This window comes from Balaenoptera acutorostrata, chromosome 4 (genome assembly GCF_949987535.1).
Source record: "Balaenoptera acutorostrata chromosome 4, mBalAcu1.1, whole genome shotgun sequence".
In the NCBI taxonomy this organism is placed as follows: domain Eukaryota; kingdom Metazoa; phylum Chordata; class Mammalia; order Artiodactyla; family Balaenopteridae; genus Balaenoptera; species Balaenoptera acutorostrata.
The window spans coordinates 17,898,412-18,042,590 of record NC_080067.1 but is presented as its reverse complement, the minus strand read 5'-3'; positions in this window follow the sequence as shown (position 1 = coordinate 18,042,590).

The following is a 144,179-nucleotide window of genomic DNA, read 5'->3' as shown; positions in this document are numbered from 1 at the left end:
TCATCATAATGCACCAGAATTCTTGTCATCACAATGTTCCATGACCGTATCATCACAATGCTCCATGGCCCTTGTCAGCACAATGCTCCAGAATTCTTCGAATCACAATGTTCCATAACCGTGTCATCACAATGCTCCATGGCACTTGTCATGACAATGCTCCAGAATTCTTGTCATCACAATGTTCCATGGCCGTGTCATCACAATGCTCCATGGCCCTTGTCAGCACAATGCTCCAGAATTCTCATAACAATGTTCCATGACCGTGTCATCACAGTGCTCCATGGCCCTTGTCATCATAATGCTCCAGAATTCTTGTCATCACAATGTTCCATGACCGTATCATCACAATGCTCCTTGGCCCTTGTCAGCACAATGCTCCAGAATTCTTCGCATCACAATGTTCCATGACCGTGTCATCACAATGCTCCATGGCACTTGTCATCACAATGCTCCAGAATTCTTGTCATCACAATGTTCCATGGCCGTGTCATCACAATGCTCCATGGCCCTTGTCATCATAATGCTCCAGAATTCTTGTCATTACTATATTCCATGAACGTTTCATCACAATGCTCTATGGCGCTTGTCAGCACAATGCTCCAGAATTCTTCTCATCATAATGTTCCATGACCGTGTCATCACAATGCTCCATGGCCATTGTCATCATAATGCTCCAGAATTCTTGTCATCACAATGTTCCATGACCGTGTCATCACAATGCTCCATGGCCCTTGTCAGCACAATGTTCCATGACACTTTTTGTCACAATACTCCATGACCACTGTCATCACAGACTTCTCTGCCCATATCATCACAATGTTCCTTGTCACCTTTAATCACAATGCTCCATGCCCTTTCATCACAATGCTCCGGAATTCTTCTCATCACATTGTTCCATGACCGTGTCATCACAATGCTCCATGGCCCTTTTCAGCACAATGCTCCAGAATTCCTGTCATCACAATGTTCCATGACCGTGTCATCACAATGCTCCGTGGCCCTTGTCATCACAATGCTCAAGAATTCTTGTCATCACAATGTTCCATGACCATGTCATCACAATGCTCCATGGCCATTGTCATCACAATGCTCCAGAATTCTTGTCATCACAATGTTCCATGGCTGTGTCATCACAATGCTCCATGGCCCTTGTCATCACAATGCTCCAGAATTCTTCTCATCACAATGTTCCATGTCCGTATCATCACAATGCTCCATGGCCCTTGTCAGCACAATGCTCCAGAATTCTTCTCATCACAATGTTCCATGACCGTGCCATCACAATGCTCCATGGCCCTTGTCATCACAATGCTCCAGAATTCTTGTCATCACAATGTTCCATGGCCGTGTCATCACAATGCTCCATGGCCCTTGTCATCATAATGCTCCAGAATTCTTGTCATTACTATATTCCATGAACGTGTCATCACAATGCTCTATGGCGCTTGTCATCAGAATGCTCCAGAATTCTTGTCATCACAATGTTCCATGACCGTGTCATCACAATGCTCCATGGCCCTTGTCATGACAATGCTCCAGAATTCTTCTCATCACAATGTTCCATGACCGTGTCAACACAAAGCTTCATGGCCACTGTCATCACAATGTTCCAGAATTCTTGTCATCACAATGTTCCATGACCGTGTCATCACAATGCTCCATGGCCCTTGTCATCACAATGCTCCAGAATTCTTGTCATCACAATGTTCCATGACCGTGTCATCACAATGCTCCATGGCCCTTGTCATGACAATGCTCCAGAATTCTTCTCATCACAGTGTTCCATGACCGTGTCATCACAATGCTCCATGGCCATTGTCATCACAATGCTCCCGAATTCTTGTCATCACAATGTTCCATGGCCCTGTCATCACAGTGCTCCATGGCCCTTGTCATCATAATGTTCCAGAATTCTTCTCATCACAATGTTCCATGACCGTGTCATCACAATGCTCCATGGCCCTTGTCAGCACAATGCTCCAGAATTCTTCTCATCACAATGTTCCATGACCGTGTCATCACAGTTCTCCATGGCCCGTGTCAGCACAATGCTCCAGAATTCTTGTCATCACAATGTTCCATCACCGTGTCATCACAATGCTCCATGGCCATTGTCATCACAATGCTCCAGAATTCTTGTCATCACAATGTTCCATGGCCGTGTCATCACAATGCTCCATGGCCCTTGTCATCATAATGCTCCAGAATTCTTGTCATTACTATATTCCATGAACGTGTCATCACAATGCTCTATGGCGCTTGTCATCAGAATGCTCCAGAATTCTTGTCATCACAATGTTCCATGGACCTGTCATCACAATGCTCCATTGCCCTTGTCATCATAATGCTCCAGAATTCTTGTCATCAGAATGTTCCATGACCGTGTCATCACAATGCTCCAGGATTGTTGTCATCACAATGTTCCACGGCCGTGTCATCACAATGCTTCATGGCCCTTGTCAGCACAATGCTCCAGAATTCTCATCACAATGTTCCATGACCGTGTCATCACAGTGCTCCATGGCCCTTGTCATCATAATGCACCAGAATTCTTGTCATCACAATGTTCCATGACCGTATCATCACAATGCTCCATGGCCCTTGTCAGCACAATGCTCCAGAATTCTTCGAATCACAATGTTCCATAACCGTGTCATCACAATGCTCCATGGCACTTGTCATGACAATGCTCCAGAATTCTTGTCATCACAATGTTCCATGGCCGTGTCATCACAATGCTCCATGGCCCTTGTCAGCACAATGCTCCAGAATTCTCATAACAATGTTCCATGACCGTGTCATCACAGTGCTCCATGGCCCTTGTCATCATAATGCTCCAGAATTCTTGTCATCACAATGTTCCATGACCGTATCATCACAATGCTCCTTGGCCCTTGTCAGCACAATGCTCCAGAATTCTTCGCATCACAATGTTCCATGACCGTGTCATCACAATGCTCCATGGCACTTGTCATCACAATGCTCCAGAATTCTTGTCATCACAATGTTCCATGGCCGTGTCATCACAATGCTCCATGGCCCTTGTCATCATAATGCTCCAGAATTCTTGTCATTACTATATTCCATGAACGTTTCATCACAATGCTCTATGGCGCTTGTCAGCACAATGCTCCAGAATTCTTCTCATCATAATGTTCCATGACCGTGTCATCACAATGCTCCATGGCCATTGTCATCATAATGCTCCAGAATTCTTGTCATCACAATGTTCCATGACCGTGTCATCACAATGCTCCATGGCCCTTGTCAGCACAATGTTCCATGACACTTTTTGTCACAATACTCCATGACCACTGTCATCACAGACTTCTCTGCCCATATCATCACAATGTTCCTTGTCACCTTTAATCACAATGCTCCATGCCCTTTCATCACAATGCTCCGGAATTCTTCTCATCACATTGTTCCATGACCGTGTCATCACAATGCTCCATGGCCCTTTTCAGCACAATGCTCCAGAATTCCTGTCATCACAATGTTCCATGACCGTGTCATCACAATGCTCCGTGGCCCTTGTCATCACAATGCTCAAGAATTCTTGTCATCACAATGTTCCATGACCATGTCATCACAATGCTCCATGGCCATTGTCATCACAATGCTCCAGAATTCTTGTCATCACAATGTTCCATGGCTGTGTCATCACAATGCTCCATGGCCCTTGTCATCACAATGCTCCAGAATTCTTCTCATCACAATGTTCCATGTCCGTATCATCACAATGCTCCATGGCCCTTGTCAGCACAATGCTCCAGAATTCTTCTCATCACAATGTTCCATGACCGTGCCATCACAATGCTCCATGGCCCTTGTCATCACAATGCTCCAGAATTCTTGTCATCACAATGTTCCATGGCCGTGTCATCACAATGCTCCATGGCCCTTGTCATCATAATGCTCCAGAATTCTTGTCATTACTATATTCCATGAACGTGTCATCACAATGCTCTATGGCGCTTGTCATCAGAATGCTCCAGAATTCTTGTCATCACAATGTTCCATGACCGTGTCATCACAATGCTCCATGGCCCTTGTCATGACAATGCTCCAGAATTCTTCTCATCACAATGTTCCATGACCGTGTCAACACAAAGCTTCATGGCCACTGTCATCACAATGTTCCAGAATTCTTGTCATCACAATGTTCCATGACCGTGTCATCACAATGCTCCATGGCCCTTGTCATCACAATGCTCCAGAATTCTTGTCATCACAATGTTCCATGACCGTGTCATCACAATGCTCCATGGCCCTTGTCATGACAATGCTCCAGAATTCTTCTCATCACAGTGTTCCATGACCGTGTCATCACAATGCTCCATGGCCATTGTCATCACAATGCTCCCGAATTCTTGTCATCACAATGTTCCATGGCCCTGTCATCACAGTGCTCCATGGCCCTTGTCATCATAATGTTCCAGAATTCTTCTCATCACAATGTTCCATGACCGTGTCATCACAATGCTCCATGGCCCTTGTCAGCACAATGCTCCAGAATTCTTCTCATCACAATGTTCCATGACCGTGTCATCACAGTTCTCCATGGCCCGTGTCAGCACAATGCTCCAGAATTCTTGTCATCACAATGTTCCATCACCGTGTCATCACAATGCTCCATGGCCATTGTCATCACAATGCTCCAGAATTCTTGTCATCACAATGTTCCATGGCCGTGTCATCACAATGCTCCATGGCCCTTGTCATCATAATGCTCCAGAATTCTTGTCATTACTATATTCCATGAACGTGTCATCACAATGCTCTATGGCGCTTGTCATCAGAATGCTCCAGAATTCTTGTCATCACAATGTTCCATGGACCTGTCATCACAATGCTCCATTGCCCTTGTCATCATAATGCTCCAGAATTCTTGTCATCAGAATGTTCCATGACCGTGTCATCACAATGCTCCATGGCCCTTGTCAGCACAATGTTCCATGACACTTTTTGTCACAATACTCCACGACCACAGTCATCACAGAATTCTCTGCACATATCATCACAATGTTCCTTGTCACCTTTAATCACAATGCTCCATGCCCTTTAATAACAATACTCCAGAATTCTTCTCATCACAATGTTCCATGACCGTGTCATCACAATGCTCCATGGCCATTGTCATCACAATGCTCCAGAATTCTTGTCATCACAATGTTCCATGGCCGTGTCAGCACAATGCTCCATGGCCCTTGTCAGCACAATGCTCCAGAATTCTTCTCATCACAATGTTCCATGACCGTGCCATCACAATGTTCCATGGCCCTTGTCATCACAATGCTCCAGAATTCTTGTCATCACAATGTTCCATGGCCGTGTCATCACAATGCTCCATGGCCCTTGTTATCATAATGCTCCAGAATTCTTGTCAATACTGTATTCCATGAACGTGTCATCACAATGCTCTATGGCGCTTGTCATCAGAATGCTCCAGAATTCTTGTCATCACAATGTTCCATGGCCCTGTCATCACAATGCTCCATTGCCCTTGTCATCATAATGCTCCAGAATTCTTGTCATCACAATGTTCCTTGACCGTGTCATCACAATGCTCCATTGCCCTTGTCATTACAATGCTCCAGAATTCTTGTCATCACAATGTTCCATGACCGTGTCATCACAATGCTCCATGGCCTTTGTCAGCACAATGTTCCATGACACTTTTTGTCACAATACTCCATGACCACAGTCATCAGAGAATTCTCTGCACATATCATCACAATGTTCCTTGTCACCTTTAATCACAATGCTCCATGCACTTTAATCACAATACTCCAGAATTCTTCTCATCACAATGTTCCATGACCGTGTCATCACAATGCTCCATGGCACTTGTCATCACAATGCTCCAGAATTCTTGTCATCACAATGTTCCATGACCGTGTCATCACAATGCTCCATGGCCCTTGTCATGACAATGCTCCAGAATTCTTCTCATCACAATGTTCCATGACGATGTCATCACAATGCTCCATGGCCCTTGTCATCATAATGCTCCAGAATTCTTGTCATTACTATATTCCATGAACGTGTCATCACAATGCTCTATGGCGCTTGTCATCAGAATGCTCCAGAATTCTTGTCATCACAATGTTCCATGACCGTGTCATCACAATGCTCCATGGCCCTTGTCATGACAATGCTCCAGAATTCTTCTCATCACAATGATCCATTACCGTGTCAACACAATGCTTCATGGCCACTGTCATCACAATGCTCCAGAATTCTTGTCATCACAATGTTCCATGGCCGTGTCATCACAATGCTCCATGGCCCTTGTCATCATAATGCTCCAGAATTCTTGTCATTACTATATTCCATGAACGTGTCATCACAATGCTCTATGGCGCTTGTCATCAGAATGCTCCAGAATTCTTGTCATCACAATGTTCCATGGACCTGTCATCACAATGCTCCATTGCCCTTGTCATCATAATGCTCCAGAATTCTTGTCATCACAATGTTCCATGACCGTGTCATCACAATGCTCCATGGCCCTTGTCAGCACAATGTTCCATGACACTTTTTGTCACAATACTCCACGACCACAGTCATCACAGAATTCTCTGCACATATCATCACAATGTTCCTTGTCACTTTTAATCACAATGCTCCATGCCCTTTAATAACAATACTCCAGAATTCTTCTCATCACAATGTTCCATGACCGTGTCATCACAATGCTCCATGGCCATTGTCATCACAATGCTCCAGAATTCTTGTCATCACAATGTTCCATGGCCGTGTCAGCACAATGCTCCATGGCCCTTGTCAGCACAATGCTCCAGAATTCTTCTCATCACAATGTTCCATAACCGTGCCATCACAATGCTCCATGGCCCTTGTCATCACAATGCTCCAGAATACTTGTCATCACAATGTTCCATGGCCGTGCCATCACAATGCTCCATGGCCCTTGTCTTCACAATGCTCCAGAATTCTTGTCATCACAATGTTCCATGGCCGTGTCATCACAATGCTCCATGGCCCTTGTCATCATAATGCTCCAGAATTCTTGTCATTACTGTATTCCATGAACGTGTCATCACAATGCTCTATGGCGCTTGTCATCAGAATGCTCCAGAATTCTTGTCATCACAATGTTCCATGGCCCTGTCATCACAATGCTCCATTGCCCTTGTCATCATAATGCTCCAGAATTCTTGTCATCACAATGTTCCTTGACCGTGTCATCACAATGCTCCATTGCCCTTCTCATTACAATGCTCCAGAATTCTTGTCATCACAATGTTCCATGACCGTGTCATCACAATGCTCCATGGCCCTTGTCAGCACAATGTTCCATGACACTTTTTGTCACAATACTCCATGACCACAGTCATCACAGAATTCTCTGCACATATCATCACAATGTTCCTTGTCACCTTTAATCACAATGCTCCATGCCCTTTAATCACAATACTCCAGAATTCTTCTCATCACAATGTTCCATAACCGTGTCATCACAATGCTCCATGGCCATTGTCATCACAATGCTCCAGAATTCTTGTCATCACAATGTTCCATGGCCGTGTCAGCACAATGCTCCATGGCCCTTGTCAGCACAATGCTCCAGAATTCTTGTCATCACAATGTTCCATGGCCGTGTCATCACAATGCTCCATGGCCCTTGTCATCACAATGCTCCAGAATTCTTGTCATCACAATGTTCCATGGCCGTGTCATCACAATGCTCCATGGCTCTTGTCATCATAATGCTCCAGAATTCTTGTCATTACTATATTCCATGAACGTGTCCTCACAATGCTCTATGGCGCTTGTCATCAGAATGCTCCAGAATTCTTGTCATCACAATGTTCCCTGACCGTTTCATCACAATGCTCCATCGCCTTTGTCATCAGAATGCTCCAGAATTCTTGTCATCACAATGTTCCATAACCGTGTCATCACAATGCTCCATGGCCCTTGTCAGGACAATGCTCCAGAATTCTTGTCTTCACAATGTTCCATGACCGTGTCATCACAATGCTCCATGGCCCTTGTCATCACAATGCTCCAGAATTCTTGTCATCACAATGTTCCATGACCGTGTCATCACAATGCTCCATGGCCCTTGTCATGACAATGCTCCAGAATTCTTCTCATCACAGTGTTCCATGACCGTGTCATCACAATGCTCCATGGCCATTGTCATCACAATGCTCCCGAATTCTTGTCATCACAATGTTCCATGGCCCTGTCATCACAGTGCTCCATGGCCCTTGTCATCATAATGTTCCAGAATTCTTCTCATCACAATGTTCCATGACCGTGTCATCACAATGCTCCATGGCCCTTGTCAGCACAATGCTCCAGAATTCTTCTCATCACAATGTTCCATGACCGTGTCATCACAGTGCTCCATGGCCCGTGTCAGCACAATGCTCCAGAATTCTTGTCATCACAATGTTCCATCACCGTGTCTTCACAATGCTCCATTGCCATTGTCATCACAATGCTCCAGAATTCTTGTCATCACAATGTTCCATGGCCGTGTCATCACAATGCTCCATGGCCCTTGTCATCATAATGCTCCAGAATTCTTGTCATTACTATATTCCATGAACGTGTCATCACAATGCTCTATGGCGCTTGTCATCAGAATGCTCCAGAATTCTTGTCATCACAATGTTCCATGGACCTGTCATCACAATGCTCCATTGCCCTTTTCATCATAATGCTCCAGAATTCTTGTCATCAAAATGTTCCATGGCCGTGCCATCACAATGCTCCATGGCCCTTGTCATCACAATGCTCCAGAATTCTTGTCATCACAATGTTCCATGGCCGTGTCATCACAATGCTCCATGGCCCTTGTCATCATAATGCTCCAGAATTCTTGTCATTACTGTATTCCATGAACGTGTCATCACAATGCTCTATGGCGCTTGTCATCAGAATGCTCCAGAATTCTTGTCATCACAATGTTCCATGGCCCTGTCATCACAATGCTCCATTGCCCTTTTCATCATAATGCTCCAGAATTCTTGTCATCACAATGTTCCTTGACCGTGTCATCACAATGCTCCATTGCCCTTCTCATTACAATGCTCCAGAATTCTTGTCATCACAATGTTCCATGACCGTGTCATCACAATGCTCCATGGCCCTTGTCAGCACAATGTTCCATGACACTTTTTGTCACAATACTCCATGACCACAGTCATCACAGAATTCTCTGCACATATCATCACAATGTTCCTTGTCACCTTTAATCACAATGCTCCATGCCCTTTAATCACAATACTCCAGAATTCTTCTCATCACAATGTTCCATGACCGTGTCATCACAATGCTCCATGGCCATTGTCATCACAATGCTCCAGAATTCTTGTCATCACAATGTTCCATGGCCGTGTCAGCACAATGCTCCATGGCCCTTGTCAGCACAATGCTCCAGAATTCTTCTCATCACAATGTTCCATGACCATGCCATCACAATGCTCCATGGCCCTTGTCATCACAATGCTCCAGAATTCTTGTCATCACAATGTTCCATGGCCGTGTCATCACAATGCTCCATGGCTCTTGTCATCATAATGCTCCAGAATTCTTGTCATTACTATATTCCATGAACGTGTCCTCACAATGCTCTATGGCGCTTGTCATCAGAATGCTCCAGAATTCTTGTCATCACAATGTTCCCTGACCGTTTCATCACAATGCTCCATCGCCTTTGTCATCAGAATGCTCCAGAATTCTTGTCATCACAATGTTCCATAACCGTGTCATCACAATGCTCCATGGCCCTTGTCAGCACAATGCTCCAGAATTCTTGTCTTCACAATGTTCCATGACCGTGTCATCACAATGCTCCATGGCCCTTGTCATCACAATGTTCCAGAATTCTTCTCATCACAATGTTCCATGACCGTGTCATCACAATGCTCCATGGCCCTTGTCAGCACAATGCTCCAGAATTCTTCTCATCACAATGTTCCATGACCGTGTCACCACAGTGCTCCATGGCCCGTGTCAGCACAATGCTCCAGAATTCTTGTCATCACAATGTTCCATCACCGTGTCATCACAATGCTCCATGGCCATTGTCATCACAATGCTCCAGAATTCTTGTCTTCACAATGTTCCATGACCGTGTCATCACAATGCTCCATGGCCCTTGTCATCACAATGCTCCAGAATTCTTGTCATCACAATGTTCCATGACCGTGTCATCACAATGCTCCATGGCCCTTGTCATGACAATGCTCCAGAATTCTTCTCATCACAGTGTTCCATGACCGTGTCATCACAATGCTCCATGGCCATTGTCATCACAATGCTCCCGAATTCTTGTCATCACAATGTTCCATGGCCCTGTCATCACAGTGCTCCATGGCCCTTGTCATCATAATGTTCCAGAATTCTTCTCATCACAATGTTCCATGACCGTGTCATCACAATGCTCCATGGCCCTTGTCAGCACAATGCTCCAGAATTCTTCTCATCACAATGTTCCATGACCGTGTCATCACAGTGCTCCATGGCCCGTGTCAGCACAATGCTCCAGAATTCTTGTCATCACAATGTTCCATCACCGTGTCTTCACAATGCTCCATTGCCATTGTCATCACAATGCTCCAGAATTCTTGTCATCACAATGTTCCATGGCCGTGTCATCACAATGCTCCATGGCCCTTGTCATCATAATGCTCCAGAATTCTTGTCATTACTATATTCCATGAACGTGTCATCACAATGCTCTATGGCGCTTGTCATCAGAATGCTCCAGAATTCTTGTCATCACAATGTTCCATGGACCTGTCATCACAATGCTCCATTGCCCTTTTCATCATAATGCTCCAGAATTCTTGTCATCAAAATGTTCCATGGCCGTGCCATCACAATGCTCCATGGCCCTTGTCATCACAATGCTCCAGAATTCTTGTCATCACAATGTTCCATGGCCGTGTCATCACAATGCTCCATGGCCCTTGTCATCATAATGCTCCAGAATTCTTGTCATTACTGTATTCCATGAACGTGTCATCACAATGCTCTATGGCGCTTGTCATCAGAATGCTCCAGAATTCTTGTCATCACAATGTTCCATGGCCCTGTCATCACAATGCTCCATTGCCCTTTTCATCATAATGCTCCAGAATTCTTGTCATCACAATGTTCCTTGACCGTGTCATCACAATGCTCCATTGCCCTTCTCATTACAATGCTCCAGAATTCTTGTCATCACAATGTTCCATGACCGTGTCATCACAATGCTCCATGGCCCTTGTCTTCACAATGCTCCAGAATTCTTGTCATCACAATGTTCCATGGCCGTGTCATCACAATGCTCCATGGCCCTTGTCAGCACAATGCTCCAGAATTCTTCTCAGCACAATGTTCCATGACACTTTTTGTCACAATACTCCATGACCACAGTCATCACAGAATTCTCTGCACATATCATCACAATGTTCCTTGTCACCTTTAATCACAATGCTCCATGCCCTTTAATCACAATACTCCAGAATTCTTCTCATCACAATGTTCCATGACCGTGTCATCACAATGCTCCATGGCCATTGTCATCACAATGCTCCAGAATTCTTGTCATCACAATGTTCCATGGCCGTGTCAGCACAATGCTCCATGGCCCTTGTCAGCACAATGCTCCAGAATTCTTCTCATCACAATGTTCCATGACCATGCCATCACAATGCTCCATGGCCCTTGTCATCACAATGCTCCAGAATTCTTGTCATCACAATGTTCCATGGCCGTGTCATCACAATGCTCCATGGCTCTTGTCATCATAATGCTCCAGAATTCTTGTCATTACTATATTCCATGAACGTGTCCTCACAATGCTCTATGGCGCTTGTCATCAGAATGCTCCAGAATTCTTGTCATCACAATGTTCCCTGACCGTTTCATCACAATGCTCCATCGCCTTTGTCATCAGAATGCTCCAGAATTCTTGTCATCACAATGTTCCATAACCGTGTCATCACAATGCTCCATGGCCCTTGTCAGCACAATGCTCCAGAATTCTTGTCTTCACAATGTTCCATGACCGTGTCATCACAATGCTCCATGGCCCTTGTCATCACAATGTTCCAGAATTCTTCTCATCACAATGTTCCATGACCGTGTCATCACAATGCTCCATGGCCCTTGTCAGCACAATGCTCCAGAATTCTTCTCATCACAATGTTCCATGACCGTGTCACCACAGTGCTCCATGGCCCGTGTCAGCACAATGCTCCAGAATTCTTGTCATCACAATGTTCCATCACCGTGTCATCACAATGCTCCATGGCCATTGTCATCACAATGCTCCAGAATTCTTGTCATCACAATGTTCCATGGCCGTGTCATCACAATGCTCCATGGCCCTTGTCATCATAATGCTCCAGAATTCTTGTCATTACTATATTCCATGAACGTGTCATCACAATGCTCTATGGCGCTTGTCATCAGAATGCTCCAGAATTCTTGTCATCACAATGTTCCATGGACCTGTCATCACAATGCTCCATTGCCCTTGTCATCATAATGCTCCAGAATTCTTGTCATCACAATGTTCCATGACCGTGTCATCACAATGCTCCATGGCCCTTGTCAGCACAATGTTCCATGACACTTTTTGTCACAATACTCCACGACCACAGTCATCACAGAATTCTCTGCACATATCATCACAATGTTCCTTGTCACCTTTAATCACAATGCTCCATGCCCTTTAATAACAATACTCCAGAATTCTTCTCATCACAATGTTCCATGACCGTGTCATCACAATGCTCCATGGCCATTGTCATCACAATGCTCCAGAATTCTTGTCATCACAATGTTCCATGGCCGTGTCAGCACAATGCTCCATGGCCCTTGTCAGCACAATGCTCCAGAATTCTTCTCATCACAATGTTCCATGACCGTGCCATCACAATGCTCCATGGCCCTTGTCATCACAATGCTCCAGAATTCTTGTCATCACAATGTTCCATGGCCGTGTCATCACAATGCTCCATGGCCCTTGTTATCATAATGCTCCAGAATTCTTGTCATTACTGTATTCCATGAACGTGTCATCACAATGCTCTATGGCGCTTGTCATCAGAATGCTCCAGAATTTTGTCATCACAATGTTTCATGGCCCTGTCATCACAATGCTCCATTGCCCTTGTCATCATAATGCTCCAGAATTCTTGTCATAACAATGTTCCATGGCCGTGCCATCACAATGCTCCATGGCCCTTGTCATCACAATGCTCCAGAATTCTTGTCATCACAATGCTCCATGGCCCTTGTCATCACAATGCTCCAGAATTCTTGTCATCACAATGTTCCATGGCCGTGTCATCACAATGCTCCATGGCCCTTGTTATCATAATGCTCCAGAATTCTTGTCAATACTGTATTCCATGAACGTGTCATCACAATGCTCTATGGCGCTTGTCATCAGAATGCTCCAGTATTCTTGTCATCACAATGTTCCATGGCCCTGTCATCACAATGCTCCATTGCCCTTGTCATCATAATGCTCCAGAATTCTTGTCATCACAATGTTCCTTGACCGTGTCATCACAATGCTCCATTGCCCTTGTCATTACAATGCTCCAGAATTCTTGTCATCACAACGTTCCATGACCGTGACATCACAATGCTCCATGGCCCTTGTCAGCACAATGTTCCATGACACTTTTTGTCACAATACTCCATGACCACAGTCATCACAGAATTCTCTGCACATATCATCACAATGTTCCTTGTCACCTTTAATCACAATGCTCCATGCCCTTTAATCACAATACTCCAGAATTCTTCTCATCACAATGTTCCATAACCGTGTCATCACAATGCTCCATGGCCATTGTCATCACAATGCTCCAGAATTCTTGTCATCACAATGTTCCATGGCCGTGTCAGCACAATGCTCCATGGCCCTTGTCAGCACAATGCTCCAGAATTCTTCTCATCACAATGTTCCATGACCGTGCCATCACAATGCTCCATGGCGCTTGTCATCAGAATGCTCCAGAATTCTTGTCATCACAATGTTCCATGACCGTGTCATCACAATGCTCCATGGCCCTTGTCATGACAATGCTCCAGAATTCTTCTCATCACAATGTTCCATGACCGTGTCAACACAAAGCTTCATGGCCACTGTCATCACAATGTTCCAGAATTCTTGTCATCACAATGTTCCATGACCGTGTCATCACAATGCTCCATGGCCCTTGTCATCACAATGCTCCAGAATTCTTGTCATCACAATGTTCCATGACCGTGTCATCACAATGCTCCATGGCCCTTGTCATGACAATGCTCCAGAATTCTTCTCATCACAGTGTTCCATGACCGTGTCATCACAATGCTCCATGGCCATTGTCATCACAATGCTCCCGAATTCTTGTCATCACAATGTTCCATGGCCCTGTCATCACAGTGCTCCATGGCCCTTGTCATGACAATGCTCCAGAATTCTTCTCATCACAGTGTTCCATGACCGTGTCATCACAATGCTCCATGGCCCTTGTCATCACAATGCTCCAGAATTCTTGTCATCACAATGTTCCATGACCATATCATCACAATGCTCCATGGCCCTTGGCATCACAATGCTCCAGAATTCTTGTCATCACAATGTTCCATGACCGTGTCATAACCATGCTCCATGGCCCTTGTCATGACTATGCTCCAGATTTCTTCTCATCACAATGTTCCATGACCGTGTCATGACAATGCTCCATGGCCATTGTCATCACAATGCTCCCGAATTCTTGTCATCACAATGTTCCATGGCCCTGTCATCACAATGCTCCATGGCCCTTGTCATGAAAATGCTCCAGAATTCTTGTCATCACAATGTTCCATGACCGTGTCATCACAATGCTCCATGGCCCTTGTCAGCACAATGTTCCATGACACTTTTTGTCACAATACTCCATGACCACAGTCATCACAGAGTTCTCTGCACATATCATCACAATGTTCCTTATCACCTTTAATCACAATGCTCCATGCCCTTTAATCACAATGCTCCAGAATTCTTCTCATCACAATGTTCCATGACCGTGTCATCACAATGCTCCATGGCCATTGTCATCACAATGCTCCAGAATTCTTGTCATCACAATGTTCCACGGCCGTGTCATCACAATGCTTCATGGCCCTTGTCAGCACAATGCTCCAGAATTCTCATCACAATGTTCCATGACCGTGTCATCACAGTGCTCCATGGCCCTTGTCATCATAATGCACCAGAATTCTTGTCATCACAATGTTCCATGACCGTATCATCACAATGCTCCATGGCCCTTGTCAGCACAATGCTCCAGAATTCTTCGCATCACAATGTTCCATAACCATGTCATCACAATGCTCCATGGCACTTGTCATGACAATGCTCCAGAATTCTTGTCATCACAATGTTCCATGGCCGTGTCATCACAATGCTCCATGGCCCTTGTCAGCACAATGCTCCAGAATTCTCATAACAATGTTCCATGACCGTGTCATCACAGTGCTCCATGGCCCTTGTCATCATAATGCTCCAGAATTCTTGTCATCACAATGTTCCATGACCGTATCATCACAATGCTCCTTGGCCCTTGTCAGCACAATGCTCCAGAATTCTTCGCATCACAATGTTCCATGACCGTGTCATCACAATGCTCCATGGCACTTGTCATCACAATGCTCCAGAATTCTTGTCATCACAATGTTCCATGACCGTGTCATCACAATGCTCCATGGCCCTTGTCATGACAATGCTCCAGAATTCTTCTCATCACAATGTTCCATGACCGTGTCAACACAATGATCCATGGCCACTGTCATCACAATGCTCCAGAATTCTTGTCATCACAATGTTCCATGGCCGTGTCATCACAATGCTCCATGGCCCTTGTCATCATAATGCTCCAGAATTCTTGTCATTACTATATTCCATGAACGTTTCATCACAATGCTCTATGGCGCTTGTCAGCACAATGCTCCAGAATTCTTCTCATCATAATGTTCCATGACCGTGTCATCACAATGCTCCATGGCCATTGTCATCATAATGCTCCAGAATTCTTGTCATCACAATGTTCCATGACCGTGTCATCAAAATGCTCCATGGCCCTTGTCAGCACAATGTTCCAGACCGTGTCATCACAATGCTCCATGGCCCTTTTCAGCACAATGCTCCAGAATTCCTGTCATCACAATGTTCCATGACCGTGTCATCACAATGCTCCGTGGCCCTTGTCATCACAATGCTCAAGAATTCTTGTCATCACAATGTTCCATGACCATGTCATCACAATGCTCCATGGCCATTGTCATCACAATGCTCCAGAATTCTTGTCATCACAATGTTCCATGGCTGTGTCATCACAATGCTCCATGGCCCTTGTCATCACAATGCTCCAGAATTCTTCTCATCACAATGTTCCATGTCCGTATCATCACAATGCTCCATGGCCCTTGTCAGCACAATGCTCCAGAATTCTTCTCATCACAATGTTCCATGACCGTGCCATCACAATGCTCCATGGCCCTTGTCATCACAATGCTCCAGAATTCTTGTCATCACAATGTTCCATGGCCGTGTCATCACAATGCTCCATGGCCCTTGTCATCATAATGCTCCAGAATTCTTGTCATTACTATATTCCATGAACGTGTCATCACAATGCTCTATGGCGCTTGTCATCAGAATGCTCCAGAATTCTTGTCATCACAATGTTCCATGACCGTGTCATCACAATGCTCCATGGCCCTTGTCATGACAATGCTCCAGAATTCTTCTCATCACAATGTTCCATGACCGTGTCAACACAAAGCTTCATGGCCACTGTCATCACAATGTTCCAGAATTCTTGTCATCACAATGTTCCATGACCGTGTCATCACAATGCTCCATGGCCCTTGTCATCACAATGCTCCAGAATTCTTGTCATCACAATGTTCCATGACCGTGTCATCACAATGCTCCATGGCCCTTGTCAGCACAATGTTCCATGACACTTTTTGTCACAATACTCCACGACCACAGTCATCACAGAATTCTCTGCACATATCATCACAATGTTCCTTGTCACCTTTAATCACAATGCTCCATGCCCTTTAATAACAATACTCCAGAATTCTTCTCATCACAATGTTCCATGGCCGTGTCATCACAATGCTCCATGGCCCTTGTTATCATAATGCTCCAGAATTCTTGTCAATACTGTATTCCATGAACGTGTCATCACAATGCTCTATGGCGCTTGTCATCAGAATGCTCCAGAATTCTTGTCATCACAATGTTCCATGGCCCTGTCATCACAATGCTCCATTGCCCTTGTCATCATAATGCTCCAGAATTCTTGTCATCACAATGTTCCTTGACCGTGTCATCACAATGCTCCATTGCCCTTGTCATTACAATGCTCCAGAATTCTTGTCATCACAATGTTCCATGACCGTGTCATCACAATGCTCCATGGCCTTTGTCAGCACAATGTTCCATGACACTTTTTGTCACAATACTCCATGACCACAGTCATCAGAGAATTCTCTGCACATATCATCACAATGTTCCTTGTCACCTTTAATCACAATGCTCCATGCACTTTAATCACAATACTCCAGAATTCTTCTCATCACAATGTTCCATGACCGTGTCATCACATTGCTCCATGGCCATTGTCATCACAATGCTCCAGAATTCTTGTCATCACAATGTTCCATGGCCGTGTCAGCACAATGCTCCATGGCCCTTGTCAGCACAATGCTCCAGAATTCTTGTCATCACAATGTTCCATGGCCGTGTCATCACAATGCTCCATGGCCCTTGTCATCACAATGCTCCAGAATTCTTGTCATCACAATGTTCCATGGCCGTGTCATCACAATGCTCCATGGCTCTTGTCATCATAATGCTCCAGAATTCTTGTCATTACTATATTCCATGAACGTGTCCTTACAATGCTCTATGGCGCTTGTCATCAGAATGCTCCAGAATTCTTGTCATCACAATGTTCCCTGACCGTTTCATCACAATGCTCCATCGCCTTTGTCATCGGAATGCTCCAGAATTCTTGTCATCACAATGTTCCATAACCGTGTCATCACAAAGCTCCATGGCCCTTGTCAGCACAATGCTCCAGAATTCTTGTCTTCACAATGTTCCATGACCGTGTCATCACAATGCTCCATGGCCCTTGTCATCACACTGCTCCAGAATTCTTGTCATCACAATGTTCCATGACCGTGTCATCACAATGCTCCATGGCCCTTGTCATGACAATGCTCCAGAATTCTTCTCATCACAGTGTTCCATGACCGTGTCATCACAATGCTCCATGGCCATTGTCATCACAATGCTCCCGAATTCTTGTCATCACAATGTTCCATGGCCCTGTCATCACAGTGCTCCATGGCCCTTGTCATCATAATGTTCCAGAATTCTTCTCATCACAATGTTCCATGACCGTGTCATCACAATGCTCCATGGCCCTTGTCAGCACAATGCTCCAGAATTCTTCTCATCACAATGTTCCATGACCGTGTCATCACAGTGCTCCATGGCCCGTGTCAGCACAATGCTCCAGAATTCTTGTCATCACAATGTTCCATCACCGTGTCTTCACAATGCTCCATTGCCATTGTCATCACAATCCTCCAGAATTCTTGTCATCACAATGTTCCATGGCCGTGTCATCACAATGCTCCATGGCCCTTGTCATCATAATGCTCCAGAATTCTTGTCATTACTATATTCCATGAACGTGTCATCACAATGCTCTATGGCGCTTGTCATCAGAATGCTCCAGAATTCTTGTCATCACAATGTTCCATGGACCTGTCATCACAATGCTCCATTGCCCTTGTCATCATAATGCTCCAGAATTCTTGTCATCACAATGTTCCATGGCCGTGCCATCACAATGCTCCATGGCCCTTGTCATCACAATGCTCCAGAATTCTTGTCATCACAATGTTCCATGGCCGTGTCATCACAATGCTCCATGGCCCTTGTCATCATAATGCTCCAGAATTCTTGTCATTACTGTATTCCATGAACGTGTCATCACAATGCTCTATGGCGCTTGTCATCAGAATGCTCCAGAATTCTTGTCATCACAATGTTCCATGGCCCTGTCATCACAATGCTCCATTGCCCTTTTCATCATAATGCTCCAGAATTCTTGTCATCACAATGTTCCTTGACCGTGTCATCACAATGCTCCATTGCCCTTCTCATTACAATGCTCCAGAATTCTTGTCATCACAATGTTCCATGACCGTGTCATCACAATGCTCCATGGCCCTTGTCAGCACAATGTTCCATGACACTTTTTGTCACAATACTCCATGACCACAGTCATCACAGAATTCTCTGCACATATCATCACAATGTTCCTTGTCACCTTTTAATCACAATGCTCCATGCCCTTTAATCACAATACTCCAGAATTCTTCTCATCACAATGTTCCATGACCGTGTCATCAAAATGCTCCATGGCCATTGTCATCACAATGCTCCAGAATTCTTGTCATCACAATGTTCCATGGCCGTGTCAGCACAATGCTCCATGGCCCTTGTCAGCACAATGCTCCAGAATTCTTCTCATCACAATGTTCCATGACCGTGCCATCACAATGCTCCATGGCCCTTGTCATCACAATGCTCCAGAATTCTTGTCATCACAATGTTCCATGGCCGTGTCATCACAATGCTCCATGGCTCTTGTCATCATAATGCTCCAGAATTCTTGTCATTACTATATTCCATGAACGTGTCCTCACAATGCTCTATGGCGCTTGTCATCAGAATGCTCCAGAATTCTTGTCATCACAATGTTCCCTGACCGTTTCATCACAATGCTCCATCGCCTTTGTCATCAGAATGCTCCAGAATTCTTGTCATCACAATGTTCCATAACCGTGTCATCACAATGCTCCATGGCCCTTGTCAGCACAATGCTCCAGAATTCTTGTCTTCACAATGTTCCATGACCGTGTCATCACAATGCTCCATGGCCCTTGTCATCACAATGTTCCAGAATTCTTCTCATCACAATGTTCCATGACCGTGTCATCACAATGCTCCATGGCCCTTGTCAGCACAATGCTCCAGAATTCTTCTCATCACAATGTTCCATGACCGTGTCACCACAGTGCTCCATGGCCCGTGTCAGCACAATGCTCCAGAATTCTTGTCATCACAATGTTCCATCACCGTGTCATCACAATGCTCCATGGCCATTGTCATCACAATGCTCCAGAATTCTTGTCATCACAATGTTCCATGGCCGTGTCATCACAATGCTCCATGGCCCTTCTCATCATAATGCTCCAGAATTCTTGTCATTACTATATTCCATGAACGTGTCATCACAATGCTCTATGGCGCTTGTCATCAGAATGCTCCAGAATTCTTGTCATCACAATGTTCCATGGACCTGTCATCACAATGCTCCATTGCCCTTGTCATCATAATGCTCCAGAATTCTTGTCATCACAATGTTCCATGACCGTGTCATCACAATGCTCCATGGCCCTTGTCAGCACAATGTTCCATGACACTTTTTGTCACAATACTCCACGACCACAGTCATCACAGAATTCTCTGCACATATCATCACAATGTTCCTTGTCACCTTTAATCACAATGCTCCATGCCCTTTAATAACAATACTCCAGAATTCTTCTCATCACAATGTTCCATGACCGTGTCATCACAATGCTCCATGGCCATTGTCATCACAATGCTCCAGAATTCTTGTCATCACAATGTTCCATGGCCGTGTCAGCACAATGCTCCATGGCCCTTGTCAGCACAATGCTCCAGAATTCTTCTCATCACAATGTTCCATGACCGTGCCATCACAATGCTCCATGGCCCTTGTCATCACAATGCTCCAGAATTCTTGTCATCACAATGTTCCATGGCCGTGTCATCACAATGCTCCATGGCCCTTGTTATCATAATGCTCCAGAATTCTTGTCATTACTGTATTCCATGAACGTGTCATCACAATGCTCTATGGCGCTTGTCATCAGAATGCTCCAGAATTCTTGTCATCACAATGTTTCATGGCCCTGTCATCACAATGCTCCATTGCCCTTGTCATCATAATGCTCCAGAATTCCTGTCATCACAATGTTCCTTGACCGTGTCATCACAATGCTCCATTGCCCTTGTCATTACAATGCTCCAGAATTCTTGTCATCACAATGTTCCATGACCGTGTCATCACAATGCTCCATGGCCTTTGTCAGCACAATGTTCCATGACACTTTTTGTCACAATACTCCATGACCACAGTCATCACAGAATTCTCTGCACATATCATCACAATGTTCCTTGTCACCTTTAATCACAATGCTCCATGCACTTTAATCACAATACTCCAGAATTCTTCTCATCACAATGTTCCATGACCGTGTCATCACAATGCTCCATGGCCATTGTCATCACAATGCCCCAGAATTCTTGTCATCACAATGTTCCATGGCCGTGTCATCACAATGCTCCATGGCTCTTGTCATCATAATGCTCCAGAATTCTTGTCATCACAATGTTCCATGACCGTGTCATCACAATGCTCCATGGCTCTTGTCATCATAATGCTCCAGAATTCTTGTGATTACTATATTCCATGAACGTGTCATCTCAATGCTCTATGGCGCTTGTCATCAGAATGCTCCAGAATTCTTGTCATCACAATGTTCCCTGACCGTTTCATCACAATGCTCCATCGCCTTTGTCATCAGAATGCTCCAGAATTCTTGTCATCACAATGTTCCATAACCGTGTCATCACAATGCTCCATGGCCCTTGTCAGCACAATGCTCCAGAATTCTTGTCTTCACAATGTTCCATGACCGTGTCATCACAATGCTCCATGGCCCTTGTCATCACAATGCTCCAGAATTCTTGTCAACACAATGTTCCATGACCGTGTCATCACAATGCTCCATGGCCCTTGTCATGACAATGCTCCAGAATTCTTCTCATCACAGTGTTCCATGACCGTGTCATCACAATGCTCCATGGCAATTGTCATCACAATGCTCCCGAATTCTTGTCATCACAATGTTCCATGGCCCGGTCATCACAGTGCTCCATGGCCCTTGTCATCATAATGTTCCAGAATTCTTCTCATCACAATGTTCCATGACCGTGTCATCACAATGCTCCATGGCCCTTGTCAGCACAATGCTCCAGAATTCTTCTCATCACAATGTTCCATGACCGTGTCATCACAATGCTCCATGGCCCGTGTCAGCACAATGCTCCAGAATTCTTGTCATCACAATGTTCCATCACCGTGTCATCACAATGCTCCATGGCCATTGTCATCACAATGCTCCAGAATTCTTGTCATCACAATGTTCCTTGACCGTGTCATCACAATGCTCCATGGCCCTTGTCATCACAATGCTCCAGAATTCTTGTCATCACAATGTTCCATGACCATATCATCACAATGCTCCATGGCCCTTGGCATCACAATGCTCCAGAATTCTTGTCATCACAATGTTCCTTGACCGTGTCATCACAATGCTCCATGGCCCTTGTCATCACAATGCTCCAGAATTCTTGTCATCACAATGTTCCATGACCATATCTTCACAATGCTCCATGGCCCTTGGCATCACAATGCTCCAGAATTCTTGTCATCACAATGTTCCATGACCGTGTCATCACCATGCTCCATGGCCCTTGTCATGACTATGCTCCAGAATTCTTCTCATCACAATGTTCCATGACCGTGTCATGACAATGCTCCATGGCAATTGTCATCACAATGCTCCCGAATTCTTGTCATCACAATGTTCCATGGCCCTGTCATCACAATGCTCCATGGCCCTTGTCATCACAATGCTCCAGAATTCTTGTCATCACAATGTTCCATGACCGTGTCATCAAAATGCTCCATGGCCCTTGTCAGCACAATGTTCCATGACACTTTTTGTCACAATACTCCATGACCACAGTCATCACAGAGTTCTCTGCACATATCATCACAATGTTCCTTGTCACCTTTAATCACAATGCTCCATGCCCTTTAATCACAATGCTCCAGAATTCTTCTCATCACAATGTTCCATGACCGTGTCATCACAGTGCTCCATGGCCCTTGTCATCATAATGCTCCAGAATTCTTGTCATCACAATGTTCCATGACCGTATCATCACAATGCTCCATGGCCCTTGTCAGCACAATGCTCCAGAATTCTTCGCATCACAATGTTCCATAACCGTGTCATCACAATGTTCCATTGCACTTGTCATGACAATGCTCCAGAATTCTTGTCATCACAATGTTCCATGGCCGTGTCATCACAATGCTCCATGGCCCTTGTCAGCACAATGCTCCAGAATTCTCATCACAATGTTCCATGACCGTGTCATCACAGTGCTCCATGGCCCTTGTCATCATAATGCTCCAGAATTCTTGTCATCACAATGTTCCATGACCGTATCATCACAATGCTCCATGGCCCTTGTCATCATAATGCTCCAGAATTCTTGTCATTACTATATTCCATGAACGTGTCATCACAATGCTCTATGGCGCTTGTCAGCACAATGCTCCAGAATTCTTCTCATCACAATGTTCCATGACCGTGTCATCACAATGCTCCATGGCCCTTGTCATCATAATGCTCCAGAATACTTGTCATCACAATGTTCCATGACCGTGTCATCACAATGCTGCATGGCCCTTGTCAGCACAATGTTCCATGACACTTTTTGTCACAATACTCCATGACCACTGTCATCACAGACTTCTCTGCCCATATCATCACAATGTTCCTTGTCACCTTTAATCACAATGCTCCATGCCCTTTCATCACAATGCTCCGGAATTCTTCTCATCACATTGTTCCATGACCGTGTCATCACAATGCTCCATGGCCCTTTTCAGCACAATGCTCCAGAATTCCTGTCATCACAATGTTCCATGACCGTGTCATCACAATGCTCCGTGGCCCTTGTCATCACAATGCTCAAGAATTCTTGTCATCACAATGTTCCATGACCATGTCATCACAATGCTCCATGGCCATTGTCATCACAATGCTCCAGAATTCTTGTCATCACAATGGTCCATGGCTGTGTCATCACAATGCTCCATGGCCCTTGTCATCACAATGCTCCAGAATTCTTCTCATCACAATGTTCCATGTCCGTATCATCACAATGCTCCATGGCCCTTTTCAGCACAATGCTCCAGAATTCTTGTCATCACAATGTTCCATGGCCGTGCCATCACAATGCTCCATGGCCCTTGTCATCACAATGCTCCAGAATTCTTGTCATCACAATGTTCCATGGCCGTGTCATCACAATGCTCCATGGCCCTTGTCATCATAATGCTCCAGAATTCTTGTCATTACTGTATTCCTTGAACGTGTCATCACAATGCTCTATGGCGCTTGTCATCAGAATGCTCCAGAATTCTTGTCATCACAATGTTCCATGGCCCTGTCATCACAATGCTCCATTGCCCTTTTCATCATAATGCTCCAGAATTCTTGTCATCACAATGTTCCTTGACCGTGTCATCACAATGCTCCATTGCCCTTCTCATTACAATGCTCCAGAATTCTTGTCATCACAATGTTCCATGACCGTGTCATCACAATGCTCCATGGCCCTTGTCAGCACAATGTTCCATGACACTTTTTGTCACAATACTCCATGACCACAGTCATCACAGAATTCTCTGCACATATCATCACAATGTTCCTTGTCACCTTTAATCACAATGCTCCATGCCCTTTAATCACAATACTCCAGAATTCTTCTCATCACAATGTTCCATGACCGTGTCATCACAATGCTCCATGGCCATTGTCATCACAATGCTCCAGAATTCTTGTCATCACAATGTTCCATGGCCGTGTCAGCACAATGCTCCATGGCCCTTGTCAGCACAATGCTCCAGAATTCTTCTCATCACAATGTTCCATGACCGTGCCATCACAATGCTCCATGGCCCTTGTCATCACAATGCTCCAGAATTCTTGTCATCACAATGTTCCATGGCCGTGTCATCACAATGCTCCATGGCTCTTGTCATCATAATGCTCCAGAATTCTTGTCATTACTATATTCCATGAACGTGTCCTCACAATGCTCTATGGCGCTTGTCATCAGAATGCTCCAGAATTCTTGTCATCACAACGTTCCCTGACCGTTTCATCACAATGCTCCATCGCCTTTGTCATCAGAATGCTCCAGAATTCTTGTCATCACAATGTTCCATAACCGTGTCATCACAATGCTCCATGGCCCTTGTCAGCACAATGCTCCAGAATTCTTGTCTTCACAATGTTCCATGGCCGTGTCATCACAATGCTCCATGGCCCTTGTCATCATAATGCTCCAGAATTCTTGTCATCACAATGTTCCTTGACCGTGTCATCACAATGCTCCATGGCCCTTGTCAGCACAATGTTCCATGACACTTTTTGTCACAATACTCCATGACCACAGTCATCACAGAGTTCTCTGCACATATCATCACAATGTTCCTTGTCACCTTTAATCACAATGCTCCATGCCCTTTAATCACAATGCTCCAGAATTCTTCTCATCACAATGTTCCATGACCGTGTCATCACAGTGCTCCATGGCCCTTGTCATCATAATGCTCCAGAATTCTTGTCATCACAATGTTCCATGACCGTATCATCACAATGCTCCATGGCCCTTGTCAGCACAATGCTCCAGAATTCTTCGCATCACAATGTTCCATGACCGTGTCATCACAATGCTCCATGGCACTTGTCATCACAATGCTCCAGAATTCTTCTCATCACAATGTTCCATGACCGTGTCAACACAATGCTCCATAGACACTGTCATCACAATGCTCCAGAATTCTTGTCATCACAATGTTCCATGGCCGTGTCATCACAATGCTCCATGGCCCTTGTCATCATAATGCTCCAGAATTCTTGTCATTACTATATTCCATGAACGTGTCATCACAATGCTCTATGGCGCTTGTCAGCACAATGCTCCAGAATTCTTCTCATCACAATGTTCCATGACCGGGTCATCACAATGCTCCATGGCCCTTGTCATCATAATGCTCCAGAATACTTGTCATCACAATGTTCCATGACCGTGTCATCACAATGCTCCATGGCCCTTGTCAGCACAATGTTCCATGACACTTTTTGTCACAATACTCCATGACCACTGTCATCACAGACTTCTCTGCCCATATCATCACAATGTTCCTTGTCACCTTTAATCACAATGCTCCATGCCCTTTCATCACAATGCTCCGGAATTCTTCTCATCACATTGTTCCATGACCGTGTCATCACAATGCTCCATGGCCCTTTTCAGCACAATGCTCCAGAATTCCTGTCATCACAATGTTCCATGACCGTGTCATCACAATGCTCCGTGGCCCTTGTCATCACAATGCTCAAGAATTCTTGTCATCACAATGTTCCATGACCATGTCATCACAATGCTCCATGGCCATTGTCATCACAATGCTCCAGAATTCTTGTCATCACAATGTTCCATGGCTGTGTCATCACAATGCTCCATGGCCCTTGTCATCACAATGCTCCAGAATTCTTCTCATCACAATGTTCCATGTCCGTATCATCACAATGCTCCATGGCCCTTTTCAGCACAATGCTCCAGAATTCTTCTCATCACAATGTTCCATGACCGTGCCATCACAATGCTCCATGGCCCTTGTCATCACAATGCTCCAGAATTCTTGTCATCACAATGTTCCATGGCCGTGTCATCACAATGCTCCATGGCCCTTGTCATCATAATGCTCCAGAATTCTTGTCATTACTATATTCCATGAACGTGTCATCACAATGCTCTATGGCGCTTGTCATCAGAATGCTCCAGAATTCTTGTCATCACAATGTTCCATGACCGTGTCATCACAATGCTCCATGGCCCTTGTCATGACAATGCTCCAGAATTCTTCTCATCACAATGTTCCATGACCGTGTCAACACAAAGCTTCATGGCCACTGTCCTCACAATGTTCCAGAATTCTTGTCATCACAATGTTCCATGGCCGTGTCATCACAATGCTCCATGGCCCTTGTCATCATAATGCTCCAGAATTCTTGTCATTACTATATTCCATGAACGTGTCATCACAATGCTCTATGGCGCTTGTCATCACAATGCTCCAGAATTCTTGTCATCACAATGTTCCATGGCCCTGTCATCACAATGCTCCATTGCCCTTGTCATCATAATGCTCCAGAATTCTTGTCATCACAATGTTCCTTGACCGTGTCATCACAATGCTCCATGGCCCTTGTCATTACAATGCTCCAGAATTCTTGTAATCACAATGTTCCATGACCGTGTCATCACAATGCTCCTAGGCCCTTGTTAGCACAATGTTCCATGACAATTTTTGTCACAATACTCCATGACCACAGTCATCACAGAGTTCTCTGCACATATCATCACAATGTTCCTTGTCACCTTTAATCACAATGTTCCATGCCCTTTAATCACAATGCTCCAGAATTCTTCTCATCACAATGTTCCATGCCTGTGTCATCACAATGCTCCATGGCCCTTGTCTTCACAATGCTCCAGAATTCTTCTCATCACAATGTTCCATGACCGTGCCATCACAATGCTCCATGGCCCTTGTCATCACAATGCTCCAGAATTCTTGTCATCACAATGTTCCATGGCCGTGTCATCACAATGCTCCATGGTCCTTTTCATCATAATGGTCCAGAATTCTTGTCATTACTATATTCCATGAACATGTCATCACAATGCTCTATGGCGCTTGTCATCAGAATGCTCCAGAATTCTTGTCATCACAATGTTCCATGACCGTGTCATCACAATGCTCCATGGCCCTTGTCATGACAATGCTCCAGAATTCTTCTCATCACAATGTTCCATGACCGTGTCAACACAAAGCTTCATGGCCACTGTCATCACAATGTTCCAGAATTCTTGTCATCACAATGTTCCATGGCCGTGTCATCACAATGCTCCATGGCCCTTGTCATCATAATGCTCCAGAATTCTTGTCATTACTATATTCCATGAACGTGTCATCACAATGCTCTATGGCGCTTGTCATCAGAATGCTCCAGAATTCTTGTCATCACAATGTTCCATGGCCCTGTCATCACAATGCTCCATTGCCCTTGTCATCATAATGCTCCAGAATTCTTGTCATCACAATGTTCCTTGACCGTGTCATCACAATGCTCCATGGCCCTTGTCATTACAATGCTCCAGAATTCTTGTCATCACAATGTTCCATGACCGTGTCATCACAATGCTCCTTGGCCCTTGTCAGCACAATGTTCCATGACACTTTTTGTCACAATACTCCATGACCACAGTCATCAAAGAGTTCTCTGCACATATCATCACAATGTTCCTTGTCACCTTTAATCACAATGTTCCATGCCCTTTAATCACAATGCTCCAGAATTCTTCTCATCACAATGTTCCATGACCGTGTCATCACAATGCTCCATGGCCATTGTCATCACAATGCTCCAGAATTCTTGTCATCACAATGTTCCATGGCCGTGTCATCACAATGCTCCATGGCCCTTGTCAGCACCATGCTCCAGAATTCTTCTCATCACAATGTCCATGACCGTGCCATCACAATGCTCCATGGCCCTTGTCATCACAATGCTCCAGAATTCTTGTCATCACAATTTTCCATGGCCGTGTCATCACAATGCTCCATGGCCCTTGTCATCATAATGCTCCAGAATTCTTGTCATTACTATATTCCATGAACGTGTCATTCCAATGCTCTATGGCGCTTGTCATCAGAATGCTCCAGAATTCTTGTCATCACAATGTTCCCTGACCGTGTCATCACAATGCTCCATCGCCTTTGTCATCAGAATGCTCCAGAATTCTTGTCATCACAATGTTCCATGAACGTGTCATCACAATGCTCCATGGCCCTTGTCATCACAATGCTCCGGAATTCTTCTCATCACATTCTTCCATGACCGTGTCATCAAAATGCTCGATGGCCTTTTTCAGCACAACGCTCCAGAATTCCTCTCATCACAATGTTCCATGACCGTGTCATCACAATGCTCCATGGCCCTTGTCAGCACAATGTTCCATGACACTTTTTGTCACAATACTCCATGACCACAGTCATCACAGAGTTCTCTGCACATATCATCACAATGTTCCTTGTCACCTTTAATCACAATGCTCCATGCCCTTTAATCACAATGCTCCAGAATTCTTCTCATCACAATGTTCCATGACCGTGTCATCACAATGCTCCATGGCCATTGTCATCACAATGCTCCAGAATTCTTGTCATCACAATGTTCCATGGCCGTGTCATCACAATGCTTCATGGCCCTTGTCAGCACAATGCTCCAGAATTCTCATCACAATGTTCCATGACCGTGTCATCACAGTGCTCCATGGCCCTTGTCATCATAATGCTCCAGAATTCTTGTCATCACAATGTTCCATGACCGTATCATCACAATGCTCCATGGCCCTTGTCAGCATAATGCTCCAGAATTCTTGTCATCACAATGTTCCATAACCGTGTCATCACAATGTTCCATGGCACTTGTCATGACAATGCTCCAGAATTCTTGTCATCACAATGTTCCATGGCCGTGTAATCACAATGCTCCATGGCCCTTGTCAGCACAATGCTCCAGAATTCTCATCACAATGTTCCATGACCGTGTCATCACAGTGCTCCATGGCCCTTGTCATCATAATGCTCCAGTATTCTTGTCATCACAATGTTCCATGACCGTATCATCACAATGCTCCATGGCCCTTGTCAGCACAATGCTCCAGAATTCTTCGCATCACAATGTTCCATGACCGTGTCATCACAATGCTCCATGGCACTTGTCATCACAATGCTCCAGAATTCTTGTCATCACAATGTTCCATGACCGTGTCATCACAATGCTCCATGGCCCTTGTCATGACAATGCTCCAGAATTCTTCTCATCACAATGTTCCATGACCGTGTCAACACAATGCTCCATAGCCACTGTCATCACAATGCTCCAGAATTCTTGTCATCACAATGTTCCATGGCCGTGTCATCACAATGCTCCATGGCCCTTGTCATCATAATGCTCCAGAATTCTTGTCATTACTATATTCCATGAACGTGTCATCACAATGCTCTATGGCGCTTGTCAGCACAATGCTCCAGAATTCTTCTCATCACAATGTTCCATGACCGTGTCATCACAATGCTCCATGGCCCTTGTCATCATAATGCTCCAGAATACTTGTCATCACAATGTTCCATGACCGTGTCATCACAATGCTCCATGGCCCTTGTCATCACAATGCTCCAGAATTCTTGTCATCACAATGTTCCATGGCCGTGTCATCACAATGCTCCATGGCCCTTGTCATCATAATGCTCCAGAATTCTTGTCATTACTATATTCCATGAACGTGTCATCACAATGCTCTATGGCGCTTGTCATCAGAATGCTCCAGAATTCTTGTCATCACAATGTTCCATGACCGTGTCATCACAATGCTCCATGGCCCTTGTCATGACAATGCTCCAGAATTCTTCTCATCACAATGTTCCATGACCGTGTCAACACAAAGCTTCATGGCCACTGTCATCACAATGTTCCAGAATTCTTGTCATCACAATGTTCCATGGCCGTGTCATCACAATGCTCCATGGCCCTTGTCATCATAATGCTCCAGAATTCTTGTCATTACTATATTCCATGAACGTGTCATCACAATGCTCTATGGCGCTTGTCATCAGAATGCTCCAGAATTCTTGTCATCACAATGTTCCATGGCCCTGTCATCACAATGCTCCATTGCCCTTGTCATCATAATGCTCCAGAATTCTTGTCATCACAATGTTCCTTGACCGTGTCATCACAATTCTCCATGGCCCTTGTCATTACAATGCTCCAGAATTCTTGTCATCACAATGTTCCATGACCGTGTCATCACAATGCTCCTTGGCCCTTGTCAGCACAATGTTCCATGACACTTTTTGTCACAATACTCCATGACCACAGTCATCACAGAGTTCTCTGCACATATCATCACAATGTTCCTTGTCACCTTTAATCACAATGTTACATGCCCTTTAATCACAATGCTCCAGAATTCTTCTCATCACAATGTTCCATGACCGTGTCATCACAATGCTCCATGGCCATTGTCATCACAATGCTCCAGAATTCTTGTCATCACAATGTTCCATGGCCGTGTCATCACAATGCTCCATGGCCCTTGTCAGCACCATGCTCCAGAATTCTTCTCATCACAATGTCCATGACCGTGCCATCACAATGCTCCATGGCCCTTGTCATCACAATGCTCCAGAATTCTTCTCATCACAATGTTCCATGACCGTGTCATCACAATGCTCCATGGCCCTTGTCATCACAATGCTCCGGAATTCTTCTCATCACATTGTTCCATGACCGTGTCATCACAATGCTCCATGGCCCTTTTCAGCACAATGCTCCAGAATTCCTGTCATCACAATGTTCCATGACCGTGTCATCACAATGCTCCATGGCACTTGTCATCACAATGCTCCAGAATTCTTGTCATCACAATGTTCCATGACCGTGTCATCACAATGCTCCATGGCCCTTGTCATGACAATGCTCCAGAATTCTTCTCATCACAATGATCCATTACCGTGTCAACACAATGCTTCATGGCCACTGTCATCACAATGCTCCAGAATTCTTGTCATCACAATGTTCCATGGCCGTGTCATCACAATGCTCCATGGCCCTTGTCATCATAATGCTCCAGAATTCTTGTCATTACTATATTCCATGAACGTGTCATCACAATGCTCTATGGCGCTTGTCATCAGAATGCTCCAGAATTCTTGTCAGCACAATGTTCCATGGACCTGTCATCACAATGCTCCATTGCCCTTGTCATCATAACGCTCCAGAATTCTTGTCATCAAAATGTTCCATGACCGTGTCATCACAATGCTCCATGGCCCTTGTCAGCACAATGTTCCATGACACTTTTTGTCACAATACTCCATGACCACAGTCATCACAGAATTCTCTGCACATATCATCACAATGTTCCTTGTCACCTTTAATCACAATGCTCCATGCCCTTTAATCACAATACTCCAGAATTCTTCTCATCACAATGTTCCATGACCGTGTCATCACAATGCTCCATGGCCATTGTCATCACAATGCTCCAGAATTCTTGTCATCAAAATGTTCCATGACCGTGTCATCACAATGCTCCATGGCCATTGTCATCACAATGCTCCAGAATTCTTGTCATCACAATGTTGCATGGCCGTGTCAGCACAATGCTCCATGGCCTTTGTCCGCACAATGCTCCAGAATTCTTCTCATCACAATGTTCCATGACCGTGCCATCACAATGCTCCATGGCCATTGTCATCACAATGCTCCAGAATTCTTGTCATCAAAATGTTCCATGACCGTGTCATCACAATGCTCCATGGCCCTTGTCATCACAATGCTCCAGAATTCTTGTCATCACAATGTTCCATGGCCGTGTCATCACAATGCTCCATGGCCCTTGTCATCATAATGCTCCAGAATTCTTGTCATTACTGTATTCCATGAACGTGTCATCACAATGCTCTATGGCGCTTGTCATCAGAATGCTCCAGAATTCTTGTCATCACAATGTTCCATGGCCCTGTCATCACAATGCTCCATTGCCCTTGTCATCATAATGCTCCAGAATTCTTGTCATCACAATGTTCCTTGACCGTGTCATCACAATGCTCCATTGCCCTTGTCATTACAATGCTCCAGAATTCTTGTCATCACAATGTTCCATGACCGTGTCATCACAATGCTCCATGGCCCTTGTCAGCACAATGCTCCAGAATTCTTCTCATCAAAATGTTCCATGACCGTGTCATCACAATGCTCCATGGCCCGTGTCAGCACAATGCTCCAGAATTCTTGTCATCACAATGTTCCATCACCGTGTCATCACAATGCTCCATGGCCATTGTCATCACAATGCTCCAGAATTCTTCTCATCACAATGTTCCATGGCCGTGTCATCACAATGCTCCATGGCTCTTGTCATTACAATGCTCCAGAATTCTTGTCATCACAATGCTCCATGCCCTTTAATCACAATACTCCAGAATTCTTCTCATCACAATGTTCCATGACCGTGTCATCACAATGCTCCATGGCCATTGTCATCACAATGCTCCAGAATTCTTGTCATCACAATGTTCCATGGCCGTGTCAGCACAATGCTCCATGGCCCTTGTCAGCACAATGCTCCAGAATTCTTCTCATCACAATGTTCCATGACCGTGCCATCACAATGCTCCATGGCCCTTGTCATCACAATGCTCCAGAATTCTTGTGATCACAATGTTCTATGGCCGTGTCATCACAATGCTCCATGGCTCTTGTCATCATAATGCTCCAGAATTCTTGTCATTACTATATTCCATGAACGTGTCCTCACAATGCTCTATGGCGCTTGTCATCAGAATGCTCCAGAATTCTTGTCATCACAATGTTCCCTGACCGTTTCATCACAATGCTCCATCGCCTTTGTCATCAGAATGCTCCAGAATTCTTGTCATCACAATGTTCCATAACCGTGTCATCACAATGCTCCATGGCCCTTGTCAGCACAATGCTCCAGAATTCTTCTCATCACAATGTTCCATGACCGTGTCATCACAATGCTCCATGGCCCTTGTCATCACAATGCTCCGGAATTCTTCTCATCACATTGTTCCATGACCGTGTCATCACAATGCTCCATGGCCCTTTTCAGCACAATGCTCCAGAATTCCTGTCATCACAATGTTCCATGACCGTGTCATCACAATGCTCCATGGCACTTGTCATCACAATGCTCCAGAATTCTTGTCATCACAATGTTCCATGACCGTGTCATCACAATGCTCCATGGCCCTTGTCATGACAATGCTCCAGAATTCTTCTCATCACAATGTTCCATGACGATGTCATCACAATGCTCCATGGCCCTTGTCATCATAATGCTCCAGAATTCTTGTAATTACTATATTCCATGAACGTGTCATCACAATGCTCTATGGCGCTTGTCATCAGAATGCTCCAGAATTCTTGTCATCACAATGTTCCATGGCCGTGTCATCACAATGCTCCATGGCCCTTGTCATCATAATGCTCCAGAATTCTTGTCATCACAATGTTCCATGACCGTGTCATCACAATGCTCCATGGCCCTTGTCATGACAATGCTCCAGAATTCTTCTCATCACAATGATCCATTACCGTGTCAACACAATTCCTCATGGCCACTGTCATCACAATGCTCCAGAATTCTTGTCATCACAATGTTCCATAACCGTGTCATCACAATGTTCCATGGCACTTGTCATGACAATGCTCCAGAATTCTTGTCATCACAATGTTCCATGGCCGTGTAATCACAATGCTCCATGGCCCTTGTCAGCACAATGCTCCAGAATTCTCATCACAATGTTCCATGACCGTGTCATCACAGTGCTCCATGGCCCTTGTCATCATAATGCTCCAGTATTCTTGTCATCACAATGTTCCATGACCGTATCATCACAATGCTCCATGGCCCTTGTCAGCACAATGCTCCAGAATTCTTCGCATCACAATGTTCCATGACCGTGTCATCACAATGCTCCATGGCACTTGTCATCACAATGCTCCAGAATTCTTGTCATCACAATGTTCCATGACCGTGTCATCACAATGCTCCATGGCCCTTGTCATGACAATGCTCCAGAATTCTTCTCATCACAATGTTCCATGACCGTGTCAACACAATGCTCCATAGCCACTGTCATCACAATGCTCCAGAATTCTTGTCATCACAATGTTCCATGGCCGTGTCATCACAATGCTCCATGGCCCTTGTCATCATAATGCTCCAGAATTCTTGTCATTACTATATTCCATGAACGTGTCATCACAATGCTCTATGGCGCTTGTCAGCACAATGCTCCAGAATTCTTCTCATCACAATGTTCCATGACCGTGTCATCACAATGCTCCATGGCCCTTGTCATCATAATGCTCCAGAATACTTGTCATCACAATGTTCTATGACCGTGTCATCACAATGCTCCATGGCCCTTGTCATCACAATGCTCCAGAATTCTTGTCATCACAATGTTCCATGGCCGTGTTATCACAATGCTCCATGGCCCTTGTCATCATAATGCTCCAGAATTCTTGTCATTACTATATTCCATGAACGTGTCATCACAATGCTCTATGGCGCTTGTCATCAGAATGCTCCAGAATTCTTGTCATCACAATGTTCCATGACCGTGTCATCACAATGCTCCATGGCCCTTGTCATGACAATGCTCCAGAATTCTTCTCATCACAATGTTCCATGACCGTGTCAACACAAAGCTTCATGGCCACTGTCATCACAATGTTCCAGAATTCTTGTCATCACAATGTTCCATGGCCGTGTCATCACAATGCTCCATGGCCCTTGTCATCATAATGCTCCAGAATTCTTGTCATTACTATATTCCATGAACGTGTCATCACAATGCTCTATGGCGCTTGTCATCAGAATGCTCCAGAATTCTTGTCATCACAATGTTCCATGGCCCTGTCATCACAATGCTCCATTGCCCTTGTCATCATAATGCTCCAGAATTCTTGTCATCACAATGTTCCTTGACCGTGTCATCACAATTCTCCATGGCCCTTGTCATTACAATGCTCCAGAATTCTTGTCATCACAATGTTCCATGACCGTGTCATCACAATGCTCCTTGGCCCTTGTCAGCACAATGTTCCATGACACTTTTTGTCACAATACTCCATGACCACAGTCATCACAGAGTTCTCTGCACATATCATCACAATGTTCCTTGTCACCTTTAATCACAATGTTACATGCCCTTTAATCACAATGCTCCAGAATTCTTCTCATCACAATGTTCCATGACCGTGTCATCACAATGCTCCATGGCCATTGTCATCACAATGCTCCAGAATTCTTGTCATCACAATGTTCCATGGCCGTGTCATCACAATGCTCCATGGCCCTTGTCAGCACCATGCTCCAGAATTCTTCTCATCACAATGTCCATGACCGTGCCATCACAATGCTCCATGGCCCTTGTCATCACAATGCTCCAGAATTCTTCTCATCACAATGTTCCATGACCGTGTCATCACAATGCTCCATGGCCCTTGTCATCACAATGCTCCGGAATTCTTCTCATCACATTGTTCCATGACCGTGTCATCACAATGCTCCATGGCCCTTTTCAGCACAATGCTCCAGAATTCCTGTCATCACAATGTTCCATGACCGTGTCATCACAATGCTCCATGGCACTTGTCATCACAATGCTCCAGAATTCTTGTCATCACAATGTTCCATGACCGTGTCATCACAATGCTCCATGGCCCTTGTCATGACAATGCTCCAGAATTCTTCTCATCACAATGATCCATTACCGTGTCAACACAATGCTTCATGGCCACTGTCATCACAATGCTCCAGAATTCTTGTCATCACAATGTTCCATGGCCGTGTCATCACAATGCTCCATGGCCCTTGTCATCATAATGCTCCAGAATTCTTGTCATTACTATATTCCATGAACGTGTCATCACAATGCTCTATGGCGCTTGTCATCAGAATGCTCCAGAATTCTTGTCAGCACAATGTTCCATGGACCTGTCATCACAATGCTCCATTGCCCTTGTCATCATAACGCTCCAGAATTCTTGTCATCAAAATGTTCCATGACCGTGTCATCACAATGCTCCATGGCCCTTGTCAGCACAATGTTCCATGACACTTTTTGTCACAATACTCCATGACCACAGTCATCACAGAATTCTCTGCACATATCATCACAATGTTCCTTGTCACCTTTAATCACAATGCTCCATGCCCTTTAATCACAATACTCCAGAATTCTTCTCATCACAATGTTCCATGACCGTGTCATCACAATGCTCCATGGCCATTGTCATCACAATGCTCCAGAATTCTTGTCATCAAAATGTTCCATGACCGTGTCATCACAATGCTCCATGGCCATTGTCATCACAATGCTCCAGAATTCTTGTCATCACAATGTTGCATGGCCGTGTCAGCACAATGCTCCATGGCCTTTGTCCGCACAATGCTCCAGAATTCTTCTCATCACAATGTTCCATGACCGTGCCATCACAATGCTCCATGGCCATTGTCATCACAATGCTCCAGAATTCTTGTCATCAAAATGTTCCATGACCGTGTCATCACAATGCTCCATGGCCCTTGTCATCACAATGCTCCAGAATTCTTGTCATCACAATGTTCCATGGCCGTGTCATCACAATGCTCCATGGCCCTTGTCATCATAATGCTCCAGAATTCTTGTCATTACTGTATTCCATGAACGTGTCATCACAATGCTCTATGGCGCTTGTCATCAGAATGCTCCAGAATTCTTGTCATCACAATGTTCCATGGCCCTGTCATCACAATGCTCCATTGCCCTTGTCATCATAATGCTCCAGAATTCTTGTCATCACAATGTTCCTTGACCGTGTCATCACAATGCTCCATTGCCCTTGTCATTACAATGCTCCAGAATTCTTGTCATCACAATGTTCCATGACCGTGTCATCACAATGCTCCATGGCCCTTGTCAGCACAATGCTCCAGAATTCTTCTCATCAAAATGTTCCATGACCGTGTCATCACAATGCTCCATGGCCCGTGTCAGCACAATGCTCCAGAATTCTTGTCATCACAATGTTCCATCACCGTGTCATCACAATGCTCCATGGCCATTGTCATCACAATGCTCCAGAATTCTTCTCATCACAATGTTCCATGGCCGTGTCATCACAATGCTCCATGGCTCTTGTCATTACAATGCTCCAGAATTCTTGTCATCACAATGCTCCATGCCCTTTAATCACAATACTCCAGAATTCTTCTCATCACAATGTTCCATGACCGTGTCATCACAATGCTCCATGGCCATTGTCATCACAATGCTCCAGAATTCTTGTCATCACAATGTTCCATGGCCGTGTCAGCACAATGCTCCATGGCCCTTGTCAGCACAATGCTCCAGAATTCTTCTCATCACAATGTTCCATGACCGTGCCATCACAATGCTCCATGGCCCTTGTCATCACAATGCTCCAGAATTCTTGTGATCACAATGTTCTATGGCCGTGTCATCACAATGCTCCATGGCTCTTGTCATCATAATGCTCCAGAATTCTTGTCATTACTATATTCCATGAACGTGTCCTCACAATGCTCTATGGCGCTTGTCATCAGAATGCTCCAGAATTCTTGTCATCACAATGTTCCCTGACCGTTTCATCACAATGCTCCATCGCCTTTGTCATCAGAATGCTCCAGAATTCTTGTCATCACAATGTTCCATAACCGTGTCATCACAATGCTCCATGGCCCTTGTCAGCACAATGCTCCAGAATTCTTCTCATCACAATGTTCCATGACCGTGTCATCACAATGCTCCATGGCCCTTGTCATCACAATGCTCCGGAATTCTTCTCATCACATTGTTCCATGACCGTGTCATCACAATGCTCCATGGCCCTTTTCAGCACAATGCTCCAGAATTCCTGTCATCACAATGTTCCATGACCGTGTCATCACAATGCTCCATGGCACTTGTCATCACAATGCTCCAGAATTCTTGTCATCACAATGTTCCATGACCGTGTCATCACAATGCTCCATGGCCCTTGTCATGACAATGCTCCAGAATTCTTCTCATCACAATGTTCCATGACGATGTCATCACAATGCTCCATGGCCCTTGTCATCATAATGCTCCAGAATTCTTGTAATTACTATATTCCATGAACGTGTCATCACAATGCTCTATGGCGCTTGTCATCAGAATGCTCCAGAATTCTTGTCATCACAATGTTCCATGGCCGTGTCATCACAATGCTCCATGGCCCTTGTCATCATAATGCTCCAGAATTCTTGTCATCACAATGTTCCATGACCGTGTCATCACAATGCTCCATGGCCCTTGTCATGACAATGCTCCAGAATTCTTCTCATCACAATGATCCATTACCGTGTCAACACAATTCCTCATGGCCACTGTCATCACAATGCTCCAGAATTCTTGTCATCACAATGTTCCATGGCCGTGTCATCACAATGCTCCATGGCCCTTGTCATCATAATGCTCCAGAATTCTTGTCATTACTATATTCCATGAACGTGTCATCACAATGCTCTATGGCGCTTGTCATCAGAATGCTCCAGAATTCTTGTCATCACAATGTTCCATGGACCTGTCATCACAATGCTCCATTGCCCTTGTCATCATAATGCTCCAGAATTCTTGTCATCACAATGTTCCATGACCGTGTCATCACAATGCTCCATGGCCCTTGTCAGCACAATGTTCCATGACACTTTTTGTCACAATACTCCATGACCACAGTCATCACAGAATTCTCTGCACATATCATCACAATGTTCCTTGTCACCTTTAATCACAATGCTCCATGCCCTTTAATCACAATGCTCCAGAATTCTTCTCATCAAAATGTTCCATGACCGTGTCATCACAATGCTCCATGGCCATTGTCATCACAATGCTCCAGAATTCTTGTCATCACAATGTTCCATGGCCGTGTCAGCACAATGCTCCATGGCCTTTGTCAGCACAATGCTCCAGAATTCTTCTCATCACAATGTTCCATGACCGTGCCATCACAATGCTCCATGGCCCTTGTCATCACAATGCTCCAGAATTCTTGTCATCACAATGTTCCATGGCCGTGTCATCACAATGCTCCATGGCCCTTGTCATCATAATGCTCCAGAATTCTTGTCATTACTGTATTCCATGAACGTGTCATCACAATGCTCTATGGCGCTTGTCATCAGAATGCTCCAGAATTCTTGTCATCACAATGTTCCATGGCCCTGTCATCACAATGCTCCATTGCCCTTGTCATCATAATGCTCCAGAATTCTTGTCATCACAATGTTCCTTGACCGTGTCATCACAATGCTCCATTGCCCTTGTCATTACAATGCTCCAGAATTCTTGTCATCACAATGTTCCATGACCGTGTCATCACAATGCTCCATGGCCCTTGTCAGCACAATGTTCCATGATACTTTTTGTCACAATACTCCATGACCACAGTCATCACAGAATTCTCTGCACATATCATCACAATGTTCCTTGTCACCTTTAATCACAATGCTCCATGCCCTTTAATCACAATACTCCAGAATTCTTCTCATCACAATGTTCCATGACCGTGTCATCACAATGCTCCATGGCCATTGTCATCACAATGCTCCAGAATTCTTGTCATCACAATGTTCCATGGCCGTGTCAGCACAATGCTCCATGGCCCTTGTCAGCACAATGCTCCAGAATTCCTCTCATCACAATGTTCCATGACCGTGTCATCACAATGCTCCATGGCCATTGTCATCACAATGCTCCAGAATTCTTGTCATCACAATGTTCCATGGCCGTGTCAGCACAATGCTCCATGGCTCTTGTCATCATAATGCTCCAGAATTCTTGTCATTACTATATTCCATGAACGTGTCATCACAATGCTCTATGGCGCTTGTCATCAGAATGCTCCAGAATTCTTGTCATCACAATGTTCCCTGACCGTTTCATCACAATGCTCCATCGCCTTTGTCATCAGAATGCTCCAGAATTCTTGTCATCACAATGTTCCATAACCGTGTCATCACAATGCTCCATGGCCCTTGTCAGCACAATGCTCCAGAATTCTTGTCTTCACAATGTTCCATGACCGTGTCATCACAATGCTCCATGGCCCTTGTCATCACAATGCTCCAGAATTCTTGTCATCACAATGTTCCATGACCGTGTCATCACAATGCTCCATGGCCCTTGTCATGACAATGCTCCAGAATTCTTCTCATCACAGTGTTCCATGACCGTGTCATCACAATGCTCCATGGCCATTGTCATCACAATGCTCCCGAATTCTTGTCATCACAATGTTCCTTGGCCCTGTCATCACAGTGCTCCATGGCCCTTGTCATCATAATGTTCCAGAATTCTTCTCATCACAATGTTCCATGACCGTGTCATCACAATGCTCCATGGCCCTTGTCAGCACAATGCTCCAGAATTCTTCTCATCACAATGTTCCATGACCGTGTCATCACAATGCTCCATGGCCCGTGTCAGCACAATGCTCCAGAATTCTTGTCATCACAATGTTCCATCACCGTGTCATCACAATGCTCCATGGCCATTGTCATCACAATGCTCCAGAATTCTTGTCATCACAATGTTCCATGGCCGTGTCATCACAATGCTCCATGGCCCTTGTCATTATAATGCTCCAGAATTCTTGTCATTACTATATTCCATGAACGTGTCATCACAATGCTCTATGGAGCTTGTCATCAGAATGCTCCAGAATTCTTGTCATCACAATGTTCCATGGACCTGTCATCACAATGCTCCATTGCCCTTGTCATCATAATGCTCCAGAATTCTTGTCATCACAATGTTCCATGACCGTGTCATCACAATGCTCCATGGCCCTTGTCAGCACAATGTTCCATGACACTTTTTTCACAATACTCCACGACCACAGTCATCACAGAATTCTCTGCACATATCATCACAATGTTCCTTGTCACCTTTAATCACAATGCTCCATGCCCTTTAGTAACAATACTCCAGAATTCTTCTCATCACAATGTTCCATGAGCATGTCATCACAATGCTCCATGGCCATTGTCATCACAATGCTCCAGAATTCTTGTCATCACAATGTTCCATGGCCGTGTCAGCACAATGCTCCATGGCCCTTGTCAGCACAATGCTCCAGAATTCTTCTCATCACAATGTTCCATGACCGTGCCATCACAATGCTCCATGGCCCTTGTCATCACAATGCTCCAGAATTCTTGTCATCACAATGTTCCATGGCCGTGTCATCACAATGCTCCATGGCCCTTGTTATCATAATGCTCCAGAATTCTTGTCATTACTGTATTCCATGAACGTGTCATCACAATGCTCTATGGCGCTTGTCATCAGAATGCTCCAGAATTCTTGTCATCACAATGTTCCATGGCCCTGTCATCACAATGCTCCATTGCCCTTGTCATCATAATGCTCCAGAATTCTTGTCATCACAATGTTCCTTGACCGTGTCATCACAATGCTCCATGGCCCTTGTCATTACAATGCTCCAGAATTCTTGTCATCACAATGTTCCATCACCGTGTCATCACAATGCTCCATGGCCATTGTAATCACAATGCTCCAGAATTCTTGTCATCACAATGTTCCATGGCCGTGTCATCACAATGCTCCATGGCCCTTGTCATCATAATGCTCCAGAATTCTTGTCATTACTATATTCCATGAACGTGTCATCACAATGCTCTATGGCGCTTGTCATCAGAATGCTCCAGAATTCTTGTCATTACTATATTCCATGACCGTGTCATCACAATGCTCCATGGCCCTTGTCAGCACAATGCTCCAGAATTCTTCTCATCACAATGTTCCATGACCGTGTCATCACAATGCTCCATGGCCCTTGTCATCACAATGCTCCGGAATTCTTCTCATCACATTGTTCCATGACCGTGTCATCACAATGCTCCATGGCCCTTTTCAGCACATTGCTCCAGAATTCCTGTCATCACAATGTTCCATGACCATGTCATCACAATGCTCCATGGCACTTGTCATCACAATGCTCCAGAATTCTTGTCATCACAATGTTCCATGACCGTGTCATCACAATGCTCCATGGCCCTTGTCATGACAATGCTCCAGAATTCTTCTCATCACAATGTTCCATGACGATGTCATCACAATGCTCCATGGCCCTTGTCATCACAATGCTCCCGAATTCTTTTCATCACAATGTTCCATGGCCCTGTCATCACAATGCTCCATGGCCCTTGTCATCATAATGCTCCAGAATTCTTGTCATCACAATGTTCCATGACCGTACCATCACAATGCTCCATGGCCCTTGTCAGCACAATGCTCCAGAATTCTTCTCATCACAATGTTCCATGACCGTGTCATCACAATGCTCCATGGCCCTTGTCAGCACAATGCTCCAGAATTCTTCTCATCACAATGTTCCATGTCCGTATCATCACAATGCTCCATGGCCCTTGTCAGCACAATGCTCCAGAATTCTTCTCATCACAATGTTCCATGACCGTGCCATCACAATGCTCCATGGCCCTTGTCATCACAATGCTCCAGAATTCTTGTCATCACAATGTTCCATGGCCGTGTCATCACAATGCTCCATGGCCCTTGTCATCATAATGCTCCAGAATTCTTGTCATTACTATATTCCATGAACGTGTCATCACAATGCTCTATGGCGCTTGTCATCAGAATGCTCCAGAATTCTTGTCATCACAATGTTCCATGACCGTGTCATCACAATGCTCCATGGCCCTTGTCATGACAATGCTCCAGAATTCTTCTCATCACAATGTTCCATGACCGTGTCAACACAAAGCTTCATGGCCACTGTCATCACAATGTTCCAGAATTCTTGTCATCACAATGTTCCATGGCCGTGTCATCACAATGCTCCATGGCCCTTGTCATCATAATGCTCCAGAATTCTTGTCATTACTATATTCCATGAACGTGTCATCACAATGCTCTATGGCGCTTGTCATCAGAATGCTCCAGAATTCTTGTCATCACAATGTTCCATGGCCCTGTCATCACAATGCTCCATTGCCCTTGTCATCATAATGCTCCAGAATTCTTGTCATCACAATGTTCCTTGACCGTGTCATCACAATTCTCCATGGCCCTTGTCATTACAATGCTCCAGAATTCTTGTCATCACAATGTTCCATGACCGTGTCATCACAATGCTCCTTGGCCCTTGTCAGCACAATGTTCCATGACACTTTTTGTCACAATACTCCATGACCACAGTCATCACAGAGTTCTCTGCACATATCATCACAATGTTCCTTGTCACCTTTAATCACAATGTTACATGCCCTTTAATCACAATGCTCCAGAATTCTTCTCATCACAATGTTCCATGACCGTGTCATCACAATGCTCCATGGCCATTGTCATCACAATGCTCCAGAATTCTTGTCATCACAATGTTCCATGGCCGTGTCATCACAATGCTCCATGGCCCTTGTCAGCACCATGCTCCAGAATTCTTCTCATCACAATGTCCATGACCGTGCCATCACAATGCTCCATGGCCCTTGTCATCACAATGCTCCAGAATTCTTCTCATCACAATGTTCCATGACCGTGTCATCACAATGCTCCATGGCCCTTGTCATCACAATGCTCCGGAATTCTTCTCATCACATTGTTCCATGACCGTGTCATCACAATGCTCCATGGCCCTTTTCAGCACAATGCTCCAGAATTCCTGTCATCACAATGTTCCATGACCGTGTCATCACAATGCTCCATGGCACTTGTCATCACAATGCTCCAGAATTCTTGTCATCACAATGTTCCATGACCGTGTCATCACAATGCTCCATGGCCCTTGTCATGACAATGCTCCAGAATTCTTCTCATCACAATGATCCATTACCGTGTCAACACAATGCTTCATGGCCACTGTCATCACAATGCTCCAGAATTCTTGTCATCACAATGTTCCATGGCCGTGTCATCACAATGCTCCATGGCCCTTGTCATCATAATGCTCCAGAATTCTTGTCATTACTATATTCCATGAACGTGTCATCACAATGCTCTATGGCGCTTGTCATCAGAATGCTCCAGAATTCTTGTCAGCACAATGTTCCATGGACCTGTCATCACAATGCTCCATTGCCCTTGTCATCATAATGCTCCAGAATTCTTGTCATCAAAATGTTCCATGACCGTGTCATCACAATGCTCCATGGCCCTTGTCAGCACAATGTTCCATGACACTTTTTGTCACAATACTCCATGACCACAGTCATCACAGAATTCTCTGCACATATCATCACAATGTTCCTTGTCACCTTTAATCACAATGCTCCATGCCCTTTAATCACAATACTCCAGAATTCTTCTCATCACAATGTTCCATGACCGTGTCATCACAATGCTCCATGGCCCTTGTCAGCACAATGCTCCAGAATTCTTCTCATCACAATGTTCCATGTCCGTATCATCACAATGCTCCATGGCCCTTGTCAGCACAATGCTCCAGAATTCTTCTCATCACAATGTTCCATGACCGTGCCATCACAATGCTCCATGGCCCTTGTCATCACAATGCTCCAGAATTCTTGTCATCACAATGTTCCATGACCGTGCCATCACAATGCTCCATGGCCCTTGTCATCACAATGCTCCAGAATTCTTGTCATCACAATGTTCCATGGCCGTGTCATCACAATGCTCCATGGCCCTTGTCATCATAATGCTCCAGAATTCTTGTCATTACTATATTCCATGAACGTGTCATCACAATGCTCTATGGCGCTTGTCATCAGAATGCTCCAGAATTCTTGTCAGCACAATGTTCCATGGACCTGTCATCACAATGCTCCATTGCCCTTGTCATCATAATGCTCCAGAATTGTGTCATCAAAATGTTCCATGACCGTGTCATCACAATGCTCCATGGCCCTTGTCAGCACAATGTTCCATGACACTTTTTGTCACAATACTCCATGACCACAGTCATCACAGAATTCTCTGCACATATCATCACAATGTTCCTTGTCACCTTTAATCACAATGCTCCATGCCCTTTAATCACAATACTCCAGAATTCTTCTCATCACAATGTTCCATGACCGTGTCATCACAATGCTCCATGGCCATTGTCATCACAATGCTCCAGAATTCTTGTCATCAAAATGTTCCATGACCGTGTCATCACAATGCTCCATGGCCATTGTCATCACAATGCTCCAGAATTCTTGTCATCACAATGTTCCATGGCCGTGTCAGCACAATGCTCCATGGCCTTTGTCCGCACAATGCTCCAGAATTCTTCTCATCACAATGTTCCATGACCGTGCCATCACAATGCTCCATGGCCATTGTCATCACAATGCTCCAGAATTCTTGTCATCAAAATGTTCCATGACCGTGTCATCACAATGCTCCATGGCCCTTGTCATCACAATGCTCCAGAATTCTTGTCATCACAATGTTCCATGGCCGTGTCATCACAATGCTCCATGGCCCTTGTCATCATAATGCTCCAGAATTCTTGTCATTACTGTATTCCATGAACGTGTCATCACAATGCTCTATGGCGCTTGTTATCATAATGCTCCAGAATTCTTGTCATTACTGTATTCCATGAACGTGTCATCACAATGCTCTATGGCGCTTGTCATCATAATGCTCCAGAATTCTTGTCATCACAATGTTCCTTGACCGTGTCATCACAATGCTCCATTGCCCTTGTCATTACAATGCTCCAGAATTCTTGTCATCACAATGTTCCATGACCGTGTCATCACAATGCTCCATGGCCCTTGTCAGCACAATGCTCCAGAATTCTTCTCATCAAAATGTTCCATGACCGTGTCATCACAATGCTCCATGGCCCGTGTCAGCACAATGCTCCAGAATTCTTGTCATCACAATGTTCCATCACCGTGTCATCACAATGCTCCATGGCCATTGTCATCACAATGCTCCAGAATTCTTCTCATCACAATGTTCCATGGCCGTGTCATCACAATGCTCCATGGCTCTTGTCATTACAATGCTCCAGAATTCTTGTCATCACAATGCTCCATGCCCTTTAATCACAATACTCCAGAATTCTTCTCATCACAATGTTCCATGACCGTGTCATCACAATGCTCCATGGCCCTTGTCAGCACAATGCTCCAGAATTCTTCTCATCACAATGTTCCATGACCGTGTCATCACAATGCTCCATGGCCCGTGTCAGCACAATGCTCCAGAATTCTTGTCATCACAATGTTCCATCACCGTGTCATCACAATGCTCCATGGCCATTGTCATCACAATGCTCCAGAATTCTTGTCATCACAATGTTCCATGGCCGTGTCATCACAATGCTCCATGGCCCTTGTCATTATAATGCTCCAGAATTCTTGTCATTACTATATTCCATGAACGTGTCATCACAATGCTCTATGGAGCTTGTCATCAGAATGCTCCAGAATTCTTGTCATCACAATGTTCCATGGACCTGTCATCACAATGCTCCATTGCCCTTGTCATCATAATGCTCCAGAATTCTTGTCATCACAATGTTCCATGACCGTGTCATCACAATGCTCCATGGCCCTTGTCAGCACAATGTTCCATGACACTTTTTTCACAATACTCCACGACCACAGTCATCACAGAATTCTCTGCACATATCATCACAATGTTCCTTGTCACCTTTAATCACAATGCTCCATGCCCTTTAGTAACAATACTCCAGAATTCTTCTCATCACAATGTTCCATGAGCATGTCATCACAATGCTCCATGGCCATTGTCATCACAATGCTCCAGAATTCTTGTCATCACAATGTTCCATGGCCGTGTCAGCACAATGCTCCATGGCCCTTGTCAGCACAATGCTCCAGAATTCTTCTCATCACAATGTTCCATGACCGTGCCATCACAATGCTCCATGGCCCTTGTCATCACAATGCTCCAGAATTCTTGTCATCACAATGTTCCATGGCCGTGTCATCACAATGCTCCATGGCCCTTGTTATCATAATGCTCCAGAATTCTTGTCATTACTGTATTCCATGAACGTGTCATCACAATGCTCTATGGCGCTTGTCATCAGAATGCTCCAGAATTCTTGTCATCACAATGTTCCATGGCCCTGTCATCACAATGCTCCATTGCCCTTGTCATCATAATGCTCCAGAATTCTTGTCATCACAATGTTCCTTGACCGTGTCATCACAATGCTCCATGGCCCTTGTCATTACAATGCTCCAGAATTCTTGTCATCACAATGTTCCATCACCGTGTCATCACAATGCTCCATGGCCATTGTAATCACAATGCTCCAGAATTCTTGTCATCACAATGTTCCATGGCCGTGTCATCACAATGCTCCATGGCCCTTGTCATCATAATGCTCCAGAATTCTTGTCATTACTATATTCCATGAACGTGTCATCACAATGCTCTATGGCGCTTGTCATCAGAATGCTCCAGAATTCTTGTCATTACTATATTCCATGACCGTGTCATCACAATGCTCCATGGCCCTTGTCAGCACAATGCTCCAGAATTCTTCTCATCACAATGTTCCATGACCGTGTCATCACAATGCTCCATGGCCCTTGTCATCACAATGCTCCGGAATTCTTCTCATCACATTGTTCCATGACCGTGTCATCACAATGCTCCATGGCCCTTTTCAGCACAATGCTCCAGAATTCCTGTCATCACAATGTTCCATGACCATGTCATCACAATGCTCCATGGCACTTGTCATCACAATGCTCCAGAATTCTTGTCATCACAATGTTCCATGACCGTGTCATCACAATGCTCCATGGCCCTTGTCATGACAATGCTCCAGAATTCTTCTCATCACAATGTTCCATGACGATGTCATCACAATGCTCCATGGCCCTTGTCATCACAATGCTCCCGAATTCTTTTCATCACAATGTTCCATGGCCCTGTCATCACAATGCTCCATGGCCCTTGTCATCATAATGCTCCAGAATTCTTGTCATCACAATGTTCCATGACCGTACCATCACAATGCTCCATGGCCCTTGTCAGCACAATGCTCCAGAATTCTTCTCATCACAATGTTCCATGACCGTGTCATCACAATGCTCCATGGCCCTTGTCAGCACAATGCTCCAGAATTCTTCTCATCACAATGTTCCATGTCCGTATCATCACAATGCTCCATGGCCCTTGTCAGCACAATGCTCCAGAATTCTTGTCATCACAATGTTCCATGACCGTGTCATCACAATGCTCCATGGCCCTTGTCATGACAATGCTCCAGAATTCTTCTCATCACAATGTTCCATGACCGTGTCAACACAAAGCTTCATGGCCACTGTCATCACAATGTTCCAGAATTCTTGTCATCACAATGTTCCATGGCCGTGTCATCACAATGCTCCATGGCCCTTGTCATCATAATGCTCCAGAATTCTTGTCATTACTATATTCCATGAACGTGTCATCACAATGCTCTATGGCGCTTGTCATCAGAATGCTCCAGAATTCTTGTCATCACAATGTTCCATGGCCCTGTCATCACAATGCTCCATTGCCCTTGTCATCATAATGCTCCAGAATTCTTGTCATCACAATGTTCCTTGACCGTGTCATCACAATTCTCCATGGCCCTTGTCATTACAATGCTCCAGAATTCTTGTCATCACAATGTTCCATGACCGTGTCATCACAATGCTCCTTGGCCCTTGTCAGCACAATGTTCCATGACACTTTTTGTCACAATACTCCATGACCACAGTCATCACAGAGTTCTCTGCACATATCATCACAATGTTCCTTGTCACCTTTAATCACAATGTTACATGCCCTTTAATCACAATGCTCCAGAATTCTTCTCATCACAATGTTCCATGACCGTGTCATCACAATGCTCCATGGCCATTGTCATCACAATGCTCCAGAATTCTTGTCATCACAATGTTCCATGGCCGTGTCATCACAATGCTCCATGGCCCTTGTCAGCACCATGCTCCAGAATTCTTCTCATCACAATGTCCATGACCGTGCCATCACAATGCTCCATGGCCCTTGTCATCACAATGCTCCAGAATTCTTCTCATCACAATGTTCCATGACCGTGTCATCACAATGCTCCATGGCCCTTGTCATCACAATGCTCCGGAATTCTTCTCATCACATTGTTCCATGACCGTGTCATCACAATGCTCCATGGCCCTTTTCAGCACAATGCTCCAGAATTCCTGTCATCACAATGTTCCATGACCGTGTCATCACAATGCTCCATGGCACTTGTCATCACAATGCTCCAGAATTCTTGTCATCACAATGTTCCATGACCGTGTCATCACAATGCTCCATGGCCCTTGTCATGACAATGCTCCAGAATTCTTCTCATCACAATGATCCATTACCGTGTCAACACAATGCTTCATGGCCACTGTCATCACAATGCTCCAGAATTCTTGTCATCACAATGTTCCATGGCCGTGTCATCACAATGCTCCATGGCCCTTGTCATCATAATGCTCCAGAATTCTTGTCATTACTATATTCCATGAACGTGTCATCACAATGCTCTATGGCGCTTGTCATCAGAATGCTCCAGAATTCTTGTCAGCACAATGTTCCATGGACCTGTCATCACAATGCTCCATTGCCCTTGTCATCATAATGCTCCAGAATTCTTGTCATCAAAATGTTCCATGACCGTGTCATCACAATGCTCCATGGCCCTTGTCAGCACAATGTTCCATGACACTTTTTGTCACAATACTCCATGACCACAGTCATCACAGAATTCTCTGCACATATCATCACAATGTTCCTTGTCACCTTTAATCACAATGCTCCATGCCCTTTAATCACAATACTCCAGAATTCTTCTCATCACAATGTTCCATGACCGTGTCATCACAATGCTCCATGGCCATTGTCATCACAATGCTCCAGAATTCTTGTCATCAAAATGTTCCATGACCGTGTCATCACAATGCTCCATGGCCATTGTCATCACAATGCTCCAGAATTCTTGTCATCACAATGTTCCATGGCCGTGTCAGCACAATGCTCCATGGCCTTTGTCCGCACAATGCTCCAGAATTCTTCTCATCACAATGTTCCATGACCGTGCCATCACAATGCTCCATGGCCATTGTCATCACAATGCTCCAGAATTCTTGTCATCAAAATGTTCCATGACCGTGTCATCACAATGCTCCATGGCCCTTGTCATCACAATGCTCCAGAATTCTTGTCATCACAATGTTCCATGGCCGTGTCATCACAATGCTCCATGGCCCTTGTCATCATAATGCTCCAGAATTCTTGTCATTACTGTATTCCATGAACGTGTCATCACAATGCTCTATGGCGCTTGTCATCAGAATGCTCCAGAATTCTTGTCATCACAATGTTCCATGGCCCTGTCATCACAATGCTCCATTGCCCTTGTCATCATAATGCTCCAGAATTCTTGTCATCACAATGTTCCTTGACCGTGTCATCACAATGCTCCATTGCCCTTGTCATTACAATGCTCCAGAATTCTTGTCATCACAATGTTCCATGACCGTGTCATCACAATGCTCCATGGCCCTTGTCAGCACAATGCTCCAGAATTCTTCTCATCAAAATGTTCCATGACCGTGTCATCACAATGCTCCATGGCCCGTGTCAGCACAATGCTCCAGAATTCTTGTCATCACAATGTTCCATCACCGTGTCATCACAATGCTCCATGGCCATTGTCATCACAATGCTCCAGAATTCTTCTCATCACAATGTTCCATGGCCGTGTCATCACAATGCTCCATGGCTCTTGTCATTACAATGCTCCAGAATTCTTGTCATCACAATGCTCCATGCCCTTTAATCACAATACTCCAGAATTCTTCTCATCACAATGTTCCATGACCGTGTCATCACAATGCTCCATGGCCCTTGTCAGCACAATGCTCCAGAATTCTTCTCATCACAATGTTCCATGACCGTGTCATCACAATGCTCCATGGCCCGTGTCAGCACAATGCTCCAGAATTCTTGTCATCACAATGTTCCATCACCGTGTCATCACAATGCTCCATGGCCATTGTCATCACAATGCTCCAGAATTCTTGTCATCACAATGTTCCATGGCCGTGTCATCACAATGCTCCATGGCCCTTGTCATTATAATGCTCCAGAATTCTTGTCATTACTATATTCCATGAACGTGTCATCACAATGCTCTATGGAGCTTGTCATCAGAATGCTCCAGAATTCTTGTCATCACAATGTTCCATGGACCTGTCATCACAATGCTCCATTGCCCTTGTCATCATAATGCTCCAGAATTCTTGTCATCACAATGTTCCATGACCGTGTCATCACAATGCTCCATGGCCCTTGTCAGCACAATGTTCCATGACACTTTTTTCACAATACTCCACGACCACAGTCATCACAGAATTCTCTGCACATATCATCACAATGTTCCTTGTCACCTTTAATCACAATGCTCCATGCCCTTTAGTAACAATACTCCAGAATTCTTCTCATCACAATGTTCCATGAGCATGTCATCACAATGCTCCATGGCCATTGTCATCACAATGCTCCAGAATTCTTGTCATCACAATGTTCCATGGCCGTGTCAGCACAATGCTCCATGGCCCTTGTCAGCACAATGCTCCAGAATTCTTCTCATCACAATGTTCCATGACCGTGCCATCACAATGTTCCATGGCCCTTGTCATCACAATGCTCCAGAATTCTTGTCATCACAATGTTCCATGGCCGTGTCATCACAATGCTCCATGGCCCTTGTTATCATAATGCTCCAGAATTCTTGTCATTACTGTATTCCATGAACGTGTCATCACAATGCTCTATGGCGCTTGTCATCAGAATGCTCCAGAATTCTTGTCATCACAATGTTCCATGGCCCTGTCATCACAATGCTCCATTGCCCTTGTCATCATAATGCTCCAGAATTCTTGTCATCACAATGTTCCTTGACCGTGTCATCACAATGCTCCATGGCCCTTGTCATTACAATGCTCCAGAATTCTTGTCATCACAATGTTCCATCACCGTGTCATCACAATGCTCCATGGCCATTGTAATCACAATGCTCCAGAATTCTTGTCATCACAATGTTCCATGGCCGTGTCATCACAATGCTCCATGGCCCTTGTCATCATAATGCTCCAGAATTCTTGTCATTACTATATTCCATGAACGTGTCATCACAATGCTCTATGGCGCTTGTCATCAGAATGCTCCAGAATTCTTGTCATTACTATATTCCATGACCGTGTCATCACAATGCTCCATGGCCCTTGTCAGCACAATGCTCCAGAATTCTTCTCATCACAATGTTCCATGACCGTGTCATCACAATGCTCCATGGCCCTTGTCATCACAATGCTCCGGAATTCTTCTCATCACATTGTTCCATGACCGTGTCATCACAATGCTCCATGGCCCTTTTCAGCACAATGCTCCAGAATTCCTGTCATCACAATGTTCCATGACCATGTCATCACAATGCTCCATGGCACTTGTCATCACAATGCTCCAGAATTCTTGTCATCACAATGTTCCATGACCGTGTCATCACAATGCTCCATGGCCCTTGTCATGACAATGCTCCAGAATTCTTCTCATCACAATGTTCCATGACGATGTCATCACAATGCTCCATGGCCCTTGTCATCACAATGCTCCCGAATTCTTTTCATCACAATGTTCCATGGCCCTGTCATCACAATGCTCCATGGCCCTTGTCATCATAATGCTCCAGAATTCTTGTCATCACAATGTTCCATGACCGTACCATCACAATGCTCCATGGCCCTTGTCAGCACAATGCTCCAGAATTCTTCTCATCACAATGATCCATGACCGTGTCATCACAATGCTCCATGGCCCTTGTCAGCACAATGCTCCAGAATTCTTCTCATCACAATGTTCCATGTCCGTATCATCACAATGCTCCATGGCCCTTGTCAGCACAATGCTCCAGAATTCTTCTCATCACAATGTTCCATGACCGTGCCATCACAATGCTCCATGGCCCTTGTCATCACAATGCTCCAGAATTCTTGTCATCACAATGTTCCATGGCCGTGTCATCACAATGCTCCATGGCCCTTGTCATCATAATGCTCCAGAATTCTTGTCATTACTATATTCCATGAACGTGTCATCACAATGCTCTATGGCGCTTGTCATCAGAATGCTCCAGAATTCTTGTCATCACAATGTTCCATGACCGTGTCATCACAATGCTCGATGGCCCTTGTCATGACAATGCTCCAGAATTCTTCTCATCACAATGTTCCATGACCGTGTCAACACAAAGCTTCATGGCCACTGTCATCACAATGTTCCAGAATTCTTGTCATCACAATGTTCCATGGCCGTGTCATCACAATGCTCCATGGCCCTTGTCATCATAATGCTCCAGAATTTTTGTCATTACTATATTCCATGAACGTGTCATCACAATGCTCTATGGCGCTTGTCATCAGAATGCTCCAGAATTCTTGTCATCACAATGTTCCATGGCCCTGTCATCACAATGCTCCATTGCCCTTGTCATCATAATGCTCCAGAATTCTTGTCATCACAATGTTCCTTGACCGTGTCATCACAATTCTCCATGGCCCTTGTCATTACAATGCTCCAGAATTCTTGTCATCACAATGTTCCATGACCGTGTCATCACAATGCTCCTTGGCCCTTGTCAGCACAATGTTCCATGACACTTTTTGTCACAATACTCCATGACCACAGTCATCACAGAGTTCTCTGCACATATCATCACAATGTTCCTTGTCACCTTTAATCACAATGTTACATGCCCTTTAATCACAATGCTCCAGAATTCTTCTCATCACAATGTTCCATGACCGTGTCATCACAATGCTCCATGGCCATTGTCATCACAATGCTCCAGAATTCTTGTCATCACAATGTTCCATGGCCGTGTCATCACAATGCTCCATGGCCCTTGTCAGCACCATGCTCCAGAATTCTTCTCATCACAATGTCCATGACCGTGCCATCACAATGCTCCATGGCCCTTGTCATCACAATGCTCCAGAATTCTTCTCATCACAATGTTCCATGACCGTGTCATCACAATGCTCCATGGCCCTTGTCATCACAATGCTCCGGAATTCTTCTCATCACATTGTTCCATGACCGTGTCATCACAATGCTCCATGGCCCTTTTCAGCACAATGCTCCAGAATTCCTGTCATCACAATGTTCCATGACCGTGTCATCACAATGCTCCATGGCACTTGTCATCACAATGCTCCAGAATTCTTGTCATCACAATGTTCCATGACCGTGTCATCACAATGCTCCATGGCCCTTGTCATGACAATGCTCCAGAATTCTTCTCATCACAATGATCCATTACCGTGTCAACACAATGCTTCATGGCCACTGTCATCACAATGCTCCAGAATTCTTGTCATCACAATGTTCCATGGCCGTGTCATCACAATGCTCCATGGCCCTTGTCATCATAATGCTCCAGAATTCTTGTCATTACTATATTCCATGAACGTGTCATCACAATGCTCTATGGCGCTTGTCATCAGAATGCTCCAGAATTCTTGTCAGCACAATGTTCCATGGACCTGTCATCACAATGCTCCATTGCCCTTGTCATCATAATGCTCCAGAATTCTTGTCATCAAAATGTTCCATGACCGTGTCATCACAATGCTCCATGGCCCTTGTCAGCACAATGTTCCATGACACTTTTTGTCACAATACTCCATGACCACAGTCATCACAGAATTCTCTGCACATATCATCACAATGTTCCTTGTCACCTTTAATCACAATGCTCCATGCCCTTTAATCACAATACTCCAGAATTCTTCTCATCACAATGTTCCATGACCGTGTCATCACAATGCTCCATGGCCATTGTCATCACAATGCTCCAGAATTCTTGTCATCAAAATGTTCCATGACCGTGTCATCACAATGCTCCATGGCCATTGTCATCACAATGCTCCAGAATTCTTGTCATCACAATGTTCCATGGCCGTGTCAGCACAATGCTCCATGGCCTTTGTCCGCACAATGCTCCAGAATTCTTCTCATCACAATGTTCCATGACCGTGCCATCACAATGCTCCATGGCCATTGTCATCACAATGCTCCAGAATTCTTGTCATCAAAATGTTCCATGACCGTGTCATCACAATGCTCCATGGCCCTTGTCATCACAATGCTCCAGAATTCTTGTCATCACAATGTTCCATGGCCGTGTCATCACAATGCTCCATGGCCCTTGTCATCATAATGCTCCAGAATTCTTGTCATTACTGTATTCCATGAACGTGTCATCACAATGCTCTATGGCGCTTGTCATCAGAATGCTCCAGAATTCTTGTCATCACAATGTTCCATGGCCCTGTCATCACAATGCTCCATTGCCCTTGTCATCATAATGCTCCAGAATTCTTGTCATCACAATGTTCCTTGACCGTGTCATCACAATGCTCCATTGCCCTTGTCATTACAATGCTCCAGAATTCTTGTCATCACAATGTTCCATGACCGTGTCATCACAATGCTCCATGGCCCTTGTCAGCACAATGCTCCAGAATTCTTCTCATCAAAATGTTCCATGACCGTGTCATCACAATGCTCCATGGCCCGTGTCATCACAATGCTCCAGAATTCTTGTCATCACAATGTTCCATCACCGTGTCATCACAATGCTCCATGGCCATTGTCATCACAATGCTCCAGAATTCTTCTCATCACAATGTTCCATGGCCGTGTCATCACAATGCTCCATGGCTCTTGTCATTACAATGCTCCAGAATTCTTGTCATCACAATGCTCCATGCCCTTTAATCACAATACTCCAGAATTCTTCTCATCACAATGTTCCATGACCGTGTCATCACAATGCTCCATGGCCATTGTCATCACAATGCTCCAGAATTCTTGTCATCACAATGTTCCATGGCCGTGTCAGCACAATGCTCCATGGCCCTTGTCAGCACAATGCTCCAGAATTCTTCTCATCACAATGTTCCATGACCGTGCCATCACAATGCTCCATGGCCCTTGTCATCACAATGCTCCAGAATTCTTGTGATCACAATGTTCTATGGCCGTGTCATCACAATGCTCCATGGCTCTTGTCATCATAATGCTCCAGAATTCTTGTCATTACTATATTCCATGAACGTGTCCTCACAATGCTCTATGGCGCTTGTCATCAGAATGCTCCAGAATTCTTGTCATCACAATGTTCCCTGACCGTTTCATCACAATGCTCCATCGCCTTTGTCATCAGAATGCTCCAGAATTCTTGTCATCACAATGTTCCATAACCGTGTCATCACAATGCTCCATGGCCCTTGTCAGCACAATGCTCCAGAATTCTTCTCATCACAATGTTCCATGACCGTGTCATCACAATGCTCCATGGCCCTTGTCATCACAATGCTCCGGAATTCTTCTCATCACATTGTTCCATGACCGTGTCATCACAATGCTCCATGGCCCTTTTCAGCACAATGCTCCAGAATTCCTGTCATCACAATGTTCCATGACCGTGTCATCACAATGCTCCATGGCACTTGTCATCACAATGCTCCAGAATTCTTGTCATCACAATGTTCCATGACCGTGTCATCACAATGCTCCATGGCCCTTGTCATGACAATGCTCCAGAATTCTTCTCATCACAATGTTCCATGACGATGTCATCACAATGCTCCATGGCCCTTGTCATCATAATGCTCCAGAATTCTTGTAATTACTATATTCCATGAACGTGTCATCACAATGCTCTATGGCGCTTGTCATCAGAATGCTCCAGAATTCTTGTCATCACAATGTTCCATGACCGTGTCATCACAATGCTCCATGGCCCTTGTCATGACAATGCTCCAGAATTCTTCTCATCACAATGATCCATTACCGTGTCAACACAATTCCTCATGGCCACTGTCATCACAATGCTCCAGAATTCTTGTCATCACAATGTTCCATGGCCGTGTCATCACAATGCTCCATGGCCCTTGTCATCATAATGCTCCAGAATTCTTGTCATTACTATATTCCATGAACGTGTCATCACAATGCTCTATGGCGCTTGTCATCAGAATGCTCCAGAATTCTTGTCATCACAATGTTCCATGGACCTGTCATCACAATGCTCCATTGCCCTTGTCATCATAATGCTCCAGAATTCTTGTCATCACAATGTTCCATGACCGTGTCATCACAATGCTCCATGGCCCTTGTCAGCACAATGTTCCATGACACTTTTTGTCACAATACTCCATGACCACAGTCATCACAGAATTCTCTGCACATATCATCACAATGTTCCTTGTCACCTTTAATCACAATGCTCCATGCCCTTTAATCACAATGCTCCAGAATTCTTCTCATCAAAATGTTCCATGACCGTGTCATCACAATGCTCCATGGCCATTGTCATCACAATGCTCCAGAATTCTTGTCATCACAATGTTCCATGGCCGTGTCAGCACAATGCTCCATGGCCTTTGTCAGCACAATGCTCCAGAATTCTTCTCATCACAATGTTCCATGACCGTGCCATCACAATGCTCCATGGCCCTTGTCATCACAATGCTCCAGAATTCTTGTCATCACAATGTTCCATGGCCGTGTCATCACAATGCTCCATGGCCCTTGTCATCATAATGCTCCAGAATTCTTGTCATTACTGTATTCCATGAACGTGTCATCACAATGCTCTATGGCGCTTGTCATCAGAATGCTCCAGAATTCTTGTCATCACAATGTTCCATGGCCCTGTCATCACAATGCTCCATTGCCCTTGTCATCAGAATGCTCCAGAATTCTTGTCATCACAATGTTCCATGGCCCTGTCATCACAATGCTCCATTGCCCTTGTCATCAGAATGCTCCAGAATTCTTGTCATCACAATGTTCCCTGACCGTTTCATCACAATGCTCCATCGCCTTTGTCATCAGAATGCTCCAGAATTCTTGTCATCACAATGTTCCATAACCGTGTCATCACAATGCTCCATGGCCCTTGTCAGCACAATGCTCCAGAATTCTTGTCTTCACAATGTTCCATGACCGTGTCATCACAATGCTCCATGGCCCTTGTCATCACAATGCTCCAGAATTCTTGTCATCACAATGTTCCATGACCGTGTCATCACAATGCTCCATGGCCCTTGTCATGACAATGCTCCAGAATTCTTCTCATCACAGTGTTCCATGACCGTGTCATCACAATGCTCCATGGCCATTGTCATCACAATGCTCCCGAATTCTTGTCATCACAATGTTCCATGGCCCTGTCATCACAGTGCTCCATGGCCCTTGTCATCATAATGTTCCAGAATTCTTCTCATCACAATGTTCCATGACCGTGTCATCACAATGCTCCATGGCCCTTGTCAGCACAATGCTCCAGAATTCTTCTCATCACAATGTTCCATGACCGTGTCATCACAATGCTCCATGGCCCGTGTCAGCACAATGCTCCAGAATTCTTGTCATCACAATGTTCCATCACCGTGTCATCACAATGCTCCATGGCCATTGTCATCACAATGCTCCAGAATTCTTGTCATCACAATGTTCCATGGCCGTGTCATCACAATGCTCCATGGCCCTTGTCATTATAATGCTCCAGAATTCTTGTCATTACTATATTCCATGAACGTGTCATCACAATGCTCTATGGAGCTTGTCATCAGAATGCTCCAGAATTCTTGTCATCACAATGTTCCATGGACCTGTCATCACAATGCTCCATTGCCCTTGTCATCATAATGCTCCAGAATTCTTGTCATCACAATGTTCCATGACCGTGTCATCACAATGCTCCATGGCCCTTGTCAGCACAATGTTCCATGACACTTTTTTCACAATACTCCACGACCACAGTCATCACAGAATTCTCTGCACATATCATCACAATGTTCCTTGTCACATTTAATCACAATGCTCCATGCCCTTTAGTAACAATACTCCAGAATTCTTCTCATCACAATGTTCCATGAGCATGTCATCACAATGCTCCATGGCCATTGTCATCACAATGCTCCAGAATTCTTGTCATCACAATGTTCCATGGCCGTGTCAGCACAATGCTCCATGGCCCTTGTCAGCACAATGCTCCAGAATTCTTCTCATCACAATGTTCCATGACCGTGCCATCACAATGCTCCATGGCCCTTGTCATCACAATGCTCCAGAATTCTTGTCATCACAATGTTCCATGGCCGTGTCATCACAATGCTCCATGGCCCTTGTTATCATAATGCTCCAGAATTCTTGTCATTACTGTATTCCATGAACGTGTCATCACAATGCTCTATGGCGCTTGTCATCAGAATGCTCCAGAATTCTTGTCATCACAATGTTCCATGGCCCTGTCATCACAATGCTCCATTGCCCTTGTCATCATAATGCTCCAGAATTCTTGTCATCACAATGTTCCTTGACCGTGTCATCACAATGCTCCATGGCCCTTGTCATTACAATGCTCCAGAATTCTTGTCATCACAATGTTCCATCACCGTGTCATCACAATGCTCCATGGCCATTGTAATCACAATGCTCCAGAATTCTTGTCATCACAATGTTCCATGGCCGTGTCATCACAATGCTCCATGGCCCTTGTCATCATAATGCTCCAGAATTCTTGTCATTACTATATTCCATGAACGTGTCATCACAATGCTCTATGGCGCTTGTCATCAGAATGCTCCAGAATTCTTGTCATTACTATATTCCATGACCGTGTCATCACAATGCTCCATGGCCCTTGTCAGCACAATGCTCCAGAATTCTTCTCATCACAATGTTCCATGACCGTGTCATCACAATGCTCCATGGCCCTTGTCATCACAATGCTCCGGAATTCTTCTCATCACATTGTTCCATGACCGTGTCATCACAATGCTCCATGGCCCTTTTCAGCACAATGCTCCAGAATTCCTGTCATCACAATGTTCCATGACCATGTCATCACAATGCTCCATGGCACTTGTCATCACAATGCTCCAGAATTCTTGTCATCACAATGTTCCATGACCGTGTCATCACAATGCTCCATGGCCCTTGTCATGACAATGCTCCAGAATTCTTCTCATCACAATGTTCCATGACGATGTCATCACAATGCTCCATGGCCCTTGTCATCACAATGCTCCCGAATTCTTTTCATCACAATGTTCCATGGCCCTGTCATCACAATGCTCCATGGCCCTTGTCATCATAATGCTCCAGAATTCTTGTCATCACAATGTTCCATGACCGTACCATCACAATGCTCCATGGCCCTTGTCAGCACAATGCTCCAGAATTCTTCTCATCACAATGTTCCATGACCGTGTCATCACAATGCTCCATGGCCCTTGTCATCACAATGCTCCAGAATTCTTGTCATCACAATTTTCCATGGCCGTGTCATCACAATGCTCCATGGCCCTTGTCATCATAATGCTCCAGAATTCTTGTCATTACTATATTCCATGAACGTGTCATCACAATGCTCTATGGCGCTTGTCATCAGAATGCTCCAGAATTCTTGTCATCACAATGTTCCATGGACCTGTCATCACAATGCTCCATTGCCCTTGTCATCATAATGCTCCAGAATTCTTGTCATCACAATGTTCCTTGACCGTGTCATCACAATGCTCCATTGCCCTTGTCATTACAATGCTCCAGAATTCTTGTCATCACAATGTTCCATGACCGTGTCATCACAATGCTCCATGGCCCTTGTCAGCACAATGCTCCAGAATTCTTCTCATCAAAATGTTCCATGACCGTGTCATCACAATGCTCCATGGCCCGTGTCATCACAATGCTCCAGAATTCTTGTCATCACAATGTTCCATCACCGTGTCATCACAATGCTCCATGGCCATTGTCATCACAATGCTCCAGAATTCTTCTCATCACAATGTTCCATGACCGTGTCATCACAATGCTCCATGGCTCTTGTCATTACAATGCTCCAGAATTCTTGTCATCACAATGCTCCATGCCCTTTAATCACAATACTCCAGAATTCTTCTCATCACAATGTTCCATGACCGTGTCATCACAATGCTCCATGGCCATTGTCATCACAATGCTCCAGAATTCTTGTCATCACAATGTTCCATGGCCGTGTCAGCACAATGCTCCATGGCCCTTGTCAGCACAATGCTCCAGAATTCTTCTCATCACAATGTTCCATGACCGTGCCATCACAATGCTCCATGGCCCTTGTCATCACAATGCTCCAGAATTCTTGTGCTCACAATGTTCTATGGCCGTGTCATCACAATGCTCCATGGCTCTTGTCATCATAATGCTCCAGAATTCTTGTCATTACTATATTCCATGAACGTGTCCTCACAATGCTCTATGGCGCTTGTCATCAGAATGCTCCAGAATTCTTGTCATCACAATGTTCCCTGACCGTTTCATCACAATGCTCCATCGCCTTTGTCATCAGAATGCTCCAGAATTCTTGTCATCACAATGTTCCATAACCGTGTCATCACAATGCTCCATGGCCCTTGTCAGCACAATGCTCCAGAATTCTTCTCATCACAATGTTCCATGACCGTGTCATCACAATGCTCCATGGCCCTTGTCATCACAATGCTCCGGAATTCTTCTCATCACATTGTTCCATGACCGTGTCATCACAATGCTCCATGGCCCTTTTCAGCACAATGCTCCAGAATTCCTGTCATCACAATGTTCCATGACCGTGTCATCACAATGCTCCATGGCACTTGTCATCACAATGCTCCAGAATTCTTGTCATCACAATGTTCCATGACCGTGTCATCACAATGCTCCATGGCCCTTGTCATGACAATGCTCCAGAATTCTTCTCATCACAATGTTCCATGACGATGTCATCACAATGCTCCATGGCCCTTGTCATCATAATGCTCCAGAATTCTTGTAATTACTATATTCCATGAACGTGTCATCACAATGCTCTATGGCGCTTGTCATCAGAATGCTCCAGAATTCTTGTCATCACAATGTTCCATGACCGTGTCATCACAATGCTCCATGGCCCTTGTCATGACAATGCTCCAGAATTCTTCTCATCACAATGATCCATTACCGTGTCAACACAATTCCTCATGGCCACTGTCATCACAATGCTCCAGAATTCTTGTCATCACAATGTTCCATGGCCGTGTCATCACAATGCTCCATGGCCCTTGTCATCATAATGCTCCAGAATTCTTGTCATTACTATATTCCATGAACGTGTCATCACAATGCTCTATGGCGCTTGTCATCAGAATGCTCCAGAATTCTTGTCATCACAATGTTCCATGGACCTGTCATCACAATGCTCCATTGCCCTTGTCATCATAATGCTCCAGAATTCTTGTCATCACAATGTTCCATGACCGTGTCATCACAATGCTCCATGGCCCTTGTCAGCACAATGTTCCATGACACTTTTTGTCACAATACTCCATGACCACAGTCATCACAGAATTCTCTGCACATATCATCACAATGTTCCTTGTCACCTTTAATCACAATGCTCCATGCCCTTTAATCACAATGCTCCAGAATTCTTCTCATCAAAATGTTCCATGACCGTGTCATCACAATGCTCCATGGCCATTGTCATCACAATGCTCCAGAATTCTTGTCATCACAATGTTCCATGGCCGTGTCAGCACAATGCTCCATGGCCTTTGTCAGCACAATGCTCCAGAATTCTTCTCATCACAATGTTCCATGACCGTGCCATCACAATGCTCCATGGCCCTTGTCATCACAATGCTCCAGAATTCTTGTCATCACAATGTTCCATGGCCGTGTCATCACAATGCTCCATGGCCCTTGTCATCATAATGCTCCAGAATTCTTGTCATTACTGTATTCCATGAACGTGTCATCACAATGCTCTATGGCGCTTGTCATCAGAATGCTCCAGAATTCTTGTCATCACAATGTTCCATGGCCCTGTCATCACAATGCTCCATTGCCCTTGTCATCAGAATGCTCCAGAATTCTTGTCATCACAATGTTCCATGGCCCTGTCATCACAATGCTCCATTGCCCTTGTCATCAGAATGCTCCAGAATTCTTGTCATCACAATGTTCCCTGACCGTTTCATCACAATGCTCCATCGCCTTTGTCATCAGAATGCTCCAGAATTCTTGTCATCACAATGTTCCATAACCGTGTCATCACAATGCTCCATGGCCCTTGTCAGCACAATGCTCCAGAATTCTTGTCTTCACAATGTTCCATGACCGTGTCATCACAATGCTCCATGGCCCTTGTCATCACAATGCTCCAGAATTCTTGTCATCACAATGTTCCATGACCGTGTCATCACAATGCTCCATGGCCCTTGTCATGACAATGCTCCAGAATTCTTCTCATCACAGTGTTCCATGACCGTGTCATCACAATGCTCCATGGCCATTGTCATCACAATGCTCCCGAATTCTTGTCATCACAATGTTCCATGGCCCTGTCATCACAGTGCTCCATGGCCCTTGTCATCATAATGTTCCAGAATTCTTCTCATCACAATGTTCCATGACCGTGTCATCACAATGCTCCATGGCCCTTGTCAGCACAATGCTCCAGAATTCTTCTCATCACAATGTTCCATGACCGTGTCATCACAATGCTCCATGGCCCGTGTCAGCACAATGCTCCAGAATTCTTGTCATCACAATGTTCCATCACCGTGTCATCACAATGCTCCATGGCCATTGTCATCACAATGCTCCAGAATTCTTGTCATCACAATGTTCCATGGCCGTGTCATCACAATGCTCCATGGCCCTTGTCATTATAATGCTCCAGAATTCTTGTCATTACTATATTCCATGAACGTGTCATCACAATGCTCTATGGAGCTTGTCATCAGAATGCTCCAGAATTCTTGTCATCACAATGTTCCATGGACCTGTCATCACAATGCTCCATTGCCCTTGTCATCATAATGCTCCAGAATTCTTGTCATCACAATGTTCCATGACCGTGTCATCACAATGCTCCATGGCCCTTGTCAGCACAATGTTCCATGACACTTTTTTCACAATACTCCACGACCACAGTCATCACAGAATTCTCTGCACATATCATCACAATGTTCCTTGTCACCTTTAATCACAATGCTCCATGCCCTTTAGTAACAATACTCCAGAATTCTTCTCATCACAATGTTCCATGAGCATGTCATCACAATGCTCCATGGCCATTGTCATCACAATGCTCCAGAATTCTTGTCATCACAATGTTCCATGGCCGTGTCAGCACAATGCTCCATGGCCCTTGTCAGCACAATGCTCCAGAATTCTTCTCATCACAATGTTCCATGACCGTGCCATCACAATGCTCCATGGCCCTTGTCATCACAATGCTCCAGAATTCTTGTCATCACAATGTTCCATGGCCGTGTCATCACAATGCTCCATGGCCCTTGTTATCATAATGCTCCAGAATTCTTGTCATTACTGTATTCCATGAACGTGTCATCACAATGCTCTATGGCGCTTGTCATCAGAATACTCCAGAATTCTTGTCATCACAATGTTCCATGGCCCTGTCATCACAATGCTCCATTGCCCTTGTCATCATAATGCTCCAGAATTCTTGTCATCACAATGTTCCTTGACCGTGTCATCACAATGCTCCATGGCCCTTGTCATTACAATGCTCCAGAATTCTTGTCATCACAATGTTCCATCACCGTGTCATCACAATGCTCCATGGCCATTGTAATCACAATGCTCCTGAATTCTTGTCATCACAATGTTCCATGGCCGTGTCATCACAATGCTCCATGGCCCTTGTCATCATAATGCTCCAGAATTCTTGTCATTACTATATTCCATGAACGTGTCATCACAATGCTCTATGGCGCTTGTCATCAGAATGCTCCAGAATTCTTGTCATTACTATATTCCATGACCGTGTCATCACAATGCTCCATGGCCCTTGTCAGCACAATGCTCCAGAATTCTTCTCATCACAATGTTCCATGACCGTGTCATCACAATGCTCCATGGCCCTTGTCATCACAATGCTCCGGAATTCTTCTCATCACATTGTTCCATGACCGTTTCATCACAATGCTCCATGGCCCTTTTCAGCACAATGCTCCAGAATTCCTGTCATCACAATGTTCCATGACCATGTCATCACAATGCTCCATGGCACTTGTCATCACAATGCTCCAGAATTCTTGTCATCACAATGTTCCATGACCGTGTCATCACAATGCTCCATGGCCCTTGTCATGACAATGCTCCAGAATTCTTCTCATCACAATGTTCCATGACGATGTCATCACAATGCTCCATGGCCCTTGTCATCACAATGCTCCCGAATTCTTTTCATCACAATGTTCCATGGCCCTGTCATCACAATGCTCCATGGCCCTTGTCATCATAATGCTCCAGAATTCTTGTCATCACAATGTTCCATGACCGTACCATCACAATGCTCCATGGCCCTTGTCAGCACAATGCTCCAGAATTCTTCTCATCACAATGTTCCATGACCGTGTCATCACAATGCTCCATGGCCCTTGTCATCACAATGCTCCAGAATTCTTGTCATCACAATTTTCCATGGCCGTGTCATCACAATGCTCCATGGCCCTTGTCATCATAATGCTCCAGAATTCTTGTCATTACTATATTCCATGAACGTGTCATCACAATGCTCTATGGCGCTTGTCATCAGAATGCTCCAGAATTCTTGTCATCACAATGTTCCATGGACCTGTCATCACAATGCTCCATTGCCCTTGTCATCATAATGCTCCAGAATTCTTGTCATCACAATGTTCCTTGACCGTGTCATCACAATGCTCCATTGCCCTTGTCATTACAATGCTCCAGAATTCTTGTCATCACAATGTTCCATGACCGTGTCATCACAATGCTCCATGGCCCTTGTCAGCACAATGTTCCATGATACTTTTTGTCACAATACTCCATGACCACAGTCATCACAGAATTCTCTGCACATATCATCACAATGTTCCTTGTCACCTTTAATCACAATGCTCCATGCCCTTTAATCACAATACTCCAGAATTCTTCTCATCACAATGTTCCATGACCGTGTCATCACAATGCTCCATGGCCATTGTCATCACAATGCTCCAGAATTCTTGTCATCACAATGTTCCATGGCCGTGTCAGCACAATGCTCCATGGCCCTTGTCAGCACAATGCTCCAGAATTCCTCTCATCACAATGTTCCATGACCGTGCCATCACAATGCTCCATGGCCCTTGTCATCACAATGCTCCAGAATTCTTGTCATCACAATGTTCCATGGCCGTGTCATCACAATGCTCCATGGCTCTTGTCATCATAATGCTCCAGAATTCTTGTCATTACTATATTCCATGAACGTGTCATCACAATGCTCTATGGCGCTTGTCATCAGAATGCTCCAGAATTCTTGTCATCACAATGTTCCCTGACCGTTTCATCACAATGCTCCATCGCCTTTGTCATCAGAATGCTCCAGAATTCTTGTCATCACAATGTTCCATAACCGTGTCATCACAATGCTCCATGGCCCTTGTCAGCACAATGCTCCAGAATTCTTGTCTTCACAATGTTCCATGACCGTGTCATCACAATGCTCCATGGCCCTTGTCATCACAATGCTCCAGAATTCTTGTCATCACAATGTTCCATGACCGTGTCATCACAATGCTCCATGGCCCTTGTCATGACAATGCTCCAGAATTCTTCTCATCACAGTGTTCCATGACCGTGTCATCACAATGCTCCACGGCCATTGTCATCACAATGCTCCCGAATTCTTGTCATCACAATGTTCCATGGCCCTGTCATCACAGTGCTCCATGGCCCTTGTCATCATAATGTTCCAGAATTCTTCTCATCACAATGTTCCATGACCGTGTCATCACAATGCTCCATGACCCTTGTCAGCACAATGCTCCAGAATTCTTCTCATCACAATGTTCCATGACCGTGTCATCACAATGCTCCATGGCCCGTGTCAGCACAATGCTCCAGAATTCTTGTCATCACAATGTTCCATCACCGTGTCATCACAATGCTCCATGGCCATTGTCATCACAATGCTCCAGAATTCTTGTCATCACAATGTTCCATGGCCGTGTCATCACAATGCTCCATGGCCCTTGTCATTATAATGCTCCAGAATTCTTGTCATTACTATATTCCATGAACGTGTCATCACAATGCTCTATGGAGCTTGTCATCAGAATGCTCCAGAATTCTTGTCATCACAATGTTCCATGGACCTGTCATCACAATGGTCCATTGCCCTTGTCATCATAATGCTCCAGAATTCTTGTCATCACAATGTTCCATGACCGTGTCATCACAATGCTCCATGGCCCTTGTCAGCACAATGTTCCATGACACTTTTTTCACAATTCTCCACGACCACAGTCATCACAGAATTCTCTGCACATATCATCACAATGTTCCTTGTCACCTTTAATCACAATGCTCCATGCCCTTTAGTAACAATACTCCAGAATTCTTCTCATCACAATGTTCCATGACCATGTCATCACAATGCTCCATGGCCATTGTCATCACAATGCTCCAGAATTCTTGTCATCACAATGTTCCATGGCCGTGTCAGCACAATGCTCCATGGCCCTTGTCAGCACAATGCTCCAGAATTCTTCTCATCACAATGTTCCATGACCGTGCCATCACAATGCTCCATGGCCCTTGTCATCACAATGCTCCAGAATTCTTGTCATCACAATGTTCCATGGCCGTGTCATCACAATGCTCCATGGCCCTTGTTATCATAATGCTCCAGAATTCTTGTCATTACTGTATTCCATGAACGTGTCATCACAATGCTCTATGGCGCTTGTCATCAGAATGCTCCAGAATTCTTGTCATCACAATGTTCCATGGCCCTGTCATCACAATGCTCCATTGCCCTTGTCATCATAATGCTCCAGAATTCTTGTCATCACAATGTTCCTTGACCGTGTCATCACAATGCTCCATGGCCCTTGTCATTACAATGCTCCAGAATTCTTGTCATCACAATGTTCCATCACCGTGTCATCACAATTCTCCATGGCCATTGTAATCACAATGCTCCAGAATTCTTGTCATCACAATGTTCCATGGCCGTGTCATCACAATGCTCCATGGCCCTTGTCATCATAATGCTCCAGAATTCTTGTCATTACTATATTCCATGAACGTGTCATCACAATGCTCTATGGCGCTTGTCATCAGAATGCTCCAGAATTCTTGTCATCACAATGTTCCATGGACCTGTCATCACAATGCTCCATTGCCCTTGTCATCATAATGCTCCAGAATTCTTGTCATCACAATGTTCCATGACCGTGTCATCACAATGCTCCATGGCCCTTGTCAGCACAATGTTCCATGACACTTTTTGTCACAATACTCCACGACCACAGTCATCACAGAATTCTCTGCACATATCATCACAATGTTCCTTGTCACCTTTAATCACAATGCTCCATGCCCTTTAATAACAATACTCCAGAATTCTTCTCATCACAATGTTCCATGACCGTGTCATCACAATGCTCCATGGCCATTGTCATCACAATGCTCCAGAATTCTTGTCATCACAATGTTCCATGGCCGTGTCAGCACAATGCTCCATGGCCCTTGTCAGCACCATGCTCCAGAATTCTTCTCATCACAATGTCCATGACCGTGCCATCACAATGCTCCATGGCCCTTGTCATCAGAATGCTCCAGAATTCTTGTCATCACAATGTTCCCTGACCGTGTCATCACAATGCTCCATCGCCTTTGTCATCAGAATGCTCCAGAATTCTTGTCATCACAATGTTCCATGAACGTGTCATCACAATGCTCCATGGCCCTTGTCATCACAATGCTCCGGAATTCTTCTCATCACATTCTTCCATGACCGTGTCATCAAAATGCTCGATGGCCTTTTTCAGCACAATGCTCCAGAATTCCTCTCATCACAATGTTCCATGACCGTGTCATCACAATGCTCCATGGCCCTTTTCATCACAATGCTCCAGAATTAGTGTCATCACAATGTTCCATACCGTGTCATCACAATGCTACATGGCTATTGTCATCACAATGCTCCAGAATTCTTGTCATCACAATGTTCCATGGCCGTGTCATCACAATGCTCCATGGCCCTTGTCAGCACAATGCTCCAGAATTCTTCTCATCACAATGTTCCATGACCGTGTCATCACAATGCTCCATGGCCCTTGTCATCACAATGCTCCGGAATTCTTCTCATCACATTGTTCCATGACCGTGTCATCACAATGCTCCATGGCCCTTTTCAGCACAATGCTCCAGAATTCCTGTCATCACAATGTTCCATGACCATGTCATCACAATGCTCCATGGCACTTGTCATCACAATGCTCCAGAATTCTTGTCATCACAATGTTCCATGACCGTGTCATCACAATGCTCCATGGCCCTTGTCATGACAATGCTCCAGAATTCTTCTCATCACAATGTTCCATGACGATGTCATCACAATGCTCCATGGCCCTTGTCATCACAATGCTCCCGAATTCTTTTCATCATAATGTTCCATGGCCCTGTCATCACAATGCTCCATGGCCCTTGTCATCATAATGCTCCAGAATTCTTGTCATCACAATGTTCCATGACCGTACCATCACAATGCTCCATGGCCCTTGTCAGCACAATGCTCCAGAATTCTTCTCATCACAATGTTCCATGACCGTGTCATCACAATGCTCCATGGCCCTTGTCCGCACAATGCTCCAGAATTCTTGTCATCACAATGTTCCATGGCCGTGCAATCACAATGCTCCATGGCCCTTGTCATCATAATGCTCCAGAATTCTTGTCATTACTGTATTCCATGAACGTGTCATCACAATGCTCTATGGCGCTTGTCATCAGAATGCTCCAGAATTCTTGTCATCACAATGTTCCATGGCCCTGTCATCACAATGCTCCATTGCACTTGTCATCATAATGCTCCAGAATTCTTGTCATCACAATGTTCCTTGACCGTGTCATCACTATGCTCCATTGCCCTTGTCATTACAATGCTCCAGAATTCTTGTCATAACAATGTTCCATGACCGTGTCATCACAATGCTCCATGGCCCTTGTCAGCACAATGTTCCATGACACTTTTTGTCACAATACTCCACGACCACAGTCATCACAGAATTCTCTGCACATATCATCACAATGTTCCTTGTCACCTTTAATCACAATGCTCCATGCCCTTTAATAACAATACTCCAGAATTCTTCTCATCACAATGTTCCATGACCGTGTCATCACAATGCTCCATGGCCATTGTCATCACAATGCTCCAGAATTCTTGTCATCACAATGTTCCATGGCCGTGTCAGCACAATGCTCCATGGCCCTTGTCAGCACCATGCTCCAGAATTCTTCTCATCACAATGTCCATGACCGTGCCATCACAATGCTCCATGGCCCTTGTCATCAGAATGCTCCAGAATTCTTGTCATCACAATGTTCCCTGACCGTGTCATCACAATGCTCCATCGCCTTTGTCATCAGAATGCTCCAGAATTCTTGTCATCACAATGTTCCATGAACGTGTCATCACAATGCTCCATGGCCCTTGTCATCACAATGCTCCGGAATTCTTCTCATCACATTCTTCCATGACCGTGTCATCAAAATGCTCGATGGCCTTTTTCAGCACAATGCTCCAGAATTCCTCTCATCACAATGTTCCATGACCGTGTCATCACAATGCTCCATGGCCCTTTTCATCACAATGCTCCAGAATTAGTGTCATCACAATGTTCCATACCGTGTCATCACAATGCTACATGGCTATTGTCATCACAATGCTCCAGAATTCTTGTCATCACAATGTTCCATGGCCGTGTCATCACAATGCTCCATGGCCCTTGTCAGCACAATGCTCCAGAATTCTTCTCATCACAATGTTCCATGACCGTGTCATCACAATGCTCCATGGCCCTTGTCATCACAATGCTCCGGAATTCTTCTCATCACATTGTTCCATGACCGTGTCATCACAATGCTCCATGGCCCTTTTCAGCACAATGCTCCAGAATTCCTGTCATCACAATGTTCCATGACCATGTCATCACAATGCTCCATGGCACTTGTCATCACAATGCTCCAGAATTCTTGTCATCACAATGTTCCATGACCGTGTCATCACAATGCTCCATGGCCCTTGTCATGACAATGCTCCAGAATTCTTCTCATCACAATGTTCCATGACGATGTCATCACAATGCTCCATGGCCCTTGTCATCACAATGCTCCCGAATTCTTTTCATCATAATGTTCCATGGCCCTGTCATCACAATGCTCCATGGCCCTTGTCATCATAATGCTCCAGAATTCTTGTCATCACAATGTTCCATGACCGTACCATCACAATGCTCCATGGCCCTTGTCAGCACAATGCTCCAGAATTCTTCTCATCACAATGTTCCATGACCGTGTCATCACAATGCTCCATGGCCCTTGTCAGCACAATGCTCCAGAATTCTTGTCATCACAATGTTCCATGGCCGTGCAATCACAATGCTCCATGGCCCTTGTCATCATAATGCTCCAGAATTCTTGTCATTACTGTATTCCATGAACGTGTCATCACAATGCTCTATGGCGCTTGTCATCAGAATGCTCCAGAATTCTTGTCATCACAATGTTCCTTGACCGTGTCATCACTATGCTCCATTGCCCTTGTCATTACAATGCTCCAGAATTCTTGTCATAACAATGTTCCATGACCGTGTCATCACAATGCTCCATGTCCTTTGTCCGCACAATGTTCCATGACACTTTTTGTCACAATACTCCATGACCACAGTCATCACAGAATTCTCTGCACATATCATCACAATGTTCCTTGTCACATTTAATCACAATGCTCCATGCACTTTAATCACAATACTCCAGAATTCTTCTCATCACAATGTTCCATGACCGTGTCATCACAATGCTACATGGCCATTGTCATCACAATGCTCCAGAATTCTTGTCATCACAATGTTCAATGGCCGTGTCATCACAATGCTCCATGGCTCTTGTCATCATAATGCTCCAGAATTCTTGTCATCACAATGTTCCATGACCGTATCATCACAAGGCTCCATGGCCCTAGTCAGCACAATGCTCCAGAATTCTTGTCATCAAAATGTTCCATGACCATGTCATCACAATGCTCCATGGCCCTTGTCATGACAATGCTCCAGAATTCTTCTCATCACAATGTTCCATGACCGTGTCATCACAATGCTCCATGGCCATTGTCATCACAATGCTCCAGAATTCTTGTCATCACAATGTTCCATGGCCCTGTCATCACAATGCTCCAAGACCGCTGTCAACACAATGCCCCATGATGCCTGCCATCACAAATCTCCATGGCCTCTCTTACCAAAGAGCTCCATGATCCCTGTCGGCACAATGTTCCATGACAGTTTTCGTCACTATACTCCATGTCCTGTCTCATCACAGAGTTCTCTGCCCATATCATCACAATGTTCCTTGTCACCTTTAATCACAATGCTCCATACCCTTTCACCACAATGCTCCAGAAATCCTTTCATCGCAATGATCCATGACCGTGTCATCACAATTCTCCATGAACCTTGTCATCACAATTCTCCAGAATTCTTGTCATCACAATGTTCCATGGCCGTGTCATCACAATGCTCCATGGCCCTTGTCATGACAATTCTCCAGAATTCTTCTCATAACAATGTTCCAAGACCGTGTCATCACAATGCTCCATGGCCCTTGTCATCATAATGCTCCAGAATTATTGTCATCACAATGTTCCATGACCGTATCATCACAATGCTCCATGGCCCTTGTCAGCACAATGCTCCAGAATTCTTCTCATCACAATGTTCCATGACCGTGTCATCACAATGCTCCATGGCCCTTGTCATCACAATGCTCCAGAATTCTTGTCATCACAATGTTCCATGACCGTGTCATCACAATGCTCCATGGCCCTTGTCATCACAATGCTCCAGAATTCTTCTCATCACAATGTTCCATGACCGTGTCATCACAATGCTCCATGGCCATTGTCATCACAATGCTCCAGAATTCTTGTCATCACAATGTTCCATGGCCGTGTCATCACAATGCTCCAGAATTCTTCTCATCACAATGTTCCATGACCGTGTCATCACAATGCTCCATGGCCCTTGTCATCATAATGCTCCAGAATTATTGTCATCACAATGTTCCATGACCGTATCATCACAATGTTCCATGGCCCTAGTCAACACAATGCTCCACAATTCTTCTCATCACAATGTTCCATGACTGGGTCATCACAATGCTCCATGGCACTTGTCATGACAATGCTCCAGAATTCTTCTCATCACAATGTTCCATGACCGTGTCAACAAAATGCTCCATGGCCACTGTCATCACAATGCTCCAGAATTCTTGTCATCACAATGTTCCATGGCCATGTCATCACAATGCTCCATGGCCCTTGTCATCATAATGCTCCAGAATTCTTGTCATTACTATATTCCATGAACGTGTCATCACAATGCTCTATGGCGCTTGTCATCAGAATGCTACAGAATTCTTGTCATCACAATATTCCATGACCGTGTCATCACAATGCTCTATCGCCTTTGTCATCAGAATGCTCCAGAATTCTTGTCATCACAATGTTCCATGACCGTGTCATCACAATGCTCCATGTCACTAGTCAGCACAATGCTCCAGAATTCTTGTCATCACAATGTTCCATGACCATGTCATCACAATGCTCCATGGCCCTTGTCATGACAATGCTCCAGAATTCTTCTCATCACAATGTTCCATGACCGTGTCATCACAATGCTCCATGGCCATTGTCATCATAATGCTGCAGAATTCTTGTCATCACAATGTTCCATGACTGTGTCATCACAATGCTCCATGGCCCTTGTCAGCACAATGCTCCAGAATTCTTGTCATCACAATGTTCCATGGCCCTGTCATCACAATGCTCCAAGACCGCTGTCAACACAATGCCCCATGATGCCTGCCATCACAAATCTCCATGGCCTCTCTTACCAAAGAGCTCCATGATCCCTGTCAGCACAATGTTCCATGACAGTTTTCGTCACAATACTCCATGTCCTGTCTCATCACAGAGTTCTCTGCCCATATCATCACAATGTTCCTTGTCACCTTTAATCACAATGCTCCATACCCTTTCACCACAATGCTCCAGAAATCCTTTCATCGCAATGTTCCATGACCGTGTCATCACAATTCTCCATGAACCTTGTCATCACAATTCTCCAGAATTCTTGTCATCACAATGTTCCATAGCCTTGTCATCACAATGCTCCATGGCCCTTGTCATGACCATGATCCAGAATTCTTCTCATCACAATGTTCCAAGACCGTGTCATCACAATGCTCCATGGCTCTTGTCATCATAATGCTCCAGAATTATTGTCATCACAATGTTCCATGACCGTATCATCACAATGCTCCATGGCCCTTGTCAGCACAATGCTCCAGAATTCTTCTCATCACAATGTTCCATGACCGTGTCATCACAATGCTCCATGGCCCTTGTCAGCACAATGCTCCAGAATTCTTCTCATCACAATGTTCCATGACCGTGTCATCACAATGCTCCATTGCCCTTGTCATCATAATGCTCCAGAATTCTTGTCATCACAATGTTCCTTGACCGTGTCATCACAATGCTCCATGGCCCTTGTCATTACAATGCTCCAGAATTCTTGTCATCACAATGTTCCATCACCGTGTCATCACAATGCTCCATGGCCATTGTAATCACAATGCTCCAGAATTCTTGTCATCACAATGTTCCATGGCCGTGTCATCACAATGCTCCATGGCCCTTGTCATCATAATGCTCCAGAATTCTTGTCATTACTATATTCCATGAACGTGTCATCACAATGCTCTATGGCGCTTGTCATCAGAATGCTCCAGAATTCTTGTCATCACAATGTTCCATGGACCTGTCATCACAATGCTCCATTGCCCTTGTCATCATAATGCTCCAGAATTCTTGTCATCACAATGTTCCATGACCGTGTCATCACAATGCTCCATGGCCCTTGTCAGCACAATGTTCCATGACACTTTTTGTCACAATACTCCACGACCACAGTCATCACAGAATTCTCTGCACATATCATCACAATGTTCCTTGTCACCTTTAATCACAATGCTCCATGCCCTTTAATAACAATACTCCAGAATTCTTCTCATCACAATGTTCCATGACCGTGTCATCACAATGCTCCATGGCCATTGTCATCACAATGCTCCAGAATTCTTGTCATCACAATGTTCCATGGCCGTGTCAGCACAATGCTCCATGGCCCTTGTCAGCACCATGCTCCAGAATTCTTCTCATCACAATGTCCATGACCGTGCCATCACAATGCTCCATGGCCCTTGTCATCAGAATGCTCCAGAATTCTTGTCATCACAATGTTCCCTGACCGTGTCATCACAATGCTCCATCGCCTTTGTCATCAGAATGCTCCAGAATTCTTGTCATCACAATGTTCCATGAACGTGTCATCACAATGCTCCATGGCCCTTGTCATCACAATGCTCCGGAATTCTTCTCATCACATTCTTCCATGACCGTGTCATCAAAATGCTCGATGGCCTTTTTCAGCACAATGCTCCAGAATTCCTCTCATCACAATGTTCCATGACCGTGTCATCACAATGCTCCATGGCCCTTTTCATCACAATGCTCCAGAATTAGTGTCATCACAATGTTCCATACCGTGTCATCACAATGCTACATGGCTATTGTCATCACAATGCTCCAGAATTCTTGTCATCACAATGTTCCATGGCCGTGTCATCACAATGCTCCATGGCCCTTGTCAGCACAATGCTCCAGAATTCTTCTCATCACAATGTTCCATGACCGTGTCATCACAATGCTCCATGGCCCTTGTCATCACAATGCTCCGGAATTCTTCTCATCACATTGTTCCATGACCGTGTCATCACAATGCTCCATGGCCCTTTTCAGCACAATGCTCCAGAATTCCTGTCATCACAATGTTCCATGACCATGTCATCACAATGCTCCATGGCACTTGTCATCACAATGCTCCAGAATTCTTGTCATCACAATGTTCCATGACCGTGTCATCACAATGCTCCATGGCCCTTGTCATGACAATGCTCCAGAATTCTTCTCATCACAATGTTCCATGACGATGTCATCACAATGCTCCATGGCCCTTGTCATCACAATGCTCCCGAATTCTTTTCATCATAATGTTCCATGGCCCTGTCATCACAATGCTCCATGGCCCTTGTCATCATAATGCTCCAGAATTCTTGTCATCACAATGTTCCATGACCGTACCATCACAATGCTCCATGGCCCTTGTCAGCACAATGCTCCAGAATTCTTCTCATCACAATGTTCCATGACCGTGTCATCACAATGCTCCATGGCCCTTGTCCGCACAATGCTCCAGAATTCTTGTCATCACAATGTTCCATGGCCGTGCAATCACAATGCTCCATGGCCCTTGTCATCATAATGCTCCAGAATTCTTGTCATTACTGTATTCCATGAACGTGTCATCACAATGCTCTATGGCGCTTGTCATCAGAATGCTCCAGAATTCTTGTCATCACAATGTTCCATGGCCCTGTCATCACAATGCTCCATTGCACTTGTCATCATAATGCTCCAGAATTCTTGTCATCACAATGTTCCTTGACCGTGTCATCACTATGCTCCATTGCCCTTGTCATTACAATGCTCCAGAATTCTTGTCATAACAATGTTCCATGACCGTGTCATCACAATGCTCCATGGCCCTTGTCAGCACAATGTTCCATGACACTTTTTGTCACAATACTCCACGACCACAGTCATCACAGAATTCTCTGCACATATCATCACAATGTTCCTTGTCACCTTTAATCACAATGCTCCATGCCCTTTAATAACAATACTCCAGAATTCTTCTCATCACAATGTTCCATGACCGTGTCATCACAATGCTCCATGGCCATTGTCATCACAATGCTCCAGAATTCTTGTCATCACAATGTTCCATGGCCGTGTCAGCACAATGCTCCATGGCCCTTGTCAGCACCATGCTCCAGAATTCTTCTCATCACAATGTCCATGACCGTGCCATCACAATGCTCCATGGCCCTTGTCATCAGAATGCTCCAGAATTCTTGTCATCACAATGTTCCCTGACCGTGTCATCACAATGCTCCATCGCCTTTGTCATCAGAATGCTCCAGAATTCTTGTCATCACAATGTTCCATGAACGTGTCATCACAATGCTCCATGGCCCTTGTCATCACAATGCTCCGGAATTCTTCTCATCACATTCTTCCATGACCGTGTCATCAAAATGCTCGATGGCCTTTTTCAGCACAATGCTCCAGAATTCCTCTCATCACAATGTTCCATGACCGTGTCATCACAATGCTCCATGGCCCTTTTCATCACAATGCTCCAGAATTAGTGTCATCACAATGTTCCATACCGTGTCATCACAATGCTACATGGCTATTGTCATCACAATGCTCCAGAATTCTTGTCATCACAATGTTCCATGGCCGTGTCATCACAATGCTCCATGGCCCTTGTCAGCACAATGCTCCAGAATTCTTCTCATCACAATGTTCCATGACCGTGTCATCACAATGCTCCATGGCCCTTGTCATCACAATGCTCCGGAATTCTTCTCATCACATTGTTCCATGACCGTGTCATCACAATGCTCCATGGCCCTTTTCAGCACAATGCTCCAGAATTCCTGTCATCACAATGTTCCATGACCATGTCATCACAATGCTCCATGGCACTTGTCATCACAATGCTCCAGAATTCTTGTCATCACAATGTTCCATGACCGTGTCATCACAATGCTCCATGGCCCTTGTCATGACAATGCTCCAGAATTCTTCTCATCACAATGTTCCATGACGATGTCATCACAATGCTCCATGGCCCTTGTCATCACAATGCTCCCGAATTCTTTTCATCATAATGTTCCATGGCCCTGTCATCACAATGCTCCATGGCCCTTGTCATCATAATGCTCCAGAATTCTTGTCATCACAATGTTCCATGACCGTACCATCACAATGCTCCATGGCCCTTGTCAGCACAATGCTCCAGAATTCTTCTCATCACAATGTTCCATGACCGTGTCATCACAATGCTCCATGGCCCTTGTCAGCACAATGCTCCAGAATTCTTGTCATCACAATGTTCCATGGCCGTGCAATCACAATGCTCCATGGCCCTTGTCATCATAATGCTCCAGAATTCTTGTCATTACTGTATTCCATGAACGTGTCATCACAATGCTCTATGGCGCTTGTCATCAGAATGCTCCAGAATTCTTGTCATCACAATGTTCCATGGCCCTGTCATCACAATGCTCCATTGCACTTGTCATCATAATGCTCCAGAATTCTTGTCATCACAATGTTCCTTGACCGTGTCATCACTATGCTCCATTGCCCTTGTCATTACAATGCTCCAGAATTCTTGTCATAACAATGTTCCATGACCGTGTCATCACAATGCTCCATGTCCTTTGTCCGCACAATGTTCCATGACACTTTTTGTCACAATACTCCATGACCACAGTCATCACAGAATTCTCTGCACATATCATCACAATGTTCCTTGTCACCTTTAATCACAATGCTCCATGCACTTTAATCACAATACTCCAGAATTCTTCTCATCACAATGTTCCATGACCGTGTCATCACAATGCTACATGGCCATTGTCATCACAATGCTCCAGAATTCTTGTCATCACAATGTTCAATGGCCGTGTCATCACAATGCTCCATGGCTCTTGTCATCATAATGCTCCAGAATTCTTGTCATCACAATGTTCCATGACCGTATCATCACAATGCTCCATGGCCCTAGTCAGCACAATGCTCCAGAATTCTTGTCATCAAAATGTTCCATGACCATGTCATCACAATGCTCCATGGCCCTTGTCATGACAATGCTCCAGAATTCTTCTCATCACAATGTTCCATGACCGTGTCATCACAATGCTCCATGGCCATTGTCATCACAATGCTCCAGAATTCTTGTCATCACAATGTTCCATGGCCCTGTCATCACAATGCTCCAAGACCGCTGTCAACACAATGCCCCATGATGCCTGCCATCACAAATCTCCATGGCCTCTCTTACCAAAGAGCTCCATGATCCCTGTCGGCACAATGTTCCATGACAGTTTTCGTCACTATACTCCATGTCCTGTCTCATCACAGAGTTCTCTGCCCATATCATCACAATGTTCCTTGTCACCTTTAATCACAATGCTCCATACCCTTTCACCACAATGCTCCAGAAATCCTTTCATCGCAATGATCCATGACCGTGTCATCACAATTCTCCATGAACCTTGTCATCACAATTCTCCAGAATTCTTGTCATCACAATGTTCCATGGCCGTGTCATCACAATGCTCCATGGCCCTTGTCATGACAATTCTCCAGAATTCTTCTCATAACAATGTTCCAAGACCGTGTCATCACAATGCTCCATGGCCCTTGTCATCATAATGCTCCAGAATTATTGTCATCACAATGTTCCATGACCGTATCATCACAATGCTCCATGGCCCTTGTCAGCACAATGCTCCAGAATTCTTCTCATCACAATGTTCCATGACCGTGTCATCACAATGCTCCATGGCCCTTGTCATCACAATGCTCCAGAATTCTTGTCATCACAATGTTCCATGACCGTGTCATCACAATGCTCCATGGCCCTTGTCATCACAATGCTCCAGAATTCTTCTCATCACAATGTTCCATGACCGTGTCATCACAATGCTCCATGGCCATTGTCATCACAATGCTCCAGAATTCTTGTCATCACAATGTTCCATGGCCGTGTCATCACAATGCTCCAGAATTCTTCTCATCACAATGTTCCATGACCGTGTCATCACAATGCTCCATGGCCCTTGTCATCATAATGCTCCAGAATTATTGTCATCACAATGTTCCATGACCGTATCATCACAATGTTCCATGGCCCTAGTCAACACAATGCTCCACAATTCTTCTCATCACAATGTTCCATGACTGGGTCATCACAATGCTCCATGGCACTTGTCATGACAATGCTCCAGAATTCTTCTCATCACAATGTTCCATGACCGTGTCAACAAAATGCTCCATGGCCACTGTCATCACAATGCTCCAGAATTCTTGTCATCACAATGTTCCATGGCCATGTCATCACAATGCTCCATGGCCCTTGTCATCATAATGCTCCAGAATTCTTGTCATTACTATATTCCATGAACGTGTCATCACAATGCTCTATGGCGCTTGTCATCAGAATGCTACAGAATTCTTGTCATCACAATATTCCATGACCGTGTCATCACAATGCTCTATCGCCTTTGTCATCAGAATGCTCCAGAATTCTTGTCATCACAATGTTCCATGACCGTGTCATCACAATGCTCCATGTCACTAGTCAGCACAATGCTCCAGAATTCTTGTCATCACAATGTTCCATGACCATGTCATCACAATGCTCCATGGCCCTTGTCATGACAATGCTCCAGAATTCTTCTCATCACAATGTTCCATGACCGTGTCATCACAATGCTCCATGGCCATTGTCATCATAATGCTGCAGAATTCTTGTCATCACAATGTTCCATGACTGTGTCATCACAATGCTCCATGGCCCTTGTCAGCACAATGCTCCAGAATTCTTGTCATCACAATGTTCCATGGCCCTGTCATCACAATGCTCCAAGACCGCTGTCAACACAATGCCCCATGATGCCTGCCATCACAAATCTCCATGGCCTCTCTTACCAAAGAGCTCCATGATCCCTGTCAGCACAATGTTCCATGACAGTTTTCGTCACAATACTCCATGTCCTGTCTCATCACAGAGTTCTCTGCCCATATCATCACAATGTTCCTTGTCACCTTTAATCACAATGCTCCATACCCTTTCACCACAATGCTCCAGAAATCCTTTCATCGCAATGTTCCATGACCGTGTCATCACAATTCTCCATGAACCTTGTCATCACAATTCTCCAGAATTCTTGTCATCACAATGTTCCATAGCCTTGTCATCACAATGCTCCATGGCCCTTGTCATGACAATGATCCAGAATTCTTCTCATCACAATGTTCCAAGACCGTGTCATCACAATGCTCCATGGCTCTTGTCATCATAATGCTCCAGAATTATTGTCATCACAATGTTCCATGACCGTATCATCACAATGCTCCATGGCCCTTGTCAGCACAATGCTCCAGAATTCTTCTCATCACAATGTTCCATGACCGTGTCATCACAATGCTCCATGGCCATTGTCATCACAATGCTCCAGAATTCTTTTCATCACAATGTTCCATGGCCGTGTCATCACAATGCTCCATGGCCCTTGTCATCATAATGCTCCAGAAATATTGTCATCACAATGTTCCATGACCGTATCATCACAATGCTCCATGGCCCTTGTCAGCACAATGCTCCAGAATTCTTGTCATCACAATTTTCCATGACCGTGTCATCACAATGCTCTATGGCGCTTGTCATCAGAATGCTACAGAATTCTTGTCATCACAATATTCCCTGACCGTGTCATCACAATGCTCCATCGCCTTTGTCATCAGAATGCTCCAGAATTCTTGTCATCACAATGTTCCATGACCGTGTCATCACAATGCTGCATGGCCCTAGTCAGCACAATGCTCCAGAATTCTTGTCATCACAATGTTCCATGACCATGTCATCACAATGCTCCATGGCCATTGTCATGACAATGCTCCAGAATTCTTCTCATCACAATGTTCCATGACCGTGTCATCACAATGCTCCATGGCCATTGTCATCACAATGTTCCATGGCCGTGTCATCACAATGCTACATAGCCCTTGTCATCATAATCCTCCAGAATTATTGTCATCACAATGTTCCATGACCGTATCATCACAATACTCCATGGACCTTGTCAGCACAATGCTCCAGAATTCTTCTCATCACAATGTTCCATGACTGTGTCATCACAATGCTCCATGGCCCTTGTCAGCACAATGCTGCAGAATTCTTGTCATCACAATGTTCCATGGCCCTGTCATCACAATGCTCCAAGACCGCTGTCAACACAATGCCCCATGATGCCTGCCATCACAAATCTCCATGGCCTCTCTTACCAAAGAGCTCCATGATCCCTGTCAGCACAATGTTCCATGACAGTTTTCGTCACAATACTCCATGTCCTGTCTCATCACAGAGTTCTCTGCCCATATCATCACAATGTTCCTTGTCACCTTTAATCACAATGCTCCATACACTTTCACCACAATGCTCCAGAAATCTTGTGATCGAAATGTTCCTTGACCGTGTCATCACAATGCTCCATGGCCCTTGTCATGACAATGCTCCAGAATTTTTCTCATCACAATGATCCATGACTGTGTCATCACAATGCTCCATGGCCCTTGTCATCACAATGCTCCAGAATCCTTGTCATCACAATGTTCCATGAACGTGTCATCACAAAGCTCCATGGCCCTTGTCATGACAATGTTCCAGAATTCTTCTCATCACAATGTTCCATGACCATATCATCACAATGCTCTATGGCCATTGTCATCACAATGCTCCAGAATTCTTGTCATCACAATGTTCCATGGCCGTGTCATCACAATGCTCCATGGCCCTTGTCATCATAATGCTCCAGATTTCTTGTCATCACAATGTTCCATGACCGTATCATCACAATGCTCCATGGCCCTTGTCAGCACAATGCTCCAGAATTCTTCTCATCACAATGTTCCATGACCGTGTCATCACAATGCTCCATGGCCCTTGTCATCAAAATGCTCCAGAATTCTTGTCATCACAATGTTCCATGACCGTGTCATCACAATGCTCCATGGCCCTTGTCATGACAATGCTCCAGAATTCTTCTCATCACAATGTTCCATGACCGTGTCATCACAATCCTCCCTGGCCATTGTCATCACAATGCTCCCGAATTCTTGTCATCACAATGTTCTATGGCCCTGTCATCACAATGCTCCATGTCCCTTGTCATCATAATGCTCCAGAATTCTTGTCATCACAATGTTCCATGACCGTGTCATCACAATGCTCCATGGCCTTTGTCATGACAATGCTCCAGAATTCTTCTCATCACAATGTTCCATGACCATGTGATCACAATGCTCCATGGCCATTGTCATCACAATGCTCCCGAATTCTTGTCATCACAATGTTCCATGGCACTGTCATCACAATGCTCCATGGCCCTTGTCATCACAATGCTCCACAATTCTTGTCATCACAATGTTCCATGACCGTGTCATCACAGTGCTCCATGGCCATTGTCAGCACAATGTTCCATGACACTTTTTGTCACAATACTCCATGACCACTGTCATCACAGAGTTTTCTGCCCATATCATCACAATGTTCCTTGTCACCTTTAATCACAATGCTCCATGCTCTTTCATCACAATGCTCCAGAAATCTTGTCATCGCAATGTTCCATGACCATGTCATCACAATGGTCCATGTCCCTTGTCAGCACAATGCTCGAGAATTCCTGTCATCACAATGTTCCATGACCGTGTCATCACAATGTTACAGGACCCTGGTCATCACAGTTCTCCATGACCTTTGTCATCACAATGCTCTATATCGCTTTTCATCACAATTCTCAATGGCCACTTTAATCACTATGCTCGCTGACCATTTTCATCATATTTCTCTAGTGTCATTACAATACCCCATGGCCCCTTTCTTCACAATGCTCCATGATGCCTGTCATCACAATGCTCCATGGCTTTTGTTATCACAATGCTCCAGGACCAGTTTCATCCCAATTCTCCATCCCCTTTGTCATCATGGTGCACAATGAAACCTTACATTAAAATGCTCCATGACACTAGGCATCACAATACTCCCTGGCCTTTATAGTCACAATGCTCCCATGCACTTTTCATCACGATGTTCCGTGAATACTTTCATCACATTGCTCCATGACCATTGTCATCACAATAGTCCATACCCTTGTCAACACAATGCTGCATAATCCCTGTCATCACAATTCTCCATGACTACTGTCATCACAATAATCCAGGACAATTTTCATCACAGGGCTCCATGATACCTTTCATCACAATTCCTAGATGATCAATGTCACACAATGCCCCATGACACTTGTCATCACAATTCGCTATGACCCTTGTCATCACAATACTCGCTGAACCGTTTCATCACAGTGTTCCAGGACACATGTCATCACAATGATCCATGTCTACTTCCATCACAATGCTCCAATACCCCTGTCATCACAATGCTCCATGGCCCCTGTTATCATATTGCTCCATGATCTCTTCCATCACAATGCTCCATGACCACTGTCATCACCATGCCTCATAACGGCTCTCATCTCAATGCTCCATGGCCCCTTTCATCACAATGCTCCATGAACCCTGTCATCACAATGTACCCTGCCCTTTTCATCACAAAGCTCCGTGGGCCCTGTCATCACAATGCTACATGCCCTTGTCATCAAAATGCTCCAGAACACTTGTCATCATAATGCTCCATGCCAATGTCATCAAATAGCCCCATGACACTTGTCATCACAATGCTCCATGGCCTTTGTCATCACAATGTTCCATGGCCCCTGTCATCACAGTGCTCCATGATACCTTTCATCGCAAATCTAGATGACCACTGTCATCACAATGCCCCATGACAGATGTCATCACAATTCGCCATGGTCCTTGTCATCACAATGCTCCATAAACCGTGTCATCACAAGGTTCCAGGACACTTGTCATCACAATGATCCAAGATCACATTCATCACAGTGCTCCAGGAACCCTGTCATCTCAATGCTCCATAGCCTTTGTATTCACAATGCTCCATGGCCCCTGTAATCACAGTGCTCCATGACACTTTTCATCACAATGCTCCAAGACCGCTCTCAACACAATGCCCCATGACGAATGACATCACAAATCTCCATAGCCTCTCTTACCAAAAAGCTCCATGATTGCTGTCAGCAGAATGTTCCATGACAATTTTCCTCACAATACTGCAAGACCACTGTCATCACAGAGTTCTCTGCCCATATCATCACAATGTTCCTTGTCACCTTTAATCACAATGCTCCATGCCCTTTCATCACAATGCTCCAGAAATCTTTTTCATCGCAAAGTTCCTTGACTGTGTCATCACAATGCTCCATGGCCATCATCAGCACAATGCTCCAGAATTCTTGTCATCACAATGTTCCATGACCGTGTCATCACAATGCTCCATGGCCCTTGTCATCACAATGCTCCGGAATGCTTCTCATCACATTGTTCCATGACTGTGTCATCACAATGCTGCATGGCCGTCATCAGCACAATGCTCCAGAATTCTTGTCATCACAATGTTCCATGGCCGTGTCATCACAATGCTCCATGACCCTTGTCATCACAATGCTCCAGAATTCTTGTCATCACAATGTTCCATGACCATGTCATCACAATGGTCCATGGCCCTAGTCAGCACAATGCTCCAGAATTCTTGTCATCACAATGTTCCATGGCCGTGTCATCACAATGCTCCATGGCCCTTGTCATCACAATGCTCCAGAATTCTTGTCATCACAATTTTCCATGACCGTGTCATCACAATGCTCCATGGCCCTTGTCATGACAATGCTCCAGAATTCTTCTCATCACAATGTTCCATGACGGTCTCAACAAAATGCTCCATGGCCACTGTCATCACAATGCTCCAGAATTCTTGTCATCACAATGTTCCATGGCCGTGTCATCACAATGCTCCATGGCCCTTGTCATCATAATGCTCCAGAATTTTTGTCATTACTATATTCCATGAACGTTTCATCACAATGCTCTAAGGCGCTTGTCATCAGAATGCTACAGAATTCTTGTCATCACAATATTCCATGACCGTGTCATCACAATGCTCCATCGCCTTTGTCATCAGAATGCTCCAGAATTCTTGTCATCACAATGTTCCATGACCGTGTCATCACAATGCTCCATGGCCCTAGTCAGCACAATGCTCCAGAATTCTTGTCATCACAATGTTCCATGACCATGTCATCACAATGCACCATGGCCCTTGTCATGACAATGCTCCAGAATTCTTCTCATCACAATGTTCCATGACCGTGTCATCACAATGCTCCATGGCCATTGTCATCACAATGTTCCATGGCCGTGTCATCACAATGCTCCATAGCCCTTGTCATCATAATGCTCCAGAATTATTGTCATCACAATGTTCCATGACCGTATCATCACAATGCTCTATGGCCATTGTCATCACAATGCTCCAGAATTCTTGTCATCACAATGTTCCATGGCCGTGTCATCACAATGCTCCATGGCTCTTGTCATCATAATGCTCCAGAATTCTTCTCATCACAATGTTCCATGACTGTGTCATCACAATGCTCCATGGCCCTTGTCAGCACAATGCTCCAGAATTCTTGTCATCACAATGTTCCATCACCGTGTCATCACAATGCTCCATGGCCATTGTCATCACAATGCTCCAGAATTCTTGTCATCACAATGTTCCTTGACCGTGTCATCACAATGCTCCATGGCCCTTGTCATCACAATGCTCCAGAATTCTTGTCATCACAATGTTCCATGACCATATCATCACAATGCTCCATGGCCCTTGGCATCACAATGCTCCAGAATTCTTGTCATCACAATGTTCCTTGACCGTGTCATCACAATGCTCCATGGCCCTTGTCATCACAATGCTCCAGAATTCTTGTCATCACAATGTTCCATGACCATATCATCACAATGCTCCATGGCCCTTGGCATCACAATGCTACAGAATTCTTGTCATCACAATGTTCCATGACCGTGTCATCACCATGCTCCATGGCCCTTGTCATGACTATGCTCCAGAATTCTTCTCATCACAATGTTCCATGACCGTGTCATCACAATGCTCCATGGCCATTGTCATCACAATGCTCCCGAATTCTTGTCATCACAATGTTCCATGGCCCTGTCATCACAATGCTCCATGGCCCTTGTCATCACAATGCTCCAGAATTCTTGTCATCACAATGTTCCATGACCGTGTCATCACAATGCTCCATGGCCCTTGTCAGCACAATGTTCCATGACACTTTTTGTCACAATACTCCATGACCACAGTCATCACAGAGTTCTCTGCACATATCATCACAATGTTCCTTGTCACCTTTAATCACAATGCTCCATGCCCTTTAATCACAATGCTCCAGAATTCTTCTCATCACAATGTTCCATGACCGTGTCATCACAATGCTCCATGGCAATTGTCATCACAATGCTCCAGAATTCTTGTCATCACAATGTTCCATGGCCGTGTCATCACAATGCTTCATGGCCCTTGTCAGCACAATGATCCAGAATTCTCATCACAATGTTCCATGACCGTGTCATCACAGTGCTCCATGGCCCTTGTCATCATAATGCTCCAGAATTCTTCTCATCACAATGTTCCATGACCGTATCATCACAATGCTCCATGGCCCTTGTCAGCACAATGCTCCAGAATTCTTCGCATCACAATGTTCCATAACCGTGTCATCACAATGTTCCATGGCACTTGTCATGACAATGCTCCAGAATTCTTGTCATCACAATGTTCCATGGCCATGTCATCACAATGCTCCATGGCCCTCGTCAGCACAATGCTCCAGAATTCTCATCACAATGTTCCATGACCGTGTCATCACAGTGCTCCATGGCCCTTGTCATCATAATGCTCCAGAATTCTTGTCATCACAATGTTCCATGACCGTATCATCACAATGCTCCATGGCCCTTGTGAGCACAATGCTCCAGAATTCTTGTCATCACAATTTTCCATGACCGTGTCATCACAATGCTCCATGGCCCTTGTCATGACAATGCTCCAGAATTCTTCTCATCACAATGTTCCATGACCGTGTCAACAAAATGCTCCATGGCCACTGTCATCACAATGCTCCAGAATTCTTGTCATCACAATGTTCCATGGCCGTGTCATCACAATGCTCCATGGCCCTTGTCATCATAATGCTCCAGAATTTTTATCATTACTATATTCCATGAACGTTTCATCACAATGCTCTATGGCGCTTGTCATCAGAATGCTACAGAATTCTTGTCATCACAATGTTCCATGGCCCTGTCATCACAATGCTCCAAGACCGCTGTCAACACAATGCCCCATGATGCCTGCCATCACAAAACTCCATGGCCTCTCTTACCAAAGAGCTCCATGATCCCTGTCAGCACAATGTTCCATGACAGTTTTCGTCACAATACTCCAAGTCCTGTCTCATCACAGAGTTCTCTGCCCATATCATCACAATGTTCCTTGTCACCTTTAATCACAATGCTCCATACCCTTTCACCACAATGCTCCAGAAATCTTGTGATCGAAATGTTCCTTGAGCGTGTCATCACAATGCTCCATGGCCCTTGTCATCATAATGCTCCAGAATTTTTGTCATTACTATATTCCATGAACGTTTCATCACAATGCTCTATGGCGCTTGTCATCAGAATGCTACAGAATTCTTGTCATCACAATATTCCATGACCGTGTCATCACAATGCTCCATCGCCTTTGTCATCAGAATGCTCCAGAATTCTTGTCATCACAATGTTCCATGACCGTGTCATCACAATGCTCCATGGCCCTAGTCAGCACAATGCTCCAGAATTCTTGTCATCACAATGTTCCATGACCATGTCATCACAATGCACCATGGCCCTTGTCATGACAATGCTCCAGAATTCTTCTCATCACAATGTTCCATGACCGTGTCATCACAATGCTCCATGGCCATTGTCATCACAATGTTCCATGGCCGTATCATCACAATGCTCCATAGCCCTTGTCATCATAATGCTCCAGAATTATTGTCATCACAATGTTCCATGACCGTATCATCACAATACTCCATGTCCCTTGTCAGCACAATGCTCCAGAATTCTTCTCATCACAATGTTCCATGACTGTGTCATCACAATGCTCCATGGCACTTGTCAGCACAATGCTCCAGAATTCTTGTCATCACAATGTTCCATGGCCCTGTCATCACAATGCTCCAAGACCGCTGTCAACACAATGCCCCATGATGCCTGCCATCACAAAACTCCATGGCCTCTCTTACCAAAGAGCTCCATGATCCCTGTCAGCACAATGTTCCATGACAGTTTTCGTCACAATACTCCAAGTCCTGTCTCATCACAGAGTTCTCTGCCCATATCATCACAATGTTCCTTGTCACCTTTAATCACAATGCTCCATAGCCTTTCACCACAATGCTCCAGAAATCTTGTGATCGAAATGTTCCTTGAGCGTGTCATCACAATGCTCCATGGCCCTTGTCATCACAATGCTCCAGAATTCTTGTCATCACAATGTTCCATGAACGTGTCATCACAATGCTCCATGGCCCTTGTCATGACAATGTTCCAGAATTCTTCTCATCACAATGTTCCATGACCGTATCATCACAATGCTCTATGGCCATTGTCATCACAATGCTCCAGAATTCTTGTCATCACAATGTTCCATGGCCGTGTCATCACAATGCTCCATGGCTCTTGTCATCATAATGCTCCAGAATTCTTCTCATCACAATGTTCCATGACCGTGTCATCACAATGCTCCATGGCCCTTGTCAGCACAATGCTGCAGAATTCTTCTCATCACAATGTTCCATGACCGTGTCATCACAATGCTCCATGGCCCGTGTCAGCACAATGCTCCAGAATTCTTGTCATCACAATGTTCCATCACCGTGTCATCACAATGCTCCATGGCCATTGTCATCACAATGCTCCAGAATTCTTGTCATCACAATGTTCCATGACCGTGTCATCACAGTGCTCCATGGCCCTTGTCATCACAATGCTCCAGAATTCTTGTCATCACAATGTTCCATGACCATATCATCACAATGCTCCATGGCCCTTGGCATCACAATGCTCCAGAATTCTTGTCATCACAATGTTCCTTGACTGTGTCATCACAATGCTCCATGGCCCTTGTCATCACAATGCTCCAGAATTCTTGTCATCACAATGTTCCATGACCATATCATCACAATGCTCCATGGCCCTTGGCATCACAATGCTCCAGAATTCTTGTCATCACAATGTTCCATGACCGTGTCATCACCATGCTCCATGGCCCTTGTCATGACTATGCTCCAGAATTCTTCTCATCACAATGTTCCATGACCGTGTCATGACAATGCTCCATGGCCATTGTCATCACAATGCTCCCGAATTCTTGTCATCACAATGTTCCATGACCGTGTCATCACAATGCTCCATGGCCCTTGTCAGCACAATGTTCCATGACACTTTTTGTCACAATACTCCATGACCACAGTCATCACAGAGTTCTCTGCACATATCATCACAATGTTCCTTGTCACCTTTAATCACAATGCTCCATGCCCTTTAATCACAATGCTCCAGAATTCTTCTCATCACAATGTTCCATGACCGTGCCATCACAATGCTCCATGGCCCTTGTCATCACAATGCTCCAGAATTCTTGTCATCACAATGTTCCATGGCCGTGTCATCACAATGCTTCATGGCCCTTGTCAGCACAATGCTCCAGAATTCTCATCACAATGTTCCATGACCGTGTCATCACAGTGCTCCATGGCCCTTGTCATCATAATGCTCCAGAATTCTTCTCATCACAATGTTCCATGACCGTATCATCACAATGCTCCATGGCCCTTGTCAGCACAATGCTCCAGAATTCTTCGCATCACAATGTTCCATAACCGTGTCATCACAATGTTCCATGGCACTTGTCATGACAATGCTCCAGAATTCTTGTCATCACAATGTTCCATGGCCGTGTCATCACAATGCTCCATGGCCCTTGTCAGCACAATGCTCCAGAATTCTCATCACAATGTTCCATGACCGTGTCATCACAGTGCTCCATGGCCCTTGTCATCATAATGCTCCAGAATTCTTGTCATTACTATATTCCATGAACGTGTCATCACAATGCTCTATGGCGCTTGTCAGCACAATGCTCCAGAATTCTTCTCATCACAATGTTCCATGACCGTGTCATCACAATGCTCCATGGCCCTTGTCATCATAATGCTCCAGAATACTTGTCATCACAATGTTCCATGACCGTGTCATCACAATGCTCCATGGCCCTTGTCAGCACAATGTTCCATGACACTTTTTGTCACAATACTCCATGACCACTCTCATCACAGACTTCTCTGCCCATATCATCACAATGTTCCTTGTCACCTTTAATCACAATGCTCCATGCCCTTTCATCACAATGCTCCGGAATTCTTCTCATCACATTGTTCCATGACCGTGTCATCACAATGCTCCATGGCCCTTTTCAGCACAATGCTCCAGAATTCCTGTCATCACAATGTTCCATGACCGTGCCATCACAATGCTCCGTGGCCCTTGTCATCACAATGCTCCAGAATTCTTCTCATCACAATGTTCCATGTCTGTATCATCACAATGCTCCATGGCCCTTGTCAGCACAATGCTCCAGAATTCTTCTCATCACAATGTTCCATGACCGTGCCATCACAATGCTCCATGGCCCTTGTCATCACAATGCTCCAGAATTCTTGTCATCACAATGTTCCATGGCCGTGTCATCACAATGCTCCATGGCCCTTGTCATCATAATGCTCCAGAATTCTTGTCATTACTATATTCCATGAACGTGTCATCACAATGCTCTATGGCGCTTGTCATAAGAATGCTCCAGAATTCTTGTCATCACAATGTTCCATGACCGTGTCATCACAATGCTCCATGGCCCTTGTCATGACAATGCTCCAGAATTCTTCTCATCACAATGTTCCATGACCGTGTCAACACAAAGCTTCATGGCCACTGTCATCACAATGTTCCAGAATTCTTCTCATCACAATGTTCCATGGCCGTGTCATCACAATGCTCCATGGCCCTTGTCATCATAATGCTCCAGAATTCTTGTCATTACTATATTCCATGAACGTGTCATCACAATGCTCTATGGCGCTTGTCATCAGAATGCTCCAGAATTCTTGTCATCACAATGTTCCATGGCCCTGTCATCACAATGCTCCAAGACCGCTGTCAACACAATGCCCCATGATGCCTGCCATCACAAAACTCCATGGCCTCTCTTACCAAAGAGCTCCATGATCCCTGTCAGCACAATGTTCCATGACAGTTTTCGTCACAATACTCCAAGTCCTGTCTCATCACAGAGTTCTCTGCCCATATCATCACAATGTTCCTTGTCACCTTTAATCACAATGCTCCATACCCTTTCACCACAATGCTCCAGAAATCTTGTGATCGAAATGTTCCTTGAGCGTGTCATCACAATGCTCCATGGCCCTTGTCATCACAATGCTCCAGAATTCTTGTCATCACAATGTTCCATGAACGTGTCATCACAATGCTCCATGGCCCTTGTCATGACAATGTTCCAGAATTCTTCTCATCACAATGTTCCATGACCGTATCATCACAATGCTCTATGGCCATTGTCATCACAATGCTCCAGAATTCTTGTCATCACAATGTTCCATGGCCGTGTCATCACAATGCTCCATGGCTCTTGTCATCATAATGCTCCAGAATTCTTCTCATCACAATGTTCCATGACCGTGTCATCACAATGCTCCATGGCCCTTGTCAGCACAATGCTGCAGAATTCTTCTCATCACAATGTTCCATGACCGTGTCATCACAATGCTCCATGGCCCGTGTCAGCACAATGCTCCAGAATTCTTGTCATCACAATGTTCCATCACCGTGTCATCACAATGCTCCATGGCCATTGTCATCACAATGCTCCAGAATTCTTGTCATCACAATGTTCCTTGACCGTGTCATCACAATGCTCCATGGCCCTTGTCATCACAATGCTCCAGAATTCTTGTCATCACAATGTTCCATGACCATATCATCACAATGCTCCATGGCCCTTGGCATCACAATGCTCCAGAATTCTTGTCATCACAATGTTCCTTGACCGTGTCATCACAATGCTCCATGGCCCTTGTCATCACAATGCTCCAGAATTCTTGTCATCACAATGTTCCATGACCATATCATCACAATGCTCCATGGCCCTTGGCATCACAATGCTCCAGAATTCTTGTCATCACAATGTTCCATGACCGTGTCATCACCATGCTCCATGGCCCTTGTCATGACTATGCTCCAGAATTCTTCTCATCACAATGTTCCATGACCGTGTCATGACAATGCTCCATGGCCATTGTCATCACAATGCTCCCGAATTCTTGTCATCACAATGTTCCATGGCCCTGTCATCACAATGCTCCATGGCCCTTGTCATCACAATGCTCCAGAATTCTTGTCATCACAATGTTCCATGACCGTGTCATCACAATGCTCCATGGCCCTTGTCAGCACAATGTTCCATGACACTTTTTGTCACAATACTCCATGACCACAGTCATCACAGAGTTCTCTGCACATATCATCACAATGTTCCTTGTCACCTTTAATCACAATGCTCCATGCCCTTTAATCACAATGCTCCAGAATTCTTCTCATCACAATGTTCCATGACCGTGTCATCACAATGCTCCATGGCCATTGTCATCACAATGCTCCAGAATTCTTGTCATCACAATGTTCCATGGCCGTGTCATCACAATGCTTCATGGCCCTTGTCAGCACAATGCTCCAGAATTCTCATCACAATGTTCCATGACCGTGTCATCACAGTGCTCCATGGCCCTTGTCATCATAATGCTCCAGAATTCTTCTCATCACAATGTTCCATGACCGTATCATCACAATGCTCCATGGCCCTTGTCAGCACAATGCTCCAGAATTCTTCGCATCACAATGTTCCATAACCGTGTCATCACAATGTTCCATGGCACTTGTCATGACAATGCTCCAGAATTCTTGTCATCACAATGTTCCATGGCCGTGTCATCACAATGCTCCATGGCCCTTGTCAGCACAATGCTCCAGAATTCTCATCACAATGTTCCATGACCGTGTCATCACAGTGCTCCATGGCCCTTGTCATCATAATGCTCCAGAATTCTTGTCATTACTATATTCCATGAACGTGTCATCACAATGCTCTATGGCGCTTGTCAGCACAATGCTCCAGAATTCTTCTCATCACAATGTTCCATGACCGTGTCATCACAATGCTCCATGGCCCTTGTCATCATAATGCTCCAGAATACTTGTCATCACAATGTTCCATGACCGTGTCATCACAATGCTCCATGGCCCTTGTCAGCACAATGTTCCATGACACTTTTTGTCACAATACTCCATGACCACTGTCATCACAGACTTCTCTGCCCATATCATCACAATGTTCCTTGTCACCTTTAATCACAATGCTCCATGCCCTTTCATCACAATGCTCCGGAATTCTTCTCATCACATTGTTCCATGACCGTGTCATCACAATGCTCCATGGCCCTTTTCAGCACAATGCTCCAGAATTCCTGTCATCACAATGTTCCATGACCGTGCCATCACAATGCTCCGTGGCCCTTGTCATCACAATGCTCCAGAAATCTTCTCATCACAATGTTCCATGTCTGTATCATCACAATGCTCCATGGCCCTTGTCAGCACAATGCTCCAGAATTCTTCTCATCACAATGTTCCATGACCGTGCCATCACAATGCTCCATGGCCCTTGTCATCACAATGCTCCAGAATTCTTGTCATCACAATGTTCCATGGCCGTGTCATCACAATGCTCCATGGCCCTTGTCATCATAATGCTCCAGAATTCTTGTCATTACTATATTCCATGAACGTGTCATCACAATGCTCTATGGCGCTTGTCATAAGAATGCTCCAGAATTCTTGTCATCACAATGTTCCATGACCGTGTCATCACAATGCTCCATGGCCCTTGTCATGACAATGCTCCAGAATTCTTCTCATCACAATGTTCCATGACCGTGTCAACACAAAGCTTCATGGCCACTGTCATCACAATGTTCCAGAATTCTTCTCATCACAATGTTCCATGGCCGTGTCATCACAATGCTCCATGGCCCTTGTCATCATAATGCTCCAGAATTCTTGTCATTACTATATTCCATGAACGTGTCATCACAATGCTCTATGGCGCTTGTCATCAGAATGCTCCAGAATTCTTGTCATCACAATGTTCCATGGCCCTGTCATCACAATGCTCCATTGCCCTTGTCATCATAATGCTCCAGAATTCTTGTCATCACAATGTTCCTTGACCGTGTCATCACAATGCTCCATGGCCCTTGTCATTACAATGCTCCAGAATTCTTGTCATCACAATGTTCCATGACCGTGTCATCACAATGCTCCTTGGCCCTTGTCAGCACAATGTTCCATGACACTTTTTGTCACAATACTCCATGACCACAGTCATCACAGAGTTCTCTGCACATATCATCACAATGTTCCTTGTCACCTTTAATCACAATGCTCCATGGCCATTCTCATCACAATGCTCCAGAATTCTTGTCATCACAATGTTCCATGGCCGTGTCATCACAATGCTCCATGGCCCTTGTCAGCACAATGCTCCAGAATTCTTCTCATCACAATGTCCATGACCGTGCCATCACAATGCTCCATGGCCCTTGTCATCACAATGCTCCAGAATTCTTGTCATCACAATTTTCCATGGCCGTGTCATCACAATGCTCCATGGCCCTTGTCATCATAATGCTCCAGAATTCTTGTCATTACTATATTCCATGAACGTGTCATCCCAATGCTCTATGGCGCTTGTCATCAGAATGCTCCAGAATTCTTGTCATCACAATGTTCCCTGACCATGTCATCACAATGCTCCATCGCCTTTGTCATCAGAATGCTCCAGAATTCTTGTCATCACAATGTTCCATGACCGTGTCATCACAATGCTACATGGCTATTGTCATCACAATGCTCCAGAATTCTTGTCATCACAATGTTCCATGGCCGTGTCATCACAATGCTCCATGGCCCTTGTCAGCACAATGCTCCAGAATTCTTCTCATCACAATGTTCCATGACCGTGTCATCACAATGCTCCATGGCCCTTGTCATCACAATGCTCCGAAATTCTTCTCATCACATTGTTCCATGACCGTGTCATCACAATGCTCCATGGCCCTTTTCAGCACAATGCTCCAGAATTCCTGTCATCACAATGTTCCATGACCGTGTCATCACAATGCTCCATGGCACTTGTCATCACAATGCTCCAGAATTCTTGTCATCACAATGTTCCATGACCGTGTCATCACAATGCTCCATGGCCCTTGTCATGACAATGCTCCAGAATTCTTCTCATCACAATGTTCCATGACGATGTCATCACAATGCTCCATGGCCCTTGTCATCACAATGCTCTCGAATTCTTTTCATCACAATGTTCCATGGCCCTGTCATCACAATGCTCCATGGCCCTTGTCATCATAATGCTCCAGAATTCTTGTCATCACAATGTTCCATGACCGTACCATCACAATGCTCCATGGCCCTTGTCAGAACAATGCTCCAGAATTCTTCTCATCACAATGTTCCATGACCGTGTCATCACAATGCTCCATGGCCCTTGTCAGCACAATGTTCCATGACACTTTTTGTCACAATACTCCATGACCACTGTCATCACAGAGTTCTCTGCCCATATCATCACAATGTTCCTTGTCACCTTTAATCACAATGCTCCATGCCCTTTCATCACAATGCTCCAGAAATCTTGTCATTGCAATGTTCCTTGACCATGTCATCACAATGCTCCATGACCTTTGTCATCACAATGATCCAGAATTCTTCTCATCACAATGTTCCATGACCGTGTCATCACAATGCTCCAGAATTCTTGTCATCACAATGGTCCATGGCCCTGTCATCACAATGCTTCATTGCCCTTGTCATCATAATGCTCCAGAAATCTTGTCATCGCAATGTTCCTTGACCATGTCATCACAATGCTCCATGACCCTTGTCATCACAATGATCCAGAATTCTTCTCATCACAATGTTCCATGACCGTGTCATCACAATGCTCCATGGCCCTTGTCATCACAATGCTCCAGAATTCTTGTCATCACAATGTTCCATGGCCCTGTCATCACAAAGCTTCATTGCCCTTGTCATCATAATGCTCCAGAATTCTTGTCATCACAATGTTCCTTGACCGTGTCATCACAATGCTCCATGGCCCTTGTCATTACAATGCTCCAGAATTCTTGTCATCACAATATTCCATGATCGTGTCATCACAATGCTCCATGGCCCTTGTCAGCACAATGTTCCATGACACTTTTTGTCACAATACTCCATGACCACAGTCATCACAGAGTTCTCTGCACATATCATCACAATGTTCCTTGTCACCTTTAATCACAATGCTCCATGCCCTTTAATCACAATGCTCCAGAATTCTTCTCATCACAATGTTCCATGACCGTGTCATCACAATGCTCTATGGGCATTGTCATCACAATGCTCCAGAATTCTTGTCATCACAATGTTCCATGGCCGTGTCATCACAATGCTCCATGGCCCTTGTCAGCACAATGCTCCAGATTTCTTCTCATCACAATGTTCCATGACCGTGTCATCACAATGCACCATGGCCATTGTCATGACAATGCTCCAGAATTCTTCTCATCACAATGTTCCATGACCGTGTCATCAAAATGCTCTATGGCCCTTATCAGCACAATGTTCCATGACACTTTTTGTCACAATACTCCATGACCACTGTCATCACAGAGTTTTCTGCCCATATCATCACAATGTTCCTTGTCAACTTTAATCACAATGCTCCATGCCCTTTCATCACAATGCTCCAGAAATCTTGTCATCGCAATGTTCCTTGACCATGTCATCACAATGCTCCATGACCCTTGTCATCACAATGATCCAGAATTCTTCTCATCACAATGTTCCATGAACGTGTCATCACAATGCTCCATGGCCCTTGTTAGCACAATGCTCCAGAATTCTTGTCATCACAATGTTCCATGACCGTGTCAACACAATGCTCCATGGCCACTGTCATCACAATGCTCCAGAATTCTTGTCATCACAATGTTCCATGGCCATGTCATCACAATGCTCCATGGCCCTTGTCATCATAATGCTCCAGAATTCTTGTCATTACTATATTCCATGAACGTGTCATCACAATGCTCTATGGCGCTTTTCATCAGAATGCTCCAGAATTCTTCTCATCACAAGGTTCCATGACCGTGTCATCACAATGCTCCATGGCCCTTGTCATGACAATGCTCCAGAATTCTTCTCACCACAATGTTTCATGACCGTGTCATCACAATGCTCCATGGCCCTTGTCATGACAATGCTCCAGAATTCTTCTCATCACAATATTCCATGACCGTGTCATCACAATGCTCCTTGGCCATTGTCATCACAATGCTCCCGAATTCTTGTCATCACAATGTTCCATGGCCCTGTCATCACAATGCTCCATGGCCCTTGTCATCATAATGCTCCAGAATTCTTGTCATCACAATGTTCCATGACCGTATCATCACAATGCTCCATTGCCCTTGTCAGCACAATGCTCCAGAATTCTTCTCATCACAATGTTCCATGACCGTGTCATCACAATGCACCATGGCCCTTGTCAGCACAATGCTCCAGAATTCTTTTCATCACAATGTTCCATGACCGTGTCATCACAATGCTCCATGTCCATTGTCATCACAATGCTCCAGAATTCTTGTCATCACAATGTTCCATGGCTGTGTCATCACAATGCTCCATGGCCCTTGTCATCACAATGCTCCGGAATTCTTCTCATCACATTGTTCCATGACCGTGTCATCACAATGCTCGATGGCACTTTTCAGCACAATGCTCCAGAATTCCATTCATCACAATGTTCCATGACCGTGTCATCACAATGCTCCATGGCCCTTGTCATGACAATGCTCCAGAATTCTTCTCATCACAATGTTCCATGACCGTGTCATCACAATGCTCCATGGCCATTGTCATCACAATGCTCCAGAATTCTTGTCATCACAATGTTCCTTGACCGTGTCATCACAATGCTCCATGGCCCTTTTCAGCAAAATGCTCCAGAATTCCTGTCATCACAATGTTCCATGACCGTGTCATCACAATGCTCCATGGCACTTGTCATCACAATGCTCCAGAATTCTTGTCATCACAATGTTCCATGACCGTGTCATCACAATGCTCCATGGCCCTTGTCATGACAATGCTCCAGAATTCTTCTCATCACAATGTTCCATGACGATGTCATCACAATGCTCCATGGCCCTTGTCATCACAATGCTCCCTAATTCTTTTCATCACAATGTTCCATGGCCCTGTCATCACAATGCTCCATGGCCCTTGTCATCATAATGCTCCAGAATTCTTGTCATCACAATGTTCCATGACCGTATCATCACAATGCTCCATGGCCCTTGTCAGCACAATGCTCCAGAATTCTTCTCATCACAATGTCCCATGACTGTGTCATCACAATGCTCCATGGCCCTTGTCCGCACAATGCTCCAGAATTCTTGTCATCACAATGTTCCATGGCCCTGTCATCACAATGCTCCATGGCCCTTGTCAGCACAATGCTCCAGAATTCTTGTCATCACAAAGTTCTATGACCGTGTCATCTCAATGCTCCATGGCCCTTGTCATCACAATGCTCCAGAATTCTTGGCATCACAATGTTCCATGACCGTGTCCTCACAATGCTCCATGGCCCTTGTCAGCACAATGCTCCAAAATTCTTCTCATCACAATGTTCCATGACCGTGTCATCACAATGCTCCATGGCCCTTTTCAGCACAATGTTCCATGACACTTTTTGTCACAATACTCCATGACCACTGTCATCACAGAGTTCTCTGCCCATATCATCACAATGTTCCTTGTCACCTTTAATCACAATGCTCCATGCCCTTTTATCATAATGCTCCAGAAATCTTGTCATCACAATGTTCCTTGACCATGTCATCACAATGCTCCATGACCCTTGTCATCACAATGATCCAGAATTCTTCTCATCACAATGTTCCATGACCGTGTCATCACAATGCTCCATGGCCCTTGTCATCACAATGCTCCAGAATTCTTGTCATCACAATGGTCCATGGCCCTGTCATCACAATGCTTCATTGCCCTTGTCATCATAATGCTCCAGAAATCTTGTCATCACAATGTTCCTTGACCATGTCATCACAATGCTCCATGACCCTTGTCATCACAATGATCCAGAATTCTTCTCATCACAATGTTCCATGACCGTGTCGTCACAATGCTCCATGGCCCTTGTCATCACAATGCTCCAGAATTCTTGTCATCACAATGTTCCATGGCCCTGTCATCACAATGCTTAATTGCCCTTGTCATCATAATGCTCCAGAATTCTTGTCATCACAATGTTCCTTGACCGTGTCATCACAATGCTCCATGGCCCTTGTCATTACAATGCTCCAGAATTCTTGTCATCACAATATTCCATGATCGTGTCATCACAATGCTCCATGGCCCTTGTCAGCACAATGTTCCATGACACTTTTTGTCACAATACTAAATGACCACAGTCATCACAGAGTTCTCTGCACATATCATCACAATGTTCCTTGTCACCTTTAATCACAATGCTCCATGCCCTTTAATCACAATGCTCCAGAATTCTTCTCATCACAATGTTCCATGACCGTGTCATCACAATGCTCCATGGCCCTTGTCATCACAATGCTCCAGAAATCTTGTCATCGCAATGTTCCTTGACCATGTCATCACAATGCTCCATGACCCTTGTCATCACAATGATCCAGAATTCTTCTCATCACAATGTTCCATGACCGTGTCATCACAATGCTCCATGGCCCTTGTCATCACAATGCTCCAGAATTCTTGTCATCACAATGTTCCATGGCCGTGTCATCACAATGCTCCATGGCCCTTGTCATCATAATGCTCCAGAATTCTTGTCATTACTGTATTCCATGAACGTGTCATCACAATGCTCTATGGCCCTTGTCATCACAATGATCCAGAATTCTTCTCATCACAATGTTCCATGACCGTGTCATCACAATGCTCCATGGCCCTTGTCATCACAATGCTCCAGAATTCTTGTCATCACAATGTTCCATGGCCGTGTCATCACAATGCTCCATGGCCCTTGTCAGCACAATGCTCCAGAATTCTCATCACAATGTTCCATGACCGTGTCATCACAGTCCTCCATGGCCCTTGTCATCATAATGCTCCAGAATTCTTGTCATCACAATGTTCCATGACCGTATCATCACAATGCTCCATGGCCCTTGTCAGCACAATGCTCCAGAATTCTTCTCATCACAATGTTCCATGACCGGGTCATCACAATGCTCCATGGCCCTTGTCATCATAATGCTCCAGAATACTTGTCATCACAATGTTCCATGACCGTGTCATCACAATGCTCCATGGCCCTTGTCAGCACAATGTTCCATGACACTTTTTGTCACAATACTCCATGACCACTGTCATCACAGACTTCTCTACCCATATCATCACAATGTTCCTTGTCACCTTTAATCACAATGCTCCATGCCCTTTCATCACAATGCTCCGGAATTCTTCTCATCACATTGTTCCATGACCGTGTCATCACAATGCTCCATGGCCCTTTTCAGCACAATGCTCCAGAATTCCTGTCATCACAATGTTCCATGACCGTGTCATCACAATGCTCCGTGGCCCTTGTCATCACAATGCTCAAGAATTCTTGTCATCACAATGTTCCATGACCATGTCATCACAATGCTCCATGGCCATTGTCATCACAATGCTCCAGAATTCTTGTCATCACAATGTTCCATGGCTGTGTCATCACAATGCTCCATGGCCCTTGTCATCACAATGCTCCAGAATTCTTCTCATCACAATGTTCCATGTCTGTATCATCACAATGCTCCATGGCCCTTGTCAGCACAATGCTCCAGAATTCTTCTCATCACAATGTTCCATGACCGTGCCATCACAATGCTCCATGGCCCTTGTCATCACAATGCTCCAGAATTCTTGTCATCACAATGTTCCATGGCCGTGTCATCACAATGCTCCATGGCCCTTGTCATCATAATGCTCCAGAATTCTTGTCATTACTATATTCCATGAACGTGTCATCACAATGCTCTATGGCGCTTGTCATAAGAATGCTCCAGAATTCTTGTCATCACAATGTTCCATGACCGTGTCATCACAATGCTCCATGGCCCTTGTCATGACAATGCTCCAGAATTCTTCTCATCACAATGTTCCATGACCGTGTCAACACAAAGCTTCATGGCCACTGTCATCACAATGTTCCAGAATTCTTGTCATCACAATGTTCCATGGCCGTGTCATCACAATGCTCCATGGCCCTTGTCATCATAATGCTCCAGAATTCTTGTCATTACTATATTCCATGAACGTGTCATCACAATGCTCTATGGCGCTTGTCATCAGAATGCTCCAGAATTCTTGTCATCACAATGTTCCATGGCCCTGTCATCACAATGCTCCATTGCCCTTGTCATCATAATGCTCCAGAATTCTTGTCATCACAATGTTCCTTGACCGTGTCATCACAATGCTCCATGGCCCTTGTCATTACAATGCTCCAGAATTCTTGTAATCACAATGTTCCATGACCGTGTCATCACAATGCTCCTTGACCCTTGTCAGCACAATGTTCCATGACACTTTTTGTCACAATACTCCATGACCACAGTCATCACAGAGTTCTCTGCACATATCATCACAATGTTCCTTGTCACCTTTAATCACAATGTTCCATGCCCTTTAATCACAATGCTCCAGAATTCTTCTCATCACAATGTTCCATGAACGTGTCATCACAATGCTCCATGGCCCTTGTCATCACAATGATCCAGAATTCTTCTCATCACAATGTTCCATGAACGTGTCATCACAATGCTCCATGGCCCTTGTTAGCACAATGCTCCAGAATTCTTGTCATCACAATGTTCCATGACCGTGTCAACACAATGCTCCATGGCCACTGTCATCACAATGCTCCAGAATTCTTGTCATCACAATGTTCCATGGCCATGTCATCACAATGCTCCATGGCCCTTGTCATCATAATGCTCCAGAATTCTTGTCATTACTATATTCCATGAACGTGTCATCACAATGCTCTATGGCGCTTTTCATCAGAATGCTCCAGAATTCTTCTCATCACAAGGTTCCATGACCGTGTCATCACAATGCTCCATGGCCCTTGTCATGACAATGCTCCAGAATTCTTCTCATCACAATGTTTCATGACCGTGTCATCACAATGCTCCATGGCCCTTGTCATGACAATGCTCCAGAATTCTTCTCATCACAATATTCCATGACCGTGTCATCACAAAGCTCCTTGGCCATTGTCATCACAATGCTCCCGAATTCTTGTCATCACAATGTTCCATGGCCCTGTCATCACAATGCTCCATGGCCCTTGTCATCATAATGCTCCAGAATTCTTGTCATCACAATGTTCCATGACCGTATCATCACAATGCTCCATGGCCCTTGTCAGCACAATGCTCCAGAATTCTTCTCATCACAATGTTCCATGACCGTGTCATCACAATGCTCCATGGCCCTTGTCAGCACAATGCTCCAGAATTCTTTTCATCACAATGTTCCATGACCGTGTCATCACAATGCTCCATGGCCATTGTCATCACAATGCTCCAGAATTCTTGTCATCACAATGTTCCATGGCGGTGTCATCACAATGCTCCATGACCCTTGTCATCATAATGCTCCAGAATACTTGTCATTACTATATGCCATGAACGTGTCATCACAATGCTCCATGGCCCTTGTCATCACAATGCTCCGGAATTCTTCTCATCACATTGTTCCATGACCGTGTCATCACAATGCTCGATGGCACTTTTCAGCACAATGCTCCAGAATTCCATTCATCACAATGTTCCATGACCGTGTCATCACAATGCTCCATGGCCCTTGTCATGACAATGCTCCAGAATTCTTCTCATCACAATGTTCCATGACCGTGTCATCACAATGCTCCATGGCCATTGTCATCACAATGCTCCAGAATTCTTGTCATCACAATGTTCCTTGACCGTGTCATCACAATGCTCCATGGCCCTTTTCAGCAAAATGCTCCAGAATTCCTGTCATCACAATGTTCCATGACCGTGTCATGACAATGCTCCATGGCACTTGTCATCACAATGCTCCAGAATTCTTGTCATCACAATGTTCCATGACCGTGTCATCACAATGCTCCATGGCCCTTGTCATGACAATGCTCCAGAATTCTTCTCATCACAGTGTTCCATGACCGTGTCATCACAATGCTCCATGGCCATTGTCATCACAATGCTCCCTAATTCTTTTCATCACAATGTTCCATGGCCCTGTCATCACAATGCTCCATGGCCCTTGTCATCATAATGCTCCAGAATTCTTGTCATCACAATGTTCCATGACCGTACCATCACAATGCTCCATGGCCCTTGTCAGCACAATGCTCCAGAATTCTTCTCATCACAATGTTCCATGACCGTGTCATCACAATGCTCCATGGCCCTTGTCAGCACAATGTTCCATGACACTTTTTGTCACAATACTCCATGACCACTGTCATCACAGTGTTCTCTGCCCATATCATCACAATGTTCCTTGTCACCTTTAATCACAATGCTCCATGCCCTTTTATCATAATGCTCCAGAAATCTTGTCATCGCAATGTTCCTTGACCATGTCATCACAATGCTCCATGACCCTTGTCATCACAATGATCCAGAATTCTTCTCATCACAATGTTCCATGGCCGTGTCATCACAATGCTCCATGGCCCTTTTCATCACAATGCTCCAGAATTCTTGTCATCACAATGGTCCATGGCCCTGTCATCACAATGCTTCATTGCCCTTGTCATCATAATGCTCCAGAAATCTTGTCATCGCAATGTTCCTTGACCATGTCATCACAATGCTCCATGACCCTTGTCATCACAATGATCCAGAATTCTTCTCATCACAATGTTCCATGACCGTGTTATCACAATGCTCCATGGCCCTTGTCATCACAATGCTCCAGAATTCTTGTCATCACAATGTTCCATGGCCCTGTCATCACAATGCTTCATTGCCCTTGTCATCATAATGCTCCAGAATTCTTGTCATCACAATGTTCCTTGACCGTGTCATCACAATGCTCCATGGCCCTTGTCATTACAATGCTCCAGAATTCTTGTCATCACAATATTCCATGATCGTGTCATCACAATGCTCCATGGCCCTTGGCAGCACAATGTTCCATGACACTTTTTGTCACAATACTCCATGACCACAGTCATCACAGAGTTCTCTGCACATATCATCACAATGTTCCTTGTCACCTTTAATCACAATGCTCCATGCCCTTTAATCACAATGCTCCAGAATTCTTCTCATTACAATGTTCCATGACCGTGTCATCACAATGCTCCATGGCCCTTGTCATCACAATGCTCCAGAAATCTTGTCATCGCAATGTTCCTTGACCATGTCATCACAATGCTCCATGACCCTTGTCATCACAATGATCCAGAATTCTTCTCATCACAATGTTCCATGACCGTGTCATCACAATGCTCCATGGCCCTTGTCATCACAATGCTCCAGAATTCTTGTCATCACAATGTTCCATGGCCGTGTCATCACAATGCTCCATGGCCCTTGTCATCATAATGCTCCAGAATTCTTGTCATTACTGTATTCCATGAACGTGTCATCACAATGCTCTATGGCCCTTGTCATCACAATGATCCAGAATTCTTCTCATCACAATGTTCCATGACCGTGTCATCACAATGCTCCATGGCCCTTGTCATCACAATGCTCCAGAATTCTTGTCATCACAATGTTCCATGGCCGTGTCATCACAATGCTCCATGGCCTTTGTCATCATAATGCTCCAGAATTCTTGTCATTACTATATTCCATGAACGTGTCATCAAAATGCTCTATGGCGCTTGTCATCAGAATGCTCTAGAATTCTTGTCATCACAATCTTCCATGGCCCTGTCATCACAATGCTCCATGGCCCTTGTCATCATAATGCTCCAGAATTCTTGTCATCACAATGTTCCATGACCGTATCATCACAATGCTCCATGGCCCTTGTCAGCACAATGCTCCAGAATTCTTCTCATCACAATGTTCCATGACCATGTCATCACAATGCTCCATGGCCCTTGTCATCACAATGCTCCAGAATTCTTGTCATCACAATGTTCCATGACCGTGTCATCACAAAGCTCCATGGCCCTTGTCATGACAATGCTCCAGAATTCTTATCATCACAATGTTCCATGACCGTGTCAACACAATGCTCCATGGCCACTGTCATCACAATGCTCCATGGCCCTTGTCATCACAATGCCCCAGAATTCTTGTCATCACAATGTTCCTTGACCGTGTCATCACAATGCTCCATGGCCCTTGTCATGACAATGCTCCAGAATTCTTCTCATCACAATGTTCCATGACGATGTCATCACAATGCTCCATGGCCCTTTTCATCACAATGCTCCCTAATTCTTTTCATCACAATGTTCCATGGCCCTGTCATCACAATGCTCCATGGCCCTTGTCATCATAATGCTCCAGAATTCTTGTCATCACAATGTTCCATGATCGTACCATCACAATGCTCCATGGCCCTTGTCAGCACAATGCTCCAGAATTCTTCTCATCACAATGTTCCATGACCGTGTCATCACAATGCTCCATGGCCCTTGTCAGCACAATGTTCCATGACACTTTTTGTCACAATACTCCATGACCACTGTCATCACAGAGTTCTCTGCCCATATCATCACAATGTTCCTTGTCACCTTTAATCACAATGCTCCATGCCCTTTCATCACAATGCTCCAGAAATCTTGTCATCGCAATGTTCCTTGACCATGTCATCACAATGCTCCATGACACTTGTCATCACAATGATCCAGAATTCTTCTCATCACAATGTTCCAAGACCGTGTCATCACAATGCTGCATGGCCCTTGTCATCACAATGCTCCAGAATTCTTGTCATCACAATGGTCCATGGCCCTGTCATCACAATGCTTCATTGCCCTTGTCATCATAATGCTCCAGAAATCTTGTCATCGCAATGTTCCTTGACCATGTCATCACAATGCTCCATGACCCTTGTCATCACAATGATCCAGAATTCTTCTCATCCCAATGTTCCATGACCGTGTCATCACAATGCTCCATGGCCCTTGTCATCACAATGCTCCAGAATTCTTGTCATCACAATGTTCCATGGCCCTGTCATCACAATGCTTCATTGCCCTTGTCATCATAATGCTCCAGAATTCTTGTCATCACAATGTTCCTTGACCGTGTCATCACAATGCTCCATGGCCCTTGTCATTACAATGCTCCAGAATTCTTGTCATCACAATATTCCATGATCGTGTCATCACAATGCTCCATGGCCCTTGTCAGCACAATGTTCCATGACACTTTTTGTCACAATACTCCATGACCACAGTCATCACAGAGTTCTCTGCACATATCCTCACAATGTTCCTTGTCACCTTTAATCACAATGCTCCATGCCCTTTAATCACAATGCTCCAGAATTCTTCTCATCACAATGTTCCATGACCGTGTCATCACAATGCTCCATGGCCCTTGTCATCACAATGATCCAGAATTCTTCTCATCACAATGTTCCATGACCGTGTCATCACAATGCTCCATGGCCCTTGTCATCACAATGCTCCAGAATTCTTCTCATCACAATGTTCCATGGCCGTGTCATCACAATGCTCCATGGCCTTTGTCATCATAATGCTCCAGAATTCTTGTCATTACTATATTCCATGAACGTGTCATCAAAATGCTCTATGGCGCTTGTCATCAGAATGCTCTAGAATTCTTGTCATCACAATCTTCCATGGCCCTGTCATCACAATGCTCCATGGCCCTTGTCATCATAATGATCCAGAATTCTTGTCATCACAATGTTCCATGACCGTATCATCACAATGCTCCATGGCCCTTGTCAGCACAATGCTCCAGAATTCTTCTCATCACAATGTTCCATGACCATGTCATCACAATGCTCCATGGCCCTTGTCATCACAATGCTCCAGAATTCTTGTCATCACAATTTTCCATGACCGTGTACTCACAACGCTCCATGGCCCTTGTCATGACACTGCTCCAGAATTCTTCTCATCACAATGTTCCATGACTGTGTCAACACAATGCTCCATGGCCACTGTCATCACAATGCTCCAGAATTCTTCTCATCATAATGTTCCATGGCCGTGTCATCACAATGCTCCATGGCCCTTGTCATCATAATGCTCCAGAATTCTTGTCATTACTATATGCCATGACCGTGTCATCACAATGCTCCATGGCCCTTGTCATGACAATGCTCCAAAATTCTTCTCATCACAATGTTCCATGACCGTTTCATCACAATGCTCCATGGTCATTGTCATCACAATGCTCCCGAATTCTTGTCATCACAATGTTCCATGGCCCTGTCATCACAATGCTCCATGGCCCTTGTCATCACAATGCTCCAGAATTCTTGTCATCACAATGTTCCTTGACCGTGTCATCACAATGCTCCTCGGCCTTTGTCATCACAATGCTCCAGAATTCTTGTCATCACAATGTTCCATGACCGTGTCATCACAATGCTCCATGGCCCTTGTCATCACAATGCTCCAGAATTCTTGTCATCACAATGGTCCATGGCCCTGTCATCACAATGCTTCATTGCCCTTGTCATCATAATGCTCCAGAAATCTTGTCATCGCAATGTTCCTTGACCATGTCATCACAAAGCTCCATGACCCTTGTCATCACAATGATCCAGAATTCTTCTCATCACAATGTTCCATGACCGTTTCATCACAATGCTCCATGGCCCTTGTCATCACAATGCTCCAGAATTCTTGTCATCACAATGTTCCATGGCCCTGTCATCACAATGCTTCATTGCTCTTGTCATCATAATGCTCCAGAATTCTTGTCATCACAATGTTCCTTGACTGTGTCATCACAATGCTCCATGGCCCTTGTCATTACAATGCTCCAGAATTCTTGTCATCACAATATTCCATGATCGTGTCATCACAATGCTCCATGGCCCTTGTCAGCACAATGTTCCATGACACTTTTTGTCACAATACTCCATGACCACAGTCATCACAGAGTTCTCTGCACATATCATCACAATGTTCCTTGTCACCTTTAATCACAATGCTCCATGCCCTTTAATCACAATGCTCCAGAATTCTTCTCATCACAATGTTCCATGACCGTTTCATCACAATGCTCTATGGCCATTGTCATCACAATGCTCCAGAATTCTTGTCATCACAATGTTCCATGGCCGTGTCATCACAATGCTCCATGGCCCTTGTCAGCACAATGCTCCAGAATTCTTGTCATCACAATGTTCCATGGCCGTGTCATCACAATGCTCCATGGCCTTTGTCATCATAATGCTCCAGAATTCTTGTCATTACTATATTCCATGAACGTGTCATCAAAATGCTCTATGGCGCTTGTCATCAGAATGCTCTAGAATTCTTGTCATCACAATCTTCCATGGCCCTGTCATCACAATGCTCCATGGCACTTGTCATCATAATGCTCCAGAATTCTTGTCATCACAATGTTCCATGACCGTATCATCACAATGCTCCATGGCCCTTGTCAGCACAATGCTCCAGAATTCTTCTCATCACAATGTTCCATGACCATGTCATCACAATGCTCCATGGCCCTTGTCATCACAATGCTCCAGAATTCTTGTCATCACAATGTTCCATGACCGTGTCATCACAAAGCTCCATGGCCCTTGTCATGACAATGCTCCAGAATTCTTCTCATCACAATGTTCCATGACCGTGTCAAGACAATGCTCCATGGCCACTGTCATCACAATGCTCCAGAATTCTTCTCATCATAATGTTCCATGGCCGTGTCATCACAATGCTCAATGGGCCTTGTCATCATAATGCTCCAGAATTCTTGTCATTACTATATGCCATGACCGTGTCATCACAATGCTCCATGGCCCTTGTCATGACAATGCTCCAGAATTCTTCTCATCACAATGTTCCATGACCGTTTCATCACAATGCTCCATGGTCATTGTCATCACAATGCTCCCGAATTCTTGTCATCACAATGTTCCATGGCCCTGTCATCACAATGCCCCATGGCCCTTGTCATCACAATGCTCCAGAATTCTTGTCATCACAATGTTCCTTGACCGTGTCATCACAATGCTCCTCGGCCCTTGTCATCACAATGCTCCAGAATTCTTGTCATCACAATGTTCCTTGACCGTGTCATCACAATGCTCCTCGGCCCTTGTCATCACAATGCTCCAGAATTCTTGTCATCACAATGTTCCATGACCGTGTCATCACAATGCTCCATGGCCCTTGTCATCACAATGCTTCAGAATTCTTCCCATCACAATGTTCCATGACCGTGTCATCACAATGCTCCATGGCCCTTGTCAGCACAATGTTCCATGACACTTTTTGTCACAATACTCCATGACCACTGTCATCACAGAGTTCTCTGCCCATATCATCACAATGTTCCTTGTCACCTTTAATCACAATGCTCCATACACTTTCATCACAATGCTCTAGAAATCTTGTCATCGCAATGTTCCTTGACCATGTCATCACAATGCTCCATGACCCTTGTCATCACAATGATCCAGAATTCTTCTCATCACAATGTTCCATGACCGTGTCATCACAATGCTCCATGGCCCTTGTCATCACAATGCTCCAGAATTCTTGTCATCACAATGGTCCATGGCCCTGTCATCACAATGCTTCATTGCCCTTGTCATCATAATGCTCCAGAAATCTTGTCATCGCAATGTTCCTTGACCATGTCATCACAATGCTCCATGACCCTTGTCATCACAATGATCCAGAATTCTTCTCATCACAATGTTCCATGACCGTGTCATCACAATGCTCCATGGCCCTTGTCATCACAATGCTCCAGAATTCTTGTCATCACAATGTTCCATGGCCCTGTCATCACAATGCTTCATTGCCCTTGTCATCATAATGCTCCAGAATTCTTGTCATCACAATGTTCCTTGACCGTGTCATCACAATGCTCCATGGCCCTTGTCAGCACAAAGTTCCATGACACTTTTTGTCACAATACTCCATGACCACAGTCATCACAGAGTTCTCTGCACATATCATCACAATGTTCCTTGTCACCTTTAATCACAATGCTCCATGCCCTTTAATCACAATGCTCCAGAATTCTTCTCTTCACAATGTTCCATGGCCGTGTCATCACAATGCTCCATGGCCCTTGTCAGCACAATGCTCCAGATTTCTTCTCATCACAATGTTCCATGACCGTGTCATCACAATGCTCCATGGCCATTGTCATGACAATGCTCCAGAATTCTTCTCATCACAATGTTCCATGACCGTGTCATCAAAATGCTCTATGGCCCTTGTCAGCACAATGTTCCATGACACTTTTTGTCACAATACTCCATGACCACTGTCATCACAGAGTTTTCTGCCCATATCATCACAATGTTCCTTGTCAACTTTAATCACAATGCTCCATGCCCTTTCATCACAATGCTCCAGAAATCTTGTCATCGCAATGTTCCTTGACCATGTCATCACAATGCTCCATGACACTTTTCATCACAATGATCCAGAATTCTTCTCATCACAATGTTCCATGAACGTGTCATCACAATGCTCCATGGCCATTGTCATCACAATGCTCCAGAATTCTTGTCATCACAATGTTCCATGGCTGTGTCATCACAATGCTCCATGGCCCTTGTCATCATAATGCTCCAGAATTCTTGTTATTACACTGTTCCATGACCGTATCATCACAATGCTCCATGGCTCTTGTCAGCACAATGCTCCAGAATTCTTCTCATCACAATGTTCCATGACCGTGTCAACACAATGCTCCATGGCCACTGTCATCACAATGCTTCAGAATTCTTGTCATCAAAATGTTCCATGGCCATGTCATCACAATGCTCCATGGCCCTTGTCATCATAATGCTCCAGAATTCTTGTCATTACTATATTCCATGAACGTGTCATCACAATGCTCTATGGCGCTTTTCATCAGAATGCTCCAGAATTCTTGTCATCACAATGTTCCATGTCCCTGTCATCACAATGCTCCATTGCCCTTGTCATCATACTGCTCCAGAATTCTTGTCATCACAATGTTCCTTGACCGTGTCATCACAATGCTCCATGGCCCTTGTCAGCACAATGCTCCAGAATTCTTCTCATCACAATGTTCCATGACCGTGTCATCACAATGCTCCATGGCCCTTGTCATCACAATGCTCTAGAATTCTTTTCATCACAATGTTCCATGACCGTCTCAATACAATGCTCCATGGCCACTGCCATCACAATGCTCCAGAATTCTTGTCATCACAATGTTCCATGGCCGTGTCATCACAATGCTCCATGGCCCTTGTCAGCACAATGCTCCAGAATTCTTGTCATCACAATGTTCCATGACCGTGTCATCACAATGCTCCATGGCCCTTGTCATGACAATGCTCCAGAATTCTTCTCATCACAATGTTCCATGACCATGTTATCACAAAGCTCCATGGCCATTGTCATCACAATGCTCCCGAATTCTTGTCATCACAATGTTCCATGGCCCTATCATCACAATGCTCCATGGCCCTTGTCATCATAATGCTCCAGAATTCTTGTCATCAAAATGTTCCATGACCGTATCATCACAATGCTCCATGCCCCTTGTCAGCACAATGCTCCAGAATTCTTCTCATCACAATGTTCCATGACCGTGTCATCACAATGCTCCATGGCCCTTGTCATAACAATGCTCCAGAATTCTTCTCATCACAATGTTCCATGACCGTGTCATCACAATGCTCCTTGGCCATTGTCATCACAATGCTCCCGAATTCTTGTCATCAAAATGTTCCATGGCCCTGTCATCACAATGCTCCATGGCCCTTGTCATCATAATGCTCCAGAATTTTTGTCATCACAATATTCCATGACCGTATCATCACAATGCTCCATGGCCCTTGTCAGCACAATGCTCCAGAATTCTTCTCATCACAATGTTCCATGACCGGGTCATCACAATGCTCCATGGCCCTTGTCATGACAATGCTCCTGAATTCTTCTCATCACAATGTTCCATGACCGTGTCAACACAATGCTCCATGGCCACTGTCATCACAATGCTCCAGAATTCTTGTCATCACAATGTTCCATGGCCGTGTCATCACAATGCTCCATGGCCCTTGTCATCATAATGCTCCAGAATTCTTGTGATTACTATATTCCATGAACGTGTCATCACAATGCTCTATGGTGCTTGTCATCAGAATGCTCCAGAATTCTTGTCATCACAATGTTCCATGGCCGTGTCATCACAATGCTCCATGGCCCTTGTCATCATAATGCTCCAGAATTCTTGTCATTACTATATGCCATGAACGTGTCATCACAATACTCCATGGCCCTTGTCATGACAATGCTCCAGAATTCTTCTCATCACAATGTTCCATGACCGTTTCATCACAAAGCTCCATGGTCATTGTCATCACAATGCTCCCGAATTCTTGTCATCACAATGTTCCATGGCCCTGTCATCACAATGCTCCATGGCCCTTGTCATCACAATGCTCCAGAATTCTTGTCATCACAATGTTCCTTGACCGTGTCATCACAATGCTCCTCGTCCCTTGTCATCACAATGCTCCCGAATTCTTGTCATCACAATGTTCCATGACCGTGTCATCACAATGCTCCATGGCCCTTGTCATCACAATGCTTCAGAATTCTTCCCATCACAATGTTCCATGACCGTGTCATCACAATGCTCCATGGCCCTTGTCAGCACAATGTTCCATGACACTTTTTGTCACAATACTCCATGACCACTGTCATCACAGAGTTCTCTGCCCATATCATCACAATGTTCCTTGTCACCTTTAATCACAATGCTCCATGCCCTTTCATCACAATGCTCTAGAAATCTTGTCATCGCAATGTTCCTTGACCATGTCATCACAATGCTCCATGACCCTTGTCATCACAATGATCCAGAATTCTTCTCATCACAATGTTCCATGACCGTGTCATCACAATGCTCCATGGCCCTTGTCATCACAATGCTCCAGAATTCTTGTCATCACAATGGTCCATGGCCCTGTCATCACAATGCTTCATTGCCCTTGTCATCATAATGCTCCAGAAATCTTGTCATCGCAATGTTCCTTGACCATGTCATCACAATGCTCCATGACCCTTGTCATCACAATGATCCAGAATTCTTCTCATCACAATGTTCCATGACCGTGTCATCACAATGCTCCATGGCCCTTGTCAGCACAATGCTCCAGAATTATTGTCATCACAATGTTCCATGACCGTGTCATCACAATGCTCCATGGCCCTTGTCATGACAATGCTCCAGAATTCTTCTCATCACAATGTTCCATGACCATGTTATCACAAAGCTCCATGGCCATTGTCATCACAATGCTCCCGAATTCTTGTCATCACAATGTTCCATGGCCCTATCATCACAATGCTCCATGGCCCTTGTCATCATAATGCTCCAGAATTCTTGTCATCAAAATGTTCCATGACCGTATCATCACAATGCTCCATGGCCCTTGTCAGCACAATGCTCCAGAATTCTTCTCATCACAATGTTCCATGACCGTGTCATCACAATGCTCCATGGCCCTTGTCATAACAATGCTCCAGAATTCTTCTCATCACAATGTTCCATGACCGTGTCATCACAATGCTCCTTGGCCATTGTCATCACAATGCTCCCGAATTCTTGTCATCAAAATGTTCCATGGCCCTGTCATCACAATGCTCCATGGCCCTTGTCATCATAATGCTCCAGAATTTTTGTCATCACAATATTCCATGACCGTATCATCACAATGCTCCATGGCCCTTGTCAGCACAATGCTCCAGAATTCTTCTCATCACAATGTTCCATGACCGGGTCATCACAATGCTCCATGGCCCTTGTCATGACAATGCTCCTGAATTCTTCTCATCACAATGTTCCATGACCGTGTCAACACAATGCTCCATGGCCACTGTCATCACAATGCTCCAGAATTCTTGTCATCACAATGTTCCATGGCCGTGTCATCACAATGCTCCATGGCCCTTGTCATCATAATGCTCCAGAATTCTTGTGATTACTATATTCCATGAACGTGTCATCACAATGCTCTATGGTGCTTGTCATCAGAATGCTCCAGAATTCTTGTCATCACAATGTTCCATGGCCGTGTCATCACAATGCTCCATGGCCCTTGTCATCATAATGCTCCAGAATTCTTGTCATTACTATATGCCATGAACGTGTCATCACAATACTCCATGGCCCTTGTCATGACAATGCTCCAGAATTCTTCTCATCACAATGTTCCATGACCGTTTCATCACAAAGCTCCATGGTCATTGTCATCACAATGCTCCCGAATTCTTGTCATCACAATGTTCCATGGCCCTGTCATCACAATGCTCCATGGCCCTTGTCATCACAATGCTCCAGAATTCTTGTCATCACAATGTTCCTTGACCGTGTCATCACAATGCTCCTCGTCCCTTGTCATCACAATGCTCCCGAATTCTTGTCATCACAATGTTCCATGACCGTGTCATCACAATGCTCCATGGCCCTTGTCATCACAATGCTTCAGAATTCTTCCCATCACAATGTTCCATGACCGTGTCATCACAATGCTCCATGGCCCTTGTCAGCACAATGTTCCATGACACTTTTTGTCACAATACTCCATGACCACTGTCATCACAGAGTTCTCTGCCCATATCATCACAATGTTCCTTGTCACCTTTAATCACAATGCTCCATGCCCTTTCATCACAATGCTCTAGAAATCTTGTCATCGCAATGTTCCTTGACCATGTCATCACAATGCTCCATGACCCTTGTCATCACAATGATCCAGAATTCTTCTCATCACAATGTTCCATGACCGTGTCATCACAATGCTCCATGGCCCTTGTCATCACAATGCTCCAGAATTCTTGTCATCACAATGGTCCATGGCCCTGTCATCACAATGCTTCATTGCCCTTGTCATCATAATGCTCCAGAAATCTTGTCATCGCAATGTTCCTTGACCATGTCATCACAATGCTCCATGACCCTTGTCATCACAATGATCCAGAATTCTTCTCATCACAATGTTCCATGACCGTGTCATCACAATGCTCCATGGCCCTTGTCAGCACAATGCTCCAGAATTATTGTCATCACAATGTTCCATGACCGTGTCATCACAATGCTCCATGGCCCTTGTCATGACAATGCTCCAGAATTCTTCTCATCACAATGTTCCATGACCATGTTATCACAAAGCTCCATGGCCATTGTCATCACAATGCTCCCGAATTCTTGTCATCACAATGTTCCATGGCCCTATCATCACAATGCTCCATGGCCCTTGTCATCATAATGCTCCAGAATTCTTGTCATCAAAATGTTCCATGACCGTATCATCACAATGCTCCATGGCCCTTGTCAGCACAATGCTCCAGAATTCTTCTCATCACAATGTTCCATGACCGTGTCATCACAATGCTCCATGGCCCTTGTCATAACAATGCTCCAGAATTCTTCTCATCACAATGTTCCATGACCGTGTCATCACAATGCTCCTTGGCCATTGTCATCACAATGCTCCCGAATTCTTGTCATCAAAATGTTCCATGGCCCTGTCATCACAATGCTCCATGGCCCTTGTCATCATAATGCTCCAGAATTTTTGTCATCACAATATTCCATGACCGTATCATCACAATGCTCCATGGCCCTTGTCAGCACAATGCTCCAGAATTCTTCTCATCACAATGTTCCATGACCGGGTCATCACAATGCTCCATGGCCCTTGTCATGACAATGCTCCTGAATTCTTCTCATCACAATGTTCCATGACCGTGTCAACACAATGCTCCATGGCCACTGTCATCACAATGCTCCAGAATTCTTGTCATCACAATGTTCCATGGCCGTGTCATCACAATGCTCCATGGCCCTTGTCATCATAATGCTCCAGAATTCTTGTGATTACTATATTCCATGAACGTGTCATCACAATGCTCTATGGTGCTTGTCATCAGAATGCTCCAGAATTCTTGTCATCACAATGTTCCATGGCCGTGTCATCACAATGCTCCATGGCCCTTGTCATCATAATGCTCCAGAATTCTTGTCATTACTATATGCCATGAACGTGTCATCACAATACTCCATGGCCCTTGTCATGACAATGCTCCAGAATTCTTCTCATCACAATGTTCCATGACCGTTTCATCACAAAGCTCCATGGTCATTGTCATCACAATGCTCCCGAATTCTTGTCATCACAATGTTCCATGGCCCTGTCATCACAATGCTCCATGGCCCTTGTCATCACAATGCTCCAGAATTCTTGTCATCACAATGTTCCTTGACCGTGTCATCACAATGCTCCTCGTCCCTTGTCATCACAATGCTCCCGAATTCTTGTCATCACAATGTTCCATGACCGTGTCATCACAATGCTCCATGGCCCTTGTCATCACAATGCTTCAGAATTCTTCCCATCACAATGTTCCATGACCGTGTCATCACAATGCTCCATGGCCCTTGTCAGCACAATGTTCCATGACACTTTTTGTCACAATACTCCATGACCACTGTCATCACAGGGTTCTCTGCCCATATCATCACAATGTTCCTTGTCACCTTTAATCACAATGCTCCATGCCCTTTCATCACAATGCTCTAGAAATCTTGTCATCGCAATGTTCCTTGACCATGTCATCACAATGCTCCATGACCCTTGTCATCACAATGATCCAGAATTCTTCTCATCACAATGTTCCATGACCGTGTCATCACAATGCTCCATGGCCCTTGTCATCACAATGCTCCAGAATTCTTGTCATCACAATGGTCCATGGCCCTGTCATCACAATGCTTCATTGCCCTTGTCATCATAATGCTCCAGAAATCTTGTCATCGCAATGTTCCTTGACCATGTCATCACAATGCTCCATGACCCTTGTCATCACAATGATCCAGAATTCTTCTCATCACAATGTTCCATGACCGTGTCATCACAATGCTCCATGGCCCTTGTCATCACAATGCTCCAGAATTCTTGTCATCACAATGTTCCATGGCCCTGTCATCACAATGCTTCATTGCCCTTGTCATCATAATGCTCCAGAATTCTTGTCATCACAATGTTCCTTGACCGTGTCATCACAATGCTCCATGGCCCTTGTCAGCACAAAGTTCCATGACACTTTTTGTCACAATACTCCATGACCACAGTCATCACAGAGTTCTCTGCACATATCATCACAATGTTCCTTGTCACCTTTAATCACAATGCTCCATGCCCTTTAATCACAATGCTCCAGAATTCTTCTCTTCACAATGTTCCATGGCCGTGTCATCACAATGCTCCATGGCCCTTGTCAGCACAATGCTCCAGATTTCTTCTCATCACAATGTTCCATGACCGTGTCATCACAATGCTCCATGGCCATTGTCATGACAATGCTCCAGAATTCTTCTCATCACAATGTTCCATGACCGTGTCATCAAAATGCTCTATGGCCCTTGTCAGCACAATGTTCCATGACACTTTTTGTCACAATACTCCATGACCACTGTCATCACAGAGTTTTCTGCCCATATCATCACAATGTTCCTTGTCAACTTTAATCACAATGCTCCATGCCCTTTCATCACAATGCTCCAGAAATCTTGTCATCGCAATGTTCCTTGACCATGTCATCACAATGCTCCATGACACTTTTCATCACAATGATCCAGAATTCTTCTCATCACAATGTTCCATGAACGTGTCATCACAATGCTCCATGGCCATTGTCATCACAATGCTCCAGAATTCTTGTCATCACAATGTTCCATGGCTGTGTCATCACAATGCTCCATGGCCCTTGTCATCATAATGCTCCAGAATTCTTGTTATTACACTGTTCCATGACCGTATCATCACAATGCTCCATGGCTCTTGTCAGCACAATGCTCCAGAATTCTTCTCATCACAATGTTCCATGACCGTGTCAACACAATGCTCCATGGCCACTGTCATCACAATGCTTCAGAATTCTTGTCATCACAATGTTCCATGGCCATGTCATCACAATGCTCCATGGCCCTTGTCATCATAATGCTCCAGAATTCTTGTCATTACTATATTCCATGAACGTGTCATCACAATGCTCTATGGCGCTTTTCATCAGAATGCTCCAGAATTCTTGTCATCACAATGTTCCATGTCCCTGTCATCACAATGCTCCATTGCCCTTGTCATCATACTGCTCCAGAATTCTTGTCATCACAATGTTCCTTGACCGTGTCATCACAATGCTCCATGGCCCTTGTCATCACAATGCTCTAGAATTCTTTTCATCACAATGTTCCATGACCGTCTCAATACAATGCTCCATGGCCACTGCCATCACAATGCTCCAGAATTCTTGTCATCACAATGTTCCATGGCCGTGTCATCACAATGCTCCATGGCCCTTGTCAGCACAATGCTCCAGAATTCTTGTCATCACAATGTTCCATGACCATGTCATCACAATGCTCAATGGCCCTTGTCAGCACAATGCTCCAGAATTATTGTCATCACAATGTTCCATGACCGTGTCATCACAATGCTCCATGGCCCTTGTCATGACAATGCTCCAGAATTCTTCTCATCACAATGTTCCATGACCATGTTATCACAATGCTCCATGGCCATTGTCATCACAATGCTCCCGAATTCTTGTCATCACAATGTTCCATGGCCCTATCATCACAATGCTCCATGGCCCTTGTCATCATAATGCTCCAGAATTCTTGTCATCAAAATGTTCCATGACCGTATCATCACAATGCTCCATGGCCCTTGTCAGCACAATGCTCCAGAATTCTTCTCATCACAATGTTCCATGACCGTGTCATCACAATGCTCCATGGCCCTTGTCATAACAATGCTCCAGAATTCTTCTCATCACAATGTTCCATGACCGTGTCATCACAATGCTCCTTGGCCATTGTCATCACAATGCTCCCGAATTCTTGTCATCACAATGTTCCATGGCCCTGTCATCACAATGCTCCATGGCCCTTGTCATCATAATGCTCCAGAATTTTTGTCATCACAATATTCCATGACCGTATCATCACAATGCTCCATGGCCCTTGTCAGCACAATGCTCCAGAATTCTTCTCATCACAATGTTCCATGACCGGGTCATCACAATGCTCCATGGCCCTTGTCATGACAATGCTCCTGAATTCTTCTCATCACAATGTTCCATGACCGTGTCAACACAATGCTCCATGGCCACTGTCATCACAATGCTCCAGAATTCTTGTCATCACAATGTTCCATGGCCGTGTCATCACAATGCTCCATGGCCCTTGTCATCATAATGCTCCAGAATTCTTGTGATTACTATATTCCATGAACGTGTCATCACAATGCTCTATGGTGCTTGTCATCAGAATGCTCCAGAATTCTTGTCATCACAATGTTCCATGGCCGTGTCATCACAATGCTCCATGGCCCTTGTCATCATAATGCTCCAGAATTATTGTCATTACTATATGCCATGAACGTGTCATCACAATACTCCATGGCCCTTGTCATGACAATGCTCCAGAATTCTTCTCATCACAATGTTCCATGACCGTTTCATCACAAAGCTCCATGGTCATTGTCATCACAATGCTCCCGAATTCTTGTCATCACAATGTTCCATGGCCCTGTCATCACAATGCTCCATGGCCCTTGTCATCACAATGCTCCAGAATTCTTGTCATCACAATGTTCCTTGACCGTGTCATCACAATGCTCCTCGGCCCTTGTCATCACAATGCTCCCGAATTCTTGTCATCACAATGTTCCATGACCGTGTCATCACAATGCTCCATGGCCCTTGTCAGCACAATGTTCCATGACACTTTTTGTCACAATACTCCATGACCACTCTCATCACAGAGTTTTCTGCCCATATCATCACAATGTTCCTTGTCACCTTTAATGACAATGCTCCATGCCCTTTAATCACAATGCTCCAGAAATCTTGTCTTCGCAATGTTCCTTGACCATGTCATCACAATGCTCCATGACCCATGTCATCACAATGATCCAGAATTCTTCTCATCACAATGTTCCATGACCGTGTCATCACAATGCTCCATGGCCCTTGTCATCACAATGCTGCAGAATTCTTGTCATCACAGTGTTCCATGACCGTGTCATAACAACGCTCCATGACCCTTGTCATCACAATGCTCCAGAATTCTTGTCATTACTATATGCCATGAACGTGTCATCACAATGCTCTATGGCGCTTGTCATCAGAATGCTCCAGAATTCTTGTCATCACAATGTTCCATGACCGTGTCATCACAATGCTCCATCGCCTTTGTCATCAGAATGCTCCAGAATTCTTGTCATCACAATGTTCCATGACCGTGTCATCACAATGCTACATCACCCTGGTCATCACAGTTCTCCATGACCTTTGTCATCACAATGCTCTATGTCGCTTTTCATCACAATTCTCAATGACCACTTTAATCACTATGCTCGCTGACCATTTTCATCATATTTCTCTAGTGTCATTACAATACCCCATGGCCCCATTCTTCACAATGCTCCATGATGCCTGTCATCACAAGGCTCCATGGCTTTTGTTATCGCAATGCTCCAGGACCAGTTTCATCACAATTCTCCATCCCCTTTGTCATCATGGTGCACAATGAAACCTTTCATTAAAATGCTCCATGACACTAGTCATCACAATACTCCATGGCCTTTATCGTCACAATGCTCCCATGCACTTTTCATCACGATGTTCCATGAATACTTTCATCACATTGCTCCATGACCATTGTCATCACAATAGTCCATACCCTTGTCAACACAATGCTGCATAATCCCTGTCATCACAATTCTCCATGACTGCTGTCATCACAATAATCCAGGACAATTTTCATCACAGTGCTCCATGATACCTTTCATCACAATTCCTAGATGATCAATGTCACACAATGCCCCATGACACTTGTCATCACAATTCGCTATGACCCTTGTCATCACAATACTCGCTGAACCGTGTCATCACAGTGTTCCAGGACACATGTCATCACAATGATCCATGTCTACTTCCATCACAATGCTCCAATACCCCTGTCATCACAATGCTCCATGGCCCCTGTTATCATATTGCTCCATGATCTCTTCCATCACAATGCTCCATGACCACTGTCATCACCATGCCTCATAACGGCTCTCATCTCAATGCTCCATGGCCCCTTTCATCACAATGCTCCATGAACCCTGTCATCACAATGTACCCTGCCCTTTTCATCACAAAGCTCCGTGGGCCCTGTCATCAAAATGCTCCATGCCCTTGTCATCAAAATGCTCCAGAACTCTTGTCATCATAATGCTCCATGCCAATGTCATCAAAAAGCCCCATGACACTTGTCATCACAATGCTCCATGGCCTTTGTCATCACAATGTTCCATGGCCCCTGTCATCACAGTGCTCCATGATACCTTTCATCGCAAATCTAGATGACCACTGTCATCACAATGCCCCATGACAGATGTCATCACAATTCGTCATGGTCCTTGTCATCACAATGCTCCATGAACCGTGTCATCACAAGGTTCCAGGACACTTGTCATCACAATGATCCAAGTTCACATTCATCACAGTGCTCCATGAAACCTGTCATCTCAATGCTCCATAGCCTTTGAATTCACAATGCTCCATGGACCCTGTAATCACAATGCTCCATGACGCCTTTCATCACAATGCTCCAAGACCGCTGTCAACACAATGCCCCATGATGCCTGCCATCACAAATCTCCATGGCCTCTCTTACCAAAGAGCTCCATGATCCCTGTCAGCACAATGTTCCATGACAGTTTTCGTCACAATACTCCATGTCCTTTCTCATCACAGAGTTCTCTGCCCATATCATCACAATGTTCCTTGTCACCTTTAATCACAATGCTCCATACACTTTCACCACAATGCTCCAGAAATCTTGTCATTGCAATGTTCCTTGACCGTGTCATCACAATTCTCCATGAACTTTGTCATCACAGTTCTCCAGAATTCTTGTCATCACAATGTTCCATGACCATATCATCACAATGCTCCATGGCCCTTGTCAGCACAATGCTCCAGAATTCTTGTCATCACAATGTTCCATGACCGTCTCATCACAATGCTCCATGGCCCTTGTCATGACAATGCTCCAGAATTCTTCTCATCACAATGTTCCATGACCGTGTCATCACAATGCTCCATGGCCATTGTCATCACAATGCTCCAGAATTCTTCTCATCACAATGTTCCATGGCCGTGTCATCACAATGCTCCATGGCTCTTGTCATCGCAATGCTGCAGAATTCTTGTCATCACAATGTTCCATGACCGTGTCATCACAATGCTCCATGACCCTTGTCATCGCAATGCTCCAGAATTCCTGTCATCACAATGTTCCATGACCGTGTCATCACAATGCTCCATGGCCATTGTCATCACAATGCTCCAGAATTCTTGTCATCACAATGTTCCATGACCGTGTCATCACAATGTTCCATGGCCGTGTCATCACAATGCTCCATGGCCCTTGTCATCATAATGCTCCAGAATTCTTGACATTACTATATTCCATGAACGTGTCATCACAATGCTCTATGGCGCTTATCATCAGAATGCTCCAGAATTTTTGTCATCACAATGTTCCATGACCGTGACATAACAACGCTCCATGACCCTTGTAATCACAATGCTCCAGAATTCTTGTCATTACTATATGCCATGAATGTGTCATCACAATGCTCTATGGCGCTTGTCATCAGAATGCTCCAGAATTCTTGTCATCACAATTCTCCATGACTGCTGTCATCACAATAATCCAGGACAATTTTCATCACAGTGCTCCATGATACCTTTCATCACAATTCCTAGATGATCAATGTCACACAATGCCCCATGACACTTGTCATCACAATTCGCTATGACCCTTGTCATCACAATACTCGCTGAACCGTGTCATCACAGTGTTCCAGGACACATGTCATCACAATGATCCATGTCTACTTCCATCACAATGCTCCAATACCCCTGTCATCACAATGCTCCATGGCCCCTGTTATCATATTGCTCCATGATCTCTTTCATCACAATGCTCCATGACCACTGTCATCACCATGCCTCATAACGGCTCTCATCTCAATGCTCCATGGCCCCTTTCATCACAATGCTCCATGAACCCTGTCATCACAATGTACCCTGCCCTTTTCATCACAAAGCTCCGTGGGCCCTGTCATCACAATGCTCCATGCCCTTGTCATCAAAATGCTCCAGAACTCTTGTCATCATAATGCTCCATGCCAATGTCATCAAAATGCCCCATGACACTTGTCATCACAATGCTCCATGGCCTTTGTCATCACAATGTTCCATGGCCCCTGTCATCACAGTGCTCCATGATACCTTTCATCGCAAATCTAGATGACCACTGTCATCACAATGCCCCATGACAGATGTCATCACAATTCGCCATGGTCCTTGTCATCACAATGCTCCATGAACCGTGTCATCACAAGGTTCCAGGACACTTGTCATCACAATGATCCAAGTTCACATTCATCACAGTGCTCCATGAAACCTGTCATCTCAATGCTCCATAGCCTTTGAATTCACAATGCTCCATGGACCCTGTAATCACAATGCTCCATGACGCCTTTCATCACAATGCTCCAGGACCGCTGTCAACACAATGCCCCATGATGCCTGCCATCACAAATCTCCATGGCCTCTCTTACCAAAGAGCTCCATGATCCCTGTCAGCACAATGTTCCATGACAGTTTTCGTCACAATACTCCATGTCCTTTCTCATCACAGAGTTCTCTGCCCATATCATCACAATGTTCCTTGACACCTTTAATCACAATGCTCCATACACTTTCACCACAATGCTCCAGAAATCTTGTCATTGCAATGTTCCTTGACCGTGTCATCACAATTCTCCATGAACCTTGTCATCACAGTTCTCCAGAGTCCTTGTCATCAAAATGTTCCATGACCGTGTCATCACAATGCTCCATGGCCATTGTCAGCACAATACTCCAGAATTCTTCTCATGACAATGTTCCATTACCGTGTCATCACAATGCTCCATGGCCCTTGTCATCGCAATGCTCCAGAATTCCTGTCATCACAATGTTCCATGACCGTGTCATCACAATGCTCCATGGCCCTTGTCATCACAATGCTCCAGAATTCTTGTCATCACAATGTTCCATGACCGTGTCATCACAATGCTCCATGTCCCTTGTCATGACAATGCTCCAGAATTCTTCTCATCACAATCTTCCATGACCATGTCATCACAATGCTCCATGTCCATTGTCATCACAATGCTCCCGAATTCTTGTCATCACAATGTTCCATGGCCCTGTCATCACAATGCTCCATGGCCCTTGTCATCATAATGCTCCAGAATTCTTGTCATCACAATGTTCCATGACTGTACCATCACAATGCTCCATGGCCCTTGTCAGCACAATGCTCCAGAATTCTTCTCATCACAGTGTTCCATGACCGTGTCATCACAATGCTCCATGGCCCTTGTCAGCACAATGTTTCATGACACTTTTTGTCACAATACTCCATGACCAATGTCATCCCAGAGTTCTCTGCCCATATCATCACAATGTTCCTTGTCAACTTTAATCACAATGCTCCATGCCCTTTCATCACAATGCTCCAGAAATCTTGTCATCGCAATGTTCCTTGACCATGTCATCACAATGCTCCATGACCCTTGTCATCACAATGATCCAGAATTCTTCTCATCACAATGTTCCATGACCGTGTCATCACAATGCTCCATGGCCCTTGTCATCACAATGCTCCAGAATTCTTGTCATCACAATGTTCCATGACCGTGTCATCACAATGCTCCATGGCCCTTGTCAGCACAATGCTCCAGAATTCTTGTCATCACAATGTTCCATGACCGTGTTATCACAATGCTCCATGGCCCTTGTCAGCACAATGCTCCAGAATTCTTCTCATCACAATGTTCCATGACCGTGTCATTACAATGCTCCATGGCCCTTGTCATCACAATGCTCCGGAATTCTTCTCATCACATTGTTCCATGACCGTGTCATCACAATGCTCCAAGGCCCTTTTCAGCACAATGCTCCAGAATTCCTGTCATCACAATGTTCCATGACCGTGTCATCACAATGCTCCATGGCCCTTGTCATCATAATGCTCCAGAATTTTTGTCATCACAATGTTCCATGACCGTGTCATCACAATGCTCCATGGCCCTTGTCATGACAATGCTCCAGAATTCTTCTCATCAAAATGTTCCATGACCGTGTCATCACAATGCTCCATGGCCATATTCATCACAATGCTCCCGAATTCTTTTCATCACAATGTTCCATGGCCCTGTCATCACAATGATCCATGGCCCTTGTCATCATAATGTTCCAGAATTCTTCTCATCAAAATGTTCCATGACCGTGTCATCACAATGCTCCATGGCCCTTGTCAGCACAATGTTCCATGACAATTTTTGTCCCAATACTCCATGAGCACTGTCATCACAGAGTTCTCTGCCCATATCATCACAATGTTCCTTGTCACCTTTAATCACAATGCTCCATGCCCTTTCATCACAATGCTCCAGAAATATTGTCATCGCAATGTTCCTTGACCATGTCATCACAATGCTCCATGACCCTTGTCATCACAATGATCCAGAATTCTTCTCATCACAATGTTCCATGACCGTGTCAGCACAATTCTCCATGGCCCTTGTCATCACAATGCTGCAGAATTCTTGTCATCACAATGTTCCATGAACGTATCATCACAATGCTCCATGGCGCTTCTCAGCACAATGCTCCAGAATTCTTCTCATCAATATGTTCCATGACCGTGTCATCACAATGCTCCATGGCCCTTGTCCGTACAATGCTCCAGAATTTTTGTCATCACAATGTTCCATGACCATGTCATCACAATGCTCCATGGCCCTTGTCATGACAATACTCCAGAATTCTTCTCATCACAATGTTTCATGACCGTGTCATCACAATGCCCCATGGCCCTTGTCATGACATTGCTCCAGAATTCTTCTCATCACAATGTTCCATGACCGTGTCATCACAATGCTCCATGGCCTTTGTCATGACAATGCTCCAGAATTCTTGTCATCATAATAATCCAAGGCCGTGTCATCACAATGCTCCATGGCCCTTGTCATCACAATTCTCCAGAATTCTTGTCATCACAATGTTCCATTACCGTGTCATGACAATGCTCCAGAGTTCTTCTCATCACAATGTTCCATGACCGTATCATCACAATGCTCCATGGCCCTTGTCAGCACAATGCTCCAGAATTTTTCTCATCACAATGTTCCATGACCGTGCCATCACAATGCTCCATGGCCCTTGTCATCACAATGCTACAGATTTCTTGTCATCACAATATTCCATGGCCGTGTCATCACAATGCTCCATGGCCCTTGTCATCATAATGCTCCAGAATTCTTGTCATTACTATATTCCATGAACGTGTCATCACAATGCTCTATGGCGCTTGTCATCAGAATGCTCCAGAATTCTTGTCATCAAAATTTTCCATGACCGTGTCATCACAATGCTCCATGGCCCTTGTCATGACAATGCTCCAGAATTCTTCTCATCACAATGTTCCATGACCGTGTCAACACAATGCTTCATAGCCACTGTCATCACAATGCTCCAGAATTCTTGTCATCACAATGTTCCATGGCCGTGTCATCACAATGCTCCATGGCCTTTGTCATCATAATGCTCCAGAATTCTTGTCATTACTATATTCCATGAATGTGTCATCACAATGCTCTATGGCGCTTGTCATCAGAATGCTCCAGAATTCTTGTCATCACAATGTTCCATGACCATGTCATCACAATGCTCCATGGCCCTTGTCATGACAATGCTCCAGAATTCTTCTCATCACAATGTTCCATGACCGTGTCAACACAATGCTTCATGGCCACTGTCATCACAATGCACCAGAATTCTTGTCATCACAATGTTCCATGGCCGTGTCATCACAATGCTCCATGGCCTTTGTCATCATAATGCTCCAGAATTCTTGTCATTACTATATTCCATGAACGTGTCATCACAATGCTCTATGGCGCTTGTCATCAGAATGCTCCAGAATTCTTGTCATCACAATGTTCCATGGCCCTGACATCACAATGCTCCATTGCCCTTGTCATCATAATGCTCCAGAATTCTTGTCATCACAATGTTCCTTGACCGTGTTATCACAATGCTCCATGGCCCTTGTCATTAAAATGCTCCAGAATTCTTGTCATCACAATGTTCCATGACCGTGTCATCACAATGCTCCTTGGCCCTTGTCAGCACAATGTTCCATGACACTTTTTGTCACAATACTCCATGACCACAGTCATCACAGAGTTCTCTGCACATATCATCACAATGTTCCTTGTCACCTTTAATCACAATGTTCCATGCCCTTTAATCACAATGCTCCAGAATTCTTCTCATCACAATGTTCCATGACCGTGTCATCACAATGCTCCATTTCCATTGTCATCACAATGCTCCAGAATTCTTGTCATCACAATGTTCCTTGACCATGTCATCACAATGCCACATGGCCCTTGTCATGACAATGCTCCAGAATTCTTCTCATCACAATGTTCCATGACCGTGTCATCAGAATGCTCCATGGCCATTGTCATCACAATGCTCCAGAATTCTTGTCATCAAAATGTTCCATGGCTGTGTCATCTCAATGCTCCATGGCCCTTGTCATCACAATGCTCCGTGACCCTTGTCATCACAATGCTCCAGAATTCTTCTCATCACAATGCTCCATGGCCATTGTCATCACAAAGCTCCCGAATTCTTGTCATCACAATGTTCCATGGCCCTGTCATCACAGTGCTCCATGGCCCTTGTCATCATAATGTTCCAGAATTCTTCTCAACACAATGTTCCATAACCGTGTCATCACAATGCTCCATGGCCCTTGTCAGCACAATGCTCTAGAATTCTTCTCATCACAATGTTCCATGACCGTGTCATCACAATGCTCCATGGCCCGTGTCAGCACAATGCTCCAGAATTCTTGTCATCACAATGTTCCATAACCGTGTCATCACAATGCTCCATGGCCCTTGTCAGCACAATGCTCCAGAATTCCTGTCATCACAATGTTCCATGACCGTGTCATCACAATGCTCCGTGGCCCTTGTCATCACAATGCTCAAGAATTCTTGTCATCACAATGTTCCATGACCGTGTCATCACAATGCTCCATGGCCCTTGTCATGACAATGCTCCAGAATTCTTCTCATCACAATCTTCCATGATCATGTCATCACAATGCTCCGGAATTCTTCTCATCACATTGTTCCATGACCGTGTCATCACAATGCTCCATGGCCCTTTTCAGCACAATGCTCCAGAATTCCTGTCATCACAATGTTCCATGACCGTGTCATCACAATGCTCCATGGCCCTTGTCATGACAATGCTCCAGAATTCTTCTCATCACAATCTTCCATGACCATGTCATCACAATGCTCCATGGCCATTGTCATCACAATGCTCCCGAATTCTTGTCATCACAATGTTCCATGGCCCTGTCATGACAATGCTCCATGGCCCTTGTCATCATAATGCTCCAGAATTCTTGTCATCACAATGTTCCATGACCGTACCATCACAATGCTCCATGGCCCTTGTCAGCACAATGCTCCAGAATTCTTCTCATCACAATGTTCCATGACCGTGTCATCACAATGCTCCATGGCCCTTGTCAGCACAATGTTCCATGACACTTTTTGTCACAATACTCCATGACCAATGTCATCCCAGAGTTCTCTGCCCATATCATCAGAATATTCCTTGTCAACTTTAATCACAATGCTCCATGCCCTTTCATCACAATGCTCCAGAAATCTTGTCATCGCAATATTCCTTGACCATGTCATCACAATGCTCCATGACCCTTGTCATCACAATGATCCAGAATTCTTCTCATCACAATGTTCCATGACCGTGTCGTCACAATGCTCCATGGCCCTTGTCATCACAATGCTCCAGAATTCTTGTCATCACAATGTTCCATGACCGTGTCATCACAATGCTCCATGGCCCTTTTCAGCACAATGCTCCAGAATTCCTGTCATCACAATGTTCCATGACCGTGTCATCACAATGCTCCGTGGCCCTTGTCATCACAATGCTCCAGAATTCTTGTCATCACAATATTCCATGACCGTGTCATCACAATGCTCCAAGAACCCTGTCATCACAATGCTCCAGAATTCTTGTCATCACAATGTTCCATGAACGTATCATCACAATGCTCCATGGCGCTTCTCAGCACAATGCTCCAAAATTCTTCTCATCAATATGTTCCATGACCGTGTCATCACAATGCTCCATGGCCCTTGTCCGTACAATGCTCCAGAATTCTTGTCATCACAATGTTCCATGACCATGTCATCACAATGCTGCATGGCCCTTGTCATGACAATACTCCAGAATTCTTCTCATCACAATGTTCCATGACGGTGTCATCACAATGCCCCATGGCCCTTGTCATGACATTGCTCCAGAATTCTTCTCATCACAATGTTCCATGACCGTGTCATCACAATGCTCCATGGCCATTGTCATCACAATGCTCCAGAATTCTTGTCATCACAATATTCCATGGCCGTGTCATCACAATGCTCCATGGCCCTTGTCATCACAATGCTCCAGAATTCTTGTCATCACAATGTTCAATGACCGTGTCATCGCAATGCTCCATGGCCCTTGTCATGACAGTGCTCCAGAATTCTTGTCATCACAATGTTCAATGACCGTGTCATCGCAATGCTCCATGGCCCTTGTCATGACAGTGCTCCAGAATTCTTCTCATCACAATGTTCCATGACCGTGTCATCACAAAGCTCCATGGCCATTGTCATCACAATGCTCCAGAATTCTTGTCATCAAAATGTTCCATGGCTGTGTCATCACAATGCTCCATGGCCCTTGTCATCACAATGCTCCGGAATTCTTCTCATCACATTGTTCCCTGACCGTGTCATCACAATGCTCCATGGCCCTTTTCAGCACAATGCTCCAGAATTCCTGTCATCACAATGTTCCATTACCGTGTCATCACAATGCTCCATGGCACTTGTCATCACAATGCTCCAGAATTCTTGTCATCACAATGTTCCATGACCGTGTCATCACAATGCTCCATGGCCCTTGTCATGACAATGCTCCAGAATTCTTCTCATTACAATCTTCCATGACCATGTCATCACAATGCTCCATGGCCATTGTCATCACAATGCTCCCGAATTCTTGTCATCACAATGTTCCATGGCCCTGTCATCACAATGCTCCATGGCCCTTGTCATCATAATGCTCCAGAATTCTTGTAATCACAATGTTCCATGACCGTACAATCACGATGCTCCATGGCCCTTGTCAGCACAATGCTCCAGAATTCTTGTCATCACAATGTTCCATGACCGTGTCATCACAATGCTCCATGGCCCTTGTCAGCACAATGTTCCATGACACTTTTTGTCACAGTTCTCCATAACCTTTGTCATCACAATGCTCTATGGCGCTTGTCATCAGAATGCTCCAGAATTCTTGTCATCACAATGTTCCATGGCCTTGTCATCACAATGCTCCATTGCCCTTGTCATCATAATGCTCCAGAATTCTTGTCATCACAATGTTCCTTGACCGTGTCATCACAATGCTCCATGGCCCTTGTCATTACAATGCTCCAGAATTCTTGTCATCACAATGTTCCATGACCGTGTCATCACAATGCTCCATGGCCCTTGTCAGCACAATGTTCCATGACACTTTTTGTCACAATACTCCATGACCACAGTCATCACAGAGTTCTCTGCACATATCATCACAATGTTCCTTGACACCTTTAATCACAATGCTCCATGCCCATTAATCACAATGCTCCAGAATTCTTCTCATCACAATGTTCCATGACCGTTTCATCACAATGCTCTATGGCCATTGTCATCACAATGCTCCAGAATTCTTGTCATCACAATGTTCCATGGCCGTGTCATCACAATGCTCCATGGCCCTTGTCAGCACAATGCTCCAGAATTCTTGTCATCACAATGTTCCATGGCCGTGTCATCACAATGCTCCATGGCCTTTGTCATCATAATGCTCCAGAATTCTTGTCATCACAATATTCCATGACCGTGTCATCACAATGCTCCAAGAACCCTGTCATCACAATGCTCCAGAATTCTTGTCATCACAATGTTCCATGAACGTATCATCACAATGCTCCATGGCGCTTCTCAGCACAATGCTCCAGAATTCTTCTCATCAATATGTTCCATGACCGTGTCATCACAATGCTCCATGGCCCTTGTCCGTACAATGCTCCAGAATTCTTGTCATCACAATGTTCCATGACCATGTCATCACAATGCTGCATGGCCCTTGTCATGACAATACTCCAGAATTCTTCTCATCACAATGTTCCATGACCGTGTCATCACAATGCCCCATGGCCCTTGTCATGACATTGCTCAAGAATTCTTCTCATCACAATGTTCCATGACCGTGTCATCACAATGCTCCATGGCCATTGTCATCACAATGCTCCAGAATTCTTGTCAACACAATATTCCATGGCCGTGTCATCACAATGCTCCATGGCCCTTGTCATCACAATGCTCCAGAATTCTTGTCATCACAATGTTCAATGACCGTGTCATCGCAATGCTCCATGGCCCTTGTCATGACAGTGCTCCAGAATTCTTCTCATCACAATGTTCCATTACCGTGTCATCACAATGCTCCATGGCCATTGTCATCACAATGCTCCAGAATTCTTGTCATCAAAATGTTCCATGGCTGTGTCATCACAATGCTCCATGGCCCTTGTCATCACAATGCTCCGGAATTCTTCTCATCACATTGTTCCATGACCGTGTCATCACAATGCTCCATGGCCCTTTTCAGCACAATGCTCCAAAATTCCTGTCATCACAATGTTCCATGACCGTGTCATCACAATGCTCCATGGCCCTTGTCATGACAATGCTCCAGAATTCTTCTCATTACAATCTTCCATGACCATGTCATCACAATGCTCCATGGCCATTGTCATCACAATGCTCCCGAATTCTTGTCATCACAATGTTCCATGGCCCTGTCATCACAATGCTCCATGGCCCTTGTCATCATAATGCTCCAGAATTCTTGTCATCACAATGTTCCATGACCGTGTCATCACAATGCTCCATGGCCCTTGTCAGCACAATGTTCCATGACACTTTTTGTCACAGTTCTCCATAACCTTTGTCATCACAATGCTCTATGGCGCTTGTCATCAGAATGCTCCAGAATTCTTGTCATCACAATGTTCCATGGCCCTGTCATCACAATGCTCCATTGCCCTTGTCATCATAATGCTCCAGAATTCTTGTCATCACAATGTTCCTTGACCGTGTCATCACAATGCTCCATGGCCCTTGTCATTACAATGCTCCAGAATTCTTGTCATCACAATGTTCCATGACCGTGTCATCACAATGCTCCATGGCCCTTGTCAGCACAATGTTCCATGACACTTTTTGTCACAATACTCCATGACCACAGTCATCACAGAGTTCTCTGCACATATCATCACAATGTTCCTTGACACCTTTAATCACAATGCTCCATGCCCTTTAATCACAATGCTCCAGAATTCTTCTCATCACAATGTTCCATGACCGTTTCATCACAATGCTCTATGGCCATTGTCATCACAATGCTCCAGAATTCTTGTCATCACAATGTTCCATGGCCGTGTCATCACAATGCTCCATGGCCCTTGTCAGCACAATGCTCCAGAATTCTTGTCATCACAATGTTCCATGGCCGTGTCATCACAATGCTCCATGGCCTTTGTCATCATAATGCTCCAGAATTCTTGTCATTACTATATTCCATGAACGTGTCATCAAAATGCTCTATGGCGCTTGTCATCAGAATGCTCTAGAATTCTTGTCATCACAATCTTCCATGGCCCTGTCATCACAATGCTCCATGGCCCTTGTCATCATAATGCTCCAGAATTCTTGTCATCACAATGTTCCATGACCGTATCATCACAATGCTCCATGGCCCTTGTCAGCACAATGCTCCAGAATTCTTCTCATCACAATGTTCCATGACCATGTCATCACAATGCTCCATGGCCCTTGTCATCACAATGCTCCAGAATTCTTGTCATCACAATGTTCCATGACCGTGTCATCACAAAGCTCCATGGCCCTTGTCATGGCAATGCTCCAGAATTCTTCTCATCACAATGTTCCATGACCGTGTCAACACAATGCTCCATGGCCACTGTCATCACAATGCTCCAGAATTCTTCTCATCATAATGTTCCATGGCCGTGTCATCACAATGCTCCATGGCCCTTGTCATCATAATGCTCCAGAATTCTTGTCATTACTATATGCCATGAACGTGTCATCACAAGGCTCCATGGCCCTTGTCATGACAATGCTCCAGAATTCTTCTCATCACAATGATCCATGACCGTTTCATCACAAAGCTCCATGGTCATTGTCATCACAATGCTCCTGAATTCTTGTCATTACAATGTTCCATGGCCCTGTCATCACAATGCTCCATGGCCCTTGTCATCACAATGCTCCAGAATTCTTGTCATCACAATGTTCCTTGACCGTGTCATCACAATGCTCCTCGGCCCTTGTCATCACAATGCTCCCGAATTCTTGTCATCACAATGTTCCATGACCGTGTCATCACAATGCTCCATGGCCCTTGTCAGCACAATGTTCCATGACACTTTTTGTCACAATACTCCATGACCACTCTCATCACAGAGTTTTCTGCCCATATCATCACAATGTTCCTTGTCACCTTTAATGACAATGCTCCATGCCCTTTAATCACAATGCTCCAGAAATCTTGTCATCGCAATGTTCCTTGACCATGTCATCACAATGCTCCATGACCCTTGTCATCACAATGATCCAGAATTCTTCTCATCATAATGTTCCATGACCGTGTCATCACAATGCTCCATGGCCCTTGTCATCACAATGCTGCAGAATTCTTGTCATCACAATGTTCCATGACCGTGTCATAACAACGCTCCATGACCCTTGTCATCACAATGCTCCAGAATTCTTGTCATTACTATATGCCATGAACGTGTCATCACAATGCTCTATGGCGCTTGTCATCAGAATGCTCCAGAATTCTTGTCATCACAATGTTCCATGACCGTGTCATCACAATGCTCCATCGCCTTTGTCATCAGAATGCTCCAGAATTCTTGTCATCACAATGTTCCATGACCGTGTCATCACAATGCTACATCACCCTGGTCATCAAAGTTCTCCATGACCTTTGTCATCACAATGCTCTATGTCGCTTTTCATCACAATTCTCAATGACCAATTTAATCACTATGCTCGCTGACCATTTTCATCATATTTCTCTAGTGTCATTACAATACCCCATGGCCCCATTCTTCACAATGCTCCATGATGCCTGTCATCACAAGGCTCCATGGCTTTTGTTATCGCAATGCTCCAGGACCAGTTTCATCACAATTCTCCATCCCCTTTGTCATCATGGTGCACAATGAAACCTTTCATTAAAATGCTCCAAGACACTAGTCATCACAATACTCCATGGCCTTTATCGTCACAATGCTCCCATGCACTTTTCATCATGATGTTCCATGAATACTTTCATCACATTGCTCCATGACCATTGTCATCACAATAGTCTATACCCTTGTCAACACAATGCTGCATAATCCCTGTCATCACAATTCTCCATGACTGCTGTCATCACAATAATCCAGGACAATTTTCATCACAGTGCTCCATGATACCTTTCATCACAATTCCTAGATGAACAATGTCACACAATGCCCCATGACACTTGTCATCACAATTCGCTATGACCCTTGTCATCACAATACTCGCTGAACCGTGTCATCACAGTGTTCCAGGACACATGTCATCACAATGATCCATGTCTACTTCCATCACAATGCTCCAATACCCCTGTCATCACAATGCTCCATGGCCCCTGTTATCATATTGCTCCATGATCTCTTTCATCACAATGCTCCATGACCACTGTCATCACCATGCCTCATAACGGCTCTCATCTCAATGCTCCATGGCCCCTTTCATCACAATGCTCCATGAACCCTGTCATCACAATGTACCCTGCCCTTTTCATCACAAAGCTCCGTGGGCCCTGTCATCACAATGCTCCATGCCCTTGTCATCAAAATGCTCCAGAACTCTTGTCATCATAATGCTCCATGCCAATGTCATCAAAAAGCCCCATGACACTTGTCATCACAATGCTCCATGGCCTTTGTCATCACAATGTTCCATGGCCCCTGTCATCACAGTGCTCCATGATACCTTTCATCGCAAATCTAGATGACCACTGTCATCACAATGCCCCATGACAGATGTCATCACAATTCGCCATGGTCCTTGTCATCACAATGCTCCATGAACCGTGTCATCACAAGGTTCCAGGACACTTGTCATCACAATGATCCAAGTTCACATTCATCACAGTGCTCCATGAAACCTGTCATCTCAATGCTCCATAGCCTTTGAATTCACAATGCTCCATGGACCCTGTAATCACAATGCTCCATGACGCCTTTCATCACAATGCTCCAAGACCGCTGTCAACACAATGCCCCATGATGCCTGCCATCACAAATCTCCATGGCCTCTCTTACCAAAGAGCTCCATGATCCCTGTCAGCACAATGTTCCATGACAGTTTTCGTCACAATACTCCATGTCCTTTCTCATCACAGAGTTCTCTGCCCATATCATCACAATGTTCCTTGTCACCTTTAATCACAATGCTCCATACACTTTCACCACAATGCTCCAGAAATCTTGTCATTGCAATGTTCCTTGACCGTGTCATCACAATTCTCCATGAACTTTGTCATCACAGTTCTCCAGAATTCTTGTCATCACAATGTTCCATGACCGTGTCATCACAATGCTCCATGGCCATTGTCATCACAATGCTCCAGAATTCTTGTCATCACAATATTCCATGACCATATCATCACAATGCTCCATGGCCCTTGTCAGCACAATGCTCCAGAATTCTTGTCATCACAATGTTCCATGACCGTGTCATCACAATGCTCCATGGCCCTTGTCATGACAATGCTCCAGAATTCTTCTCATTACAATCTTCCATGACCATGTCATCACAATGCTCCATGGCCATTGTCATCACAATGCTCCCGAATTCTTGTCATCACAATGTTCCATGGCCCTGTCATCACAATGCTCCATGGCCCTTGTCATCATAATGCTCCAGAATTCTTGTAATCACAATGTTCCATGACCGTACCATCACAATGCTCCATGGCCCTTGTCAGCACAATGCTCCAGAATTCTTCTCATCACAATGTTCCATGACCGTGTCATCACAATGCTCCATGGCCCTTGTCAGCACAATGTTCCATGACACTTTTTGTCACAGTTCTCCATGACCTTTGTCATCACAATGCTCTATGGCGCTTGTCATCAGAATGCTCCAGAATTCTTGTCATCACAATGTTCCATGGCCCTGTCATCACAATGCTCCATTGCCCTTGTCATCATAATGCTCCAGAATTCTTGTCATCACAATGTTCCTTGACCGTGTCATCACAATGCTCCATGGCCCTTGTCATTACAATGCTCCAGAATTCTTGTCATCACAATGTTCCATGACCGTGTCATCACAATGCTCCATGGCCCTTGTCAGCACAATGTTCCATGACACTTTTTGTCACAATACTCCATGACCACAGTCATCACAGAGTTCTCTGCACATATCATCACAATGTTCCTTGACACCTTTAATCACAATGCTCCATGCCCTTTAATCACAATGCTCCAGAATTCTTCTCATCACAATGTTCCATGACCGTTTCATCACAATGCTCTATGGCCATTGTCATCACAATGCTCCAGAATTCTTGTCATCACAATGTTCCATGGCCGTGTCATCACAATGCTCCATGGCCCTTGTCAGCACAATGCTCCAGAATTCTTGTCATCAAAATGTTCCATGGCCGTCTCATCACAATGCTCCATGGCCTTTGTCATCATAATGCTCCAGAATTCTTGTCATTACTATATTCCATGAACGTGTCATCAAAATGCTCTATGGCGCTTGTCATCAGAATGCTCTAGAATTCTTGTCATCACAATCTTCCATGGCCCTGTCATCACAATGCTCCATGGCCCTTGTCATCATAATGCTCCAGAATTCTTGTCATCACAATGTTCCATGACCGTATCATCACAATGCTCCATGGCCCTTGTCAGCACAATGCTCCAGAATTCTTCTCATCACAATGTTCCATGACCATGTCATCACAATGCTACATGGCCCTTGTCATCACAATGCTCCAGAATTCTTGTCATCACAATGTTCCATGACCGTGTCATCACAAAGCTCCATGGCCCTTGTCATGACAATGCTCCAGAATTCTTCTCATCACAATGTACCATGACCGTGTCAATACAATTGTCCATGGCCACTGTCATCACAATGCTCCAGAATTCTTCTCATCATAATGTTCCATGGCCGTGTCATCACAATGCTCCATGGCCCTTGTCATCATAATGCTCCAGAAATCTTGTCATTACTATATGCCATGAACGTGTCATCACAATGCTCCATGGCCCTTGTCATGACAATGCTCCAGAATTCTTCTCATCACAATGTTCCATGACCGTTTCATCACAAAGCTCCATGGTCATTGTCATCACAATGCTCCCGAATTCTTGTCATTACAATGTTCCATGGCCCTGTCATCACAATGCTCCATGGCCCTTGTCATCACAATGCTCCAGAATTCTTCTCATGACAATGTTCCATGACCGTGTCATCACAATGCTCCATGGCCCTTGTCATCGCAATGCTGCAGAATTCTTGTCATCACAATGTTCCTTGACCGTGTCATCACAATGCTCCTCGGCCCTTGTCATCACAATGCTCCCGAATTCTTGTCATCACAATGTTCCATGACCGTGTCATCACAATGCTCCATTGCCCTTGTCAGCACAATGTTCCATGACACTTTTTGTCACAATACTCCATGACCACTCTCATCACAGAGTTTTCTGCCCATATCATCACAATGTTCCTTGTCACCTTTAATGACAATGCTCCATGCCCTTTAATCACAATGCTCCAGAAATCTTGTCATCGCAATGTTTCTTGACCATGTCATCACAATGCTCCATGACCCTTGTCATCATAATGCTCCAGAATTCTTGTCATCACAATGTTCCTTGACCGTGTCATCACAATGCTCCATGGCCCTTGTCATTACAATGCTCCAGAATTCTTGTCATCACAATGTTCCATGACCGTGTCATCACAATGCTCCATGGCCCTTGTCAGCACAATGTTCCATGACACTTTTTGTCACAATACTCCATGACCACAGTCATCACAGAGTTCTCTGCACATATCATCACAATGTTCCTTGACACCTTTAATCACAATGCTCCATGCCCTTTAATCACAATGCTCCAGAATTCTTCTCATCACAATGTTCCATGACCGTTTCATCACAATGCTCTATGGCCATTGTCATCACAATGCTCCAGAATTCTTGTCATCACAATGTTCCATGGCCGTGTCATCACAATGCTCCATGGCCCTTGTCAGCACAATGCTCCAGAATTCTTGTCATCACAATGTTCCATGGCCGTGTCATCACAATGCTCCATGGCCTTTGTCATCATAATGCTCCAGAATTCTTGTCATCACAATGTTCCATGAACGTATCATCACAATGCTCCATGGCGCTTCTCAGCACAATGCTCCAGAATTCTTCTCATCAATATGTTCCATGACCGTGTCATCACAATGCTCCATGGCCCTTGTCCGTACAATGCTCCAGAATTCTTGTCATCACAATGTTCCATGACCATGTCATCACAATGCTGCATGGCCCTTGTCATGACAATACTCCAGAATTCTTCTCATCACAATGTTCCATGACCGTGTCATCACAATGCCCCATGGCCCTTGTCATGACATTGCTCCAGAATTCTTCTCATCACAATGTTCCATGACCGTGTCATCACAATGCTCCATGGCCATTGTCATCACAATGCTCCAGAATTCTTGTCAACACAATATTCCATGGCCGTGTCATCACAATGCTCCATGGCACTTGTCATCACAATGCTCCAGAATTCTTGTCATCACAATGTTCAATGGCCGTGTCATCGCAATGCTCCATGGCCCTTGTCATGACAGTGCTCCAGAATTCTTCTCATCACAATGTTCCATTACCGTGTCATCACAATGCTCCATGGCCATTGTCATCACAATGCTCCAGAATTCTTGTCATCAAAATGTTCCATGGCTGTGTCATCACAATGCTCCATGGCCATTGTCATCACAATGCTCCGGAATTCTTCTCATCACATTGTTCCATGACCGTGTCATCACAATGCTCCATGGCCCTTTTCAGCACAATGCTCCAAAATTCCTGTCATCACAATGTTCCATGACCGTGTCATCACAATGCTCCATGGCACTTGTCATCACAATGCTCCAGAATTCTTGTCATCAAAATGTTCCATGGCCGTCTCATCACAATGCTCCATGGCCTTTGTCATCATAATGCTCCAGAATTCTTGTCATTACTATATTCCATGAACGTGTCATCAAAATGCTCTATGGCGCTTGTCATCAGAATGCTCTAGAATTCTTGTCATCACAATCTTCCATGGCCCTGTCATCACAATGCTCCATGGCCCTTGTCATCATAATGCTCCAGAATTCTTGTCATCACAATGTTCCATGACCGTATCATCACAATGCTCCATGGCCCTTGTCAGCACAATGCTCCAGAATTCTTCTCATCACAATGTTCCATGACCATGTCATCACAATGCTACATGGCCCTTGTCATCACAATGCTCCAGAATTCTTGTCATCACAATGTTCCATGACCGTGTCATCACAAAGCTCCATGGCCCTTGTCATGACAATGCTCCAGAATTCTTCTCATCACAATGTACCATGACCGTGTCAATACAATTGTCCATGGCCACTGTCATCACAATGCTCCAGAATTCTTCTCATCATAATGTTCCATGGCCGTGTCATCACAATGCTCCATGGCCCTTGTCATCATAATGCTCCAGAAATCTTGTCATTACTATATGCCATGAACGTGTCATCACAATGCTCCATGGCCCTTGTCATGACAATGCTCCAGAATTCTTCTCATCACAATGTTCCATGACCGTTTCATCACAAAGCTCCATGGTCATTGTCATCACAATGCTCCCGAATTCTTGTCATTACAATGTTCCATGGCCCTGTCATCACAATGCTCCATGGCCCTTGTCATCACAATGCTCCAGAATTCTTCTCATGACAATGTTCCATGACCGTGTCATCACAATGCTCCATGGCCCTTGTCATCGCAATGCTGCAGAATTCTTGTCATCACAATGTTCCTTGACCGTGTCATCACAATGCTCCTCGGCCCTTGTCATCACAATGCTCCCGAATTCTTGTCATCACAATGTTCCATGACCGTGTCATCACAATGCTCCATTGCCCTTGTCAGCACAATGTTCCATGACACTTTTTGTCACAATACTCCATGACCACTCTCATCACAGAGTTTTCTGCCCATATCATCACAATGTTCCTTGTCACCTTTAATGACAATGCTCCATGCCCTTTAATCACAATGCTCCAGAAATCTTGTCATCGCAATGTTTCTTGACCATGTCATCACAATGCTCCATGACCCTTGTCATCATAATGCTCCAGAATTCTTGTCATCACAATGTTCCTTGACCGTGTCATCACAATGCTCCATGGCCCTTGTCATTACAATGCTCCAGAATTCTTGTCATCACAATGTTCCATGACCGTGTCATCACAATGCTCCATGGCCCTTGTCAGCACAATGTTCCATGACACTTTTTGTCACAATACTCCATGACCACAGTCATCACAGAGTTCTCTGCACATATCATCACAATGTTCCTTGACACCTTTAATCACAATGCTCCATGCCCTTTAATCACAATGCTCCAGAATTCTTCTCATCACAATGTTCCATGACCGTTTCATCACAATGCTCTATGGCCATTGTCATCACAATGCTCCAGAATTCTTGTCATCACAATGTTCCATGGCCGTGTCATCACAATGCTCCATGGCCCTTGTCAGCACAATGCTCCAGAATTCTTGTCATCACAATGTTCCATGGCCGTGTCATCACAATGCTCCATGGCCTTTGTCATCATAATGCTCCAGAATTCTTGTCATCACAATGTTCCATGAACGTATCATCACAATGCTCCATGGCGCTTCTCAGCACAATGCTCCAGAATTCTTCTCATCAATATATTCCATGACCGTGTCATCACAATGCTCCATGGCCCTTGTCCGTACAATGCTCCAGAATTCTTGTCATCACAATGTTCCATGACCATGTCATCACAATGCTGCATGGCCCTTGTCATGACAATACTCCAGAATTCTTCTCATCACAATGTTCCATGACCGTGTCATCACAATGCCCCATGGCCCTTGTCATGACATTGCTCCAGAATTCTTCTCATCACAATGTTCCATGACCGTGTCATCACAATGCTCCATGGCCATTGTCATCACAATGCTCCAGAATTCTTGTCAACACAATATTCCATGGCCGTGTCATCACAATGCTCCATGGCACTTGTCATCACAATGCTCCAGAATTCTTGTCATCACAATGTTCAATGGCCGTGTCATCGCAATGCTCCATGGCCCTTGTCATGACAGTGCTCCAGAATTCTTCTCATCACAATGTTCCATTACCGTGTCATCACAATGCTCCATGGCCATTGTCATCACAATGCTCCAGAATTCTTGTCATCAAAATGTTCCATGGCTGTGTCATCACAATGCTCCATGGCCATTGTCATCACAATGCTCCGGAATTCTTCTCATCACATTGTTCCATGACCGTGTCATCACAATGCTCCATGGCCCTTTTCAGCACAATGCTCCAAAATTCCTGTCATCACAATGTTCCATGACCG